Source organism: Centroberyx affinis, unplaced genomic scaffold (genome assembly GCF_046629955.1).
Source record: "Centroberyx affinis isolate AG114_WGS23_722 - 3 ecotype Tasmania unplaced genomic scaffold, CSIRO-AGI_Caff_v1 ptg000063l_1, whole genome shotgun sequence".
Taxonomy (NCBI): Eukaryota; Metazoa; Chordata; class Actinopteri; order Beryciformes; family Berycidae; genus Centroberyx; species Centroberyx affinis.
In genome coordinates, this window is record NW_027278774.1 from 151,491 (window position 1) to 290,690 (window position 139,200).

Below are 139,200 nucleotides of genomic sequence, written 5' to 3' on the forward strand. Positions count from 1 at the left end.
CACAAGATATATATTTTATTAATATCTTGCTATTTTTTGTATTTTGTATATATTTTGTTAATATTTTGCTATTTTTTGTATTTCGCTATATTTTGTTTGTTAATATATTGCTTATGTACCTTATGCACCAACCACACCAAGTCACTTTCCTTGTATGTGCAAACATACTTGGCATAATAAAGAATTCTGATTCTGATTCCCAGATAGAACATTGTCCGTATGGCCAACGATTCCATCCACACTGTCTCTCAGAGACGGTATGTGATTTAAATAGTAGCATCTAAATGGTATAATGAATGTATTGTATAATACCAACTCCTTTGACAGAGGCTCATTGAGAGACTTAGAGGGTCAGATCCACACAGAGGTGAACTTTACAGTTTGTGTTCTTTCAGGAACACAAACTCTGCTGATGACACAGAGACACTAGGAACAGTCAAGTTCTTTCTTCACCATTCCCACCAGTGGAAGCAGAACACGCATTCCTTCATTTATTCATTCACTGTCTTTACCCACTTATTCCTTTTCAGGGTGGTGGGGGGCTAGAGACACTCTGGACAGGGTCACAACTACAGGGCTACACACACATCAGGTCACAACACAGAGCTACAGACACTCACACTGACATTATGTCCCTCACGTAAATGTCAGTTGTCTGTTGTTTGCAGGTCACTGACTGGAGGTCATAGTATACCCTCCTTTTTATTTACTACAGTGTCACTGATTACACCCCAATCCCTGTTGAGGAAATCACTGCCTGCCTGAAAGTTGTCCATGTAACAGGTAACGGTTAACGGTAACGTTACCATTACAGCTGCACGGTGACAGTCTCAGCTACCACCGTGACGCGGCTAGGCTATAACTAGCTAACTGGCCGCCAGACATTTAACACTAGAAGACTGTACTAATGGTTAGATATAGGTGAGCACAGTCACTGGCTAAGTAGTTGCTGTAAGCTTAGCTAGCCTTACAGCTAGCGGCGTAGCAATATAGTCAACCAGCTCGCTAAGTAACTATTGTAACATTTGGCAGTACTGCCCTCTGTGTCTGTGTGTGTGTGTGTGTGTGTGTGTGTGCGTGAGTGTGTGTGTGCGTGCGTGTGAGTGTGTGCGTGTGTGTGAGTGTGTGTGTGCGCGCTCTCCCACCTGGCTGTGTTTGTGTGTAGAGAGAGAGCAGCGTTCTGTCTGCGTGCTCGTGCGTCCTCTTTCACCAATCCGGTGCGAGCAGAACGACTCCCGCGTCACCGAGGCGCGCGCATGAAAACTGTTCCAGTTAGATCGCGAGTCCGGTGGGCAGTTACTGACGACCTACTGACCTACACACACACACGCAAACAAGCACACACACACACTTTGTCTGCTGATTTGGTTTGTTCACAGCATTAACACAACTCTCTTTCAGGCCAACATGGCGGACAGGAAGTGGGGAAGTGACGTCAGAATCATGAACATAAGGCATGGTTAGGACTGGCCAATCAGAGGCCAGTTGCTGTGGATACAGAGGAAGATTGACATGGCTGATGTGAGGGTAATTTGGAATCACCAGGTGGGATGGAGGCAGCTCACCTGTTGAATGAACACACACATATGGAGAAGAGGGTGGGTGAGAAAGAGAGATTAGAAAGAAAGAGAAATGAAGGACAGGGGGCGATGGCATAATGCTGAGAGGAAAGGGATGGAGAGGAATTAAGAGATGGAGGATAAAAAAAAATGGAGAGGAAGGAGGGGGGGAGGAAGAGTGGAAAGATATATGGCTGTAAGAGAGAGAAGAAAGAAGAGGAGGAGAGGGAGGTGAAGAAACAGGTGAAAGTGAGAGAAGGTGACGGGACGTAAAAGGAGGAGAGGAAGAGGAGAGTGGACAGAACAAGCAAAAAGAAGAGAGACAGGAGGTGTGGAGGAGGTGGAACAGGAGGAGGTGGAGGAAGAGGTTGACCTTTCACTCCAATCTATTCCTATTCTATCTATCTATCTATCTATCTATCTATCTATCTGTCTATCTATCTATCTATTCCTTAATTCATTCTTCATCTGTCTCATTCTTCATCCATCCATCCATTCATTAAAATAAAAAACGACTCAATTCTGACTTTATATCTCAGAATTCTGACTTTATTTCTCAGAATTCTGAATTTATATCTCAGAATTATGACTTTATATCTCAGAATTCTGACTTTTTTTTTTTCTGAATTCCGAGAAATAAACTCAGAATCATGGAAAAAAAAAAAGAAAAATAAGTCAGAATTCTGAAAAAAAAAAGTTAGAATTCTGAGAAATGAAGTCAGAATTTAGTCGTTTTTTATTTTACTGAGTGGCGGCCATGGGCTTCCATACATAGCCCACACAATTTCCACGCAAAATATTGCTTTGGTGAAAATTCATACATATACAGGCAAGAAGAGCAATATAATAGGAGAATATTGCATTGTAATTATATTACATAGTTTGCAACCAAATTATATTACATGAATAATGAGAAATTTGTGTAGAGGAGAGCACAGGGGTCAAAGGTTTCCGTCAGATTTCCGTCAGATGCATTCTAGAGGTCATTTTTGAGATCAGTGTATACTGTTCTATGAAATATCTTCCCAAAGAAATTTATTCTCAAATATTTTCTTTTCTCTTCTATGCTGAACTGACATGCACATAATTGCTGACACTCTGATGTTCAGATGAATAGAATTTAACGCAGCACTCAAATGAAACCACCTATGTATGGTAACAGGATATTCTAAACAGCCTAATAACTTCGTATAGCAGGCTAATATAAGAAACATAATGTAAAAATGTAATTCACCAATAGATTTGAGCACAACAATTTGTACATTTACAGCTTTCCCACAGTTCTGGCAATGAATTGAGAAACTGGTTATAAGTGTTGTTCACACATAAACAATTTGTAATAAACACCAATTGTTCTCAGTTTTATGGTGTTGAATAACTTGGCTATTCACATTAGTGACTATCCTTGTGCATATTAGAATGCATTGCCAATTCAAATGTGGAAAAGGACTGGAATTGGTCAAATTCCTAGTTTAAAGGATAAGGCTGGTGTTTTTTAATGCATTTCTCATCGTCAATAAGTCTTATGAAAATGACAAAATCAACAATGCGTTTGCTCTACTCTCATTACTTTCCAACTTCCCACGTACCGTTTTTAGCCTTCACCCGGAAGTCATTGGCTCCAATTGTAAGCTAAAAACCTTTAAATACAGCTCACAAAGACATAGTTTCTATTTTAAAAATCGCTAACTGTTACCACGAAAAGTCAGGCTATTGTAGTTATTACCAAATCAAATTCAAATGGGAACAAATTCTTCATTATGTAGGGGACTATTTTCGGTGCTACGGAACTACTTTCCTGAGATCGCAGAGTGTTTACAGCCGGCTTATTAAGTTGTTTGAGGAAAAAGTCGGCCGGCCCGGTGCATCGCGATGATGAAATATGCTGACCAGAGCAGCGGCATGGCTCTTTGATGTGTTTTTAATCGTTTTTTTAATGCAATGGAGTTCTATGGCTGCTGGGACATGGCTGCATTGTGCACTGGCTACATGGACGAGACTTTTCATAGGATTTGTTGACGGTAAGAAATGCATTAAAAACCACCAGCGTTATCCTTTAGTACACGTACAAAATTGTTAACCTGACTTGCCAGATGGTTTGTTACACAGAACCATCTGGGAAGTCGTCCTTGGAAACTGTTTGGAAAAGGGCAGGCACTTTCAAAAAATACTTGGCAGGTGATTGGATGAACCATCTGTCTATCATCGTCTATCAGGGGCTAGCTTCAACCAATCAGATCAACGAACCATATAAACAAACTCTTGTCCAAGCCAGTTGGGAGAAGAGCAAAAACATCTTTTCCATCCAGAAAAGCCTTCAGTGCCGTTCTTTGCTCTTCTTTCAATGAGGAAATACTCTCCAGTTCAGAAATAACTGATGTTATAGCAGCATCTACGCTAGCCTCTTTAGGAGCCGCCATTGCTGATTGGTCCGCACCACTGTGGTTCGGCCTACAAACGCATAACTTGAAGCCTGGCAAGATGGATTCTCGCGTGATTGTGATCTCGCGAATCCAGCTGCCTCGCAAGGTAACAAAATTGAACTCTTTCCCTAAAACGATGATGGTCATGACTTTTTTAGTCACTAGATGGCGACGTCGCGCCGAGATGCCTGGCGCATGCGTGCTCTGAAACTGGGGGCTCGTCTCAATCAAGCGGCCAAAAACCTTAATATAGAACCTCCTTGCCAAAAACATAACACGGGTGAATTTTGAAGCCAAGAATGAAGTGGTGGCAGGAGGCAATTCCTCTAACATCCGCAGGCGCTGGCTCCAAAAAGACTCCAAACCCGACCCAACTCCATGCAAGTCAATGGGACCACAACCCAAACATCTCACTCAAAATATAGAGTCGATACCTTTTTTCGACAAGAGCTTATGGTCTCAGTAGCTAATTTCACTTCTTCTAATGTGTGTCCTTATGTGCGATTTTCAAAATATTTGTGTCTTTACCGGGATATAACAGGGTTGTTTTCCTAGTGATTGACTGGTCGTCTGTCCAGTGATCGACAGGTCGGCAATTACAAGCCAATAGCAGGCGGAGCTGCAGCTCTGTGGACGACCCTCGGCCTCGCTCTGGCTGCACTGGCTCCAAAAAATTTCAACATGGCGGCGATTGTAAACCCAATCTCTTGGCTTCAAAAAGGCTCTTCAGAAACCTATGGGTGACGTCACACATCTTTTTTTACAGTCTATGGTCTCAATGTGCGGTGTTGCGCCATTGCAGTTGGATGGTATTAGTTTGTGTGTGTGTTCAATACAGTAAGGTACAGTCATTGCAGTGGCTGATTGGTGGCTGGGTCAGAAATTCAGGCTGTGACCTCATCAGGGGGCGGAGCTCCAGCCAGCACAGTAAGGGCATTGGCTACCATCCTCCCTACCGAACGATGACGTTAGGGAGAGAGATAGCAAGGGATGGTCTCTGGTAAACACACACACATATTCACACATTAACAATGACATTAATATAGAAATAAAAAAGCCATTTTGCTGCCTTTTGCTTTTTACATTTGATTTGACACCATAGAAAGTAAAGAGCGATGTGCATTTTTCCTTTTTGCTTTTAGAATGTTGTTAAATGGTGATTAAAATCTTTTTTACTAGCCCAAATAGAGCATGGCAGAGACAAGCAATTAAACCTGTCAGCCCATAGGTTTGAATAAGCAGAGATGGCCAGTATTTAAATTACATGTATTTGAAATACATATTTAAATTGAATATTTTGTAATTTGTGGAATTTGTAACAAGATACTTTTGGGCATAGATTTTTTGTACATAAAATACTTAAATTACTTTTTTAGAATATGTAAGACTAAATGAAATAGGGAGTTCCAATAGTTAGATTCCCATAAGTTTTGCAATGCAGCCCTGTTTTAACTATTCCTATGGACTTGTGTCACATGACTTGCTTGATACATGTGCCAGCTGGGAGTGACTACATGAGTCAAAAAACAGCAAGAAAGTAAACAGTAATTTTGTAACTGTTGAAATCTAACGAAAAGTAGTTGTACAACTTGTACTTAAAATCAACTAAAAAGAAACAAAAAAAACCAACAAACAAAACAGTAAAGGGTGACTTCATGCTTCATTTATTACTTGTTGTTAAATGGACACCTAAAGGGAAATGCCAATGATAACGTATGGATCAGATGTTCATGTTTCAGTGTATGTATTTTTGTATTTGAAAACACAAATTACATGCATTTTAATTAAATACATTTGCTTACACCAGTAACTTGTAATTAATTTTGATACATTTAAGGGTCATGTATTTGTATTTTTTATCTAGATACATTTTACTGTACTATTTTTGCCCATCTCTGTGAATAAGTAACGGTATGCTATAAAGTTTTTCTGAAATCTTTACTTGAATTTCAAATGCTCTTTTTCATTCATTTCCTGTTTACAGTGGACTGGATAATGTAGAAGCAGAAGGCAGGCTCTCTGCAGACACACACATACACTACCAATGGGCCATAATAAATGATTGAGTAAAATAATCTTTGGATGAGTTTATGTTATTTCAAGGGGGGAAATCCTGCTCAGGATTCCTTTAATAATCCAATATCTCTATCTAAACTAAAAAGTGAGTGACTTTTCAGATGCTTTACTATAATAGATGAGTGCAGGTCAAGAAAGCAAACATTTTGATGTTACATTTTTGCATCTGTAACCTTCAAAGTGCCAGAAAATGTTTGCCAACCAACCCCTGTGGTTGATTCTGACGTCCTGTCATAATTTCTTTTTAAACCGCTGGTTTTAAATGTTAGTGCGTATTTTTACCGCAATGAAAGGTGACCTGTGCAATATTTAATCTGTGCAGACTATGTAGTCCAGAAATGACAAATCTCTGTTTAAAAGTGGGGATCTTTCAACTACATGATTAGAACAGTTATTGGTAACACTTCCCTACAATAAGGGTCACTAAGTTAAGGGTTAGTTAATGGTAGTGTTGTAGTACTCGAGATCGGTCTTGGTCTCGAGACCGGTCTTAAGACCACATTTTGATGGTCTCGGTCTCGTCTCGGAATCGACTGCATTTTTACTCGGTCTTGACTCGGTCTCGGACAAAGAGGACTCAGAATTTTATTTCAAGACCAGTCAAGACCACAATTGCAGTAACATCATTACCTGCCGGTGCATTGTCTGATTTATTTATTTTTACTGTGATTGGATGTAAAACTTCCCCCTTCAAATTGCAACCAATAACTTTTAAAGGTTAAATTATTTCACTAATGTTACTTAAATTCCACAAGGTAATAACGTTACCGTTAACGTCTGTAGTGCAGCAGAAGACGTGTTATCAGGTTACTGTGTAAACCGTTACTAACACAGGAGAGTACATTGTGGAATTTTAAGTTTCACTTTCGTCTGCACAAGCGGGGCTCTGGCAGACTGAGTAGGGGAGAGCGGGGCAAGTTGTCACATTGGTCAAAATCAAAACACTAGAACATAAAAACAATTTGTAGCCTATACATGACAGTAAATTATGAAAATCGTAGAGTGTTTCTTCTCATTTCAGGAACCAAATAAATGTACAAGGCAAGGGTCAGCTATAACCTGATAATAATTTTGAATGTTTTAGTGAAGCTATCTGCTCAGGGTGCTTTAACACTTATGTTTCATTCTGCCCACTGTCCTGAGCCTTTCCAAAGGTCAGTGAAATCGAATTGCAATGTCCTAAATAATGCTTTCTTTCTTTTTGAATTTTAGCAGAGAAATGGTGTAAATGTTGAACCATCACTCTGATTATATGGTCTTGAAAATGGACTCACATTGGTCTGGTCTCGGTCTCGACTCGGTCTCGCCCCCCTTCGGTCTTGGTCTTGACTCGGTCTCGCCCCCCTCAAAGTCTTGGTCTTGACTCGGACTTGATATGCTCTGGTCTTGGTCTTGACTCGGTCTCGGTTTAGGTGGTCTCGACTACAACACTAGTTAATGGTTAATAAGCATTAACTAACCCTTAATTAACAGTTAACTAATGTGTCTGTAATCAGTTACTAATGGTGTTCATGTTAACTAAGGTATTAATTTATACATTATTTAATAGTCATCTTTATAAACTATTAAATAATGTATAAATTAATACCTTAGTTGAACACCATTAGTAAATTACACATTAGTTAACTGTTAATTGATCAATTGTTAAACTTCACCATTATTTCGTTTACAAGAAGTTAATACAATTAGAGAATGTAGAAGAATGACTGTTTTGATCATAGTTTCTCTGTTATCTCTCTACCTACAACACAGATAGTCATGGAATTCTGAACAAAATCATATCTAACAATAAAAATATTATCAGATTTGGGTCCAAGAGACAAAATCTCATCAAATGGGGGTCTGTGGCTGTGTCTCTCTGTGGAAATCTGTCTGAGGTAGGGCTGACCTTGTATGGTTCCCCATTGGAGAAAGTTAAAACATTGACATTTCTTGGGGTCTGGCTAGATGAAAAAGCTCCCTTGGAAAACTCATATTGAAAAGCTAATTGGAAAATGTGAGAAGATTATTAGTCTAGCCAGGTGTGACTGGGGAGCTGACAGAGAAACTATGATTATGATACATGTATACCAGGCTATGGTCAGATCAGTACTTGTGTGGTTCCGCTGCTTCGCCTATCCTGCAAAAACTGGATGTAATTCAGTGTGGTGTGAAGCATTAAGAATCTGTTGTGGCGCTATTAGATCGTCTCCCCTATCAGCTTTGCAGGTTGAGATGGGAGAGAGTCCACTACACATAAGGTGCTTGAAGTTGGGGCTTCAATATTTGATTAAACTGAGAGGCTATGATCACAGTTTCTCTGCCAAATGTCTCCTTAATGAGTCATGGAGTCTTCTGCAAAAGGGAAAGAGAGTTAACTTCTTGCATAGTGTTGAAGAACAGGCCGGAAAACTAAAATACTAGTAGAATTTAAGGTAAATGGTGCTTTGGCTAACTGTGCCTTTGTGGCTTTTGCCAGAGCCAGGTGTGGATTTAACCCTCCTTTTAAAACTCAGTGATAAAGATATTGCAGTGTCTGATCTGTATGTAAAACGTTATTTAGAACACATTTGGGGGTCATACCTAAAGGTTTATACAGATGTATGCAAGCCCATTCCCGCCACTCAATAAAATAAAAAAGTGACTAAATTCTGACTTTTTTTTTCTCAGAATTCTGACTTTTTCTCTCAGAATTCTGACTTCATATGTCAGAATTCTGACTTTTTTTCCCCCCTCAGAATTCTGACTTTATATCTCACAATTTAGACTTTTTTTCTCACAATTCTGACTTTTTATCTCAGAATTCTGACTTTATTTGTCAGAATTCCGACTTTATATCTCAGAATTCTGACTTGTTCTCTCACAATTCTGACTTTGGTAACACTTTACAATAAGGGTACACTAAGTTAAGGGTTAGTTAACACTTAATTAACAGTTAACTAATGTATAATTTACTAATGGTGTTCATGTTAACTAAGGTATTAATTTATACATTATTTAATAGTCTAGATGACTATTAAATAATGTATAAATTAATACCTTAGTTAACATGAACACCAGTAGTAAATGATTACCAGACACATTAGTTAACTGTTAATTAAGGGTTAGTTAATGCTTATTAAGCATTAACTAACCCTTAATTAATGTACCCTTATTGTAAAGTGTTACTCTGACTTTATATCTCGGAATTCTGACTTTTTTTTCATGATTCTAAGTTTATATCTCGGAATTGTGAGATATAAAGTCAGAATTGTGAGATATAAAGTCAGAATTCTGAAAAAAAAGTCTGAATTGTGAGATATAGTCAGAATTCTGAGATACAAAGTCAGAATTGAGTCGTTTTTTATTTCATTGAGTGGTGGGAATGGGCTTCCATATAGATGGCTCAAGGGATCAAGAGAGCAAGAAAACTGGCCTAGGTTTTTATGTAGACAATTTTGAAATCAGCCAAGGTTTGCAAGCAATAAATAATGTGTCAGAACTGTTGGCAATAATTTTGACTCTATGGTGGATAGAGACAGTAACACCGAAGTATGTCGTCATCTGCTCAGACTCCACAGCTGCCTTGATGGCTTTAAACAGGTGTTCAGATAATCGTCCTGATTTAATTCATGAAATAGCCTACTTTTCTGTTTACTTATAAGCTTGGGTTGTGAGGTGAGATTTGTCTGGGTCCGTGGTCATGCTGGCTAAGGCTGCATCAAAAAGAGAGGCAGAGGAATTAATAGTTCCTCTGGGAAGGTCAGAGTAGAAGAGCTTGAAAAGAAATGTCAGGAGCAATGGGTATGGGGTATACGGAAGAGGATTGGGGCCACATGTGAAAAATTGATTTGAGTTCTGACTTTAAAGTCAGAATTCTGAGATTAAAGTCAGAATTCTGACTTTATTCTCAGAATTCTGACTTTAAAGTCAGAATTCTTTTTCACCTTTTTTTTTTTCTTTTTTTTTCACCTGACAAAACTTTTTTTTTTTTTTTTTTCACCTGACAACTTTTTTTTTTTGGTGGCCCTAACCCTCTTCCGTAGGGGTAAAACAGGAAGGCATTATTTAAAAATCCAAAAATCTGTTAAAAGAAGAAGTATATTCATGGAGGAATATAGGAGACATGCAGTTAAAATCACTAGATTAAGTTTAGGTCATTGCGGGTTTAATAGTTTGTTTTTGTTTTTTTTAAGTTTATGGCTAAACACTCTGATGGTAGGCTATGTGTGAATGTGGTAGTCCAGAGACAGTCTCTCATGTTTTACTTTGTGTGAAAAATAGGAAAAAATGAAACAACTTTTTTATTGTGATCAAATTTTTCTTTATTAAAGTTTTATGCATAGAATAAGAAAAAGGAAAAATCACATAGCATAATATAATAACAATGCTACACACAGTCAATGACAGAAAATAAGAATAAAATAAGTAGTAATTATAATAAGCAAATAACAATAAAAAAAATAAATAAATAAAACCAAGACATCCACCCCCCCCCCCCGCCCCGAGACCGAGGATGCTGGAGTTTTTATCATCCTGTCCGAACATGGAATTATGCAGTGCGGAGGATATGAACAGGAAAGTGAACAAATAAAAGACGGATTCAGAAATATAATTCAGGATTTTACAATAATGAATAATGAATTTATCGCAGTGTTTTCTTTGATTTTATTTGTCAAACAGGATTAAAAGGTAGAATTTAGTCTCTGGTCCACACTCCGAAGCAGAAGGTGGCGGTAATGCGCTTATGATGCTGGTTGCCAGCCGCCCTTAAAACACAAGAAGAAGAAGAAGAAGCTGCCGCAAGAAGAGAGAGAAGAAGAAGAAGTTGCACAACAAACTGCACAGGCGGTCGGAGGAGGTGGTCGTCCAGTCTCTAGAGTGGATTCATCTAGGAAGGTAACAGCTGACAGTTTCTACACTCCTTCCCGTTTAAAAGCTATTTTGGTATCGATATGCGTAACGCTCCTCATGTTACAAAATCTTCATAGTCTGTCGGAACACAGACTGACGATTTTATGTAGCCTAAACCGAAAGTAGCCTATATAGTAGGTACCGGTAGGTCTCTTCAGCTGGCTGTGACACTTTATCAGAGCATCTCTGCCTTAAAACTACAGTCTACCCGTCCTGTCCTGTAGCCTACGGAGGTTATGACAGACACCATTTAAAAATGTAATGTTGCTAATCAGTAGCCTAAATGTGCATAACTGGTTATACGTGCCTTCCTTGCAATACAGGTGAACACGTAATTTACATAGCTAATAACTAGTAGAACATGACCGGAGACCTCTCTGCCAAATACGGCATAAGGATCATCCACGAAGCAAAACTTCATTTCTCCCTACGGTGTAAGGTGTCCACCTATCCCTTGTTTACGTCGAGGGTCAATAAAATCCAATTATAACGTTAGATGATTTCATTGGTAAAATGATCATCCAAACCCCGCGCAACTAACTATATGTGTCAAAAAGTTATGAATGATTAGATACATAGCTGTAGCATTCGGCGTAAAAAAAAAAAAAAAAAAAAAAGCATCAGGTGTTCTCCTTTAGGCATTGAGGCGGTGCCAGTATGTTAATTTAAGGTAGCCTACTGTGAAATGCGCTTCCCAATTATGAGTGATTGCGATTCATCAGCATGTGAATGCGATGGAAACCACGCCTCTGAACTAGGGCTGGGCGATATGGACAAAATCAAATATCACGATATTTTTGACCAAATACCTCGATATCGATATTGCGACAGTATTGTAGGGATGACTATTGGTGCTTTCCCAAAATATTTACACAATGAGATTTTTGATAAATCATCATCAGTAATGTGGATATAATGACTAAGTGGGTAAAGGCAAATAATAGAACAGCTAGAACAGTCTGGTAAATTCAGAAAATGACATCACTTTACTGTAATGCAGCCTTTAAAACCAGGAAAAGACAACACTTATGCCATATCACGATATTACAATATCCAAAATCTAAGACGATATCTAGTCTCATATCACGATACAATATAATATCGATATATTGCCCAGCCCTACTCTGAACATTTGATAAATATGGCAACAGTTAGTAAATTGTACAAGGAAACTTACACACAAACAAAAGTATTGATAAATGAAGTCTAATGTGTATTTGCTGTAAACATATCTTCTTTCAATTCCAACCCTCTCATTGTTACATACTGCACTGATATATAGGCTACTCATAGATACTATGGGTCTGCTATTTTTATACTACTACATATTGATGTTATTTGTAGATATATATTTTTTATGTTATACATTCTTATACTATGGGTCTGCTATTTTTATACAGTATACATATTGATATTATTTGTAGATGCTGCATATTTTTTGTTATACATTCTTATTTATATAGAGCATATATTTCATATTTAGTAATATGTTTTAAGTAACAAAATCGATACTCCTTCCCATTCAACCTTTTTCTTTTTCTTTTTTTTTTTTTTTAATCACAGGGATCAATAAAGTTTCCCCATAGGAGACAGAATGGCATGTAATCGGGCTAGTGCTGAAATGATTAGTCACTTAATCGATGATATTTCTTTGGGTTTTTTTTTTGACTGTTGGCCAGACTAAACTAACAGTTTAACAACAGACTAAACTTTTTTAACATCACTTGGGGTTCTCATAACTTTACTCGATAGATGAATCAATTATGAAAATAATCATTAGTTGCAGCCGTAATTGGGAGTGTGATATCTTTCTGTCTGCTACCCTCAAATTCCACTAAAGTTCACCATCAGCGTGGTGTCAATGTTTGGTTTTAGTAGGGCTGTGCAAAAAAATCGATACAGCTGAGTATTGCAATATTTTTTCCATAATACTGTATCGATTTTCCAGCCCCTCGTATCAATACATTAAAAAAAAATATTCATGTTTTAAACGGATTTAAAATGTCCATAAATTTCCCTCAAATCCCTTTGAATTCAATAGTTTTGACTCAATTTGTCCGCTGAGTTATCAATATAATGTGATGTACATATTAGACTACCCAGGTGGTACACAGCACACAAGTTGTATTTTCAGCTCTATTTTACATTTTCAGTAAATTATATAGAGTATTGTACGGAGCCCCTAAGGGGACATGGGCAAAAAAAAAAAATCTTTAAGTTTCTGGTGTGCATGGAAAACTATCTGGTGCGCACCAGAAACTATCCCGTGGGCACAAGAAAGTTTCCTGTGGGCACAAGAAAGTTTGCATGGGAAACTTTCTCATGCTCACAAGAAAGTTTCTGGTGCGCACCAGATAGTTTTCTGTGCGCACCAGAAACATAAGATTTTTTTTTTTTTTGCCCATGTCCCCTTAGGGGCTCCGTAGTATTGCAATGTATCGCAATATGTATCGTATCGCAATGTATCGTGATACAATCGTATCGTGACCCATGTATCGTGATACGTATCGTATCGTGAGGTCCTTGCCAATACCCAGCCTTAGGTTTTAGCTGCTCTGAGCTCTTTTCTTTTGAAATTGGAAAAGAGGGCAAACAGGTTAGAGCCACATTCATCAATAAGTGAATAGTATAGGTCTGGTATTATTTAACTATGTGCACAAATAAAGAAAGGTGATCTGAAGGGTGAGTGACGTGCCATATCAATTTTGTGTCCGAGGCCAATACATTAGGGATGTTCATGAAAAATCGATGATTGATTTATTGCTTGTTATGTATCACATCGATTAACCTTAACGACTTTTTGAATTGCGACATCGCAGCCGGTCCAACCGCGCAAATGACCATGAAACTGAAGTGGAGGGCTACTGGGTGGAAAGCCAACCAAGTGCAATTCCCGAGGCTGACAACACACACAGCGGTACCTATGCATCCCCCGGACCTCTGTCCCGTCAGAGCGCGTCTTCTCTGCCGCTGGGCTGACGGTGAACAGACAGTATGTGGTGCGTTACTCTGGAGCATTTGGACATGCTGATATTTATACATAAAAATGTTTAGGCAGCAGTCCTAAAACAGTTAACCCCAGCTGATTTGGTCAACAGTAGGCCTTTGTAATTTCCTTTGGAGTTTGGAAACGTTATTTTAGGGCTGGGCGATAATTCAATATTATCGTTTATCGTCTTTCAGTGGAATCATATCGTGATGATATGAAGATATTTGATATCATGACACACATTTCTGCTGCCTAAATTGATGATGACAAGCAAATTTTACTTAAAAACTCATAAAATGAGGTATGGTAGGAATATTATAGTTTTGTTGTTTTGTTGTAGTTTTGTTTGACACCACACCACATTCGGTTCAATGAGATGAACATTCATTTGATTATTTTACGTGATTTTGCATACATGAACCATATCGTGATGTATATTGATATTGAGAAAAATCCTTATGATTATCGTGATATTGATTTCAGCCATATCGCCCAGCCCTACGTTAGGTTGGACTAATATGGGAATATAAGAATGCAAGGATTTTACGAGCCACAACTCCATGCCTACATAGATGAAGCCTCAGCCTACAGTATAATATACTTATTTTGTGCTTTATGGTTTTAGCCTCCATTTTGCTTCAATATGCTTATCAGTGTGAGTCAAGTTGTTTTGTCTGGATAACGCTTTGATTTGAAGTGCGTGTGGTGTGTGCGTGTTTGGAGGGGACTTGTAAGATGTTTGGGCCTAACGAACATTGATATTTAATAGTTAACTTGCGTGCAAATCAATCAAGGTTTTTTTTTTTTTTAAAGTGCATCCATATAGGGCTGGGCGATATGGTTGAAATCAATATCATGATAATCATAAGGATTTTTTCCGATATCGATATATATATATATATATATGACGATATGGCTCACATAAGTGAAATAACGTTAAATAATCAAATTAATGTTCATCATATTGAACCGAATGGTAATGTTTGGTGTGATGTCAAACTAAACTGAAATTTTCACATAATATTCCTACCATACATTTTGTCTGAGTTTCTAAATAAAATGAGCTTGTTCTCATCAGTTCAGACAGCAGAATTGTGCGTCTCGATATCCCAAAATCACCATATCATCACAATATAATCCCACTGAAAGACGATAAACGATAATATTGAATTATCGTACAATACATTATATCCACAAATCATTAATTTCAGCAGACTTATACTGCAGAATGGCATGGTGAGAGCACTACCTTGCTCTCTGCAGTCTTTGTTAATATAAATTCTAACTCATCATTAACTGACCTTCTAAGATGGATACAAACAATAAAAGGGATAATACTGAGATGAGCCCTGCATCGCCTTCTCCCTCCCTGGGTTTGGATGACAAGGAACTGAAATTCACTCTCGAGGACAGCATAGAGCCAGTCACAGACTTGGAGGACTACATTCGCAGGTCTAATCTACGGTTGGGGTCCTTACCGCAGGGAGAAGAAGGCTTTTTACAGCGCCAACTCCCTGTCTGGTTCCCGACGCTTTCATCCAGGGGAATAATTGAAATCGAGCGCGCCCACAGAATCTATTCCTCCAACTCAAGATCTTCAAACCTCCACGAGAACTTTAATCTTCACGCTGCTTCGTTTCGCAGACAGGAAAGCCATCATGGATGCATATAGGTCTGCTGGATCTTCTCTCCATCACGCAGGCAAGACATTATTCTTATTTGCTGACTACTCAGTTTCAACTTCAAAGAAAAGGAAGGCCTTCACACCAGTGATATAGGAGCTATGGAAGAACGGTGTTCAGTTCTTCCTTTTTGTATCCAGCCAAGCTCAAGGTCAATCCAGGGAAAGGAAACTCATGTCTTCGAGACACCGGACGATGCCCAGAAATTTCTCTCTGAGCAGTAGTTACCATACCATCACCTGACAGTTTATGTTGGATCACCTGACAGTTTATGTTGGATCAGACTGTTTTTGTGGACATTGCTTTTTCTAAGCAATTTCATGACATTGAACCTGTCACACAAAGATTGCATTCAAAACCTTCCATGGTCAAACTACTAACAACTCTCCATTCCATTCTCTCATATTTCCGTATTTAGGCTTGGGATCATCTATAGTTGTGCTGCTAATTAGGGCTGGGCGATAATTCAATATTATCATTTATCGTCTTTCAGTGGAATCATATCATGATGATATGAAGATATTTTAATATCATGACACACATTTCTGCTGTCTAAATTGATGATGACAAGCAAATTTTACTTAAAAACTCTGATAAAATGAGGTATGGTAGGGATATTATTTGAAAATTTCTGTTTTGTTTGACATCACACCTAACATTACCATTCGGTTCAATGAGATGAACATTCATTTGATTATTTAACGTGATTTTGCATACATGAACCATATCGTGATATATATTGATATCGAGAAAAATCCTTATGATTATCGTGATATTGATTTCAACCATATCGCCCAGCCCAACTGCTAATTGTGGCAGGGCTGACTGCGGTTTGGCTGAATGTGTAGGCGTGTCGATCGCTTGATTAGCATTATTCCTTAGTGAATCAGACGGTAACTCGGCACAGATAACATTCGTAATTGATGCTTAATTAATGGCACTATTATCAGCCACAATCCAATCCATTCTTTGTGGATTGTGCCCTCAGTGTAGACTCCTGTCATCTCACAATAGGCTGTAATGTTTTCTTACAGGGACAGGGGTTTCAGACAGCTTCCTGAATGGTTTATTTTATCCCTGTGCAGAATAGGGCTGCAACTAACGATTATTTTCTTTGTCGATTAATCTGACGATTATTTTCTCGATTAATCGATTAGTTGTTTGGTCTATAAAATGTCAGAAAATGGTGAAACATGTCGATCAGTGTTTCCCAAAGCCCAAGATGACGTCTTCAAATGTCTTGTTTTGTCCACAACCCAAAGATATTCAGTTTACTGTCATAGAGGAGGAAAGAAACCAGAAAATATTCACATTTAAGAAGCTGGAATCAGAGAATTTGGACTTATTTTTCTTATAAAATTACTCAAACCGATTAATCGATTATCAAAATAGTTGGTGATTAATTTAATAGATGGCAACTAATTGATTAATCGATTAATCGTTGCAGCTCTAGTGCAGAATCCCTGGCCAAGAAATGAAATTACAAGTAGAATACAACATGAATTTTATTCAAAATGAGCAAATCCTAAGCATTGGCATCACATCCCCCACCTGCCAACCCAACCAACAATTTATAAAACGTTTTTAAACGCTAGAGAAGAAATTGCTTAGAAAAAGCAATGTGAATGGCATGCAATACAATTCATATTAGAAAGAGTATTGAGAAACATCATTGCAATAAATATATTGCCAAAAAATGTTTTTTGTGTGGTTATTATGCAGCTCTAGTTTGTTGACAAAACTAAAGCCTTTCAGTGGAACGGTTGACCCGGCCAGCGCTGCCTGGTCCAACACTATATATCAGTCAATCATATTCACCACTTTAAATTGGTTGGTCAGGCGTCTAGTAAGCAAATACAAGTGAAAATGAAAACAAGAAATGAATGGGGCTGGATGAAAGCAAAGTGCAGTAGCCCACTGAAAGCAGAGAGTTGGCCTTCTCTGCTACAACGAGACAGTGTGATAGACAAACTGCTGTCCCTTATCATTATCAGCAGGCCTCACACAGCAGACCCACCCTGACACATCACAGCGGCTACATACTGTATTCTATCCCCTTCTATATTCTCATCTTTCATTATGCTCTATTAAAGCAGTATTTGCTTTGTGTGTGTATGTGTGTGTGTGTGTGTTTGTGTGCACAGAGTGAATGAAGACAGTAGCGGTTCTAGGAGGAGGGATCGGGGGTCTGGCAGCGTCTTATTACCTCTCAAAGAGCTCCCAGGTTACCAAGGTAACACACACACACACACACACACACACACACACACACACACACACACTTGTTAGTCCAGGTACTGCAGGTGTTGGAACCCTATTGTTTTTATTTGGATTATTCTTTCTTCTCTTGCCATTCTTTCCTGTCTCTCCACTAGATTTTCTAATGAAAAATAATCTAAAAACATTTGGTGCATAGGTTTCAAATCTCCCTTGCTATTCAGCCACAAAAATAAAAAAATACACTGCCACACTCAGCCAGATGGTGGCGAACAATTAACTTTATATTTTGGCCATAACTCCTGAACCATAAGGTGTAGAATCAGTTTTCCCCCTCCATATTCCTTGGCTCAAGATGAAACCATTGCACATGTTTGTAATTTCCGGCATGATAGTTTTTCTGCAAAATATATTTTTCAATATTTCTCCCACAAAGTTGATCCAATCTCAATTAACTTCTAGAGTACGGTCTACTACCCAGAGTTTTGATAATCCAAACTGCTTGGCGGTGACAAAGATGCACAAACAGAAAGTGAGGTATTATTCCCCAATGCTTCATTTTAGAGCAATCACATTTGGTAAATCGGTTAGGGAGATTATGGCTGTAACACAGAATTAGTGTGAAGTGATATGACAGCAAAGACATACAAACACGATGTGAGGTTTAACTTCTAAATGGTTGGTGCAAGAGCAACCAAATTCCACATACATTGTTGGGATGTGCCCAGAAGTCTGTGTCAGACCACATTTGGTCATGTGGAATAGCGTCACCATCTGTGCACATTTTTCAAAAGGCAATATGTCAGGCAACGTTTCACCTGCAGTTGCAGGACTTACACTATGAGGGGTGGAAGTAATAAAAATAATAAATGAAACACTGAAATAATTAAATGGCTATCAAATTAAATGATGGATTGAATAAGATGCTATCATATTAAATGTATGAAATAAAATCAATAAAATTAAATGTTGCATCAAATAAAATGCAATTAAATATTGAAATTAAATTATTTATAAATCATTTTATCACTGTATTTGATTGCCTTGACATTTATTCACAAGCAATTTAAACAATTCAATTTACTGCATTTTCAATTGCCAGCGCTTCTTTTAATTCAATGCTGCTTTCAACACCACTTTATTTGATTCAATAGTGGTTTCACCATGTGTCAATCAAATTGTCTTGTGTGTCAGACCACATTTGGTTCTCCGAAGCTCTCACACTCCAAAGTGTTACCATAAGGCCAAAATTGGCAATATTTCAAATGGCAATGTGTCAGGCACGGTTTCACCTGTCTTTGAGATGTAGAACTTTTCCAAAATGAGGAGTTGGCTTATATTCTTACTATCAAAACATTTGTCTCATGGGCTTGGACCCTACCAATGGCCATTTGTGGCTATATTTTAGGGTCCGAGCACAAAGTGCTTGAAGTCTATTGTTTTTGTTCCGTTTCTTTTTCCTATTATTTTTCTCAGCTAAACGTATTTGCAGCTCAGAACCTGTGCGTCCCAGAGCGACCAAACTTTCACCAAAGGTCCTATTCTTCTGTCCTCTGTGCGTGTGTCTGATGTGTACACATAGACAGATAGCTAAACACTGTGCACTGAGAGGCTTCAATGATGACTCAGGTGTGGAAGTGAAGTTGACTAGTCTTTACTTGTATGCTTTGAACAATCATGGGTTTTCTCCCAATACAGTAATTGTTTGTGAAACTAAAATGACAAAACACAAATAAGACTTTAGTCTTATGCATGTAAATAAATAATACACTATACAGGACAAGGTTACAGTATAGTGCTGCTTAAAGACTATATAAAATGTAAATATTGTAAATGATGTAAATAGACTGCTATGAACATGACTTGCTTTTACGCTATACATGAACTGCAGGCTACACAACAACTGAGCTAGCAAAATGACATGAAGAAACAATGATGAACTGCTTATGTTACAAAGCTTTACAAAATGTCGCTAAATATACATACATACGTTTGCCTGATATCAGACAGAATTGTCAACTCGTTGCACTCCATTTCCATCTTCAGTCTGACATTGCCTCCACTCTAACTGATTTCCGTGGGGGAGGGGGATTCGATTTTCCCTAACCAATCACTAGAGACCAGCGTATCTGCCTGAATCTAACGTCATTTTAAGTCGACACTGATGCGTAGCCATGACAACACCAGAGACGGTTCAGAAAGTATAGAGCATCTTTGACAACACGGAGCGAAGTAAAAACAAAGTACGACGACTTTTAATGGATTTAGAACAGCCTCAATAGCAGCGTCTATCTTGTCTATAGCGGTCGCCATTGTTGTTATTACTCCTCCTTAGTTCCGGTGCACAGCTTGACAACGCTTGACAACAGATTGACAACAGCGTTAGTCCCACCCGTGGCGCTGATTGGCTAATCGTTAGTCCCCCCCTGGCGCTCATTGGACCGATCATTTTTCAACCGAGAAACCGCTGTTTCATGTCATGATGCCAGACCAGAAGCAGTCAACTCGGTCGAGTGGGCGGAGTCAAAGGTCTGGTCCCAGGCAATACATACGTAGCTTAATAATATGAATAATACAACTCATAAGCAAAGCTTCTCCAAAGCTTTACACGAGCAGATGGTAGATTTAGCAGACAGATATAAATAATGCTTTACAGCGGTGTACACCATGTATGATACTGATAAAATGGTGAAACAAACTATGACCTGAGTCAAGGTTGAAACTCAAGCAATGAGAAACAAGGAAGAGGCTATCTCTTAAAGTGACCTTACTTAATGACAATTAACCTTCTTTGCTGTACTAGGAAATGGCCAATAGGTGGTGCACAACCCTTCAAAATTTAGTGTAACCTGACCCCTATGGTGACCCACTACTCAAGCAGTGTCAGCCACCCATGTTGGCCAGATGGTGGCACTACAGCACACAATCTTAACATATCCATCAATAACTCTTGAACCATTTGTCCTAGCTTTAAAATTCTTCTTTCCTCATATTCCTTGCATTCAGCTGTACAAGACAGCTATTCATATTATTTTAATGCTATTTTGAGATTTTTGCAAAACTTCCTAAAACAAACTCATCCTATTTACACTAAAGTGGTGTCAAATGAATGAATCTCCTGAGTGCCCAGACAAAAAAATAAATCAATAAATAAAAGTCTCAAAAGAAAATGGGTCACTCAATAAGTCACCACAAGCCAATCAGTGTTGTAGTTGTGGCCACAATAATCATATGAAGCTCTATCTCATCAACGAAATGTCCGATCATCATCAAACTTGGTTAGACAACTACTCTTGTTTCAAATATGTTTATTTGGGAGCATAAAGTTTTAACAATTCCATGGAAATGTATCACATGCCTAAATTCAAAATTTCAAAACAAACTGGACAAAGAAAATATAGATTTCCTTCCTTCCTTTCCGCCTCCACCCCAAATTACCTTGATATATGGTAATTAAAAATGACAACATTTACAGTTCCCTGGTGGCCCAGGGCCTACACACCAGGGAACATTTTTATTCATGTTTCTATTGAGAGGGGGGCACTGGTGTTTGCTTGAACACTGGGGTGTGCTTGTGTGAGGATGCAGTGAGGATGCATTCAGGGCCCTAACAGACATGGCCACCACTTTACAGCCTTTTTCAGTCATGGAAGACTTAAAGCTGTCTGCTTTGGGGCCCACCAAAGTCATGGTCGATTTCTGCAGGGTGGAGGTGGGATTCCAGGAGGGGTTCCAAAGGTGGCAGTTAAGAGAATCCACTGCTTTCCATGTTGGCTCAGCCCAAAGCAGACCCTCCCTGGATGGAGTTCTTAGCAGAGAATGGATTGCTCCACGACCGGGTATGCTTCTCCAGGCATTCGGGAAACACGGCAGTCGCTGTCTGGCCGAGCATTTGGCCCTTGTAGCGAGATATGGTGGTCGATGCCAAGCTTTTCAGTGACTCTTTGGGAGACATTATGCATGTCCACGCTAGTGGTTGGGTGTGATGGCACCGCTGCATTCACCCGCTGCATTCACCCGCTGCATTCACCCGCTGCATTCACCTTTGCAGCTTGTGACGGCAGAAAAAAAGTTTTGACGTCATCATCCTCATCCTCTTCAGAACCAAGAGTAATGGACTCAACCCCTGATTGATTCAGGCTCATTGTCCATGAGCTTACTGAGTTCAGCCGTGAGGCCGGCATTCGTATATATGTTCACTTAATTGAACATATGTTATTTTTCTATGCTGTTGCTATTCTGTATGCTCAGTTGTTACAGCCTTACCTGGAATGCTTTGGTCAAAGCCTGGTTTTCCCAGGGCAAAAAAAAGTTGTTCAGTAGAGTTCTGATGTCTGGTTTGGTGATCCAGCTGTGTTTCTCACAGCAAAACATGTTGTCCGTGTGGCTTCAGATTAAACTGTCTGCACTTTTCATTTGATTGTGCATGTCTTTACACATCTGTTGCACTCCTCAGTGCGTCGTATGCCATTACTCAGTGAATTTCCTTTCACATCTGCTGTTTGCTCTGCACAGAAGGGAGACTAGGCTTTCTGGTGTAGGGCTCTGGTTCTGTCCAGGGTCTGGCTGCTATGCTAGCCTGTGCATGTTCACTCCATTTTAGACAGTACAGCTACAGGTCTACTGGTCTTTCTCACAGAAGCAGGTGGGGAAGAATGGCGAGGGTGAGTTTACAAGCATGATTAGCAAGATTACTCTCTGGTGGTGGAGAACATAAGCTAGAGATCACTTTAGATCAGTTTCTACATATTGACCAAGTTTTGATTTTGTGGCAGCGTGTGCTAATATAAATAAGCCTATGTATGGGAAATGTTGAAAACAATAGGTTGCCTGGCCTATGAGTATCATAATTATTAATAACAATAATAACAATAATAATTAAAACTGCAAGCAGTGATGAGCGGGCCCTCGCCTCCGTGTGCAAGTCGGGGTGTGCTGCAGCCGCGGGACATGTAGACGTCCTCAGGCCTGGACTCTCGTCCAGCATGTGAAATCCGGTGCAGATCGGACAACGTACGCTCAAGTTCACACAACTTCCTGTCGCCAGTAGGTGGCGCTATGACTATGACTCCTAATCGGCCTGTAGATGTCCTCAGACCTGGACTCTGGTCCAGCACGTGAAATCTGGTGCAGATCGGACAATGTACGCTCAAGTTCTCACAACTTCCTGTCGCCAGTAGGTGGCGCTATGACTATAACTGAATATCGGCCTGTAGATGTATTCAGGCCTGGACTCTAGTCAAACGTGTGAAGTTTGGGCCAGATTTGACCATGTACAGTCGCGTTACAACCCACTTCCTGTTTTGTGTCACCAGTAGGTGGCGCTATGACTATAACCGAATATCGGCCTGTAGATGTCCTCAGGCCTGGACTCTGGTCCAGCATGTGAAATCTGGTGCAGGTCAGACAATGTACACTCAAGTTATCGCAGCTTCCTGTTTCACGGCGAAACATCGAAATTCGCCGCGCCGCCAGGGCAACGCCGTTTGGCGAAAGCTCTCGATCTTCACCACGAAGCGTCATCAAGGTCCTACGGCTTTTCTGACCACATTTGAGGTGGCTCTGGTCAACCCGCTAGGAGTAGCACACCCCAGTATAAAACATGTCATTTCCTGTCGCCAGTAGGTGGCGCTATGACTATAACCGAATATCGGCACGTAGACGTGTTCAGGCCGGGACTCTCATGCAGCGTGTGAAGTTTGGTCCAGATTTGACCATGTACAGGCCAGTTACAAGCCACTTCCTGTTTCGTGGCGAAACGTGGAAATTCGCCGCCTCACCACGCCCACGCCGTGTGACGAAAACTCAAGCTTTTGATAACTTTTCATCGTCCAGCTCTTTTAAACACGCTGACCGAGTTTGACGCGGATCCGATCATTCGCCTAGGACGAGTTCGTTAAAGTACGACCCCTGCAAACGGCCAAAAACGCCCCAAAATGTTGCACTCAATTCAAAATGGCGGACTTCCTGTCGGGTTTAGGCGCATGGTACCTACGGACTTTTTTTTAAGTCTGGACACGATACACGTGCCTACCAAGTTTCGTAGGTCTAGGACAAACGTACGGCCGTGAGTATTTTTTTGAAATTTGTAGGGGGCGCTATCGAGCCATTTTGCCACACCCATGCGCGAGACCCATAAAATATATAATTTTTCGCCAGTTCTGACGCGTGTGCAAAGTTTGGTCCGTTTTCGAGCACCTTTAGCCCCTCAAAAATGCAATCAAACACGCGGAATAATAATAATAATAATTAAAACTGCAAGCAGTGATGAGCGGGCCCTCGCCTCCGTGTGCAAGTCGGGGTGTGTTGCAGCCGCGGGACATGTAGACGTCCTCAGGCCTGGACTCTCGTCCCTCATGTGAAATCCGGTGCAGATCGGACAACGTACGCTCAAGTTCACACAACTTCCTGTCGCCAGTAGGCGGCGCTATGGCTATAACCGAATATCGGCACGTAGACGCGTTCAGGCCGGGACTCTCATCCGACATGTGAAGTTTGGGCCAGATGTGACCATGTACAGTGGTGTTACAAGCCACTTCCTGTTTCGTGGCGAAACACGGAAATTCGGCGCCACGCCACGCCCACGCCGTGTGACGAAAACTCACAGTTCGCACAACTTTGCATCGTCGAGGTCTTTTATACACGCTGACCGAGTTTGACGCGGATCCGATCATTCGCCTAGGACGAGTTCGTTAAAGTACGACCCCCGCAAACGGGCAAAAACGCCCCAAAATGTCGCACTCAATTCAAAATGGCGGACTTCCTGTCGGGTTTAGGCGCATGGTACCTACGGACTTTTTTTTAAGTCCGAACACGATACACGTGCCTACCAAGTTTCGTACGTCTAGGACAAACGTACGGCCGTGAGTATTTTTTTTAAATTTGTAGGGGGCGCTATCGAGCCATTTTGCCACACTCATGCACGAGACCCATAAAATATATAATTTTTCGCCACTTCCGACGCGTGTGCAAAGTTTCGCAACTTTCCGAGCACGTTTAGGCCCTCAAAAGTCCGATTTATTTGTCCAAGTAAGAAAAATAATAATAATAATAATAATAATAATAATAATAATAATAATTCCTTCAGTTTCAATAGGGCTTCGCACGAAGTCGTGCTCGGGCCCTAATTAAAACTGCAAGCAGTGATGAGCGGGCCCTCGCCTCCGTGTGCAAGTCGGGGTGTGTCGCAGCCACGGGACATGTAGATGTCCTCAGGCCTGGACTCTTGTCCCTCATGTGAAATCCGCTGCAGATCGGACAAAGTACGCTCAAGTTCACACATCTTCCTGTCGCCAGTAGGCGGCGCTATGACTATAACCGAATATCGGCACGTAGACGCGTTCAGGCCGGGACTGTCATCCGACATGTGAAGTTTGGGCCAGATTTGACCACGTAGAGTCGCGTTACAACCCACTTCCTGTTTGGTGTCGCCAGTAGGTGGCGCAATGCCTATGACTCCCAATCGGCCTGTAGATGTCCTCAGGCCTGGACTCTGGACCAGCATGTGAAATCCGGTGCTGATCGGACGACGTACACTCAAGTTAACGCAGCTTCCTGTGTCACGGCGAAGCATCGAAATTCGCCGCGCCGCCATGGCAACGGCGTGCGACGAACGCTCCCGATCTTCATCACGAAGCGTCATCAAGGTCCTACGGCTTTTCTGACCACATTTGAGGTGGATCTGGTCAACCCGCTAGTAGTAGCACACCCCAGTATAAAACATGTCATTTCCTCTCGCCAGTAGGTGGCGCTATGACTATAACCGAATATCGGCACGTAGACGTGTTCAGGCCGGGACTCTCATGCAGCGTGTGAAGTTTGGTCCAGATGTGACCATGTACAGGCCAGTTATAAGCCACTTCCTGTTTCGTGGCGAAACGTGGAAATTCGCCGCCTCACCACGCCCACGCCGTGTGACGAAAACTCAAGCTTTTGATAACTTTTCATCGGCCAGCTCTTTTATACACGCTGACCGAGTTTGACGCGGATCCGATCATTCGCCTAGGACGAGTTCGTTAAAGTACGACCCCTGCAAACGGCCAAAAACGCCCCAAAATGTCGCACTCAATTCAAAATGGCGGACTTCCTGTCGGGTTTAGGCGCATGGTACCTATGGACTTTTTTTTAAGTCTGGACACGATACACGTGCATACCAAGTTTTGTACGTCTAGGGGAAACGTACGGCCGTGAGTATTTTTTTGAAATTTTGTAGGGGGCGCTATCGAGCCATTTTGCCACACCCATGCGCGAGACCCATAAAATATCAAATTTTTCGCCACTTCTGGTGCGTGTGCAAAGTTGCGCAACTTTCCGAGCACGTTTAGGCCCTCAAAAGTCCGATTTTTTTTAGCGAAGGAGAAAAATAATAATAATTAAAACTGCAAGCAGTGATGAGCGGGCCCTCGCCTCCGTGTGCAAGTCGGGGTGTGCTGCAGCCGCGGGGCATGTAGATGTCCTCAGGCCTGGACTCTTGTCCAGCACGTGAAATCCGGTGCAGATCGGACAACGTACGCTCAAGTTCACACAACTTCCTGTCGCCAGTAGGCGGCGCTATGGCTATAACCGAATATCGGCACGTAGACGCGTTCAGGCCGGGACTCTCATCCGACATGTGAAGTTTGGGACAGATTTGACCACGTAGAGTCGCGTTACAACCCACTTCCTGTTTGGTGTCGCCAGTAGGTGGCGCAATGCCTATGACTCCCAATGGGCCTGTAGATGTCCTCAGGCCTGGACTCTGGACCAGCATGCGAAATCCGGTGCCGATCGGACGACGTAAACTCAAGTTAACGCAGCTTCCTGTGTCACGGCGAAGCATCGAAATTCGCCGCGCCGCCATGGCAACGCCGTGCGACGAACGCTCTTGATCTTCATCACGAAGCGTCATCAAGGTCCTACGGCTTTTCTGACCACATTTGAGGTGGATCTGGTCAACCCGCTAGTAGTAGCACACCCCAGTATAAAACATGTCATTTCCTCTCGCCAGTAGGTGGCGCTATGACTAGAACCGAATATCGGCACGTAGACGCGTTCAGGCCGGGACTCTCATCCAACGTGTGAAGTTTGGTCCAGATGTGACCATGTACAGTGGTGTTACAACCCACTTCCTGTTTCTTGGCGAAACGTGGAAATTCGCCGCCTCACCACGCCCACGCCGTGTGACGAAAACTCAAGCTTTTGATAACTTTTCATCGTCCAGCTCTTTTATACACACTGACCGAGTTTGACGCGGATCCGATCATTCGCCTAGGACGAGTTCGTTAAAGTACGACCCCTGCAAACGGCCAAAAACGCCCCAAAATGTCGCAATCAATTCAAAATGGCGGACTTCCTGTCGGGTTTAGGCGCATGGTACCTACGGACTTTTTTTTAAGTCTGGACACGATACACGTGCCTACCAAGTTTCGTACGTGTAGGACAAACGTACGGCCGTGAGTATTTTTTTGAAATTTGTAGGGGGCGCTATCGAGCCATTTTGCCACACCCATGCGCGAGACCCATAAAATATCAAATTTTTCGCCACTTCTGACGCGTGTGCAAAGTTTCGCAGCTTTTCGAGCACGTTTAGGCCCTCAAAAGTGCGATTTTCATTAGCGAAGAAGAAAAAGAATAATAATAATAATTCCTTCAATTTCAATAGGGCTTCGCACGAGATCGTGCTCGGGCCCTAATTAAAACTGCAAGCAGTGATGAGCGGGCCCTCGCCTCCGTGTGCAAGTCGGGGCGTGTTGCAGCCGCGGGACATGTAGATGTCCTCAGGCCTGGACTCTCGTCCCTCATGTGAAATCCGGTGCAGATCGGACAACGTACGCTCAAGTTCACACAACTTCCTGTCGCCAGTAGGCGGCGCTATGACTATAACCGAATAGCGGCCTGTAGATGTGTTCAGGCCTGGACCGTTATCAAACGTGTGAAGTTTGGGCCTGATTTGACCTCGTACAGTCGCGTTACAACCCACTTCCTGTTTCGTGTCCAGTAGGTGGCGCAATGCCTATTACTCCTAATCGGCCTGTAGATGTCCTCAGGCCTGGACTCTTGTCCAACATGTGAAATCCGGTGCTGATCGGACGATGTAAACTCAAGTTAACGCAGCTTCCTGTTTCATGGCGAAACATCGAAATTCGACGCCACGCCACGCCCACGCCGTGTGACGAAAACTCACAGTTCGCACAACTTTGCATCGTCGAGGTCTTTTATTCACGCTGACCAAGTTTGACGTGGATCCGATCAACCGCCTAGGAGGAGTTCGTTAGAGTACGACCCCTGCAAATTCACACAGCTTCCTGTTGCCAGTAGGTGGCGCTATGACTATAACCGAATATCGGCACGTAGATGTGTTCAGGCCGGGACTCTCATCCAACGTGTGAAGTTTGGTCCAGATTTGACAATGTACAGGCCAGTTACAAGCCACTTCCTGTTTCGTGGCGAAACACGGAAATTCGACACCACGCCACGCCCACGCCCTGTGACGAAAACTCACAGTTCGCACAACTTTGCATCGTCCAGCTCTTTTATACACGCTGACCAAGTTTGACGTGGATCCGATCAACCGCCTAGGAGGAGTTCGTTAAAGTACGACCACTGCAAACGCCCAAAATCACCCAAAAATGTCGCAATCAATTCAAAATGGCCGACTTCCTGTCGGGTTTAGGCGCATGGTACCTACAGACTTTTTTTTAAGTCTGGACATGATACACGTGCCGACCAAGTTTCGTACGTCTAGGGGAAACGTACGGCGAGGAGTATTTTTTTGAAATTTTGTAGGGGGCGCTATCGAGCCATTTTGCCACACCCATGCGTGAGACCCATAAAATATATAATTTTTCGCGACTTCTGATGCGTTTGCAAAGTTGTGCAACTTTTCGAGCATGTTTAGGCCCTCAAAAGTGCGATTTTTTTGTCCAAGTAAGAAGAAAAATAATAATTCCTTCAGTTTCAATAGGGCTTCGCACGAGATCGTGCTCGGGCCCTAATAATAATAATTCCTTCAGTTTCAATAGGGCTTCGCACGAAGTCGTGCTCGGGCCCTAATAATTAAAACTGCAAGCAGTGATGAGCGGGCCCTCGCCTCCGTGTGCAAGTCGGGGCGTGTCGCAGCCGCGGGACATGTAGACGTCCTCAGGCCTGGACTCTCGTCCCTCATGTGAAATCCGGTGCAGATCGGACAACGTACGCTCAAGTTCACACAACTTCCTGTCGCCAGTAGGCGGCGCTATGGCTATAACCGAATATCGGCACGTAGACGTGTTCAGGCCGGGACTCTCATCCAACGTGTGAAGTTTGGGGCAGATTTGACCATGTACAGTCGCGTTACAACCCACTTCCTGTTTGGTGTCGCCAGTAGGTGGCGCAATGCCTATGACTCCCAATCGGCCTGTAGATGTCCTCAGGCCTGGACTCTGGACCAGCATGCGAAATCTGGTGCTGATCGGACGACGTAAACTCAAGTTAACGCAGCTTCCTGTTTCACGGCGAAACATCGAAATTCGCCGCGCCGCCAGGGCAACGCCGTGTGACGAAAACTCAAGCTTTTGATAACTTTTCATCATCGAGGGCTTTTATACACGCTGACTAAGTTTGACGCGGATCCGATCAACCGCCTAGGAGGAGTTCGTTAAAGTACGACCCCTGCAAATTCACACAGCTTCCTGTCGCCAGTAGGTGGCGCTATGACTATAACTGAATATCGGCACGTAGACGTGTTCAGGCCGGGACTCTCATCAAACGTGTGAAGTTTGGTCCAGATGTGACCATGTACAGTGGTGTTACAACCCACTTCCTGTTTCGTGGCGAAACACGGAAATTCGACGCCACGCCACGCCCACGCCGTGTGACGAAGACTCAAGCTTTTGATAAATTTTCATCGTCAGACTCTTTTATACACGCTGACCGAGTTTGACGCGGATCCGATCATTCGCCTAGGACGAGTTCGTTAAAGTACAACCCCTGCAAACGGCCAAAAACGCCCCAAAATGTCGCACTCAATTCAAAATGGCGGACTTCCTGTTGGGTTTAGGGCATGGCACCAAGAGACTTTTTTTTAAGTCTGGACATTATACATGAGCATACCAAGTTTCGTACGTCTAGCTGAAACCGAAAGGTGGGGGCTTTTGTTTTGAAATATTGTAGGGGGCGCTATTGAGCCATTTTGCCACTCCCATGTCCGAGACCCATAAAAGACTTCAATTTTCACCAGTTCTGACGCGTTTGCAAAGTTTGGTCCGTTTTCGAGCACCTTTAGCCCCTCAAAAATGCAATCAAACACGCGGAATAAAAATCATAATAATAATAATAATAATTAAAACTGCAAGCAGTGATGAGCGGGCCCTCGCCTCCGTGTGCAAGTCGGGGTGTGTTGCAGCCGCGGGACATGTAGACGTCCTCAGGCCTGGACTCTCGTCCCTCATGTGAAATCCGGTGCAGATCGGACAAAGTAAGCTCAAGTTCACACAACTTCTTGTCGCCAGTAGGCGGCGCTATGGCTATAACCGAATATCGGCACGTAGAAGCGTTCAGGCCGGGACTCTCATCCGACATGTGAAGTTTGGGCCAGATTTGACCACGTAGAGTCGCGTTACAGCCCACTTCCTGTTTGGTGTCGCCAGTAGGTGGCGCAATGCCTATGACTCCCAATCGGCCTGTAGATGTCCTCAGGCCTGGACTCTGGACCAGCATGTGAAATCCGGTGCAGATCGGACGACGTAAACTCAAGTTAACGCAGCTTCTTGTTTCTAGGCGAAACATCGAAATTCGCCGCGCCGCCATGGCAACGCCGTTCGACGAACGCTCCCGATCTTCACCACGAAGCGTCATCAAGGTCCTATGGCTTTTCTGACCACATTTGAGGTGGATCTGGTCAACCCGCTAGTAATAGCACACCCCAGTATAAAACATGTCATTTCCTGTCGCCAGTAGGTGGCGCTATGACTATGACAGAATATCGACACGTTGACGTGTTCAGGCCGGGACTCTCATGCAGCGTGTGAAGTTCGGTCCAGATTTGACCATGTACAGGCCAGTTACAAGCCACTTCCTGTTTCGTGGCGAAACGTGGAAATTCGCCGCCTCACCACGCCCACGCCGTGTGACGAAAACTCAAGCTTTTGATAACTTTTCATCGCCGAGGTCTTTTATACACGCTGACCAAGTTTGACGTGGATCCGATCAACCGCCTAGGAGGAGTTCGTTAAAGTACGACCCCTGCAAATGGCCAAAAACGTCCAAAAATGTCAAAATGGCCGACTTCCTGTCGGGTTTAGGCACATGGTACCTACAGACTTTTTTTTAGGTCTGGACATGATACACGTGCCTACCAAGTTTCGTACGTCTAGGGGAAACGTACGGCGAGGGATCGTCTGTAGGGGGCGCTATCGAGCCATTTTGCCACACCCATGCGCGAGACCCATAAAATATATAATTTTTCGCCACTTCTGATGCGTGTGCGAAGTTCGGTGAGTTTTCGAGCACGTTCAGGCCCTCAAAAGTCCGATTTATTTGAGCGAAGAAGAAAAACAAAAATAATTAAAACTGCAAGCAGTGATGAGCGGGCCCTCGCCTCCGTGTGCAAGTCGGGGTGTGCTGCAGCCGCGGGGCATGTAGACGTCCTCAGGCCTGGACTCTCGTCCCTCATGTGAAATCCGGTGCAGATCGGACAACGTACGCTCAAGTTCTCACAACTTCCTGTCGCCAGTAGGCGGCGCTATGGCTATAACCGAATATCGGCACGTAGACGCGTTCAGGCCGGGACTCTCATCCGACATGTGAAGTTTGGGCCAGATTTGACCACGTAGAGTCGCGTTACAACCCACTTCCTGTTTGGTGTCGCCAGTAGGTGGCGCAATGCCTATGACTCCCAATAGGCCTGTAGATGTCCTCAGGCCTGGACTCTGGACCAGCATGTGAAATCCGGTGCTGATCGGACGACGTACACTCAAGTTAACGCAGCTTCCTGTGTCACGGCGAAGCATCGAAATTCGCCGCGCCGCCATGGCAACGCCGTGCGACGAACGCTCCCGATCTTCATCACGAAGCGTCATCAAGGTCCTACGGCTTTTCTGACCACATTTGAGGTGGATCTGGTCAACCCGCTAGTAGTAGCACACCCCAGTATAAAACATGTCATTTCCTCTCGCCAGTAGGTGGCGCTATGACTATAACCGAATATCGGCACGTAGACGTGTTCAGGCCGGGACTCTCATGCAGCGTGTGAAGTTTGGGCCAGATTTGACCATGTACTGGCCAGTTACAAGCCACTTCCTGTTTCGTGGCGAAACGTGGAAATTCGCCGCCTAACCACGCCCACGCCGTGTGACGAAAACGCAAGCTTTTGATAACTTTTCATCGTCCAACTGTTTTATACACGCTGACCGAGTTTGACGCGGATCCGATCATTCGCCTAGGACGAGTTCGTTAAAGTACGACCACTGCAAACGGCCAAAAACGCCCCAAAATGTCGCACTCAATTCAAAATGGCGGACTTCCTGTCGGGTTTAGGCGCATGGTACCTATGGACTTTTTTTTAAGTCTGGACACGATACACGTGCCTACCAAGTTTTGTACGTCTAGGGGAAACGTACGGCCGTGAGTATTTTTTTGAAATTTTGTAGGGGGCGCTATCGAGCCATTTTGCCACACCCATGCGCGAGACCCATAAAATATCAAATTTTTCGCCACTTCTGACGCGTGTGCAAAGTTGCGCAACTTTTTGAGTACGTTTAGGCCCTCAAAAGTCCGATTTTCATTAGCGACTAAGAAAAAGAATAATAATAATAATAATAATAATAATAATTCCTTCAATTTCAATAGGGCTTCGCACGAAGTCGTGCTCGGGCCCTAATTAAAACTGCAAGCAGTGATGAGCGGGCCCTCGCCTCCGTGTGCAAGTCGGGGCGTGTTGCAGCCGCGGGACATGTAGACGTCCTCAGGCCTGGACTCTCGTCCCTCATGTGAAATCCGGTGCAGATCGGACAACGTACGCTCAAGTTCACACAACTTCCTGTCGACAGTAGGTGGCGCTATGAGTATGACTCCTAATCGGCGTGTAGATGTCCTCAGGCCTGGACTGTTGTCCAGCATGTGAAATCTGGTGCAAATCGGACGACGTACACTCAAGTTATGGCAGCTTCCTGTTTCACGGCGAAACATCGAAATTCGCCGCGCCGCCAGGGCAACGCCGTGTGACGAAAACTCAAGCTTTTGATAACTTTTCATCGTCGAGGGCTTTTATACACGCTGACTAAGTTTGACGTTGATCCGATCAACCGCCTAGGAGGAGTTCGTTAAAGTACGACCCCTGCAAATTCACACAGCTTCCTGTCGCCAGTAGGTGGCGCTATGACTATAACCGAATATCGGCACGTAGACGTGTTCAGGCCGGGACTCTCATCAAACGTGTGAAGTTTCGGCCAGATGTGACCACGTACAGTGGTGTTACAACCCACTTCCTGTTTCGTGGCGAAACACGGAAATTCCACGCCACGCCACGCCCACGCCGTGTGACGAAAACTCAAGCTTTTGATAACTTTTCATCGTCCAGGTCTTTTATACACGCTGACCAAGTTTGACGCGGATCCGATCAACCGCCTAGGACGAGTTCGTTAAAGTACGACCCCTGCAAATGCCCAAAAACGCCCAAAAATGTCGCAATCAATTCAAAATGGCCGACTTCCTGTCGGGTTTAGGCGCATGGTACCTATGGACTTTTTTTTAAGTCTGGACACGATACACGTGCCTACCAAGTTTCGTACGTCTAGGGGAAACGTACGGCGAGGAGTATTTTTTTGAAATTTTCTAGGGGGCGCTATCGAGCCATTTTGCCACACCCATGCGCGAGACCCATAAAATATATAATTTTTCGCCACTTCTGACGCGTGTGCAAAGTTTCGCAACTTTTCGAGCACGTTTAGGCCCTCAAAAGTCCGATTTATTTGTCCGGCGAAAAATAAAAATAAGAAAAAGAATAATAATTCCTTCAGTTTCAATAGGGCTTCGCACGAAGTCGTGCTCGGGCCCTAATAATTAAAACTGCAAGCAGTGATGAGCGGGCCCTCGCCTCCGTGTGCAAGTCGGGGCGTGTTGCAGCCGCGGGACATGTAGATGTCCTCAGGCCTGGACTCTCGTCCCTCATGTGAAATCCGCTGCAGATCGGACAACGTACACTCAAGTTCACACAACTTCCTGTTGCCAGTAGGTGGCGCTATGACTATAACCGAATATCGGCACGTAGATGCGTTCAGGCCGGGACCGTTATCAAACCTGTGAAGTTTGGGGCAGATTTGACCATGTACAGTGGCGTTACAACCCACTTCCTGTTTCCTCTCGCCAGTAGGTGGCGCAACGACTATAACTGAATATCGGCATGTAGATGTCCTCAGGCCTGGACACTAGTCAAACGTGTGAAGTTTGGGCCAGATTTGACCATGTACAGTCACGTTACAACCCACTTCCTGTTTCATGTCACCAGTAGGTGGCGCAATGCCTATGACTCCTAATCGGCCTGTAGATGTCCTCAGGCCTGGACTCTTGTCCAGCATGTGAAATCTGGTGCAAATCGGACAATGTATACTCAAGTTATGGCAGCTTCCTGTTTCACGGCGAAACATCGAAATTCGCCGCGCCGCCAGGGCAACGCCGTGTGACCAAAACTCAAGCTTTTGATAACTTTTTATCGTCGAGGGCTTTTATACACGCTGACTAAGTTTGACGTGGATCTGATCAACCGCTTAGGAGGAGTTAATCAAAGTACGACCCCTGCAAATTCACACAGCTTCCTGTCGCCAGTAGGTGGCGCTATGACTATAACCGAATATCGGCACGTAGACGTGTTCAGGCCGGGACTCTCATCAAACGTGTGAAGTTTCGGCCAGATGTGACCATGTACAGTGGTGTTACAACCCACTTCCTGTTTCGTGGCAAAACGTGGAAATTCGACGCCACGCCACGCCCACGCCGTGTGACGAAAACGCGAGCTTTTGATAACTTTTCATCGTCAAACTCTTTTATACACGCTGACCAAGTTTGACGTGGATCCGATCAACCGCCTAGGAGGAGTTCGTTAAAGTACGACCCCCGTAAACGCCCAAAAACGCCCCAAAATGTGGCAATCAATTCAAAATGGCCGACTTCCTGTTGAGTTTAGGGCATGGCACCAAGAGACTTTTTTTTAAGTTTGGACATGATACACGTGCCTTCCAAGTTTCGTACATCTAGGGGAAACGTACGGCGCGTGCTACTTCGTTGAAATTTTGTAGGGGGCGCTATCGAGCCATTTTGCCACAACCATGCGCGAGACCCCTTAAATATGTAAATTTTCACCAGTTCTGATGCATCTACAAAATAGCGCAACTTTCCAAGCACGTTTAGCCCCTCAAAAATGTGCGCAAACAATTAAAAGAAAAATCGTAATAATAATAATTCCTTCAGTTTCAATAGGGCTTCGCACGAAGTCGTGCTCGGGCCCTAATTAAAACTGCAAGCAGTGATGAGCGGGCCCTCGCCTCCGTGTGCAAGTCGGGGTGTGTCGCAGCCGCGGGACGTGTAGACGTCCTCAGGCCTGGACTCTCGTCCCTCATGTGAAATCCGGTGCAGATCGGACAACGTACGCTCAAGTTCACACAACTTCCTGTCGCCAGTAGGCGGCGCTACGGCTATAACAGAATATCGGCACGTAGACGCGTTCAGGCCGGGACTCTCATCCGACATGTGAAGTTTGGGCCGGATTTGACCACGTAGAGTCGCGTTACAACCCACTTCCTGTTTGGTGTCGCCAGTAGGTGGCGCAATGCCTATGGCTCCCAATCGGCCTGTAGATGTCCTCAGGTCTGGACTCTGGACCAGCATGTGAAATCCGGTGCTGATCGGACGACGTAAACTCAAGTTAACGCAGCTTCCTGTGTCACGGCGAAGCATCGAAATTTACCGCGCCGCCATGGCAACGCCGTGCGACGAACGCTCCCGATCTTCATCACGAAGCGTCATCAAGGTCCTACGGCTTTTCTGACCACATTTGAGGTGGATCTGGTCAACCCGCTAGTAGTAGCACACCCCAGTATAAAACATGTCATTTCCTCTCGCCAGTAGGTGGCGCTATGACTATAACCGAATATCGGCACGTAGACGCGTTCAGGCCGGGACTCTCATCAAACGTGTGACGTTTCGGCCAGATGTGACCATGTACAGCTGTGTTACAAGCCACTTCCTGTTTCTTGGCGAAACGTGGAAATTCGCCGCCTCACCACGCCCACGCCGTGTGACGAAAACTCAAGCTTTTGATAACTTTTCATCGTCCAGCTCTTTTATACACGCTGACCGAGTTTGACGCGGATCCGATCATCCGCCTAGGACGAGTTCGTTAAAGTACGACCCCTGCAAACGCCCCAAAACGCCCCAAAATGTCGCACTCAATTCAAAATGGCGGACTTCCTGTCGGGTTTAGGCGCATGGTACCTTCGGACTTTTTTTTAAGTCTGGACACGATACACGTGCCTACCAAGTTTCGTACGTGTAGGACAAACGTACGGCCGTGAGTATTTTTTTGAAATTTTGTAGGGGGCGCTATCGAGCCATTTTGCCACACCCATGCGCGAGACCCATAAAATATATAATTTTTTGCCACTTGTGACGCGTGTGCGAAGTTCGGTGAGTTTTCGAGCACGTTTAGGCCCTCAAAAGCCCGATTTATTTGAGCGAAGAAAAATAATAATAATAATAATAATAATAATAATAATAATTCCTTCAGTTTCAATAGGGCTTCGCACGAAGTCGTGCTCGGGCCCTAATTAAAACTGCAAGCAGTGATGAGCGGGCCCTCGCCTCCGTGTGCAAGTCGGGGTGTGTTGCAGCCGCGGGACATGTAGACGTCCTCAGGCCTGGACTCTCGTCCCTCATGTGAAATCCGGTGCAGATTGGACAACGTACGCTCAAGTTCACACAACTTCCTGTCGCCAGTAGGCGGCGCTATGGCTATAACCGAATATCGGCACGTAGACGCGTTCAGGCCGGGACTCTCATCCGACATGTGAAGTTTGGGCCAGATGTGACCATGTACAGTGGTGTTACAAGCCACTTCCTGTTTCGTGGCGAAACACGGAAATTCGGCGCCACGCCACGCCCACGCCGTGTGACGAAAACTCACAGTTCGCACAACTTTGCATCGTCGAGGTCTTTTATACACGCTGACCGAGTTTGACGCGGATCCGATCATTCGCCTAGGAGGAGTTCGTTAAAGTACGACCCCCGCAAACGGGCAAAAACGCCCCAAAATGTCGCACTCAATTCAAAATGGCGGACTTCCTGTCGGGTTTAGGCGCATGGTACCTACGGACTTTTTTTTAAGTCCGAACACGATACACGTGCCTACCAAGTTTCGTACGTCTAGGACAAACGTACGGCCGTGAGTATTTTTTTTAAATTTGTAGGGGGCGCTATCGAGCCATTTTGCCACACTCATGCACGAGACCCATAAAATATATAATTTTTCGCCACTTCCGACGCGTGTGCAAAGTTTCGCAACTTTCCGAGCACGTTTAGGCCCTCAAAAGTCCGATTTATTTGTCCAAGTAAGAAAAATAATAATAATAATAATAATAATAATAATAATAATAATAATTCCTTCAGTTTCAATAGGGCTTCGCACGAAGTCGTGCTCGGGCCCTAATAATAATAATAATTCCTTCAATTTCAATAGGGCTTCGCACGAAGTCGTGCTCGGGCCCTAATAATAATTCCTTCAGTTTCAATAGGGCTTCGCACGAAGTCGTGCTCGGGCCCTAATTAAAACTGCAAGCAGTGATGAGCGGGCCCTCGCCTCCGTGTGCAAGTCGGGGCGTGTTGCAGCCGCGGGACATGTAGATGTCCTCAGGCTTGGACTCTCGTCCCTCATGTGAAATCCGGTGCAGATCGGACAACGTACGCTCAAGTTCACACAACTTCCTGTCGCCAGTAGGCGGCGCTATGGCTATAACCGAATATCGGCACGTAGACGCGTTCAGGCCGGGACTCTCATCTGACATGTGAAGTTTGGGCCAGATTTGACCACGTAGAGTCGCGTTACAACCCACTTCCTGTTTGGTGTCGCCAGTAGGTGGCGCAATGCCTATGACTCCCAATCGGCCTGTAGATGTCCTCAGGCCTGGACTCTGGACCAGCATGCGAAATCCGGTGCTGATCGGACGACGTAAACTCAAGTTAACGTAGCTTCCTGTTTCTAGGCGAAGCATCGTAATTCGCCGCGCCGCCATGGCAACGCCGTGCGACGAACGCTCCCGATCTTCATCACGAAGCGTCATCAAGGTCTTACGGCTTTTCTGACCACATTTGAGGTGGATCTGGTCAACCCGCTAGTAGTAGCACACCCCAGTATAAAACATGTCATTTCCTCTCGCCAGTAGGTGGCGCTATGACTATAACCGAATATCGGCACGTAGATGTGTTCAGGTCGGGACTCTCATCCAACGTGTGAAGTTTGGTCCAGATTTGACCATGTACAGTGGTGTTACAACCCACTTCCTGTTTCGTGGCGAAACACGGAAATTCGACGCCACGCCACGCCCACGCCGTGTGACGAAAACTCAAGCTTTTGATAACTTTTCATCATCCAGGTCTTTTATACACGCTGACCGAGTTTGACGCGGATCCGATCATTCGCCTAGGACGAGTTCGTTAAAGTACGACCCCTGCAAACGGCCAAAAACGCCCCAAAATGTGGCACTCAATTCAAAATGGCGGACTTCCTGTCGGGTTTAGGTGCATGGTACCTACGGACTTTTTTTTAAGTCTGGACACGATACACGTGCCTACCAAGTTTCGTACGTCTAGGACAAACGTACGGCCGTGAGTATTTTTTTGAAATTTGTAGGGGGCGCTATCGAGCCATTTTGCCACACCCATGCGCGAGACCCATATAATATATAAATTTTCGCCACTTCTGACGCGTGTGCAAAGTTTTGTGAGTTTTCGAGCACGTTTAGGCCCTCAAAAGGCCGATTTATTTGGAGGAAAAATAATAATAATTAAAACTGCAAGCAGTGATGAGCGGGCCCTCGCCTCTGTGTGCAAGTCGGGGTGTGCTGCAGTCGCGGGACATGTATATGTCCTCAGGCCTGGACTCTTGTCCAGCATGTGAAATCTGGTGCAGATCGGACAATGTACGCTCAAGTTCACACAACTTCCTGTCGCCAGTAGGTGGCGCTATGACTATAAGTGAATATCGGCCTGTAGATGTGTTCAGGCCTGCACCGTTATCAAACGTGTGAAGTTTGGGCCAGATTTGACCAAGTACAGTCGCGTTACAACCCACTTCCTGTTTCATGTCACCAGTAGGTGGCGCAATGCCTATGACTCCTAATTGGCGTGTAGATGTCCTCAGGCCTGGACACTAGTCAAACCTGTGAAGTTTGGGCCAGATTTGACCACGTACAGCCACGTCACAACCCACTACCTGTTTCATGTCACCAGTAGGTGGCGCAATGCCTATGACTCCTAATTGGCGTGTAGATGTCCTCAGGCCTGGACTCTTGTCCAGCATGTGAAATCTGGTGCAAATCGGACGATGTACACTCAAGTTATCGCAGCTTCCTGTTTCACGGCGAAACATCGAAATTCGCCGCGCCGCCAGGGCAACGCCGTGTGACGAAAACTCAAGCTTTTGATAACTTTTCATCGTCAAGGTCTTTTATACACACTGACCAAGTTTGAAGTGGATCCGATCAACCGCCTAGGAGGAGTTCGTTAAAGTACGACCGCTGCAAATTCACACAGCTTCCTGTTGCCAGTAGGTGGCGCTATGACTATAACCGAATATCGGCACATAGACATGTTCAGGCCGGGACTCTCATCAAACGTGTGAAGTTTCGGCCAGATGTGACTATGTACAGTGGTGTTACAACCCACTTCCTGTTTCGTGGCGAAACATGGAAATTCCACGCCACGCCACGCCCACGCCGTGTGACGAAAACTCAAGCTTTTGATAACTTTTCATCGTCCAGGTCTTTTATACACGCTGACCAAGTTTGACGTGGATCCGATCAACCGCCTAGGAGGAGTTCGTTAAAGTACGACCCCTGCAAATGGCCAAAAATGGCCAAAAATGTCAAAATGGCCGACTTCCTGTTGGGTTTAGACGCATGGTACCAATAGACTTTTTTTTAAGTCTTTACATGATACACGTGCCTACCAAATTTCGTACGTCTAGGGGAAACGTACGGCGAGGGATCGTTTGTAGGGGGCGCTATCGAGCCATTTTGCCACGCCCATGTGCGAGACCCATTAAATATCAAATTTTTCGCCAGTTCTGACGCGTGTGCAAAGTTTGGTGAGTTTTGGAGCACGTTTAGGCCCTCAAAAGGCCGATTTATTTGGCCGGCGAAAAAAAAGAATAATAATAATTCCTTCAATTTCAATAGGGCTTCGCACGAAGTCGTGCTCGGGCCCTAATTAAAACTGCAAGCAGTGATGAGCGGGCCCTCGCCTCCGTGTGCAAGTCGGGGCGTGTTGCAGCCGCGGGGCATGTAGACGTCGTCAGGCCTGGACTCTCGTCCAGCATGTGAAATCCGGTGCAGATCGGACAACGTACGCTCAAGTTCACACAACTTCCTGTCGCCAGTAGGTGGCGCTATGACTATAACCGAATATCGGCACGTAGATGTGTTCAGGCCGGGACTCTCATCAAACGTGTGAAGTTTCGGCCAGATGTGACCATGTACAGTGGCGTTACAACCCACTTCCTTTTTCGTGGCGAAACGCGGAAATTCGCCGCCTCACCACGCCCACGCCGTGTGACGAAAACTCAAGCTTTTGATAACTTTTCATCGTCCAGCTCTTTTATACACACTGACCGAGTTTGACGCGGATCCGATCATTCCCCTAGGACGAGTTCGTTAAAGTACGACCCCTGCAAACGCCCCAAAACGCCCCAAAATGTCGCACTCAATTCAAAATGGCCGACTTCCTGTCGGGTTTAGGCCAGGGCACCAAGAGGCTTTTTTTTAAGTCTGGACATGATGCACGTGCCTACCAAGTTTCGTACGTCTAGGGGAAACAGAAAGGTGGGGGCTTTTGTTTTGAAATTTTGTAGGGGGCGCTATTGAGCCATTGTTCCACACCCATGTCCAAGACCCATAAAATACCAAATTTTTCACCACTTCTGACGCATGTGCAAAGTTGCGCAACTTTTTGAGCACCTTTAGCCCCTCAAAAATGTGAGCAAACACGCGGAATAAAAATCATAATAATAATTAAAACTGCAAGCAGTGATGAGCGGGCCCTCGCCTCCGTGTGCAAGTCGGGGCGTGTTGCAGCCGCGGGACATGTAGACGTCCTCAGGCCTGGACTCTTGTCCCTCATGTGAAATCCGGTGCAGATCGGACAACGTACGCTCAAGTTCACACAACTTCCTGTCGCCAGTAGGCGGCGCTATGGCTATAACCGAATATCGGCACGTAGACGCGTTCAGGCCGGGACTCTCATCCGACATGTGAAGTTTGGGCCAGATTTGACCACGTAGAGTCGCGTTACAACCCACTTCCTGTTTGGTGTCGCCAGTAGGTGGCGCAATGCCTATGACTCCCAATCGGCTTGTAGATGTCCTCAGGCCTGGACTCTGGACCAGCATGTGAAATCCGGTGCTGATCGGACGACGTAAACTCAAGTTAACGCAGCTTCCTGTGTCACGGCGAAGCATCGAAATTCGCCGCGCCGCCATGGCAACGCCGTGCGACGAACGCTCCCGATCTTCATCATGAAGCGTCATCAAGGTCCTACGGCTTTTCTGACCACATTTGAGGTGGCTCTGGTCAATCCGCTCGGAGTAGTACACCACAGTATAAAACATGTCATTTCCTGTCGCCAGGAGGTGGCGCTATGACTAGAACTGACTATGGGCATATAGATGTGTTCAGGCCGGGACTCTCATCCAACGTGTGAAGTTTGGTCAAGATTTGACCATGTATAGGTCAGTTACAAGCCACTTCCTGTTTCGTGGCGAAACATGGAAATTCGCCGCCTCACCACGCCCACGCCGTGTGACGAAAACTCAAGCTTTTGATAACTTTTCATCGTCGAGGTCTTTTATACACGCTGACCGAGTTTGACGTGGATCCGATCATTCGCCTAGGACGAGTTCGTTAAAGTACGACCCCTGCAAATGGCCAAATACGCCCTAAAATGTCGCACTCAATTCAAAATGGCGGACTTCCTGTCGGGTTTAGGCGCATGGTACCTATGGATTTTTTTTTAAGTCTGGACACGATACACATGCCTACCAAGTTTCGTACGTCTAGGACAAACGTACGGCCGTGAGTATTTTTTTGAAATTTGTAGGGGGCGCTATCGAGCCGTTTTGCCACACCCATGCACGAGACCCATAAAATATATAATTTTTCACCAGTTCTGACGCGTGTGCAAAGTTTGGTCCGTTTTCGAGCACGTTTAGGCCCTCAAAAATGCAATCAAACACGCGGAATAATAATAATAATAATTCCTTCAGTTTCAATAGGGCTTCGCACGAGATCGTGCTCGGGCCCTAATAATAATTCCTTCAGTTTCAATAGGGCTTCGCACGAAGTCGTGCTCGGGCCCTAATTAAAACTGCAAGCAGTGATGAGCGGGCCCTCGCCTCCGTGTGCAAGTCGGGGCGTGTCGCAGCTGCGGGACATGTAGACGTCCTCAGGCCTGGACTCTCGTCCAGCATGTGAAATCCGGTGCAGATCGGACAACGTACGCTCAAGTTCACACAACTTCCTGTCGCCAGTAGGTGGCGCAATGCCTATGACTCCCAATCGGCCTGTAGATGTCCTCAGGCCTGGACTCTGGACCAGCATGCGAAATCTGGTGCCGATCGGACGACGTAAACTCAAGTTAACGCAGCTTCCTGTTTCACGGCGAAGCATCGTAATTCGCCGCGCGGCCATGGCAACGCCGTGCGACGAACGCTCCCGATCTTCATCACGGAGCGTCATCAAGGTCCTACGGCTTTACTGACCACATTTGAGGTGGATCTGGTCAACCCGCTAGTAGTAGCACACCCCAGTATAAAACATGTCATTTCCTCTCGCCAGTAGGTGGCGCTATGACTATAACCGAATATCGGCACGTAGACGCGTTCAGGCCGGGACTCTCATGCAGCGTGTGAAGTTTGGTCCAGATGTGACCATGTACAGTGGCGTTACAACCCACTTCCTGTTTCGTGGCGAAACGTGGAAATTCGACGCCTCACCACGCCCACGCCGTGTGACGAAAACTCAAGCTTTTGATAACTTTTCATCGCCGAGGTCTGCTAAACACGCTGACCGAGTTTGACGCGGATCCGATCATTCGCCTAGGACGAGTTCGTTAAAGTACGACCCCTGCAAACGGCAAAAAACGTCCAAAAATGTCAAAATGGCCGACTTCCTGTTGGGTTTAGGCGCATGGTACCGATAGACTTTTTTTTAAGTCTGGACATGATACACGTGCCTACCAAATTTCGTACGTCTAGGGGAAACGTACGGCGAGGTATCGTTTGTAGGGGGCGCTATCGAGCCATTTTGCCACACCCATGCGCGAGACCCATAAAATATCAAATTTTTCGCCACTTCTGACGCGTGTGCAAAGTTTCGCAACTTTCCGAGCACGTTTAGGCCCTCAAAAGTCCGATTTTTTTGTCCGGCGAATAATAATAATAATAACAAGCAGTGATGAGCGGGCCCTCGCCTCCGTGTGCAAGTCGGGGCGTGTCGCAGCCGCGGGACATGTAGATGTCCTCAGGCCTGGACTCTCGTCCCTCATGTGAAATCCGGTACAGATCGGACAACGTACGCTCAAGTTCACACAACTTCCTGTCGCCAGTAGGCGGCGCTATGGCTATAACCGAATATCGGCACGTAGACGCGTTCAGGCCGGGACTCTCATCCGACATGTGAAGTTTGGGCCAGATTTGACCACGTAGAGTCGCGTTACAACCCACTTCCTGTTTGGTGTCGCCAGTAGGTGGCGCAATGCCTATGACTCCCAATCGGCCTGTAGATGTCCTCAGGCCTGGACTCTGGACCAGCATGTGAAATCCGGTGCCGATCGGACGACGTAAACTCAAGTTAACGCAGCTTCCTGTTTCACGGCGAAGCATCGTAATTCGCCGCGCCGCCATGGCAACGCCGTGCGACGAACGCTCCCGATCTTCATCACGAAGCGTCATCAAGGTCCTACGGCTTTTCTGACCACATTTGAGGTGGATCTGGTCAACCCGCTAGTAGTAGCACACCCCAGTATAAAACATGTCATTTCCTCTCGCCAGTAGGTGGCGCTATGACTATAACCGAATATCGGCACGTAGACGCGTTCAGGCCACGACTCTCATCCAACGTGTGAAGTTTGGGCCAGATGTGACCATGTACAGTGGCGTTACAACCCACTTCCTGTTTCGTGGCGAAACGCGGAAATTCGCCGCCTCACCACGCCCACGCGGTGTGACGAAAACTCAAGCTTTTGATAACTTTTCATCGTCCAGCTCTTTTATACACGCTGACCGAGTTTGACGCGGATCCGATCATTCGCCTAGGAGGAGTTCGTTAAAGTACGACCCCTGCAAACGGCAAAAAACGTCCAAAAATGTCAAAATGGCCGACTTCCTGTTGGGTTTAGGCGCATGGGACCAATAGACTTTTTTGTAAGTCTGGACATGATACACGTGCCTACCAAGTTTCGTACGTCTAGGGGAAACGTACGGCGAGGTATCGTTTGTAGGGGGCGCTATCGAGCCATTTTGCCACACCCATGCGCGAGACCCATAAAATATATAATTTTTCGCCACTTCTGACGCGTGTGCAAAGTTTCGCAACTTTCCGAGCACGTTTAGGCCCTCAAAAGTCCGATTTTTTTGTCCGGCGAATAATAATAATAATAATAATAATAATAATAAATATAGCCGCATGCGGCAATGACGGGGTCCAAGCATCTGGTGACCTCTAGGGTACATGCGTGTTATAGACACCAAATGTTGCACATGTCCTCAGAGTTGATACCTGCACAAGTGCACCAACTTTGGTTGAGACAGCACAAGGCGTTCATGAGTTATGGCTCATTTTGTGACATATGTGCCACACCCTACAATTGATTGGCCTATAGCGGCCAAACGATATGGAGTACAGGAAATCTTTTCATGACTTTTAATCATGGGCATCCAGAGATCATGCATACCAAATTTGGAGATGATTGCCTCAACTGTCTAGGAGGAGTTAGCAAAAATAGGTTTTTGAGAAAATTCAAAATGGCGGAAAATCAAATATGGCGGGAATGGGCGGGGCCTATCACAATGATGCGGCGTTACCCAAGGAATACAGGAACAAAAGAATTTTGTGTCTATGATGTATAGTTACTGAGTTATGGGCATTTCAAATTTAAAACGTTGCTGTAGCGCCCCCTATGGGTGACATGACAGGACATTCGGGCTGGTATCTCAGAGTAGACATCTGCACATGTCTACCAAATTTGGTGCAGGTAGCATAATGCACTCATGAGTTACGGCAGTTTCTGTGAAATAGACCCCGCCCACAACGTTTGATTAAATTTTGGAAGCTAATTAAATCAGAACGGTAGGGAATATCAAACCGATTTCCATAACTTTTAATCATGGGGATCCAGAGGTGATGCACACCAAATTTGGAGATGATTGCCTCAACGGTCTAGGAGGAGTTGGCAAAAATAGGTTTTTGAGAAAATTCAAAATGGCGGAAAATCTAGTCAGACGGAAATGGGCGTGGCCTATCTGGATAGATGCATGGGGATCCAGGGAATCCAGGAGAAGTGGAATTTCGATTCTGTGACTCACGGTTCAGGAGTTATGGACCAAAACGTGCAGGGGGCTGTTATAGCGCCACCATCAGGTGGATTGGTGTCATTTTTGTTGCCTGAGTAGTGGGTGACATTTCCAACCTATGTGGAAAGTTTGGGTGCTGTGGGGCTTATGGTTTCTGAGGTGCAGACACTTTTAAGGCACGAGAAGAAAAAGAAAAATAATAATAATAATAATAAATATAGCCGCATGCGGCAATGACGGGGTCCAAGCATCTGGTGACCTCTAGGGTAAATGCGTGTTATAGACACCAAATTTTGCACATGGCCTCAGAGTTGATACCTGCACAACTGCACCAACTTTGGTTGAGATAGCACAAGGCGTTCATGAGTTATGGCTCATTTTGTCACATATGTGCCACGCCCTACAATTGATTGGCCTGTAGCGGCCAAACGATATGGAGTACAGGAAATCTTTTCATGACTTTTAATCAGGGGAGGCCAGAGATCATGCATACCAAATCTGGAGATGATTGCCTCGACGGTCTAGGGGGAGTTCGCAAAAATAGGTTTTTGAGAAAATTCAACATGGCGGAAAATCTGATAAGTCGCCAATGGGCGTGGCCTATCACAATGATGCGGCTTTACCCAAGGAATACAGGAACAAAAGAATTGTGTTTCTATGATGTATAGTTACTGAGTTATGGGCATTTAAAATCTGAAACGTTGCTGTAGCGCCCCCTATGGGTGACATGACAGGACATTCGGGCTGGTATCTCAGAGTAGACATCTACACATGTCTACCAAATTTGGTGCAGGTAGCATAATGCACTCATGAGTTACGGCAGTTTCTGTGAAATAGACCCCGCCCACAACGTTTGATTAAACTTTGGAAGCTAATTAAATCAGAACTGTAGGGAATATCAAACCGATTTCCATAACTTTTAATCATGGGGATCCAGAGGTGATGCACACCAAATTTGGAGATGATTGCCTCAACGGTCTAGGAGGAGTTGGCAAAAATAGGTTTTTGAGAAAATTCAAAATGGCGGAAAATCTAGTCAGACGGAAATGGGCGTGGCCTATCTGGATAGATGCATGGGGATCCAGGGAATCCAGGAGAAGTGGAATTTTGATTCTGTGACCCACGGTTCAGGAGTTATGGACCAAAACGTGCAGGGGGCTGTTATAGCGCCACCATCAGGTGGATTGGTGTCATTTTTGTTGCCTGAGTAGTGGGTGACATTTCCAACCTATGTGGAAAGTTTGGGTGCTGTGGGGCATATGGTTTCTGAGGTGCATATACTTTTAGGGCACGAGAAGAAAAATAATAATAATAAATATAGCCGCATGCGGCAATGACGGGGTCCAAGAATCTGGTGACCTCTAGGGTACATGCGTGTTGTTGGCACCAAATGTTGCACATGTCCTCAGAGTTGATACCTGCACAACTGCACCAACTTTGGTTGAGATAGCACAAGGCGTTCATGAGTTATGGCTCATTTTGTCACATATGTGCCACGCCCTACAATTGATTGGCCTGTAGCGGCCAAACGATATGGAGTACAGGAAATCTTTTCATGACTTTTAATCAGGGGATGCCAGAGATCATGCATACCAAATCTGGAGATGATTGCCTCAACGGTCTAGGAGGAGTTTGCAAAAATAGGTTTTTGAGAAAATTCAACATGGCGGAAAATCTGATAAGTCGCCAATGGGCGTGGCCTATCACAATGATGCGGCTTTACCCAAGGAATACAGGAACAAAAGAATTGTGTTTCTATGATGTATAGTTACTGAGTTATGGGCATTTCAAATCTGAAACGTTGCTGTAGCGCCCCCTATGGGTGACATGACAGGACATTCGGGCTGGTATCTCAGAGTAGACATCTACACATGTCTACCAAATTTGGTGCAGGTAGCATAATGCACTCATGAGTTACGGCAGTTTCTGTGAAATAGACCCCGCCCACAACGTTTGATTAAACTTTGGAAGCTAATTAAATCAGAACGGTAGGGAATATCAAACCGATTTCCATAACTTTTAATCATGGGGATCCAGAGGTGATGCACACCAAATTTGGAGATGATTGCCTCAACGGTCTAGGAGGAGTTGGCAAAAATAGGTTTTTGAGAAAATTCAAAATGGCGGAAAATCTACTCAGACGGAAATGGGCGTGGCCTATCTGGATAGATGCATGGGGATCCAGGGAATCCAGGAGAAGTGGAATTTTGATTCTGTGACTCACGGTTCAGGAGTTATGGACCAAAACGTGCAGGGGGCCGTTATAGCGCCACCATCAGGTGGATTGGTGTCATTTTTGTTGCCTGAGTAGTGGGTGACATTTCCAACCTATGTGGAAAGTTTGGGTGCTGTGGGGCTTATGGTTTCTGAGGTGCATATACTTTTAGGGCACGAGAAGAAAAATAATAATAATAATAATAATCGGAACAATTACAATAGGGTTCCTCGCACTTATGTGCTTGGACCCCTAATAATAATCGGAACAATTACAATAGGGTTCCTCGCACTTATGTGCTTGGACCCCTAATAATTCCTTCAGTTTCAATAGGGCTTCGCACGAAGTCGTGCTCGGGCCCTAATTAAAACTGCAAGCAGTGATGAGCGGGCCCTCGCCTCCGTGTGCAAGTCGGGGCGTGTCGCAGCCGCGGGACATGTAGACGTCCTCAGGCCTGGACTCTCGTCCCTCATGTGAAATCCGGTGCAGATCTGACAACGTACGCTCAAGTTCACACAACTTCCTGTCGCCAGTAGGCGGCGCTATGGCTATAACCGAATATCGGCACGTAGACGCGTTCAGGCCGGGACTCTCAGCCAACGTGTGAAGTTTGGGGCAGATTTGACCATGTACAGTCGCGTTACAACCCACTTCCTGTTTCATGTCGCCAGTAGGTGGCGCAATAACAATTACTCCTAATCGGCATGTAGATGTCCTCAGGCCTGGACTCTTGTCCAGCATGTGAAATCTGGTGCAGATCGGACAATGTAAACTCAAGTTAATGCAGCTTCCTGTTTCACGGCGAAACATCGAAATTCGCCGTGCCGCCATAGCAACACCGTGCAACGAATGCTCCCGATCTTCACCACTGAGCGTCATCAAGGTCCTACGGCTTTTCTGACCACATTTGAGGTGGATCTGGCCAACCCGCTGGGAGTAGTACACCACAGTATAAAACATGTCATTTCCTGTCGCCAGTAGGTGGCGCTATGACTATGACCGAATATCGGCACGTAGATTTGTTCAGGCCTGGACTGTCATGCAGCGTGTGAAGTTTGGTCCAGATATGACCATGTACAGGCCAGTTATAAGCCACTTCCTGTTTCGTGGCGAAACGTGGAAATTCGCCGCCTCACCACGCCCACGCCGTGTGACGAAAACTCAAGCTTTTGATAACTTTTCATCGTCCAACTCTTTTATACACGCTGACCGAGTTTGACGCGGATCCGATCATTCGCCTAGGACGAGTTCGTTAAAGTACGACCCCTGCAAACGGCCAAAAACGCCCCAAAATGTGGCACTCAATTCAAAATGGCGGACTTCCTGTCGGGTTTAGGTGCATGGTACCTACGGACTTTTTTTTAAGTCTGGACACGATACACGTGCCTACCAAGTTTCGTACGTCTAGGACAAACGTACAGCCGTGAGTATTTTTTTGAAATTTGTAGGGGGCGCTATCGAGCCATTTTGCCACACCCATGCGCGAGACCCATAAAATATAAAATTTTTCACCAGTTCTGACGCGTGTGCAAAGTTTCGCAACTTTTCGTGCACGTTTAGGCCCTCAAAAGTGCGATTTATTTGGAGGAAAAATAATAATAATAATAATAATAATAATTAAAACTGCAAGCAGTGATGAGCGGGCCCTCGCCTCCGTGTGCAAGTCGGGGGGTGTTGCAGCCGCGGGACATGTAGATGTCCTCAGGCTTGGACTCTCGTCCCTCATGTGAAATCCGGTGCAGATCGGACAACGTACGCTCAAGTTCACAGAACTTCCTGTCGACAGTAGGCGGCGCTATGGCTATAATCGAATATCGGCACGTAGACGCGTTCAGGCCGGGACTCTCATCCGACATGTGAAGTTTGGGCCAGATTTGACCACGTAGAGTCGCGTTACAACCCACTTCCTGTTTGGTGTCGCCAGTAGGTGGCGCAATGCCTATGACTCCCAATCGGCCTGTAGATGTCCTCAGGCCTGGACTCTTGTCCAGCATGTGAAATCGGGTGCTGATCGGACGATGTAAACTCAAGTTAACGCAGCTTCCTGTGTCACGGCGAAACATCGAAATTCGCCGCGCCGCCAGGGCAACGCCGTGTGACGAAAACTCAAGCTTTTGATAACTTTTCATCGTCGAGGGCTTTTATACACGCTGACCAAGTTTGACGTGGATCCGATCAACCGCCTAGGAGGAGTTCGTTAAAGTACGACCCCTGCAAATTCACACAGCTTCCTGTCGCCAGTAGGTGGCGCTATGACTATAACCGAATATCGGCACGTAGACGTGTTCAGGCCGGGACTCTCATCAAACGTGTGAAGTTTCGGCCAGATGTGACCATGTACAGTGGTGTTACAACCCACTTCCTGTTTCGTGGCGAAACGCGGAAATTCCACGCCACGCCACGCCCACGGCGTGTGACGAAAACTCAAGCTTTTGATAACTTTTCATCGTCGAGGGCTTTTATTCACGCTGACCGAGTTTGACGTGGATCCGATCAACCGCCTAGGACGAGTTCGTTAAAGTACGACCCCTGCAAACGGCAAAATACGGCCCAAAATGTCGCAATCAATTCAAAATGGCCGACTTCCTGTCGAGTTTAGGGCATGGCACCAAGAGACTTTTTTTTAAGACTGGACATGATACACGTGCCTTCCAAGTTTCGTACATCTAGGGGAAACGTACGGCGCGTGCTACTTCGTTGAAATTTTGTAGGGGGCGCTATTGAGCCATTTTGCCACACCCATGTCCAAGACCCACAAAATATCAAATTTTTCGCCACTTCTGACTCGTGTGCAAAGTGGCGCAACTTTTTGAGCACTTTTAGCCCCTCAAAAATGCGATCAAAGAGTCAGAATAAAAATCAGAATAATAATAATTCCTTGAATTTCAATAGGGCTTCGCACGAAGTCGTGCTCGGGCCCTAATTAAAACTGCAAGCAGTGATGAGCGGGCCCTCGCCTCTGTGTGCAAGTCGGGGTGTGTTGCAGCCGCGGGACATGTAGATGTCCTCAGGCCTGGACTCTTGTCCCTCATGTGAAATCTGGGGCAGATGGGACAATGTACGCTCAAGATCACACAACTTCCTGTCGCCAGTAGGTGGCGCTATGACTATAACCGAATATCGGCATGTAGATGTCCTCAGGCCTGGACTCTAGTCAAACGTGTGAAGTTTGGGCCAGATGTGACCACGTAGAGTCGCGTTACAACCCACTTCCTGTTTGGTGTCGCCAGTAGGTGGCGCAATGCCTATGACTCCCAATCGGCCTGTAGATGTCCTCAGGCCTGGACTCTGGTCCAGCATGTGAAATCCGGTGCCGATCGGACGACGTAAACTCAAGTTAACGCAGCTTCCTGTTTCTAGGCGAAACATCGAAATTCGCCGCGCCGCCATGGCAACGCCGTTCGACGAATGCTCCCGATCTTCACCACGAAGCGTCATCAAGGTCCTATGGCTTTTCTGACCACATTTGAGGTGGATCTGGCCAACCTGCTGGGAGTAGTACACCACAGTATAAAACATGTCATTTCCTGTCGCCAGTAGGTGGCGCTATGACTATGACCGAATATCGGCACGTAGATGTGTTCAGGCCGGGACTCTCATGCAGCGTGTGAAGTTTGGTCCAGATATGACCATGTACAGGCCAGTTATAAGCCACTTCCTGTTTCGTGGCGAAACGTGGAAATTCGCCGCCTCACCACGCCCACGCCGTGTGACAAAAACTCAAGCTTTTGATAACTTTTCATCGTCCAACTCTTTTATACACGCTGACCGAGTTTCACGCGGATCCGATCATTCGCCTAGGACGAGTTCGTTAAAGTACGACCCCTGCAAACGGCCAAAAACGCCCCAAAATGTGGCACTCAATTCAAAATGGCGGACTTCCTGTCGGGTTTAGGCCAGGGCACCAAGAGGCTTTTTTTTAAGTCTGGACATGATACATGTGCATACCAAGTTTCGTACGTCTAGGTGAAACAGAAAGGTGGGGGCTTTTGTTTTGAAATTTTGTAGGGGGCGCTATCGAGCCATTTTGCCACGCTCATGTCCAAGACCCATAAAATATCAAATTTTTCGCCACTTCTGACTGGTGTGCAAAGTTTGGTCCGTTTTCGAGCACTTTTAGCCCCTCAAAAATGCGATTTAAGAGTCAGAATAAAGATAATAATAATAATAATAATAATAATAATAATTCCTTCAGTTTCAATAGGGCTTCGCACGATGTCGTGCTCGGGCCCTAATAATAATAATTCCTTCAGTTTCAATAGGGCTTCGCACGAAGTCGTGCTCGGGCCCTAATAATAATAATAATTCCTTCAGTTTCAATAGGGCTTCGCACGAAGTCGTGCTCGGGCCCTAATAATAATAATAATTCCTTCAGTTTCAATAGGGCTTCGCACGATGTCGTGCTCGGGCCCTAATAATTCCTTCAATTTCAATAGGGCTTCGCACGAAGTCGTGCTCGGGCCCTAATAATACAAAAAGTATTTTATTATGCTGTCATTATAGGATTAGCATTGATTATAATTAGAACAATATCATTATTAATAATAATAATAATAAATATTATTATTTTAAGTACAAAAACAGAGAGCTGCCCAGCCCCTAACAAAACGAGTAAAGAGAAATATACAACACATGAAAAGAAAAAATAAAGAAAAAAATATTACATTTAAAATAAAATATATACAGTACTGTGCAAAAGTCTTAGGCACCCAAGAGTTTTTATATAAATTGTTTCTTAGATGTTTATTCATTTTTTTCTGCATTAGTGTGTCAGTAGACTGCTCTTTATAGTACATTTTTTGCTATTTAGAAACTTTTCATTTAATTATTTTTGAAAGCATCTTCGCTTCACTTTTTTTTACATGTGCCTAAGACTTTTGCACAGTACTCTACATCTACAGAATATTGTATATATTATAGATATTGTATGTATGTTTGTATGTATGTATGTATGTATGTATGTATGTATGTATGTATGCATGTATATACTTAATTGAAATGCTAGAGTCTGCCCCCCCCTCCTTTTCTCTCTAGGTTATTCTATTGGAGTCCAGTGGTCGGTATGGAGGTTGGTTGTGGTCCACCAGGAGGTCAGATGGGGCGGTGTTTGAACATGGACCCCGAGCGATCCGACCTGCTGGGGCAGTAGGATGCAACACACTGAATATGGTGGGTTATAACAGAGTCATGGTGAATAATACCAGAGTAGCAGAGTAATGATGGGTTATACCAGAGTAACCGTGGGTTATACCAGAGTCATGGTGATCAAAATCTGTGTGTGTTTGGAAACATGCGTAAGGGAAGATACGCCGAGGAGGTTTCTACTTAGAAAGTTTTATTCTTTATGCAAAGTCAGTGAAACTATGACCAAAACAGTCATTCTTCTACATTCTCTAATTGTTTTAACTTCTTGTCAATTAAATAATTTGCTGGGGACCCCCTGGAACTTTCTCAAGGACCCATGGTGGTCCTTGGACCCCACGTTGAGAACCACTGTATTAGAGGATAAGTCAAGTTTGTGTGTTTTACGGATAAAGCGCTCGTTAAAAGTTTCAGCAATCGCCTGGCAGGAAAGCCATATGGATTGAATGACCAATTCCCCACAGAAATTGTGGCAAGAAGGAGAAAACTGATCCCTATAATGAAACGGCATCGTGAAAAGAAAGATATGGTAAGACTTGTTGTAGATAACCTATGCGTAACGGCAGAATCTTCAAGGATAAGGAAATCACTCCATGGCTGTTTGATTCCAGTTAGACTATCAACAAGGACAATTTCATAGACATTACATTGGAATATTTCTATTATTTGGCCCGTGTAAAAAGTTGGTCTTTTTCAATTGTGGACATAATAGACTTAGTGGTACTACGGGCGAGTCTGCTGATAAAGTGCCACAAAGGAGGGGGAGAGTGGGACAAATTTACATACCCAGTCTAGGCTTATAGGATAAAGTGTTACATGTTCTGACAAATCAATGCCAACTTGGGGACAACACCTAGATCTACTATCACCCATGTATGCCATGTGGTATAGACCTTAGCAAGGAATATTGAATCTATGGCCCAATCCCAATGTCCTCCCTACTGAGCCCTGAGCCCTCACAGACTTAATCGAATTGAAAATGTGTTCAGCTGTAGAGCCTGAGTGGAGAAGTCATGAGGCTCGAAATGAAATGGGACAGCACTCTGTGGTATCACGTGTTGCCTTGACAGCGTCAGACTTTACTATCTCCTGTCAATTAATCAATTTGTAATTTACTCTTTGTTTGCGCTTTTGTCTAAACAGCATTATTAAGCTAAAATGAAAAAGATGTTGATGAATAATGTTAAATAGGCCTACGTATGTTTTGCAACATTGCACAGTTTATACTGTGCTAATGGATATAGAAAATACACTTCATTCTACTAGACAATATGAAAAATATATAAAAAAAACAGATAACAAAAAAGTAGGAGGTACATTGTAAACAAAAGGTACTTTTAAGAAAAGCTTAATGAGCACAAATAAGCACATAAGAAAGCAAAAGGCTATATTACATTAGTGGCATCTAACATCCTTCTTAAACGTTTAGGAAAACTTATATTTTTTTTCTGAAATGAAATGTGTGTTCTGTTTTAATGTTGCAATGTTTTCTCTTTTACCTGTATCTTGCATGTAGTCCACCCTTTCATTCCCGTTTCTCTCTAACTCTAAGTTTTTGTTTTTTTGTGGTTATTTTTCCTTAATTATGTTTTTTTTTTTCTTTTGTATCGGTTGTATTTGGCTGATATTTTCCACATACATGAATATTAACGTCACAAACGCTATGAACTGTGGGTAATTCCCTCAAGCAAAGTCTACAGAAATGCAGACTTGCTGAAAGTCTGCATAAAGGGCTCATAAAGTCCGCCAGTGAGCCCTCGTGCCCCCGATTTCACAGTGGGATGTCCTGAACCCTCGCGGACTTGTCGGGAACACGCGTCAAAGTCTGTGAGTCTGTGAGTGCGGACATTGGGATTGGGCCTATAAGTAATGGCTGAGACAGCTGTCCCTGTTCTACCACAGGCCTACTTGAATATTGTCATACCTTGGCCCTTAAATTTAATCTCCCTGCTTTAAGGAAGTCATAGAATTCCTCAAGTATTCCTCAAGGAAAATGGAAAAGGAAAAAAAAGTGGTTTTGCTTGCCATATTTGGTTGAACTTGTATTTGACTCAATGATGGCGTCTCAGTTTACATATTTGTTAATGTCTCTCTCATCCCCGGACAAAATATTCTTTAAAAAATATAATCAAGTGGTCTTTAATTTTATATGGAATAACAAACCTGAAAAAATTAAGAGGAAATATGTTTATAACTGTTGGGATGAAGGAGGAGTGACGTTAATCAATCTTGAGGCGCTAAATCTGTCTTTAAAAGCATCGTGGTCACAGAAAATATATTGGAATTCAGATTGGAGCTCTTCCTCTGTGACACTCATTCACTATTTAAGTATAAGCTTTTTCCATTTGTTCAGCTTTCAAAATCTCATTTTCCATGCATACAAAAGATCTTCCCCAATTTATCACCTTTTTTTAAAGACATGATTCAAACATGGCTACACTTCCAGGACTTTCCACCAGACTCAATTGATAGCATCTTGCAACAAATTATATGGTGTAACTCCCTGCCTGCGTGCCTTCGGCCTGGAATAAAGAGGTGAAAAATGCTGGAAGAAAACTGTTAGTATGTAGAAATATCTCTGGCTTAAAAGAAAAAAGATACATTTTTGTATGTATATTTTTTTCTTGAAGGCTTATGATATAAATGATAAGGCAGGCAAATTTCGATTTTACTGAGAGGGGTTGTTTGATACCCTGTTACCCTGGAGACAGGTGTATAGTTTGATTTATAACTCTATTATAGATACTACGACACAATATTTTCAATAAAAAATTCTATACAAAATACTCCCAACAAGAAAAATGCTTTTTATTTGGGATATAGAAAAGGATGGTTAGCGGTACATTCAAATGTGCCCTCAAACAATAATACTTGGTGACTTAAGAAATGTATGTCCTGGTATTTTAAACACTGTTATATTACTGGGTAAAATACATATTTTTGAATTGAAAGGAAAAGAACGTTTGACACTGCCTAGTTTTCTTTCTTTTTTAAAGCATTACTTTATATTAGAAGGTGTCATTGCAAATAGGCAGGGAACTTATTATCATTATTAGGGGTCCAAGCACATAAGTGCGAGGAACCCTATTGTAATTGTTCCGATTATTATTATTATTATTATTAGGGCCCGAGCACGACTTCGTGCGAAGCCCTATTGAAACTGAAGGAATTATTATTATTATTATTATTATTATTATTATTATTATTATTATTCCGCGTGTTTGATTGCATTTTTGAGGGGCTAAAGGTGCTCGAAAACGGACCAAACTTTGCACACGCGTCAGAACTGGCGAAAAATTTGATATTTTATGGGTCTCGCGCATGGGTGTGGCAAAATGGCTCGATAGCGCCCCCTACAAATTTAAAAAAAATACTCACGGCGGTACGTTTGTCCTAGACATACGAAACTTGGTAGGCACGTGTATCGTGTCCAGACTTAAAAAAAAGTCCATAGGTACCATGCACCTAAACCCGACAGGAAGTCCGCCATTTTGAATTGAGTGTGACATTTTGGGGCGTTTTTGGCCGTTTGCAGCGGTCGTACTTTAACGAACTCGTCCTAGGCGAATGATCGGATCCGCGTCAAACTCGGTCAGCGTGTATAAAAGACCTGGACGATGAAAAGTTATCAAAAGCTTGAGTTTTCGTCACACGGCGTGGGCGTGGCGTGGCGTCGAATTTCCGTGTTTCGCCACGAAACAGGAAGTGGGTTGTAACACCACTGTACATGGTCACATCTGGCCGAAACTTCACACGTTGGATGACAGTCCCGGCCTGAACACATCTACGTGCCGATATTCGGTTATAGTCATAGCGCCACCTACTGGCGAGAGGAAGTTGTGTGAACTTGAGCGTACGTTGTCCGATCTGCACCGGATTTCACATGCTGGACGAGAGTCCAGGCCTGAGGACATCTACATGTCCCGCGGCTGCAACACGCCCCGACTTGCACACGGAGGCGAGGGCCCGCTCATCACTGCTTGCAGTTTTAATTATTATTATTATTATTATTATTATTATTTTTCTTCCTGTGCCTTAAAAGTATCTGCACCTCAGAAACCATAAGCCCCACAGCACCCAAACTTCCCACATAGGTTGGAAATGTCACCCACTACTCAGGCAACAAAAATGACACCAATCCACCTGATGGTGGCGCTATAACAGCCCCCTGCACGTTTTGGTCCATAACTCCTGAACCGTGAGTCACAGAATCAAAATTCCACTTCTCCTGGATTCCCTGGATCCCCATGCATCTCTCCAAATAGGCCACGCCCATTTCCGTCTGACTAGATTTTCCGCCATTTTGAATTTTATCAAAAACCTATTTTTGTCAACTCCTCCTACACCGTTGAGGCAATCATCTCCAAATTTGGTGTGCATCACCTCTGGATCCCCATGATTAAAAGTTATGGAAATCGGTTTGATATTCCCTACCGTTCTGATTTAATTAGCTTCCAAAGTTTAATCACACGTTGTGGGCGGGGTCTATTTCACAGAAACTGCTGTAACTCATGAGTGCATTATGCTACCTGCACCAAATTTGGTACACATGTGCAGATGTCTACTCTAAGATACCAGCCCGAATTTGCTGTCATTTCACCCATAGGGGGCGCTACAGCAACGTTTCAGATTTTAAATGCCCATAACTCAGTAACTATACATCATAGAAACACAATTCTTTTGTTCCTGTATTCCTTGTGTAAAGCCGCATCATTTTGATAGGCTCCGCCCATTCCCGCCATATTTGATTTTCCGCCATTTTGAATTTTCTCAAAAACCTATTTTTGTGAACTCCTCCTAGACTATTGAGGCAATCATCTCCTAATTTGGTATGCATGATCTCTGGCCTCCCCTGATTAAAAGTCATGAAAAGATTTCCTGTACTCCATATCGTTTGGCCGCTATAGGCCAATCAATTGTAGGGCGTGGCACATATGTGACAAAATGAGCCATAACTCATGAACGCCTTGTGCTATCTCAACCAAAGTTGGTGCACTTGTGCAGGTATCAACTCTGAGGCCATGTGCAAAATTTGGTGTCTATAACACGCATTTACCCTAGAGGTCACCAGATGCTTGGACCCCGTCATTGCCGCATGCGGCTATATTTATTATTATTATTATTATTATTTTATTTTATATTTTTCCTGTTTTATGGTGTTTGTTTATGGTATGTTGTATGTTTTATGTTCTTTATTTTGAATGTTATGTTGTATATGTTGTTATTGTTGAATATAAAAAAAAACGCTCTAAATTTCCCTATTTAAATTGCAAACCGTACCACTCTGTAAACATTCAGTTAAACCTGCAATAAGCGATTTCAGACCCTATCAAGGCTGGCGGTAGCTATGGGCAAAACTTGGCTGTCTATCCTCTAATACAGTGGTTCTCAACGTGGGGTCCGAGGACCACCAGGGGTCCTTGAGGGAGTTCCAGGGGGTCCCCAGCAAATTATTTAATTGACAAGAAGTTAAAACAATTAGAGAATGTAGAAGAATGACTGTTTTGGTCATAGTTTCACTGTTATTTCTCTACCTACAATACAAATAGTCATGGGATTCTGGACAAATTTTCAGATTTGGGTCTGAGACACAAAATGTCATCAAATGGGGGTCTGTGGCCCCAATATGGACTAAATTAGCGGTCCTTGATATGAAAAAGGTTGAGAATCACTGCTCTAATATGTCTGTCTGACTGTCTCTGTCCAGGTGGATGATCTGGGTCTTGAGAGTGAAGTTCTACCAATCACCTCCAGTAATGTAGATTTCAAGAACAGATATTTGTATGTTAATGGACAACTTCACAAGATGCCTTCAGGAATAAGGTAAGACTGGTTAGAAGATACTGGACAACACTGAGTAACAATAGCTAGCCAAATATGAGACACAACCTTAAATATGTTTGACATCTAAATTTTGGACACAGTGAACAATTTTTTTTAATTTGACTTGGAAAATAGTAGGATTGCCAGTATGTGACAGCTAAATATGACTTTACATTAGTTATATGGATTTTGAGGCTATAAAAAGTTTGTAAATATAAGTGCTGTGCATTCATGATTGCTTCAGAAAGTTCCAAAAAGCTTTTCCTTCCTTCTTCAAATCAAACTCTATAGGAACATATAGGACTATACCCGAAAATTGTGGTGGTCAAATGCATTGTATTTTTATGTAGTCGTCCAATTATATAGTGGTTCTCTTCATAGGATGGCTTGTTGGTAGTTTTTGTAACTAACAAGTCTAATCTAAGTATAACAGTGATTTGTTGTACACAAGTTACCCTAAGTGCTGGTGGAAAAGAACAAGTAAACTAATATGCTTCTGTGTTGATGGACAGGATGCCGAAAGCTAAATAACCAACTCTACTTGAATCACTCTTGTTAGGCTGCGGACACTAGACTATGTATAGACAAGACAGTTTAAATTACACTTAACGATAAAACTGAGATTATCCTGCCGACTCCTGAAATGTCACCGGCATCAGGACCTCTAATCTCTTGAATTTGTGCTATACAATGTGAGTTAATATGTATGGAAGCCCATTTCCGCCAGTGTGATGAAAAATATGGTCCTGTAAGTCATTATAATGAGAAACTAATGACTTCGTATCTCAAAATAATGTGAATCTTTCTCAAAATAATGAGTTAGTATCTCAAAATAATGAGAAACTTTCTCAATATTTTGACTTAGTATCTCAAAATAATGACTTAGTATCTCAAAATAATGAGTTAGTATCTCAAAATAATGAGAAACTTTCTCAAAATAATGACTTAGTATCTCAAAATAATGAGTTAGTATCTCAAAATAATGACTTAGTATCTCAAAATAATGAGAAACTTTCTCAATATTTTGACTTAGTGTCTCTAAATAATGACTTAGTATCTCAAAATAATGACTTAGTATCTCAAAATAATGAGAAACTTTCTCAAAATAATGAGTTAGTATCTCAAAATAATGAGAAACATTCTCAAAATAATGACTTAGTATCTCAAAATAATGACTTAGTATCTCAAAATAATGAGAAACTTTCTCAAAATAATGAGAAACTTTCTCAAAATAATGAGAAACTTTATCAAAATAATGAGTTGGTATCTCAAAATAATGAGAAGATTTCTCAAAATAATGAGTTAGTATCTTTGAGACACTAACTCATTATTTTGAGATGCTAAGTCATAATTTTTTTTCATCACACTGGCGGAAATGGGCTTCCATAAATATGCACTGAAAAAAGCAAAGAAAAAACACAAAAAAGATTATTTTGAGCCTTATCTTGAGATACCCTGTCAACGTTCTCTGTACACTTTTCAATAGACCTGGAGGAGAATAGGCTTCACCATTAAATAAAGGAAATGGTAGTTAGCCTAAAAGGCCAATTTTTCCCCCTAATGTTTTTTTCCCTTCTGATTGTTGGGATGTCCAAATATGGTGTTTATCAGCCCAATAATTCTCCTGTGTGATCCCCAGCCTTAGTATTTGGCTAGTAGTAATCTCTGACTGTCTCGCTCTCTGTCTCTCCCTCTCTTATTCTCTCTCTTTTTCTCCAGTGGAGTTTTGCGGACACTCCCTCCCTTCTCTCGTCCCCTCCTGCTGAGTGTTGCCATGGAGATGCTGGTGAAAAAAGGTGATAAGGAGGACGAGTCAGTCCACTCGTTCGTCTCCAGGAGGCTGGGGAAGGAGGTGAGAGGAGGAGAGTAAATATCGTCTCATAACATTTTCTCGGTCATAATTGTCTTCATTCAGATTTTTCTCAAATTATCGTGATATCAAACTGTGAACCCTGTATCATGTATCGAACCAAACTATTAGCTGAATGTATTGTTACATCCCTATAATGGACTGATAAACAATGACACCATTCATTTTAATAGTCAATTTTAGTAAATTAACACCAACTAGATAGAGTAAATCATAATACATTGTTTTTTGCTCATCAGCTGTAGTACTTGCAGTACCACTGTTACATGGGTCAGAATAGACATGATGCTGCTGTATGTCGTGTAATTTCTTCAATTAGCAAGCTCAGTTGACTGTTGTTGATTATTCTTTTATTTATGTGCACGGGAAGAAAGTCATCACTCTAGCAGTGAAATGGTCCTCCCCGGACACTGGGTACCAGTTGGTATATGTACTTTGCTCTGGGAGGAGCTAACGGAGGAAGTAGTGGAAACTAGGGGTGGGGGGAAAAAAATCAATTCACTTAAGTATCGTGATTTTTTTTTTTTAAAGATTTTTAATCAATTTTTTTATTCCTGAATCGATATAATTCAAATTCAATTGCTTCGTTTTAGTCTATGCTTATTAGACGAGGTGGAAAGAAGTTACCGCTTTTATCCAGCAGATGGCGAAATGTATTTGTGTTGAGGTAGAAGGTCTAGACTTTGATGGTCAGCAGCTCCAGAACCAGGGAGCAGTGCATATTTAAGTCACAGACATCCATGGCCCACGAAGAGTTAACCATAAAGCACACCCCCCCCCCCCCCTCGACATGCCTGAGTCCTTCGTTCTGTCTTAGACGGAACATAGATGTTTGTTTCTGACTGGTCCTGGCTTCCTTGTAGTCCTGGTTCGTTTTCTGGCTGCTAGCGGTAGCGTTAGCCATGTTGCTAACGCTACCTAGGAAAAATATCCTATTCTTCTTTTGGTTGCGCAATGGATGATGCACTTCCTTTGTGCAGTAAATCGAGCCTTCATTCTCCCGGGAGATCGTACCCGGTGGCAGACAGAATTGCATAGTGAAAGCGAGGCTTATAGGGAACCAATCTAAACGCCGATGGTGTCATTATTCTATAGCCATTACACTGTGCAATCAACATTTACTTCATAATGATAAGCTAAAGCAAAAAAGTTGTCTATAGGGTCTTTAAGTAGCCTAGACTATGAAAGTGGGAATCGGAAAGAAATGGATTACTAACATTTGTGTTCTTCTCTCAAGAAGAACAAACTGCCCCATCATTAGGACACAGTGGGCATATTTTCCATTGATAAAATATTTTGTGGACACATTCAGGCTGTAAAAAGAGTTTCTATTCATAAAGTCGGCCTCATATGTTCTTCAGGGTTGCGGTAATGGAATATGAATGCAATAGCCTACATTGAACCAAACATTGTTGGGAATCCAATAAGAAAATTCAGCGCTATTAATATGAAACAGTAACTTTCATTCATGGATAATATGGTCAATTAAGCAACCGCTATATCTCTGATATAATAAGTTATCATGGAAAACAAAGTGATTCTACTGGTCTGTAAACACGTCGCCCTGCGAACAGCACTTCTTACTGTCTGTTAATCTGATAGCCTGAATTTAACCTGCTCCGGAGCAAGTTAGCTGTGAAGCATAGGTTACCATGGTGATCTACTGTGGTTAAAAGTGAACCACCTTTGTGAGACCGAAAAGCCAGTGTTAAACCCAAAGTTAGCTCGTTAACCCACTAATCTGGCTTTATGAGACAGGCCTCTGGTCTTGTTGATAATAGTATATATATTATTATTATATATTGCCGTACTGTTGTCATTGTCCAAGTCTTACTAAACTGGCCTTCTGTTATTGGCTGGTCTTTGGTGCCAGGTGACCTGTTGTACTCAATAGAAGGTGACATCACCTGGCACCAAAGACCAGCCAATAGCAGAAGGCCAGTTCAGTACCCTACTTTTCACCATTAGATGTCAGGCTTCACCACAGATTTGGGTTGGGGGTTTAGTTACTCTTTAAAAACACTTACAAAGCTCCAACGTTCGTTTTGGCATTGGCCTTCATCAGGGAGCTCCAAACAATTCATGTTCAAAATGGCTGCTGTCAACCACAGAGTGGAATATAAAGGTGTGGTCAAACAATCATTGGTTGAATACACCACTTTCTGTCACCTGGCTCACAGTGTCAACAATATACTGTATATAAAGCCATATGCAATACATATGAAAACATATGAAAAAATACCAACTATATCAGCAAAAATACATCAGTTGGGATGCAACAAGCAAACATAGAATTGCAATACCAAAAATGGTGGTCACCAGCATGTATTATAAATCAATCAAGTCAAGGTCAATACAGAGATGAAAAGAACAGATGATTCAGTAGCAAACAATAGAGAAAGCTACTGGATCTTCAAACTCAGAGCTTGCAGGTATCCAGGTTTAAATGAAGATTTGGACTTCATTTTTTCATTTTTGCTGATATAGTTGGTATTTTAAAGCCATATGTATTGCATATGGCTTTATATATATTGTTGGTACTGTGAGCCAGGTGACAGGAAGTGGTGTATTCAACCAATGATTGTTTGACCACACCTTTATATTCCACTCTGTAGTTGACAGCAGGCATTTTGAACATGAATTGTTTGGAGCTCCCTGATGAAGGCCAAGTTTTGTAAGTGTCCCTATGATGAGCCCATGAAATAAAGGCTTTTTAAATTTCTCAAAGAAGAGTGCCTTGGGCTTTTGTTTCATTCACCATAAATATATTGTTTGGTGTGTTTTATTTATTTATTTATTTATTTTCTCTCTCTCTCTCTCTCTCTCTCTCTCTCTCTCTCTCTCTGTGTCTAGCTAGCAGACATAGCCATAGACAGTTTGTGTCGTGGTGTGTATGCGGGGGACTGCAGGAATTTGAGTGTGCGCTCTTGTTTTCCTCCTCTCTACAACGCAGAGCAGCACAGAGGTTCCGTGGTGCTGGGCATGCTGCTGGGCTCAGGTAAACACCAGCTATTACTGCTACTGTTCTTAGTAAATACTGAAGGAACTGATCAAATCTAGAGGTTCCCTGGTGCTGGTCATGCTGCTGGACACAGCTACTACTGCTACCATTATTTCCATTAAATGCAAAACGGCACACCCGCCGCCTCGGTCAGTGTTTTATGAAAACAAACGTATACCTGTAGTGGCTGGTGACTCAAAAAATTGGGGAGGACAAGAGGAAAACCACCTACCACGTGATGTTCTTTTAAACTGGTTGGCTACAAGATTTCTTAAAGAGTAACTAAACCCCCAACCCAAATCTGTGGTGAAGCCTGACATCTAATGGTGAAAAGTAGGGTACTGAACTGGCCTTCTGCTATTGGCTGGTCTTTGGTGCCAGGTGATGTCACCTTCTATTGAGTACAACAGGCTTCACCACAAACTTTTAAAAGCTTTTAAAAGCTTCAGGTTCCTCGGAGTGAACATCAACGAGGACCTGACCTGGACCCCCCCTGAATGTACTGCATTTGTTTACTTTATTTACTTGTTTACATTGTTGTGACTAGCTCTAGGCTCTAGAATTTCATAGCTAGCATTACGTGCTTCTCGCTGTTTTGTTATGCTTTTGTTGGCCTACATATAAAAGGTTTCACTAGATCAGCATTTCCCAAACTATGGGGCGGACCCGTTGGTGGTGGGTCACCAACTGGTAAAAAGTATAACAATTCTATGATGTGAATTTATTTTGTCTAATCAAAATTGGCTAATCAAAGTGCGCTCTGTTTTCTGCTGTGCTGCAGTCTGTTCAGCACTGCTATGTTTTTGCGCAAGCCTGCTACCCCCATCATACCAAGTCAGTCTCAACATTGCCAAGGCAAAGAAGCTCCATTCCATTGGAGAGCAGCTGATAAAACCTTGCATAAAGGATGTGTGTGTCTCTCTCCTGGGTGAGGAGGCAGCAAAAAGAGTTGAGTCTGTCCCACTCTCAAATAACACCATTGCAAAGAGAATCAAGGAGATGGCAGTGGACATTCAGAGTTCAGTTATAGAGAAGATATTGGAGCACAAAAAATATGCACTTCAAATAGATGAGTCTATCGATTTTGCTGGGATTCCTCAGTTGATGGTCTTTGCAAGATACATTAGCGGTAATGATATCAAGGAAGAATTCCTGTTCTGTGACAAGCTACAAACAACAGCAAGGGGAGAGGACTGCTTCAGAGTGGTGGACACAAATTTAAAAGACCTCAAATTGGAATTGAGAAATTGTGTTGGTATTTGCACTGATGGGGCCAGGAGTATAACTGGGTTTAGGTCTGGTTTTGTGGCTCATGTTCACAGTTCAATTCAATTCAAAAACTTTATTTATCCCCAAGGGGCAATTAAAAAGGGCTTGCACAGTAGGACATAAAAACAAGACACAGACAACAACAAGAATGAAGTGCAGATTGGCACTATGTGCAAAATGTGCAAATAAATGCAAGTTAAAATGGATACAGACAAGTTTTCAACTTTCCCTGCGTTGTCCCCCCCTAGCGTTTCCAAGTGGTATTGTTGTTTGCGCCGCTGTTGCAAAGACAACCGGATGCTTTCCCTTAGAACCTAGCTCTGTGCAATAGAACAAACCATCTGTCTGCTTATCAACTCCTTGATCATAACACAATATAGTAACTTTCACCACTGCTCGTTTTTGAAAGGCCACTGCAAGAAAACGTGTTCTTTGTTTAGATTATCAAACGGACAATGGATCATTTGTTTGTTTCTGGCTGCTAGCGTTAGCTAGCGTAGCTAGCGTTAGCAACATGGCTAACGTTGCTAACGCTAGCAACCAGAAACAAACATAGTTAGATGTTTGTTTCTGGCTGGTCCTGGCTTCCTTGTAGCTCCTGGTTCGTTTTCTGGCTGCTAGCGGTAGCGTTAGCAACATGGCTAACGCTACTGCTACCAATAGCTACCGGGGAAAACGATCCTATTCCTCTTTTGGTTGCACAATGGATGACACACTTCCTTTGTGCAGTAAATCAAGCCTTCATTCTCCCGGGAGATCGTACCCGGTGGCAGACAGAATTGCATAGTGAAAGCGAGGCTTATAAATAGGGAACCAATCTAAACGCCGATGGTGTCATTATTCTATAGCCATTACACTGTGCAATCAACATTTACTTCATAATGATAAGTTAAAGCAAAAATGTTGTCTATAGGGTCTTTAAAGATGATCCGGCATGAGGTTGGCTCATAAGTGGGGACGGGTTAATATAAGGAGTCAGAGTTCAGAAGGCGGACAGCCTCTGGTACAAAGGTTGCCCTGCTTCTCTGAGTCCTGCATCCAGGGCAGCGTAGGCACCGGCCTGATGGCAGCCACTTGAATGCTGCGGACAGAGTGTGGGTGGGGTCATGTATAATCCGATTTGCTGTCTGCATGATTTGCTGACCACAGACAGACAGACAGGGATCTCAAGGGGTGCCCAATAATTTTTGAGCACATGTTCACGACACTCTGTAGCCGTTTTCTGTTCTGAATGGCCAGGGAACACACATATAATGTTGCAATGCTTTGGCCAGCAAAGCATTGCAACATGACCTAGGAGAGGTTTTTGATGTAGTTGTCAGAGTAGTGAATCTGATTTAAAAAGAGACCTTTACAAACAAGGCTCTTCAGAGAGCTGTAGAGGAGAGGTGGAGAGGATGTGGGAGCTGAGAGAGGAGGTCCTGGCCTATCTCCAGAATGATGACCCTGACCTTGCCAAGCATTTCCAAGACAAGCTGTGGCTGGCAAGACTTGCCTACCTTGTGGACATATTCTCCAAGCTCAACACACTGAATGCAAGCCTTCAAGGGAAGGAGAACAACATTCTGGAGCTTGAAGATGGAGTTTGACGATTCCCAGCACGCCTGGGTCTGTGGCAGTCCCAGCTGGATGCAGGAACACTGGCCATGTTTCCTGTCCTCTCTGTCTACCAGGAGAAGATAGATATTCCCTTGTGTGACTCGGTGAAGCAGAACATAGCTGAGCATATGGCTGGCCTACAAGAGAACTTTCAGCGGTACTTCCCTGACTCAGAGGGATCTCAAAACCTTCAGTGGATGAGGTATCCCTTTCAAGCTGTGCCATCATCAGAGCTGGGTCTATGTCAGACAGAATGGGAGGCATTGGTTACACTGCAAGTCAGCAATGGCAGTAAGATGCTTTTTGAGACAACCACACTCAAAGTTTTGGGTTGCACATCTGCAGCAGACTGAGTTTTCCTGCTTGGCTGGGAAAGCTGTAGATGTGTTGATTCAGTTTGGTACTACATACCTATGTGAATCTGGTTATCTACTCTGGCATACTTGGAAAAACAAATACAGGAACAGACTAACATACCTGCCAACACTCCCGATTTTCGCGGGAGTCTCCCTATTTTTAACCCTTTCTCCCGCTGTGCTCCCGATTGGTAATTTCTCCCGTTAATCTCCCGATTCCATAGTGATACAAATCAAATGGGTGTTTCTCAGTTTCTGTGGGGGATATGTGTCGTGGTACCTGGCAACCCAGCCCAGAGGCAGAGGTGAGCGTGCGCGGACGACCCTGCCTGACGTGTGTCACTCGTCACCGCGCTCGCTCAAGCCCCCCCGCTCCGCTCCGCTCAGTTTGCCACTGAAACCAGGTCCCAAGAAGAAGAAATACACTTCCACACGTCAGTCCACTTGGTGCGAGACCTTCCCCTTTCTAACCGCGAGCCACATCAGCAAACTTGTAAATGTACTAGCTATTTACGAGCTATTTTGTATAAACCAAGTGGCATAATCTAGAAATATCAACACTGACTGAATGCTTGCTTATCTGGTATAGAAACTGATTTTTTCTTAGTTACTGGAAAATGGAAATGGAAACTACCATGGTAAACAAACAAACTACTTTGGTAGGGTCATATTTGATATTCTAAGTGCTTTTTTTTTTTTTACATTTCATACTGCATTTCATTCTGTTATTTCTAGATTGGATTACATAGGCTATTAATCTCTGTGGGAGGTCACAAATGCAACTATATTGTACAATAATGTACAATAAATGTACAAAACGCACCAGAAAATAGTTGTTAAAGGCAGATTTTGATTCCCCCCCCACACACACACACACCCCGACAATAGACAATGTATAGCCTATCCATTCGTAAGAAAATCTCCCTCTTTTTCACAGCCTAATGTTGGCAGGTATGGACTAAATGCTGAGCATGACCTCAGGGTTGCACTTTCAAAAACTGAGCCCAGAATAGACCTCATCAGCCTCTCATTATGATTGACTGAGCCTAGCTCTCATTGTAATTCCCTCGAAGCACAGGCAGACACAAGTGGCTTTCTTGCTACTGGTTTATTTGAAGGGTTCTCTCCAAATCCACCGTGAAAACTAACGACTAACTAAAACTAACTAAACTAAACTTGACGAGAAAATATAGAGCCCATGTTAGCATAACATAAAACAATAGCATGCACAGCATGTGGAATAACATATTACCAAAGTAATACAGACAAAACAAAATACCTTGTTGGCTGCATGCTGCAAAAGGGAATAGTCTTCGAGTCTTCCTTATAACCGTTCACATAAAATTAAAGTCTATTTTGACCAGCATAAACTTTTCACCGGCGCATATATGATGTCCTCGCTTGCTGCTTGCTTAAGAGTCTCACTCACGCGAGAGCAGCACGACGAGACTTGTACATAACTTTGGGCTGAGACTCCTCAAATAAAAGTACTATTACTTGTACTAAATGAAATTATGTATAAATAACAAAGGCAACTTAAATTCACTCTCAATTATGACAGTCTTAGAAAAAGTAGACAAATTATATAAATTATATAAGCAATATAATTGCAACAGTTACACTCATCCTGAGAGACATAAATAAATATTGTACCCGTCATATCCTGTCAGGTCAGTAAAATGTTAACTATGGATCAGTAAAAATGTTTCCAAATAAAGCTAGGCCTAAATGTTCTTTGTATCATGTATTTTTGGTTATGTGCTAGTTAGTATATTCCTCTCGATGGTTGGAGATGTCTAGTAGGGGAATGGCCACACGGCGGCTAGTGCCTGGCCCTCACATAGAAGGTGAGTGCTCCACCGGAAATTACAATAGCTGGTGTCCAGCTCTGTATCTGATGCGGCTTTGGTAGGTCAATTCATCACTCCCTGCTCTCTCATTTGGCTATCTTAGGTGTATGCTCGCAGGGAGTGACAAGATCAGAGCCTAGATGCCATACTTAACTCTGTATCTATATTTGCCTTCTCAATAATTTGTTTATGTGAGTTGTCTGACTGAAATTATCATTATATTGTATTCAGAGATATAAGAAATCAGTCCATACATACACATAGAGACAGAGAGACATTCACTACATTCTCTCTACTTGAGAAGGATATTTTGCTACTCTTTACACACCTGCTACTAGGAACATGTACGGACTTTATCATTGTGTGTTACTGCTGTTCTGGGTCCATAGTTGTATGTGTGGAATCCTGCAGGTCCTAGTCCTGTGGTCCTCCCCGGTCGTCTGGCCCAGAGATCCAGTACAGAGTCCTGGGTTCAGTGGTCTCTACGCAGGGGACTGGAGTCCCTCCCAGAGGCCATCACTGATTGCCTAGCACAGAGTGGGAGGGTGCAACTTCATGGACATGCCACCGTCAGACAGCTCCGCCCCTGTGCCTCAGGCTGGGAGGTTAGTGAGTAGACACTAAACTGTGGAGGACCACAAGTGTCACGGAAATAGTAATAAAGCTTTTCATTAATTAATAACTAATTGTACAATAAAAATAGGCATTCAAAATTTGTTTACAAATTAATTTTTTAATCTATGAATAAATAGACTAAATTACAAAGTAATTAATTATTTGATATTTTAATGGGCAATAAAAAGAGGAATTATAAAAAAGAATTTACAAATGAAATATTAATCCATCAATAAATTGCCCTTTTAAATGCCTGATTGAAATCTGTATTCTTAATTCAATTCGTGAATCCAGTTATTTATTTCTCTTTTTAAACTGCATTTTCAAATAGATTTTTAAATTCCATTATTTATTTATGAATTAATTAATGCATTTTTTAAATGACTTTTTTATGGTTGTTTTTGTAAATCCCCTTTTAATTTGAACTATTTATTGATGGATTCATATTTCATTTGTAAATTATTTTTATAATTCCTCTTTTTATTGCCCATTAAAATATCAAATAATGAATTACTTTGTAATTTAGTCTATTTATTCATAGATTCATAAATTAATTTGTAAACAAATGTATTAATGCCTATTTTTATTGTACAATTAGTTATTAATTAATGAAATGCTTTATTACTATTTCTGTGACACTTGTGGTCCTCCATACTAAACAATACACACATACACACTACACTTTTTTTCTTATCTGGCCTGGAGGATTTGAGCACGACTCCTGGTGTGTGTGTGTGTGTGTGTGTGTGTGTGCGTGTGTGTGTGTGTGTGTGTGTGTGTGGTTCTGTGTTTGTAGATCCACTTGGAGGATGGAGTCATATCAGCCGACCACATCATCTCTGCTCTGCCAGCTAAAGGTAAACACTGGACTGAAGCTAAATGACTAGGACCACATCTGCCCCTAGTGTATCACTTAAATCCAGCCCCCAGGTCAGTTATGTACAGAATTAGTTAAAAGTAATTTGTGTACATCATACACCAAAAATACCAAATAAATGTCATTTGTAGCACAAGAAAGTGTACTAGGAAAAGTTGAAGGGGGGTGAATACTTTTTCTGGCCATTGAAGATCGATCTCTGCCAAATGAAAACAGAGGTGTATTATATGAAATAGGGCTGGGCGATAATTCAATATTATCGTTTATCATCTTTTAGTGGAATCATATCGTGATGATGAAGATATTTTAATATCATGACACACATTTCTGCTGTCTAAATTGATGATGACAAGCAAATTTTACTTAAAAACTCTGATAAAATGAGGTATGGTAGGAATATTATTTGAATATTTCTGTTTTGTTTGACATCACACCTAACATTACCATTCGGTTCAATGAGATGAACATTAATTTGATTATTTAACGTGATTTTGCATACATAAACCATATCCTGATATATATTGATATCGAGAAAAATCCTTAGGATTATCATGATATTGATTTCAACCATATCGCCCAGCCCTAATATGAAATAAATTATGTGTCTGCCCCCCAGCACTCTCCTCAGCCCTGCCCTCGTCCTTTCAGCCCCTCATCCAACAGCTACAGGACATTTCCACGGTAACAGTTGCCGTGGTCAACCTGGAGTATGAGGGTTCCATCCTGCCTGTAACGGTGAGAACTACAGTAGGACACACAAAACAAAAAAACGCTGTCAGTCAGTGAGGCATGTGAAGTTAATGATGTAATTTACAACAACTATATGACTCAACAGTTATGTATCCACTATATAGCAGGTGAAAATTGATAAGATAAACTGTAATAACCACAGTGTATCACCCATTCACTTTTAGCCAAGTCAAAGCATGTCTCTGACCTTTCTGAGTTCACATGGAGCAACCAGGAATTCAGTATGCTTCTCACACCTTCAAAGTTACAGGGATATTAGATATATACAGACTTAAAAGATAGGAAACATAAACAGATATGAGTTTGAACAACATATTTATTGTCCAACACAAAAAATGGCATAACAATCTCATTGTCCAACACAAAGAAGTGCAATAAAAATGTTAATGTCCAACAGGACAAAATGTCATAACAATTCTATTGTTATGTTTATTTATAAAGCTATACTTAAACAACTCCCATTTTATGGGAGGACCTGAAATTACAGGAGCTTGTCTCATTGAATGATTTTAAAGCAATGGTTAAAGGTAGGAAGGAAAGTGAAAATTGTAATTGTTTTTTCCCATAGTTTAAATTGCTTTTATAATGAAACATTGAATGTTTGTCAATCATGTGTAATGCTGTAATGTTATGTGACAACAAGCATTACCTAATGTGAATAGTGTGCTATTCATGTAATTTGGTATACCTATTGTAAAGGGTTAGGGTTAGGGTTAGGGTTAACCCTAACCCGTGTAAACTCTTCATGTATTACTTAAACATATTCTGGCATTAACTAAAGTGATTAAGTCACAACAAGTATGACCTAACTTGAACAGTGTGTTCATGTAATTTGGCATACCTGTTGTAAAGTCTAAACTCATACATTATGCTCATACGCATATGTTTAAGTAATACATGAAGAGTTAGAGTTTCCATTTAGACAATACACTGGCATAAACAAACATGTATGACAACATTACTTAACGCAGTTGTTTATTGTGCATTTAATATGACCTCATCTTTGTTAATGTCACTGTTCATGCTTAATTCATGTTAGTAAATGCATTAGTTAACACTAGCTAATAAACACTGAATATAAAGTGTTACCACTCTCACGTTAAGTAGTTTGTGTTTCTGTGTCTGAGGCAGTGTCCATACGTACTGTAAATGGATATTTCTTTCTCATAAGTATTCACAAACAAATGTCAAGTTACGTAACTAGTAAAACACAATGCACAAATAAATGCAGAGTGATTTGTATCTGTAAATCTGTATCTGTATCTGTGCCTCTAATTTACCACTCGTATATCATCATTTGTATGTCAACTTAGCATTTTTAAATGGAAATATATTTCTGAATCTCCACCTATTTGTGTGGATTCTTTTGAGACTGTTGTACTGTGCTGTTTCACACAAAATCCACAAATGCAGGGAGCATGTGACTCGTAAAATGTGCCGTTTTCGTGTGGACGGGAGGCTAAAATGCAGAGAAAATAGTACGTTTTCAAAAATATCCGTATACGTGTGGACAGGGCCTGAGTCAAGGCCTGATTGCCCTAATTGAATCTCCAATCATGAGTGGATATAAGCATTTAGTTTCCTGAAGGGCAGTGCTTACTGATGGACAGTAAGTTCACAAATTTCAGATACCAAAATTAAGTCGTCAATCCAAAAAATAAAGCCTCCAGCGGGATGAATATGTTGACACAAAAGGTGTTAACCTCCAATTGAACTGATCCTTAAATCTTTTACGACAACTGCCCTGATAACTCAAAAGTCACAGTTTGTATCACTGTGGAGCTGAAAATGTATTGTGTGATGAGATATCAATAATCAGATATGACAATGTAACAAAATTCATCGATCACTATCATAATTCCATACTAACAAGACATTGTTTACTCTCATATCAAAGAAGAAACAACTGACTTATCCTACATTTGATCAATTTAGGCAGCTTTGTTTTTTTATTAGATGAGAAGCACATCATGGATCCAAAAAGCAACTCACTCTCATCATTAATTCACTCAGTCATTAATTCACCCAATCACTTTTAGCCTATCTGCACCTAGTGGCTGTTAACTAGCACATATATTGTATAGGATCATGTAATTTACTTAGAATACACTTTGAAGTATTTTAGAATGATGTGACAATAGTGACTATCCTGATAATATTGTGACCTTGTATCTTTTCTGTTAAAGTTACAATAATAATGTTATTACAATGTGTGTGTGTGTGTGCGTGCACATCTGTGTGTGTTCGTATGTTGGTGTTCCTAGGGTTTTGGTCACCTGGTCCCATCATCAGAGGATCGAGGTTTACTAGGGGTGGTCTATGACTCTGTCCCCTTCCCTCAGCACAACCGTCCTAATGGAGAGTCTACTAGACTGACGGTACACACAAACACACACACACACACTTCCCTGAAATGACACTAAATTTCCTAATGACCAGACCACTAGACCAGTGGTTCTCAACATGGGGTCCGGGGACCACCAGGGGTCCTTGAGGGCACTCCAGGGGGTCCCCAGAAAATTGATGAATTGTTAAACTTCATTATTTTGTCATTTTAGAATGACTATTTTGATCATAGTTCCACTGTCCACTACAATACAGATAGTCATGGAATTCTGGACAAAATCATATCTAACAATTAAAATATTCTCAGATTTGGGTCAGAGAGACAAAATCTCATCAAATGGGGGTCCGTGGCCCTAATGTGAACTAAATTAGCGGTCCGTGATATGATGGTATATGGAGAGTGTCATTCCAAAATGCTATGCGTCCATTTTGGAAAAAAAAATGTTGCATGAAATTAATTTTATTGTCAAAAGCATAACTATTTTAAAGCAAAAGTCTTAAAATGAGTTACGAACATCACTCCCATTTAGAGGCTTTGTCTGTGACGACCAAGTCAAGATCTTTAAGTTGGACTGAAAGGAGAGATTTTAATACCATTTCCCTAGCACATGCTTTTTTTTCCCCAATTTCTTTATGATTTAACTCAAAATGTGAAGTGTAGTAGTCTAACCTCACCTTTGTCTCCTAGGTGATGATGGGTGGGGCCTGGTTCCAGGAAGCGTTTGGGGCCCCAGAGGAAGTAACTGAGGAATGTCTCTTAGCAACAGCTACTGAGGCGGTCCGCTGCCACCTGGGAGTTACCATGGCACCGAGCTGGAGCAAGGTGGCTCTGCAAAGGGTATGATATGAGTTTGTGTGTGTGTGTGTGTGTGTGTGTACCAAGTTTAACTCTATTTGCAAAGTCTTTGCAAAAATATTACTTTTGGAGTTATTTTTGCCAGTCCATATAAATTAATGTAAATGCACCTGGAAGCAACTGGTACATTACAAGGAGGTGTCGTTAAATTAGGAGTGCTTGGTTTGATGCAAGGGATATCCCTAACGAACATGCGGCAGAATTGTTGTCATTTAGGAATGACACTGCATAGAGGTATGAATCGAGAGATCACAATATTAATATGATTAATCGTGCAGCCCTACCACCCAGCCTTGCAGACGCTGAAGTAGTAAAGTGTGGTCGACAGTGTCAAAAGCCACACTGAGATCCAGGTGGAGTAAAATGGAGTATCATTTTTTTTTTTTTTTTGTCCAAAGGCTCCAAACTAATATTCTAAGTCTATATGTAAATGTGTTGGATCAGAGAAGTGACTCCTCTTTTCTCTTGTCAGGACTGTATACCTCAGTACCATCTGGGACACTGGCAAAGACTAGGTGAGTTAGTTTTAACATTTACACTACAAATTACAGTTATAAAGTTATCATAGTTTCTTGTAATATGCCTATGTTTTATTAAATGCTCAAGTTAAATATTGTTTTAACATGTGTGTGTGTGTCTCTAGAGTCCATACACAGCTACATAAGAAAGAATCTCCTCCCCCTGTCTCTGGTTGGCTCCTCCTATGACGGTGTATCTGTGAATGATGTCATCTTTAGTGGACGTACTGCTGTACAGGGGCTGCTGGGAACTGGAGTGTGATGGAGCTGACCAATCAGAGAGCTGAGATTGTGACTGACAAACGATCTGGCCCACCTCAGCACAGCAGTGACTCAGAGCAATTTCTTAAGTTTGTGTAAATGTGAAATGTTGCATTGCCTTGAAAAAAAGAACTGGAAAGTTGGACAAAATCGATGTTGATAATACAGTGTGCTATAATAAATAACGGTGTCACAAAAAATACTGCTGTTTATAAATCAATTCTTTATTGCCTCAAGATATGGCTTGTGTGTCACCTTGAGATCCTGTTGCCTATGTTGGCACAGTGCTAGTGACTGCAGTACCCATCAGCCACCTACTGTGGTATCTGCCTTTAACACTACATCAACCTCTGCCAAACAGACTAATTTACCAGCCCCTTATTGATTATTATTTTTTAATTTACCACTTATCCATTTTTTTATTCATGAAAAAAAACTCAATAAGTGAAAGCTCAGATTGATTTGATGTCATAATAATGCTGAAAATTACCTGAACATAATCTACACCATTTTTTTTAACTAAAGGCTGCACATATTATATTGTGCAGCAGAATAGTTTTATTTTTTTCATCTATATATATACACACACATACAGTACTGTGCAAAAGTCTTAGGCACATTTAAAAGAAAAAAAGTAAAGCAAAGATAGAGGTAGAGCAGTCTACTGACACTAATGCAGAAAAAAACATCTAAGACACAATTTATATAAAAACTCTTGGGTGGCTAAGACTTTTGCACAGTACTGTATATACGTATGTATATATATATATATATATATATATATATGTCTCAAAGGGCTTTACATACCATATATACATGGCATATACCATTATACATAAAACATATACCTCATATACATATACTACATCATACCATACTATATCAAACACCTTCATGCCTGTGGGCAGTTTAGTGTCTCCAATTCATCTGACCTGCATGTTTTTGGTGAAATAAGTTTAAGGACTGCATATGGATAAGCTATGCAAACGTTTGTGTTAAACTGTCACTACAATATAACCTGTGCCACATGGTGCATTTCTGATTCATTTCTGGTGCCTTTCTGATTAATTTGTGGACCCACACATCTCCCACTCGTTTCTGTTGTTTTAGTTTGTAGTTGTGATTATTGGTATAACAGAACTAATAGATTTTTTTCTTCCTTCTTGAGATTTGACCTTTCAGTCAGTACTATAAACACATAGCCCTGATTTTGCACTTTACCATACACATAGGCTATTACATGGTAGCCATGTGCCATGTAATTAGTGGTCACTGGAATAAGCTCTCTCCTAAAGAGAATGTATGTTGTAAGGTGGCGCCAAATGTAAGAGCACACCAAGAAGCTATCAATATCTTCCATATCGATGTTTGAATGTTTTTTTTTCTGTTTGCAACAGGTGCTGTTTTCTCATTCATAAACGTGAAATATCGGGAAGCAATTAGTGTTACTGTTTTCCCCGTACTTCCACCCCTTGTGATCATTTATCCATGCATGACACCACCACAGAAGCACACTAGCACTAAAATAATAAGCTGTTTTTCATTGCATGCAGGTGATGCATAGGCAGTTGTGTAGTGCAGGGTAGACGCAGGTATACGGCGTATACCTACTTATTTTTCAGTCGGCATTGCGTATACCCACTTCTAAATCCCCTCTGATGCGCATCATTCAGTAATGTGCTGCAAAGAGCGAGAGAGAAAGCGAGAGAGAGAGGAAGAGCGCGAGAGACAGAGAGAGAGCGAGAGAGGGAGAGAGAGCGAGAGAGAGAGAGAGAGAGAGAGACCGCACAAAGAGACTACTTCTGTTTGGATCTCTTCCCAACTCAACTATCTCACCCTAACATTTTCTTCTCGTTTTTATTCGTTGACGAAATTGTCAATACATTTCGTGATAGTTTTTGTCATCATAAATTATTTTTTATTGAGTTATCTCGTTTTCATCAATGAAAAAATGTCGTTTGACGAAAATTATGACGAAAATTATTCGTCAACGAAATTAACAGAGTAATATTTGCAAACTGCCCCCTGACAAATAATGTAAAATTTATAATGGTGGCACACTCTGGCCTACACTATCTGTTGCAAATCAGCTGTTCCGAGAGACAGTTTACAAAAGAAACTACTAGCCCACAGACTACTTGCAAGGTGAGAGAATAGTTGTCCAATTTTCATGTGTGGATGGACTAAGGAATAAGGAATAGTTCACTCAAAATGCATAATTATGTAGTTGTCTCGCCCTTTAGTCTGTGGGCCAGTATTGATTGCAAAATCTGCACCTCTTCTGTGGCTAATGTTAATTTCATAATGATCCTTACTCCCTGAAGTCAAGCAGCAGAAGTTAAGTGACAATGTGCAAATACTAGCCTACTGGCCCATTTTTGGGTGAACTAAATATGCAAGAGTAGTCTTACATGTCACTGTTTATGACACAGGGCGTTTATTCTTTGCTGGACGGGCCGCTTTAAAAAAAAAAAAGTGGGGCATAAATTAAGAGTATACCCACTTCTCCGGGCACCACTACACCACTGAGTATAGGTGTGAGCAGACTGGGGGATGTGCTGCAGGCTGTTTATGGGACATACTTGCAGCTCTGGGGTGATGGAAGATCAGTGGCCAATAGGTCAGTTTTATGAAATCAAAGTCAGTTTATACACTGAATAGTATTTATAGTGTTTTTAATGCATTATGTAACATTTAGTATCACTAATGTCAGCAAGTATTAAATGAAAAAGCACATTTCACATAAGCCATCATTCTTTCCATCCTGAAAATGAGCCTTGTTTTGGAGTACAGAAATGTAACCACATTTTGGCCAAAGCACTGATTAAAAAAAGGCTGACCATGAACTTAACTGTCCTTCACAGTTGCTACGGACACCCTGTCTACCGAAACTTTGTGCGGTGATGCTGGGGATACTTGGGCCCTCACCTCAGGGTGCTCAACCCGTCGTGTGCTGTGACCCACATCAGGCAGGAGTTCCTTGAGTATAGGACAGTGATTCTCAACCTTTTTCATATCAAGGACCCCTAATTTAGTACACATAAGGGCCACGGACCCCCATTTGATACGATTTTGTCTCTCGGACCCAAATCTGAGAATATTTTTTATTGTTAGATATGATTTTGTCCAGAATTCCATGACTATCTGTATTGTAGGTAGAGAGATAAAAGTGAAACTATGATCAAAATAGTCTTCTACATTCTCTAATTGTGTTAACATCTTGTAGATTAAATAATGCTGAAGTTTAACAATTCATCAATTTGCTGGGGACCCCCTGGAACCCCCTCAGGGACCCCTGGTGGTCCCCAGACCCCACGTTGAGAACCACTGGTATAGGAGACCCTATATAGGTTTCAACCTCCGCCCTTGATTAAAAATATTTTTTAATCTACCACGTTCACAACCATGTCAATAACAAAATTGGTTCTTTTTGGTGCAGGACGGTTTTATCGTCACAAAACAGAATATGCAATATGGTTATTGGGAAAATGAAGCAGGAATTACAAACATGTTATTCTATGTATTTCAAGGAGTAAAAACAATAAGTGGTAGACATTTTGTATCATTCATCAGGTGAGTCCAGTGGAGATAGAAATCTCCTTTTAAAGGGGTCCTGGTTAAGAGGCAGCAGCAACTTCACAAGTTATATGAGCAAAAAAAAAGACCATATTTCTTCTTCTTGGTTTCTTTCAGAACCGCTGGTTCTGCTGAACAGATAACAGAAAATTCAAAAGTCAATGAGGTAGTCTTTAGAGAAATGGATAACTGTGTTTCCCTAATTAAAAACAAACACATGAAAATGTCTCAATTGAGTATTTTTAAGTGGTATTCTTCAATTAAACAAGACTAAGAGTCTGCCAGCCCCGTGACATTGAATTTTGTGGAAACATCCCTGCTGGGAATTGAACACAGATCTCCTGATTGAGAGTCTGCAATCTAACTCCCTGCGGCACACTTTCACCCCCGTGACCAAAAGTGGCGAACAGAGCGAGCGAGCGAGCGACATTGCGATCCATAGAGCCCCTGCTGTCACTGGGCTAAAAACTACCCTGCCAGGGATCTTTATATGTAGATAGTGGGTCACTATTCCCCACGTTAAAACGATGTTTAGGGTTCCGTATTGAACAGTAGAAGGGGAAGACAATCGGTGCATGATAGATAGGTTACTTCAAGTGGGGTCCAGGTGTAACCTGAAGAGATGAAAGAGGAGATGAAAGCATCCCCACACTGTCACACCTCCTCCCCCATGCTTCACGGTAGGAACCACACATGCAGACATCATCTGTTCACCTTCTCGACGGTTGGAACCAAAAATCTCAAATTTGGACTCATCAGACCAAAGGACAGATTTCCACTGGTCTGATGTCCACCAGTGTCGTCATCAAAACAGCAAGGCAGCGGATCTTCTTCCTACGCAGGCTGAGCAGGTTCGGCACGGACAGCAGGATACTCTGACACTTCTACAGATGCAGCATCGAGAATATCCTGACCTGGTATGGCAGCTCCGGACCCGAACCAACAGGTTCAGGGACAGCTTCTACCCCCAGGCCATAAGACTTTTGCACACTTGAACTTGAAATCCCCCCACCCCCACCCCAGAAACACACACACACACACACACACACACACACCACACATGCAAACTTGCAGACTGCCCACTTTTGCCAACCACACTTTACATCTTATCTTCATTCCATTTCATACGTCCATATACTGTATTTTGAAAAGTGTATATATCATACATATTTTTATTTTATTGTATTTAATTATTTTATTACACTCTGTCACTTTATATTTTCTATTACTTCTTATTGATGGTCACTTTACCATTTTGCACTAGTGTACTGCATTTGTTTACTTTGTTACTTGTTTACTTTGTTGTGGCTATCTCTAGGCTCAAGAATTTCATAGCTAGCATTATCTGCTTCTTGCTGTTTTGTTGTGTTTATGACAATAAAGAACGTTGAACCTTGAAATATCAAACCAACACCCACCTGAAACATTTGTACTACAGTAGGTTGGGCGCCAGTGAGTTCCAAGGCAAGACGTCACCTGCGCTATATAAACAGCTGTTTACAATCGCACATCCTCTTTTCTGCAGAAATCCCGGGACAATAGACCATAGCAGTCGTCTCTCCCACATCTCTCCCTTGATCTGCACCTGATCAAGGGAGTGATCAGGTCTTGATCTACACCTGATCAAGGGAGAGATCAGGTCTTGATCTACACCTGACCAAGGGAGAGATGTGTTAGCATGTCTGCCAACAGGCTACGATAGAAGCTTTTGTTGCTCTATTCTGATTGGTCAGAAGACAGAACATTGACAGGACAACACGGGAAAAACAAAACAATAAATACAGGACAGAGGGGGCCTGTTTATTAGGGATTGGCAGTCACATTTAGTTGTGGAGGGGAGAAATATGGTGCTCCAGCCTTGCCCCCCATGCTGCCCGGGCCTAGAGAGATCCATCAGGGCACCCCAGATCAGCCCACCCCAGCTGCCCGGGACAAGGCGGAGCACCGCCCCGACTGTTCCCATGTACTCTAAAGATGGTAGGGGGGTGGTGGTGGTGATGGAAACGAAAAAAATATATATAGTTAAATAAATAAATAAAAATAAAAGGGGGGGGGGGGTTGCATGTGTCTAGTCAGTCATATCAGTTTTATAACAACAGTAATAGTAATAATAATAATAATAATAATAATAATAATAATAATAATAATAATAATAACAATATAATAATAATAACAATGTCAGAAATAACAGTAATAATAAAACAAAATAATTATGATATGGTAATATTGTCAGCTACAACAGCGACAGTAAATAAATAAGACGGACACAAAACATAAATAAAATAAAATAAACAAGAACAAAGTTAATAAAGATAAAAAAAAATGATAATCATAATAACCATCATAACAATAATAATAAAATAAAGTAAAAGGAAGGAAGAGGGATAAAGATTTAGCGATGTCTTTCCAAAATTGTTTAATTGGTGTGCAGTGCCAGGTGGCGTGAACATAGCTGTCGAGGTTATTTTGTGTGCAATGTGGACAGGTTTCTGATGCAAATCCCATTTTAAACATTTTTTGCCCAGTGAAGTGAATTCTGTGGAGTACCTTATACTGTATGAGTTGTAGGTTGCCATTTTTAGTCATGAAATAGATGTTTTTGCAAATTTGGTTCCAGAAGTCGGCATCAGGAGTGATGGATAGGTCTCGTTCCCATTTTATTGATGGTATGGATAGCGTTTTGTCAGATTGTGATATTATTCTATATATTTGGGAGAGGAGTATTTTTGAGGAAGGGATGTTAATTAACTCTGAAGTTGAAGGAGGAAGATCCAGGTTAATGGTCATAATGTTAAGTTTTGTTTGGATGGATGATTTGAGTTGCAGATATTCCAAAAATTGCTTATTCCCAATGCTGTACTTCTGGAGTGGGAGAATGAGACCAGGGTGTTATTATGAAAGATATGTTGAAGCTGTGTGATGCCTTTTTAAATCCATGTGCAGAAGTTAAGTGGTTTCTTGTTAATTGTAAAATCAGGGTTATTCCAGATGGGAGTAAATTTGGATGGTGCAAAGGTGGTATTTGTGATTTTGTGGAATTTCCACCAGGCTGTCAGAGCTGCTGCTATTGTTAATGTTTTGAAACAAGGATGGTGTTTGATTGTCTGGTTAAGGAATGGTAGGTCTGAAATCAGAATGTCTTTACAAACTGTTTGTTCTATATCTAACCATGTGTTTTCTGATGTGTTAGGGTGAATCCATTTGAATATATATTGAATTGTAGCAGAGTGAGGTTGAGCCCGAACAGCTCTGACAGCCTGGGGGAAACATTGATGCCTAAATATGTGATGTGACCTGTGCATAATGGGATAGGTGGTGTATGGGTGGAAGGATAGAAGACTTATTCCAGTTAACAGAATATTCTGAAATTATGGAGAATAATTCAATAAATTTTATTGTTTCTTGTAGTGATGAGGGAGAATCTTGTAGGAGCAGCAGTATATCGTCTGCGTAAAGACTGATCTTATGATGTGTGTTTAGTTTTTGGATTCCTTTGATGCGGGTGTTCTGACGAATGGCTGCTGCTAACGGTTCAGTGAAAATGGCGAATAGAGAAGGGGAGAGTGGGCATCCTTGCCTAGTCCCCCTGTGCAGTGTAAAGCTTTGTGATGTTAGTCCATTGGTGATGACTGTGGCTGAAGGTGAGGTGTAAAGAGTCTTGATCCAATTAATAAATGATTCCCCAAAGCCAAATCTCTCTAATGTGGCAAACAGAAACGTCCAGTTTACCCTATCAAAGGCCTTTTCTGCGTCTAAGGTGGCTATGATGGTTCTTGCTTGTTGTAGTGATGAATAATGCATTAAGTTAAACAGTCTGCGTGTGTTGCTGGATGCATGTCTACCTTTGATAAAACCGGTTTGATCTGGATGGATTATGGATGCAGTGACTTTTTCTATTCTGTGGGCTAGTGCCTTACTGATGATTTTTATATCTACGTTGATGAGAGAGATGGGACGGTAACTTGATGGTAGAGTTGGGTCTTTGTTAGGTTTAAGGAGGAGTGAAATTGTGGCTGTATTCATGTTTGCTGGAAGTCTTGAATTTTGTTTTGTTTCAGTTATCATTCGGTTAAAGAGTGGTGCTATAATGGACCAGAAGTGTTTATAGAACTCAGCAGTTTACATCTAAGTTTTATTTTGTACTGCAACTATACTGTGAACTATACTATAAGTGAACTTATACATACTAGTTATATACTTCTAGCCCACTTTCTAGTTTATAAAAGTTTATACTTTTAAGTATACTGCAAGTAAACTTATATATATATATACTGCTAGTTTACTAGTTATGTAATATTAGTCCACTTTTTAGTTTATGAAAGTATACTTTTAAGTATACTTTAAGTGTAAGAGTAGTAAACTTTGAGTACACCACTAGTTTACATCTAAGTTTTATTTTGTACTGCAACTATACTACAAGTGAACTTATAGGTATACTGTTAGTGTACTAGTTACATACTTCTAGCCCACTTTTTAGTTTATTATAGTTGTTATCTTGGTAAAAGAGTTACTTGAACACAGGTAGCAGATTGATTTGACAACTTGAATGTACTTACCTTGGATAAGTGAATGCTGCCATTTTTTAAATAAAGGGAAGATGAGTAGAAAGTTGAAGCCAGGGTCAGCAAGCATCTGATTGGCTGGCACAGCACTGTGACAGCAGCTTGTTCCCTGCTACAACCTCTACAATGAGAATGATAGTGGCAGAAACCTGCAGATAAATGTATAAGTAGGCTACAGATGCATCTATAGCCCATACTGCATCACAGTTAACCTAAATATAAATTAAATAAATAAATAAAACAGTGTAGTTTTGTGGTACTTTGTTGGTATTTTATCTGCAGATTTCTGGCATGGTTGCTCTCATATTTTAGAGGTTGTGGCAGTGAAACAAGCTGCTCTCTCCCTAAGTCAATGCCCTAAGTGCCATTCAGCCAATCAGATGCTTGCTTATGCTCGTTTCAACTCTACTCATCTTACCGTAAAACTTCAGTTAAAAGCTGAGTCCCAATTAAACGCCGAGTCCCTTTTACTGGCCGGGTGTGGATACCCATTTTGCCAAATAAAGGCCGGTCTCAATTAGAAGCCGGTTGCCATTGACGCTGCGAAGTTGCACTCAAACGTCAGTCACATTTGCTGATCTGCATGACTTGATTTTATTCTGAAGGATGCAATTAACACTCCATCATGCACGGCACTTGTAGGACCAGTCAGTGAGACATGCTACGTCAACACCCTACTAACATCTTGTGGTATGTTTGAGAAATTCATGTTTTTAAACAATGACCTCTACAATTTTCATGTATGAACCATTTTCCTGCGGGGTAGCCTTATCTCTATGGTAAATTCCTCTGATTGCAGAATCCTGGAGGGTCTAATAAAGGCAGTCTAGGTAGACCCTCCCAAGAGTCCACAGTTCTGAAATTGTAGAATTTACCATGGAAATGGGCCATCCCATGGAAAAATTGTTAATGTGCGGAAAATGCAATCCACTGTTAAAAACATTAATTTTTCAAGCTTACAACTAGATGTCACTAGGGTACAAAGGTAGCAGGTCCCACTGACTGAATGATGGAGTGTTAATTACTTCCCTCAGATATAAATCAGTCCAAATTAGGAAACATCTCTGTGGCTAAACAATGTATTCTTTGACATAATTCTAAAGATACTTTACAACTTCATTGCTAACTTGATGAATAAATGTTTTTTTATTGACTGATTTTTAGGCTGTTTTTCCTCATGTTTGCAGAATATTAAATTAAAGCTGCGGAATTTGGGAAATATTATTTTCCTCTCTTCTGTTGAATACTGAAGGGACTACTTCATACTGACCTGCTACACTTGCTGCAGGGAGAATGACTTGAATTACTTTATACTTACAAATCTTAATTACTTCAGAAACCCAAGAAAATCCTTGGACTCACCTGTCCTGGGTTCTGTGGAAAAAAGTCCTGGTTAGATTCATTCCAGTAGCAGCTTGCTGTCTAATCTAAAGGAAACTGGAATATGCTCGGTTATTTAACTAAACTGGACCAAATACACAGTACTTACCTTTATACTTACCTGCACTGCTTTTGAATTAGAAAAAATGCTGTTTAAATATTAAGTATATCTTATGTCTTGCAGATATTGACCTTAGAGCAGCCCTCATCTTTCTGCCGTACATCTTCAAGGAGAACATTGATCGCTTTATTACACTTGGAGAGGTATGTCTAACTTGCAAACATCTTTTTTGTTCACCAAATACACTTGACAAACCTGCTAATTGGAGCATCCCTATAGTTTCTAGGAAGGAAATGACATGACTTAAAACCAAACATATCTCCACTTAAAGGGATACTTTACCCACTTTGAAATATTTAATTTCACTTACCGTAAGTGGTATGTAGGGTGGTAATGATGCTGACCACCTCATCATTCTTGCTGTGCTAAATACTGGCTGTATGGTCCCAATGCTAACTGTTAGCCTTCAACCACTGTTAAATTACTCATGTAGATTTCTTCAATACTTGCCTAAATCCACTCAAACCAGTTGTAACGGCAATTTTACAACTGTTCTTGTTTGAAAGGAAAAAGCACAAATGTTTACCAAGATCATAAGCACAATATTGTGCACAAAAATATCTTACACTTCTATTGTGAACCCTGAACACCCAAACCAAAAGTCTTATTTTCTGGTAGTGAGCCTGCATAACACAGCGGTCAAATGGACCACTGGCGACGCTTAATGTTAAACCTTGTTTGAGTGGATTTAGCTGGTCATTTTAATCTATATCTACCCAATAACAGGAGGCTAATAATTAGCATTGTAACAACCCTATCAATATCCATCACAGCAAGAACAATGAACAACATTACAACAGCCTCACATACCTCCTTAGAGAGCAAGTAAAATAATGTCAAAATGGGTGAACTATCCCTTTATGCCAGACTACGTCAGGGTTTGTGTGTGTGTGTGTATATATAAGAAAAAAAATAACATTTTACACCATATGGTAAGGCTGTCATGTTAATTTTCTTTGTCTTTTTTCCTTTTGGTTTTGAATAGTGTGATCCTGACTGATCAAGACTGGAAAATGGCCTTCACCAGGATAGCTCCAAACATTGTCAAAGTGGACGGCATCGAGGTGTGTTGCAGCTCAGGAATTGACCAAGGGATCATCTCAGCCTTCTGCACGTACTTCATCTTCAATCTTTCATATCCAAGACACCTAAAGAACACTCTAATGTTCCTCCAAAGGTACATTGCCAAAATAGTACTTCATCTTCAATCTTTCATATCCAAGACACCTAAAGAACACTCTAATGTTCCTCCAAAGGTACATTGCCAAAATAGTTGTGGATGGTGACCAGCCTATGCCAATAACTGTCACTAGGCAAATTAATCTCCTCTATTGACTCCACCATGCCTCTTCCATACCAGTGCTCCAAATGCTCCAGGAGAACATTCACCTTGATGAAACTAATTCAGCACATAGGACTTATTCATGCCCATGAAGCCAATTTTACTATTACATGTGGACTTAATGACTGCCAGTCAACATTTACTAAATATGAGTCTTTTAGACGACATGTGTATCGGAAACATAGAGACAATGTTTTATGTCCTGACAATGACTACAATGGAAATGGAAATGATGAGGTAGCCTATGAGGATTCTGATGAGCCAGCCTATGAGGATTCTGATGAGCCTATGACAGACACGGTTATTGAAAGTCCTCCATCTATGGATGAACTGTTACTCAATTTCAGAGAAAATCTTTTCAAGTTCATTCTGAAATGTAGAGAGAAAAATCACCTACCAGTCTCTGTTCAACAAGAAATTGTTGATGATGTTAATTTCTTACGGTGTTTTTTTAAGGAGAACTATGATGCTTTTACAGCTTACCACTTGCAGAAAAGTGGTTTTGATATATCAGAAAGTCCAGAGCTGAAAAAGGTCATACAGTCCAATGATTTTTTTGATGAGGCATCAAAGGCTATTCGATCTCCATATATGATAAAACACCATTGTAAATCCAAGCTTAATATGACAGAACCTGTCCATTATAAGTTAAGGGACTCTGTAGGACATACAGTGGGCTCCTATTCATATGTACCCATTGATAAGGTGCTGAAAAATTACTGTTCTCATCAGGACATACGGGATCAAATCCTGTCTGAGAATAATCCAGAGACAGACAGCGAATTTCTAACAGACTACTGTGATGGACAAATTTTCAAACAACACCCATTTTTTTAAAGATCACCCAAATGCGCTGCGGCTGCATTTTTATGAAGATGAATTCGAAGTAGTAAATCCTTTGGGGTCAAAAAGAACCAAACACAAGCTGTGTGCATTTTATTACACTGTAGGCAATTTGGACAAAAAGTATAGATCTCAGCAGAGACATATTCATTTAGCGTTGTTAGTACGCTATTCATATGTCAAACTGTGTGGTTTGAATGTCATCTTAAAACCTATGCTAGATGATCTTAAAAAACTTGGTACTGATGGTTTTACAGTAACCGTTGATGAAACTGAGCACACAGTTCGTGCTGCTCTTGCAACTTTATCTGGTGATAACTTGTCAGCTCACATGATTGGTGGATTTACCATGTCATTTAACTCTGGTAGAGTTTGTCGCTATTGCATGGCTACTTATGGAGATATAAAACACTTGTTCAAGGAAGACAGCTTTGTTTTAAGAACATCTGAGGTTCATCAGTGTCATCTTGCCCGCATCCAAGAAATTCCTGATGATAAAGCGACTTATGGTGTATACAGTCCTTCGCCTTTTGAGGAATTGCATTATTTTGATGTAACAAAAGCTTTACCACCAGACATAATGCACGATTTATTAGAGGGTGTAATTCCACTAGTTATGAAACTAGTTATTAGCAAAGCTCATACAGAGAAACACATAACAATAAAAGAGATAAATGAAGAACTGCAAAAAATATGCATTGGTCAAAATGACAAGGCAAACAAACCAGTACAGTTATCAGAAAGACTGCAAAATGTTGGCGTTACTGGATCTGCTTCTCAGTAGTGGTGCCTTTTCAGGCTGCTGCCTTTTCTAATGGCGCACCGTGTGCCACCTAATTGTAAATATTGGCATGTTTTTCTGTTATGTCGAGAGATTACTGAGATTGTGATGGCTCCGAAGGTGAGAAGGGAGAATCTTTTGTTGTTAAATTTACTTGTTCAAGAGTTCCTGACAGAAATGAAGGATGTGTTTGGGGGTGTTATTACACCCAAGTGTCATTACTTAATCCATTATGCAAGACTGATAGAAATGTATGGGCCTCTGCGTTTGTTATGGTGCATGAGATTTGAGGGCAAGCACCAATATTTTAAAATGGTTGCCCATAACTGCCGAAATTTTGTGAACATAGCTACAACTTTGAGCAACAGACACCAGTTCAGACAATGCTGGGAGTTTTCTTCACAGAGTATGCTGGGTGAATTTGAAAAGGTGCCTGGAAAAAGTGTGACCACTCCAGTTTTATCTTTACCTGTGGAACTGCAGAGAGCCCTGACAGTCAATCACAACCTCTGTAATGTAGATTTTACAGACAAAGCTATCCAACGTGTGTCTGAAGTAATGGTCAACAATGTCAAGTATGCCGTCAGAGATGTATTTGTCATAGATGTACTGCATTCAGAGATAATTCCATTATTTTGGCAAATCAAGTACATTTTTAACATAGACACCATGTGGATCCTTTGTGGTAAAATGTTGGTTCCTCTGTCATATGACTGTCACTTTCATGCATACAGTGTCAAGGTTGATGGAGAATGGACTTTACTGAAACCAGGAGATGAAATGGACTTCCAGGCAAATGACACTTACTCTGTGGATAATAGTTTATGTCACAGTTCGACATTGTGTTTAAAAATGACACTGTGAGTGTTTAAAAATTACATTGTGAGTGTTTAAAAAATACATTTAAAAATATCATTGTGAATGTTTAAAAAAAGACATTGTTTAAAAATGAAATTAAGTTGAAATGTGAAAAGGATTTAATAAATTCTGATAAGTTTGATAAGTTTCATTCTGTATTTGTCTTATGTTTAAATAAATAAAACATATATATATATATATATAAATGTATATACAGTATATACACCCTGTAAAAGCCAATTGTTAAATTAAGATACAAAATTGTCACCAGAGGTACAAGACTGGTCTCTATAAGGTACAAACCACAAGGGTACAAATAAGTACCCAATGTCAAGGGTACAACAGCTGTGCCTTAGAGGGTACTGCCCCAGTGACAAGCCGTTGTACCCCTAAAGGTACAAAGATGTGCTTTATTTTCTGAGAGTGGAAAGTACACTTTTAAGTACACTTTAAGTGTAAGAGTAGTAAACTTTGAGTACACCACTAATTTACATCTAAGTTCTATTTTGTACTGCAACTATACTGTGAACTATACTACAAGTGAACTTATAGGTATACTGTTAGTGTACTAGTTATATACTTCTAGCCCACTTTTTAGTTTATGAAAGTACACTTTCAAGTATACTCTCAGTAAACTACTAACCCTTCCTTTTACAGTCCCCTAATTACTAAGTATTTACCAGGTAAATATATGGTAAATTAAAGTATATTATTGGGTAATTACCACTGTAAATAAGAAGGTAAATACAGAGAAACTACAGCTGAAATACTAAGAAAAACCTCCACTATTACCTATCAACTCAACAGTGTAGTTGTGACCGTTTTAGGTTGGTAATAACTCAGATATAATTGCGTACTTCCTAGGAAAAGTACTAAGTAAGAAAAAGAAAAAGAAAAAGGAAAACAAAATTAGAAGGGGGAGGGTGTAGCCCAGGGTGAATTTTAGTTAGTTTATATAAAAAAATAAGTACGGAAGCCGAGAACGGCCGTGCTTACAATTATTTTTTTAATGCCGTTATCTCGAGATCACGAGTTAATTATCTCGTTATCTCGAGATAACGAGATAATCAACCCGTTATCACGAGAAAACAAATGTCGTTTCCTCCTAATGAAGCATCGCGTTAGTTCAGGCAGGGCACGGACGTCACGCGTTGCTAGTCATCTACCAGCTGATCACCACACACACCAATCATAATCCATTCTCATAACAAGGCGGTCTATTTAAATGGCCTCCTCCTACACTGATTCCTGCTTCACAACTGCTGCACACTCTGCTGCTTGGTAAAGCTTTATGCTACTGCTGCTGTTACTGGTCATGCTGCTGCTCCTACCTGCTACAAGTTGCCGCTGGTCGCGCTTATTTCTCGGGCTCAAGATGTCTCACTTTAGTCAGATGAAGAATCTCAGGAGGCAGCACCATCGGCCTCCAAACCCGCTGTCGGAGCTTCCATCTCGCAAAATACAGTCTTGTAATACCGCTTCAAGAAGGTATTGTCAAGGAAAGAATGGCGTTTGCGCGACTCATCCTGCCGGGCCGGTCATAATATCCAGCTCTCACTCGGTCGTGAATGTCCGCTTCAAGCCGGTCTTTTCCTGCCAGCGTAAGCGGCCATTAGACCCCACCGCGGACCAGGGCATTCCCGTGGGATTTCATCGCAAACAATGACGTCATGGCGCCGATAAGGATGCTGGGAGTTGTAGTTCCCATTGCTCCACTTCACCTAAGCTGAGTATTTGCATTGAATATTTGCTCTTATTATGGTGCAAGCATGCATCATTATGGCTGGCTGGGCGAGCTCTATTTTCGATTCAGTGTTGCTGTGTATTTAAGCATAATGCTGACATGCTGCTGCTTAGCTGGGATTGTAAGCTTGTACTACAATTGCTTGTTGCTTTACATGGGTCTGCAATAGTTCAATGCAGCTCATTTTAGTGAGAAGCAATTTTGTTTTGGGGGATTTTTTGCGCTCCTTAAAGAATCTCTCCCTTATATTCGACTGCACTCTTGATATTGTCTCAGCTCAAAGCCATGAGTGCATATAGCCTAATTGATACTATTGCTGTCGTCAATAAATTGCATATGACATAAGAGATGCTGCATAAGGTGGTTGACTGGGTTTCACTGCTCTGATTTAGGTAGTATGACCTCACACGGGATGCATGCTTGCATCCCTCCCAAGAAGCAGTACGTGATAGCTGAGGTCTGCAGCAGGCTTGCTGCTCACATAGATATTTCACATAACCGTAGTACGACCTCTTTCAGGATGTATGCTTGCATCCTTATTCTTCAGATAATTAATTTCTGAGGTCTGCAGCAGGCTTGCTGCTACACATAGATATTTCACATAACTGTAGATATTACACATAACAGTAGAATGACCTATCAGGATGCATGCTTGCATCCTTTCATGTAGGCTCGTCTGGTGCCACTGCTTGAGGTCTGCAACAAGCTTGTTGCTACACATTGATCTTTCATTATTGATCAGCTGGTAACTTACTAAGAATCGGCTGCACCAGTTATGTTTGGCATATGGTTCTGTGGTTTGGGGGATTTGCATGGCGCCCCTGCTATACCTTCAGCATGCTTGCCGGGTAAGCAGGGAGCTGCTCGAGCAGGGCCATATCCGCCAAATATAACTGTATTACCATTAGTTGCAGCTAATGGTTTCATCTGTGACTAAAGTGTTCCTGACTGAAATGAAGCATCGCGTTAGTTCAGGCAGGGCACGGACGTCACGCGTTGCTAGTCATCTACCAGCTGATCACCACACACACCAATCATAATCCATTCTCATAACAAGGCGGTCTATTTAAATGGCCTCCTCCTACACTGATTCCTGCTTCACAACTGCTGCACACTCTGCTGCTTGGTAAAGCTTTACCTCCACCTCCCCAGCCTCCACCTGTTATAGTCTATGCAATCGAGCCACGGTGGCTCTTAAATGTCACAACTGAGTGTTGCTGCTCTGGCTCTGCTCTGTCCACTCCCATGGGGGGATTTGCATGGCGCCCCTGCTATACCTTCAGCATGCTTGCCGGGTAAGCAGGGAGCTGCTCGAGCAGGGCCATATCCGCCAAATATAACTGTATTACCATTAGTTGCAGCTAATGGTTTCATCTGTGACTAAAGTGTTCCTGACTGAATTACTTATAATGTTTATCAGAGATCAGGAGTGCCATGCCAGCATGCATAGGGCATCTTGACAACTGTAGCAACTGATTTTTAAGCTGGAAATGTAACTGCAGCAAACAAAACTACACATTTATGCTTCCTGTTCAGTTATGAATCCTCCTGACAGTCATGACAGTGATCTTGAAGGCTGAAATCAGGTGTGATCAAATGAACCAGACACTCTTTCGAGTTCTCCATATTATCCCGTGATCTCGAGAAAACAAAAGTCGTTTTCTCATGATAAATTATCTCGTTATCTCGAGAAAACGACTTTTGTTTTCTCGAGATAACGAGATAATTAACTCGTTATCTCGAGAAAACGAGCTTTGTTATCTCGAGATAACGAGATAATTAACTCGTGATCTCGACATAACGGCATTAAAAAAAATAATTGCAAGCACGGCCGTTCTCGGCTTCCGTAAATAAGTTATACCATATAGTTATAAAATAATTCTAAATTGGACTGAAATTAAAGTTTTGCATGTCTGTACTAACCTACAGCTTAACTCACTGGTTGCCAAACGGGTAGATATTTGAAATCCATTGGTGGTTAAATTGCTATCTTCCAATCGGAATTTAAGAGAGGCGGGACTTAGCGCTCACTGCAGAAACTAGTGTAGTGGTGATAGGTATTAATGGTGTCTGATATCAATATAATTTAGAGTTAGCTTCAATGAGAATTAAGAACGGGGCACCAGATAACAGACAGCATCAACAGGTCTCATCTGAAGGAGTGAACTCTCGGCATGTTTGAATTTAAACCCACACACTGAACACAGGAGGTGACTTTATGCAAGATAATATGTTTATTACTAAACTAAAGCACACTCAATAATCAGGTAAATACAAGTGAATATAGTACAGTATATACAAGCGGTATACCTATGAATTGTGATGAATCAATGGCAATAGGAATAAATGATCATGTGAATATGCAACACTGATAATTAAACCAACATTTCAGCAGACACAATCATGGAAGATGAGCAGTGGAAGACATGAGTCAGCAAGATAGGAATAAAGGGCGACAGTATAACTATCTGGAAAACTCAAATGAATCTTTGAATAACTGAATGGTCACTATAACTATAGGGAGCCGTAATAAAGTGTGTGATATGTGTGTGAAGTGGGAATGTAATGGAATAGCTATGTGTGATGTATGATATGATGCCCAGCGGACAATGATCAGTACATACGACACCAGCGAAGGTCCGGAGGGAGATGAAGCACGCTGAGGCCGGGAGGCTGTGAGGAGTCTCGGCTCGACGAGGTGCTGGAGGATGAAGATCCGACGTCTGTTCAGTTGATCTCAGCAGGCCGCAACAGAGTGAAGCACGCAGGCTGGAGCACACAGGGTGGACAGGGCTGTGGGTCTCTCAAGGCTAACGCCGACCCACTCTGGAGGTTCCGATGATTCTTCAGAGTTAAACTCAGCAGGATAGCTGATAGTGAGGTTGTAGCAGGCAGGACACACAGACACACGTGCTGGTGTGTGTGTGTGTATTTGTCAGGCAGATAGGCAAGGCAGCAAGGCAATCTTCACTGTTTCGGATGAAACAGGCTTCTACTTGGCTTGATGATGATGATGCAGTTGAGTCCGTCTTTGGAGACAAACTTTGGAACAAAGTTGTTGTCAGACTCCGTTAGCACACGTGTCGCGACCACGTAAAGTGCATGAAATCCGCGTTGGAAATGTGTGTGTTTGGTTTTGTTGTGATCAGTTGAGGGGTGTGTGCGTGGGCTGGCATGTCTAGTTTTACGGCTCATTACATATGCATGAAACCCTAATTTTGGTTCCCAGATCTATCCAATATAATTGACCGTCGTAACATTAACATTATTAAACTCAGCACAAATTCCTGAACACTTTAATATCAAACATGGCTATCGAAGCCCTATGTAAAGATAACGAAATTGAATAACGTAAATAACTATTATATAAAACATCACAGTTACACATAAAATTAGTCATATACATTAGAGTCCACCACAATGTGATACCCAAAGTTTCATGAGTTTGTATCAAAGATTTCTCTTGATTTTGGCAACATTCCAATGGGTGTCATCTCAGACTCTCTGTCTCTTTGGGGATTACCAAAGACAGGGCTGAGTGTTGGTGTTTTATGGTTATTTACCAGGTCTGGTCCTTGATACCAGCTCTGGAGAGTGAAAATGGAGTGATTTACCAAGAGGTCAGTGGCCTCCTTTACGATCCAACCACTTTCCATCCACTTTCCTGATCCGTTATCAGGGAAGAGGCTCACACACAGAATGCAAGGCCCTTCCAGATGTGTGATGACAATGACGGTGTGGGTGCAGTTACTACACTAGGTAGAGCGCGCGGAGAACATGTGGAGGCAACAGAGAAAGGACTATCCGTCCTGAAAACGCCAACATGATATTCCTTACTGGGTTGACGACATGTTAGACCTGTGTGAATGCTGTTAAGGTAAAGCATGACTTTATTGTGTGGTACTGTAGCTAAATGTTATGGTTTAAACCTAAAGAAATGCTAATCGCGGCTAGCGTTATTAGCATAGCAATAGCTTTGGCCATTTGTTTATGTGAACGAGCTATCAGATAGCCTGTAAGCTAATAATAGATTATGATACATCCTTGTGTTATGTACTTGATTTTTAGTTGGATTGTATGCATATAGGAACTGGACTGTTGTACCGCATAGGGAGAGAAAGGAGCAGGAAATCCTCCGTGGGCCTGGAGGACAACACAACTGTTCCAGCTGTTTCCACATGCTTCGCTTCGGGAGGACAACGTTTGCCTGTTTGGATCCGCCTGCAGTCGGCCTCGCGCCATTTTCCTGCATCGCCCTCATCAGGTCTACCATCACAAACTCGTCGTGAGTTTGTTTTTGCCTTGCTCGGAGCAAGTGAAGTGGACAATATCATCTTCATCTTAAAGACCTCTATGCACCCCAGCAACGACTCAGGCCTGCAACGATTATTTAATTTGGACATTTTTATTAATTTAAGGCCTATTGTAGGCCTACTATTATTCCAAAGACTGTTGTGAATGTGTGTGTATCCACAATTGCTGTATTTCATTTGAGAATAAGCTAAAGCCTCTGTGGAATGTAAAAGATTGATATTGGAATATCTGGGTATTTGCTTTGATAATTGTAAATTGTTTTTTATTTTCTGTTTTTATATTTCACATCTTGCTAGTTGCATAACTAAAGGCAATTTGTTTGCATGTAAGTATCTGGTGTTGAGTTGTGGTAATTTTATACAGTCACATATTTCAAAGGGGGACATTTAATTTATTGCCAAATTGGAGTAGGCTACTCAATTTCTCTTGCACTTCTCCTGTTTCGGCATACTTATTCAATAAAATGTCATGTTTTAGTTAATAACACTATGGAACATATGGTACAAGTTTGTCTATATTACATGGGAAAGGAAACCATCCATTTTGATGAAAGGATGTGGTAAGGACTTTGTAATACCATGGGATTAAACATTCCTTTCTTTTACAATTGTCATTTTAATTGTCATGTTTTACTTAGTAATGTTTATTGGAAATTTATTGGAAAGTACTATCTTAATTTCTAGATAGTGCATAATTAAACTTGGGCTGTTACCAACATAAACCTTGGATAACTACAATTGTTGATGGGTAATAGTGGAGGTTTTTCTTAGTATTTCAGCTGTAGTTTCTCTGTATTTACCTACTTATTTACAGTGGTGATGGTTACAGTGGTAACCCAATAATACAGTATACTATAATTTACCATATATTTACCAGGTAAATACTTAGTAATTAGGGGACTGTAAAAGGAAGGGTTAGTAGTTTACTGAGAGTATACTTGAAAGTGTACTTTCATAAACTAAGAAGTGGGCTAGAAGTATGTAACTAGTACACTAACAGTATACCTATAAGTTCACTTGTAGTATAGTTGCAGTACAAAATAAAACTTAGATGTAAACTAGTTGTATACTCAAAGTTTACTGCTCTTACACATAAAGTGTACTTAAAAGTATACTTTTATAAACTAAAAAGTGGGCCAATTTAGTCCAAAGAAGTATTGAAGTAGTACAATTACAAGTATACTACTAGTACATTGATGTTAGTATACTTACTACATAAAGTGTACTTGGGAAATATACTTGAACTTATACTTAAGTTTACTTAATAAAATGAAGTATACTTCTTTTTTGTAAGGGAAATGATTCAAAACTTTTATCCTTTTTGCCTGAGAACCAATTCCACGGATATTCCACGTTACAAATTTGAGTGATGACATGTTATGTTATTATGAAAAACTACATTAATGCTGGTGCGTGTGTGTGTCTCTGCAAGCATGGGTGCGCGTGTGTGTGTGTGGTTGATAATGCAGTGTGTTGATGCACTATTGATTTCTAACCCCCAACACATGTACACACACACACACACACACACACAGCATTTTATTGAAGAATATAGATCACATATAGTATTTGCCCTTTACCAGCATTATGCTCCCTTAGACAGAAAAAGGAGCCACTGGGAATTCACTGGGAATGTCACAGTCAGTCAGTCAATGAGAAGAAAAACCCACCTACATGTATTTTTAAAAAGTCTTTTTAATCCATTGCTATTTACTTACATAATTTTTCTAGCAAAAAAAAATATTGTAATCAGAGGATATGTAATGTGTTGCTCTCTAAGTGTGGATATTAGCATCAGAGGCTCACCTTTCTCCCTCAGCTAGTTAAGGTCAGTTTCCACTTTGCAATTATCCCGTATTTCCATTGCGGTGTCCTGTGGTATCAATCAGCCTAACACTGGGATTAGTTACCCCATCTTGTCCTGATGTGCTGCTTCTCTGATCCCACTCTCTCTCCTTTCACCCTCTCCCCTTCTCTCCGTCATCTCTCTCTCTCTCTCTCTCTATTTTCTCCCCTCTCGCTCTTCTCTCTACTCATCTTTCCCTCCCTCATTCTTTCTACCACTTTCTCTCTCTGTCTTTCATTAGGTTTTCGTCAAAATGTTTTTTGTTGTTTCTTGCAAGCTATGATGAATGAAATGAAAGAAGGTGAACTGAAACGGCAAAATTCACAAAGATTTCCAACAACAGTTCAAAAGTGGCTTCTGTCCACTAGAAATGTCCAACCAGCTGTCATTGCCATGTATAAGGAGTCCATCATAGTTGTATGGCCGTTAGCTTAACCAGGTGCATTTCTTTGTTTTCGTCTTTAGATAAAATCCTGAAATATGGCTGACATTAAAGAAAACAAGCTCATGATGTTGATTTAAAAACAGAGTACTTTACTATAATATGAATGCCTAATTGTGGTATGCCTGAATAATGAAGATTTATTTACATAAACATTAACATACATCCCTCATGTTTATCTTTTATACTAGTATAATATTAACAAAAACAAGTTTGTTTGAGTTGATTTCAGGTATTCTTTACCTGTGGATTCACTGTAGGAGCTGTGGAATTCGAAAGCCATTGTTTGCATTGTAATGCAGAAACGGAACTCTGAACATGTGAGATCTGGTGCACAGCAGAGCAAACTTCAGTCCACCACACGCAGCTCGAATAAGCAATACGGTACTGGCGAAATAGGTAAAACAAGGAATTTTACAAGCAAAACTATCATTGCACCTGCAATGACCATGGAACTGCAGAATCCATCTGTAAAGGTGTGTACTTTTTGTGTTTTCTTTCTACTTATAAAGTGATTAAGTCGTGATTAAGTAAGTAATAAAATCATCCCGTTTGTTAGTTGACAAACTTTTAAACTGTATTAAATCCATCAAAGACATTCTCCATTCTTAAAATTGTATCCCAATGTGTATCATTAGTTATCAAGATCTATGGCTTTAATGTAATTGTGTTTTTGTGCTTCCAGATGAAGATAGAAGCAGTTTCTGTGCTTCAACAACAGGAGGCACTCAACAGAGAGATGGAGAGACTGGCGCAAAAAGCCCAGCAGCTTGAGAGAGCGAAACTCACTCTGGCCAGCGATGCTGACGATCTCCTCTCCCAGGAGGAATGGATGCAGATGAATAAAGAGGTAGGGAAGAGGGAGAGGCTAGATAGACAGAAAGAAGATGTGGCTAGCTGAGGTGTCACTTTGATGAAACAAACAGATTGCCCACTGTATAATAATCAAAAATCGTTCTTTTTTTTTTCTAGAACGTGAAAGACCACCATCAGCTCCTTCTTAAGATTGCCAGGGAGAAAGAGAGGCAGTCTCTGCGCCGGATCCAGCTTAGCAGAGATGAGAAGGTCCTGGCACGGGAGACAGAGCATCTCGCCCTGAAGAAGGAACGTCTGGAGGACAAGACAGCAGAAAAACAACAATACGCTGAGGAAGCACTGCAGAAAACACTTTTGCATGACAAGGAAGGAGTCAACAAGCTGAGGGCAGACCTGGAGCTGGAAAAGCAAAGACTCATCGGAGAGAGAGAGGCCCTTCAACGAGAGGTCGATGAAATGAGCATGATGAGGAAGGCCTTCCAGCTGGAGAGGGACAGCATGGAGAAGGAAAGAGAGACCTTCCAAAAAGACAGAGTAGCACAAGGCATGAGGAGGAAGGCTTTCAAAGCTGAAAGCGAAAACATCCGCATGGAAAGGGAGGCCTTCCAGCTCCAAATGGCAGAGATGGCCATCATGCGGAAGACCTACATTAAGGAGAAGGCAGGGATGCAAAAGATGAGGGAATCCTTCCAGCTGGAGAGGGACAGCATGGAGAAGGAAAGAGAGACCTTCCAAAAAGACAGAGTAGCACAAGGCATGAGGAGGAAGGCTTTCAAAGCTGAAAGCGAAAACATCCGCATGGAAAGGGAGGCCTTCCAGCTCCAAATGGCAGAGATGGCCATCATGCGGAAGACCTACATTAAGGAGCAGGCAGGGATATAAAAGATGAGGGAGGCCTTCAACAAAGAAGCTGACATGCTTAAGCAGAAGAACAGCATCAGCACAGGTAAGGGGAAAGCAGGCAATGTGGTCAACACGCCAGCAAAGGCATCATCCAGCCTCCCCTCAGTGTGGGCCTGCAGAGACAAACACAGCAACTGTGGCTGCTCAAAGAAAGGCATACAGAAGGTGACGGAGGCCGTGAGCAAAGACGTGGTCATGATGAAGCCGAAGAAATGCCTGAGCACAGATAAAAAAAAAACAGCAAAGAAGGAAGCGATCTTCAAAAGAATGACAGGCAATGTTGTTAATGCACCAGCAAAGTCTCCATCCAGCCTCACCTCAGTGTGGGCCTGTAGAGATGAACACGGCAACTGTGGCTGCAAAAACAAGCGTTAACATGGCAACCACACAAAAGTCATTCAATTTATTCATTCATTTAATAAAATTTGCATAATTTGCAAATGTCGTCAGTGTGTTTTGATTTAGAGATACTGTATGTAATTTATGGGAAGTTTGTCCTTAGTAAATTAATTAATACATTAATGTCTTTGCATTCATTTTTTTGATGAGCAAAGCATTAAAAAACACTAATTAGAAAAGGCTAACTTTAGGCCAAATAGAGAGAGATGTGTGTGTATCTTACACAGTGAAAATACATTGTAGATGGTCATATTTGCAGTGACTAATGACTGGATCACCTTAGAAAAACTATAGAGAAACTATAGGTGGCGGTGACTATAACTATGTTTACTTGCACTTATATGTACAGATAACAGCTAAGCTGTTGGGTTGCCAGTTCAGGGGCTGCCAGTTCTGATCAAAAATGTGCATTTAATCGTGAATACCTCAGAAACCTTGTGACAGATCTCTTAGAAAAATGCGTAGAACGCACAGTTTGATGTATGTCTATGTAACGTAAAAACTGTAGAATAGTAATAGTAATAGTGATAGGATAGGAACTGTAGGATAGTAATAGTGTGCACACTAATGACAACATGCCCAATACTAAACAGTTCTTCAAAAGACACTTTCAACTTTTACTGATGGATGTGTTTCTCTCTCTCTCTCTCTCTCTCTCTCTCTCCCTCTCCCTCTCCCTCTCTTTTGAACTTCCTCTAACTCGCTCACCCACCTGTCGACTTTGGCTCTCACTTTCTGCATGGCTCTCTCTCTGCTCTTACTCTTTGCATTCACTGGCTATTGGCCTCTCTCTCTCTCTCTCCCTCTCTGTCAGCCCCATAATCATTTTTACTCATTACATCAATCCTCCTTAGCTATCAAGGTTATTTTGTGTGCAATGTGGACAGGTTTCTTTTTTTTGTTTTTCACAAATGTATTTATTCATTTAACAGGTACAATGAAATACAATATACATTAAGGACTCATGTTTTTTTTTACAATTCCCCCCTGGAGCCTGGAACAAGCTGTACTGTCATTCACTCGAACTAATGCACCATCCCAGTCATTGTCATCTATAACTTTGCCAAGTTCATCTTCCCAATGTTTTTTGATTTTATCAAGGGAGGCCTCCGTGAGATGGGAGATTAAGGTGTAAATTTTTTAGATGAGGCCTTTCTGATTCATGGGAATGTCCAAAATTGAGTCAATTACCGAGTTAGGAGGAATATTGGGGAAGGAGGTGTTATTTAGTTTAACAAAATTACGGACCTGGAAGTATCGGAATAGATGAGATTTTGGGAGGTTAAATTTTTCACACAGTTCAGTGAAGCTACAGAAGACATTGTCAATGTAAAAGTCCCTTAGCCTGACAAGGCCTGACCTCTGCCATAGAGAAAAGGCCATATCAGAGGGAGAAAGAGATGGTTATTGCGAATGGGACGCATGTCCATATTGCGCATGTCTAAATTGAAACCAGATTCTTAAAGTGGAAACAACAATTGGGTTACATGAAAATTGGGTTGGCCGAATGGGCAGTTTAGATGAAAGCAAAGCCAGAAGTGAAGTAGGAGGACAGGATTTGGCTTCAAATTCACACCAACTTAATGTCAGTTCCTGGATCCAGAGAGATCCAGAGATATTGGCTGCCCAATAATAGTTTCTTAGGTTAGGAAGCGCCAATCCACCTACAGATCTATGCCTATCTAAGAGGAAATTAGTTTGTTTATTGTGCAAAAACGATTTGGGTAAAAAGACTGGCAGACATTGGAAAAGATACAAAAAGTGTGGAAGCACATTCATTTTAATGCAATTTACCCTCCCAGCAATAATTATATGCAAACTATTTCACCTTTCCAGGTCCAATTTAAGCTTGTCAATTAAGGGTGGGAAATTGTTTTTGTAAAGATCTGATAATTGTCAACAGATATTCACACCTAAATACTTGAAATTGCTTCTAGACATCTTAAAGGGGAAGGACTAATCAGGGATCTGAAGGGCTAGATTGTTTACAGGAAAGCATTCACTCTTTGAAAAGTTCAATGTATAACCTGAAAAAGTTCAAAATCTGTTCAGCAAATCGATTGTCTGGGGGATGGTAGATATCGGGTCAGAAATAAACAATGATAAATCGTCTGCATATAAAGAAAGCGTGTGTTCCGAACCACATCTGAGAATTCCTTGACTAAAACTGGCAGATTTAAGCGCGATAGATAAAGGTTCAATCGCCATGGCAAATAACAACGGGCTCAAAGGACACCCCTGCCGAGTTCCTCTACCAAGTGTGAAATATTGGGATTTCATCCCATTAGTACTTACGGAAGCCTTAGGTGAAGAATATAAAAGTGTTATCCAGGATATAAATTTGGAACCAAAGCAAAACCTCTTAAGGACCTCAAATACCACCCTATCGAATGCTTTCTCTCATCCAAAGAGACCACCACTTCTGGTGCCTCAGTGGATGCTGGAGAGAAAAGAATATTGAGAAGGCGACGAATATTAGAGAAGGAGTGTCGGTTTTTCATAAACCCGGTTTGGTCTGGTGATATAATGTTTGGCATGACCGATTCAAGCCGTAGGGCTAATGCTTTAGCTAGAATTTTATAGTCCGCATTTAAAAGAGAGATGGGGCGATAAGAGCTGCAATCAGAATTTTCTTTACCTGGTTTTAATAGTAAGGTTATTGAAGCCTCAGTGAGTGTTTGAGGCAAGGCTCCCCGGTCCAGAGAGTCACTGAACATTTTTAAAAGGAGGGGGGTTAATTTATCAATACATTTTTTTATAAAACTCAATTGGATAGCCATCTGGACCAGGGGCCTTGCCACTTTGTATTAGTTTAATCGAGTCTGCAATTTCACTAGGTTTTAGAGGTTGATCTACCACACTCACATGAATAGGAGTTATGGTTGGAAATTCCAGGTTGTCAAGAAACCTTATCATGTCTGTATCATCAGCAGGGGATTGTGAGGTATATAACTCAGAGTAGAATGTTTTAAAGGTTTCATTAATGACAGATGGGATTACTGTGAATTCACCTGAGGGGGTCCTTATTTGTTTAATTTGCTGGGATGCCGATTGGCTCTTAATTTGGTGTGATAAAAGACGTCCTGCCTTCTCACCATGCTCATAAAGAAATCTGCGTGATCGTAAAAGTAACTTTTCAGTCTCTTGCGTTGAAAGTAAATTGTAGTTCATCTGAAGATTTTGCCTTTCTTTATCCAATTCAGGGGATGGAGACACTGACAACTTGCTGTCCAAGTCTTTTATACTTTCCATAAACTGTACCTGTTTTTGTTTTTTCGATTTGTTTTGCCTTGCAGAATAAGATATAATCTCTCCTCGAACTACCACCTTTAATGTCTCCCAAAGTAGAGATGGGGATATGAGGTCAGAGTTATTAGTTACAAGGAAATCATCAATCACTTTGGAAATTGTTTCACAGAATCTATCATCACTTAACAGTGTGCAATTCAATCTCCAGGGGGGGCATGTTTTTTGTAAGAGTATGAACAAGAGGTCAAGTAACAATGGAGCGTGATCAGATATCACTATAGTTGAGTAATCGATTCTTTAAAATGTTTTATGGACCTGAGAGTAAAAAGAAAACTCTTTTTTATTAGGATAAAAAAAACGCCATGGGTCCATACTTCCTATTTGGTTCATAAATGATGAAATTGCTTTGGTCATTTTAGAAGGGGAATTCTGTTTTGGACAAGACTTGTCTAACAGTGGGTCCATTGCACAGTTAAGGTCACCACCTAAAATTAAATGGTGGGAGTTTAGATCAGGTAAAAATGAGATTACCTTTTCAATGAATGTTTCATCATCCCAGTTGGGTGCATAGAGATTGAAGAACAACAGCGACATTATTGAGGGAACCTGAAACTATCACAAAACAGCCCTGAGGGTCAGCTACAACATTAGCTGGGCTAAACTGTATTTTTTTATGTATTAAAATAGCTGTACCCCTTGCTTTGCTACTAAAATTGGAGTGAAAGGTTTGGCCAACCCATGACGCCTTTAACCTATGATGATCCTTGGTGATCAGATGCGTCTCTTGTAAGAAGGCAATTTCGGTTTTAAGATGTTTTAATGGGAAAATATTCTACCTCTCTTGACTGGGCCATTAATCCCTTTAACATTCCAAGAGACAAATCTCAGACATGCTCCTCCATGTTTTGTTACATTAGCCATAATCAAACATTAGCGTATATGAAGAGGTAACATAGCGCCTTGTTGAAGGAAGGAGAAGGAAAAAAAAACAAAAATAACAAAGACAAAAACAAACCTGTAGGACCTAACACCCAATTCCCCAAAAAGAAAACTCTCAGAACAGAGAACAAATAAACACACCTAAACATTCCTAAGCTTGTTCTTAGAACTAGAACTAGCAGCAGGACCCCAAAAACGTGTCACTTCTGTATGACATAAATCTATAACCTCTCTAACATTCCTGAGCAGACAGGGCTCCTGTATCTGCAAATATGTCTGTAATGTAAAATAAACAGTGCAACTTAATAGAGGGAATTAGCAGAGGGCAACAGCTCACCCACCGCAACATCTGGATTACAAAAGAAGTAGCCTATGACAGCCATGCCTGGCCCATACCAAACAGACAAATAAAAATGTTACAGTAGCAACTTCAAAGAAAAGGAATATATAATAATGTATATATAATAATATATAATATATAATAATGTCAAATATATCCATACCTCACACTGGTTCCACACCAGGTTGTTTAGTTGCAAACAAACTTGGAGAGATGTTAAGGACTGTTGTCTTTCAGGCTCACCTTTTCCAGAACTGTCCGTTTATGAATGTCCATTGGCTTTAACGTGCATTTAGTCCAGATGAGCCGGTGTGTGGACAGGTTTCTGATGCAAATCCCATTTTAAACATTTTTTGCTCAGTGAAGTGAATTCTGTGGAGTACCTTATACTGTATGAGTTGTAGGTTGGCATTCTTAGTCATGAAATAGATGTTTTTGCAAATTTGGTTCCAGAAGTCATTTAACAGGGTTTCTAGCTTGTGTATGAAACAGTGGTAGAGGTGGCACAAGACTCACCAAGACTGAAGTCTGAGAGTGACACTGGCAACAACCAATGGGAGTTTAGATACAGGGAGAAGAAAGAGAAAATGAACTGGAAGAGAAGTCATATTTAACAACAATGCCCACTATATCAGCAAGATTCCCAACAGTACAGCTGGATACATCAGTATAACAATGATGTAAGTAAAACCTTCAAAAGTGTTGATGTACGTAAAGCTGTAGGCCCAGATGGCATCCTTGAGACATGCCACTACCAACTTGCAGGGGTTTTTACTGACATCTTTAATCTTTCATTGTCACTGGGCATAGTTCCACTGTGTTTTAAGAAAACAATTATTGTACCTGTCCCCAAAAAAACATCTGTCTCCTGCCTGAATGATTGTAGACCTCCGTTATTATGAAGTGCCTGGAAAGACTAGTGAAATCATATACCGTATTTCCTCTAATATTGGCCCGGGCCTTTATTTACCTCAACTGCAAAGGGGACCAGGCCTTTATTGGAAGCAGGCTTATATTAGAGACAGGCCTTTATTTCAAATTCCCTCTGTTTGATGAGTATATTTGCTCATATTTTAGTATGAAGCCTCCTTGTTTTCTGATCTGCTTCTGTTTGGGTTCGTTAGGTAGCCGTTTTTTTGTTACTGCAACGCATTATGATAATTACGGTAATCGACAGCCGCACGCTCCAGAGACTTCCGCCAGGAGTTTACCGGTGTCCACCGCTGTTTTTAGCTGCGACCAGCAGCTCTATAGCTCGTTCTGTTGGTTGGTCGGTCGGTCGGTTGGTTGGTCCACAAAAATTTCCCCACCCTTTGGCGGCCTATAGCCGCACAGTACGTGGTCGCAGCTATGGCGAATTCACGCTTGTTTCCTTTGTTTTTTTCTCCGGCCTGTATTTGGAGCCGGCCTTTATTTGTTGGTGTCGACCACAGCCCCGGCCATTATCGGAGACCCGGCTTTTAATTGACTACCGGCCACTATTAGAGGAAATATGGTATAACATCTAATATTCCTGCCACCCTTGACCCACTACAGTTTGCCTATCGCTCTAATAAATCAGCTGAAGATGCCATCTTACTTGCTTTGCATACTGCCTTAGTACATCTAAGGCAGGCATCTAAGACAAGAAAAACTATCATAACTACTATATGCTATTCCTTGACTATAGCTCTGCATTTAACACTGTTGTACCTCCAAAATTAGAGTTAAAACTTGATGACCTTGGTGTAGACTATTCCATCTGCAGATGGCTATTGAATTTTCTGACAGGCAGGCCCCAGACCGTGAGATTAGGCAATCTACTCTCCTCCACACTTGTCCTTAGTACGGGCGTGCCGCAAGGCTGCTGTCTGAGCCCCCTTCTATACAGCCAATTTACTTATGACTGTACAGCCAAATACAACAGCAACACAATCATTTCAATCAGGAGAGACTAGGATGAATGCTCGAATGAAAAACTTTATTCATGACATGAAACAAGATGTAAACTTTGGCAGTACATCTGGGATAGACGTAGGAATTAGGACGTCCCCCTGGGGAGTTCCTCTGGAGCCTGGACATTGGTGGTGATGGGGTGGTGGAGGGACGGAGGTAAGCACAGTGACTGGAATGACAGCAGCATACGGCATAGATCTGAGAGAAGGGCAATAGCATAGTAGGTGACGTGTATCCTCCCGTCGACGAGACGATTGGCTCTTTGAAAAAGAGAGGGAAGTGACGGCTAACTCTGATTTGTTCTCTGGAAAAAGAGGGAACTTGTTCACCAACTCTAATTGGGTAAAGAGAAAGCATGAATGAATGAATGAATGAATGATAAGTAGTCTTCCTGATTGAAATTGCATAATACTTCATTAAGTTCGCAGATGACACCACTGTGATTGGTCTGATAAGCAATAATGATGAGGAGTCCTATGGCAGGTAAGGGAAGTCGGCAAGTCAGATCCGTAACTTCGGGATAAGGATTGGCTCTAAGGGCTGGGTCGGTCGGGCTGGGGTGCGAAGCGGGGCTGGGCTCGAGCCGCGGCTGGGGGAGCAGTCGCCCCGTCGCCCTCCTCTCTCCGCCGCTGGAAGCGCGGTGTGCGGCCCGCCTCACGGGGCTCTCGTCTGCGGTGCCTCGTGCGTCGTGCGGCGGGGGTTTTCGCGGGGCGGTGTCCGCCGACTGGACGCGCGCCGGGCCCTTCTCACGGATCTCCCCAGCTACGGCGCCTGCGCGGGGTCCCGGTGGGTCGCCTCGGCTGCCGCCTAGCAGCTGACTTAGAACTGGTGCGGACCAGGGGAATCCGACTGTTTAATTAAAACAAAGCATCGCGAAGGCCTGCGGTGGGTGTTGACACGATGTGATTTCTGCGCAGTGCTCTGAATGTCAAAATGAAGAAATTCAATGAAGCGCGGGTAAACGGCGGGAGTAACTATGACTCTCTTAAGCGCCAAAATAGCCAAATGCCTCGTCATCTAATTAGTGACGCGCATGAATGGATGAACGAGATTCCCACTGTCCCTACCTACTATCTAGCGAAACCACAGCCAAGGGAACGGGCTTGGCAGAATCAGCGGGGAAAGAAGACCCTGTTGAGCTTGACTCTAGTCTGGCACTGTGAAGAGACATGAGAGGTGTCTCAGGTCTTGGGGGCCGAAGCGGGGGCTGTCAATGGGGGTGGAAGTGAGCTGGAGCCTGCAGCCTTCATCCGGGGGCCTGGGAATGAGGGGTGGAAGTGAGCTGGAGCCTGCAGCCTTCATCCGGGGGCCAGGGGCCTGGGAATGGGGGGTGGAAGTGAGCCGGAGCCTGCAGCCTTTATCCGGGGGCCAGGGGCCTGGGAATGAGGGGTGGAAGTGAGCTGGAGCCTGCAGCCTTCATCCGGGGGCCAGGGGCCTGGGAAAGGCAGCCCGGAGCCTGGAGGTTAGTTGGCTAAGCTTATGGGCCTCTCCTAGGTCTTGGGGGCCGAAGCGGGGGCTGTCAGTGGGGGTGAAAGTGAGCTGGAGCCTGCAACCTTAACCCGGGGGCCAGGGGCCTGGGAAAGGCAGCCTGGAGCCTGGAGGTTAGTTGGCTAAGCTTAGGGGCCTCTCCCAGGTCTTGGGGGCCGAAGAAGGGGCTGTCAATGGGGGTGGAAGTGAGCCTGGAGCCTGCAGCCTTCACCAGGGGCCTGGGAAAGGCAGCCTGGAGCCCGTAGGATAGCTGGCTAAGCTTAGGGGCCTCTCCCCGGCGGTGGAAGCCAAAGCAGGGGCTGGAAATGGGGGTGGAAGTGAGCCTGGAGCCTGCGGCCTTTACCCGGGGGCCAGGGGCCTGGGAAAGGCAGCCTGGAGCCTGTAGGATAGCTGGCTAAGCTTAGGGGCCTTTCCCCGGCGGTGGAAGCCGCAGCAGGGGCTGGAAACGGGGGTGGAAGTGAGCCTGGAGCCTGCATCCTTTATCCGGGGCCAGGGGCCTGGGAATGGGGGTGGAAGTGAGCTGGAGCCTGCAGCCTTTACCCGGGGGCCAGGGGCCTGGGAAAGGTAGCCTGGAGCCTGGAGGATAGCTGGCTAAGCCTTGGGGCCTCTCCCGGGTCGTGGAAGCCGAAGCAGGTGCTGGAAATGGGGGTGGAAGTGAGCTGGAGCCTGCAGCCTTTACCTGGGGGCCAGGGGCCTGGGAAAGGCAGCCTGGAGCCTGTAGGGTAGTTGGCTAAGCTTAGGGGCCTCTCCCGGGTCGTGGAAGCTGAAGCAGGTGCTGGAAATGGGGGTGGAAGTGAGCTGGAGCCTGCAGCCTTTACCCGGGGGCCAGGGGCCTGGGAAAGGCAGCCTGAGCAGAGTGCTGGAAGTTCCTGCTGTTCTCTCTGTTTGTTGAAAGTTTTCAGTTTTGTTTTGAATATTTCCCTGGCTATATGTTAGCTTGCTTGGTGGCTATGTTGATACCTGATTTCCCAGGTCAACAGTTTGCTGAACAGACTACATCAATAAACAAACGAATACACCTCTGATATGTTGTTCATAAATTGAATTGTGCCCAATACCTCTCTCCTATTTTGCTCCATTCTGTCCCTCAACATACTCTTACTGCCCCCGTCCTCTCCTCCTCTTCCTCTCCCCTCACCTCCCTCTCTTCTTCTCCTCTTCCACACTTCCTCTCTCCTCCAGTACTCATCTGTGGATGACCACTGTCTCATCAGCCTGTGTTCAGTGGAGTTGGACAGGACAGTCCTGCTGTACCTGAAGCAGCACCTCCCCTCCTCTTGTCTGACTGACCTTATGTGCTCCCACTGGTACTGAAAACACCTCCTGCTGCACCGAGGCCTGCAGGCCTAGAGCTGACACCAAACAAACCCAGAATATTATCAATGATAATACAATTTAACAGATTTTTTTTCACTAGCAAAACTTGCATTTGTGTTGCAGCTGTAACGCTGAGTATAGGACCCAAATGCAGAGATGACTCAGAGGCAGATGTTTAAGTCTTTTATATAGACTCAGCAAGATGATACAAAAAACAACAAAAACTACTGCCAACAGGGCAGAACTAACTAAAGTCTGTGCCTGCAGCCAAAACACCACAGCAAGATGGAATACAAACAAAACCTAAACTAAACTAAACTGAAGAATAGACAGATGATCTCTCTCTCACACAAAGAGAGGCGGACAAAACCTTGGGATCTCGACAGGCGTAGGCTGATGAGATGAAATCCAAGACTCGGCAAGAATGGTCTGGAACACACACAGTTATATAGCACACAAGGCAGGTGCAAACAATGACAAGCTGATCAGAAGGAGCATACTATTGGCCATCATCTCCCGCCGGCGGTGAACCTATGCGCCCGCGGGAAATGTGTGAGTCGGCAGATAGCTGGAGAGATCTCCGAGCGGCGATCCGACCAGCGATAATGCAAACCTGTCTTCATACACTGTTTACATAGGACTCAATTCGATCAGAGAGAACAATGATGGCTACAAGCAATAATACATCTGCACTGAGGTAACAGCATGTTCATTAACTTGGACTGTGTGGTCTAGATGTGTGGCTTTAGTCATTGTTGTCAGAAAGTACTCACAAAGAAGATATTAAAAAGTATATTCTTGTAACACTGGCTTGTACAACTAAAACACTGTTAGCAACAATAGTGATATTTGCGACTGGAAAAACATATTAATGCTGGTAAATGTAATAATCAAAGTAGGATGGAGAAATGTAGTTTGAGGGCAATGGACTACAATGTGATGATAGATAAGACTGAAGAGAGACAAATTGTTATATGTAAAGTAATAAACATTTATTTCAAAATAAAAATGTTTCTACATGTTCCTCAGGAGTATTAAGCATTACAAGACAGTCTCAGATAAAAGTATAAAGTATAAAGTATTATATTGTGTCATGTAACATAAAAAAACAAAAAAAACAAAACAAAAAAAAACTGCAAGGTGGATGTTTTGAGAGCCCAAGTCCACAGAGGGCAGCTGTAATATGTAAGTACATGTAAGTAAGATTCAGCAAAAGCAAGGGGAACAAAGTCTTATTGTAACAGAAGAGTATCATCAAAAAGGTCACAAACAACAAAAAGTGAAAATAAGCAAAAAACATGCATATAAAAACGCCTCACTTGATGGGCCAAAAGTAAGATAAAAAAAGATGGGGATGCTTATATATACAGTATATGAGCATAGTTTGAATAATATGGCAAAATATGGCCTATACAGCCCCTTATAGCATTCACAAAAAACGTCTAGTTCACTACACACACACACACACGCACACACACACAGAGAAGAAACCATGTAAAAATCAGTGGGGTAGAGTCATACTAGAAGACAGTAGAGTGTCACTACATTGGAACTGAAGCCAAAATGGCTCAGCCCTACAGGGCTCTGGTCCTTCTTATCTGATCCATCAGGTTCTGCTGGAGAAGAACAGGAGCTCCCAGCACTCTGCTCTGCTCAGGCTGGGGGCCTCGGTCTGGGTCTGGGGCTCCTGAGACAGAGAGGACAGATGCCCAGGAGGTTTCACAAAAAATCTCTAGTTCATGGCAGGCACACACACACACACACACACACACACACAGAAGAAACCAGGTCGACATCAGTGGGGTAGAATACAAGACACTAGAGCTACAGTAGAAGATAGTGGAGTTGTAGTAGAAGAGTACAGAATCATAGTAGAAGACAGTAATGTCTGTCATGGTAGAAGGTATTAATCAATACAAGAATGCACTCAGTGGAGGCAGGAAGCAGCCTAATAATCTCCAGTTAATAACCAGTTAATGAGGGTTGATGACAGGTGTGCCAAATATGGGAGCTACACTGGACCTCAAAACAAACATGGTCACTGACATTCAACTAGTCCAGGTAAACTCATACAACCACATAGGTCGTTTGTTCCGACCCTCTAATACGACCCACAGGAGCGTTTCCAACGTGATCTCACAAAAATATGTGAAATGAACACGACCTTGACAAATTTGAAAACGTTCCTCCGCCACAAACTGAATTACATCCCAAAGGTTGGTTGGTGGTTGGATGGTTAAATTTAGGCAATTAAAACTACTTTGGTTAAATGTAGGCAAGTAAAACAAGTTTGGTTAAGGTTAGGGTTAAGGTTATGGTAAAGTTTAGGCGTGTCTTACATCTTTCAGCGTAGGTCCCGCCCACGAGATTCAGCTCAACAGCAAGCAAAACTTTTGGATTTGCGAACAAAACTTTTGGATTTGCGAACAAAACTTTTGGATTTGCAAACAAAACTTTTGGATTCGCATTAATACATTTTTATTCACAAATGTATTTTACTTACACTAAAACATTTTTTGATTGCAGTGTCGATACTTTTGCTCTCAAATATATTTTTTGATTGCAGTGTGGTTATGTGCGTGTGCAAAGTCTGTACAAGCCATAACGAAGCTGGCTTTTCAGCTGTCCACTAGACCATGAAAGCGACTTTGGGCCAGACTCAAAACAGCATAATCAGATAGTCTATGTCCTATTTAGTATATAACATGCGTGTTTTGGGTGGCCCAAGGTGATTTAACCTGCGAAAAGCTGGCCTGAAAAAGGCTGTAGAGCCATATTTGAGATCGGTTTGAGTGTGAAAATCTAGACTGAATCCTAAAGCAAATGACCACAGGCTGGATTCAAACCCGGGTTGCTGCAGGAAGGACTGAGCCTTATGCGGTACGCACTCTACTTGGTGAGCCACCGGGCACCCCAAATTCTATATTTCTTGATACAGTCTATATGGCATAGCACTGAATAGATTACAAATTACGAATACATTGTTTTCGATCATCAATCAATAAACATGTCACAGTACCAGTGGCAACAAAGTATTCCCAGTTTGTCATTAAAAAAACACTGTCAGAAAAAATCGACTCGTTTCCGATCGCACATCACCACCCGCGAATCGGGAGCTAACTTCATCCTCGTGGATGGAGAGATTACTGTCAGTTGGCCTTGGAACATGGCTTTGGTTTTGGAACATCAACATGATGGGTGAGACAGATATGTATGTATAATATTGTCAAATGTCTTAATATAATAACTGTATAATGTTCCACAGGTGAAAAGCTAATACAAAATTAATAACCTTAACAACAAAAGACAAATCTGTCTCTGGATTAATCAAACACTCTTTCCAACTGTGTGTGTGTGAGAGAGAGAGAGAGACTTTTTTTTCAATTATTTTTGTAACATTGATCATCTACTTGATGGCAAAAATTCCTAATAAAATGGCATTTAACAGTATAATTTTCCACAGATAAAAAGCTCATACGAAATCCATAACCTTTACACTGAAAGACAAAATTTGTGTCACAAGTATTAAATGGTGACCTTAAAGAGGTCAATCTGTGTTAGAGGTCAGATAACAAATGAAACACTATGCCACCCATAGTGTTTAATTTGGGGCATATGTACATTAAAGGGCCATACTGTTTTTTTTGTTTTGTTTTTAATGTTTAGCCCATTTACTACAAATCACATACACTACTATTCAAAATTTTGGACTCACCTGATTGAACTGACTATGTTTTTCATTGTCTTAAAGCCATTTTGAAAGGCTTATGCTTACAGGGATGCAAAAAAAAAAAAATAGGACACTTAAGTGAATGATTTCTGAGTGGTTTTGTGTCTGCCCTGGTATCTGTCACCTTTTCACTCTCCATGAGTTTGCATCCCTGGCTTAAATGCTTTGTTTGTTTAGACAAATATAAATAGTGAAGTTGATGCCTATGTATGAATTTCTTTCCAAAGTCTTTGCCTTTCCATTAAGGCTACTAAATGGGCTACAACACAAAAAAACACCGATATGGGCCTTTGAACATATTGTGGTCTTGCATGGGGTTGTGTACTATATTTCAATTTCATTTTTCATTGCTGTTGTAAAATATCTGAGCATCAATTGAAGAGTTGCATTCTCATACTCTTCTCTGATAATAGAACAGGAATGACAAAATGTGCATGTTGCTTTGCAGTAAGCCCCTTAATTACATACTTTTATATCAAAAATATAAATCACCCAGCCTTATGTTTGCATGTTTACCATTGGGAAATAAGTAATTTTGAGAATTTGTTTTAAAACTGAAGTGGCAATACGCATTTTACGTAATTCAACTTTCACCACAGGTGCCTTTTGAATTCATGTAGGGTCTACAGCTTGCATCATGTGTTCTGTTGTGTGTTTGTGTGTTTTCACAGAAAGAGAAGTTTGACCATGACAACCTCAGCGGTTCTCTAAGTCATCCTGGGTGAGGACAGCTGCCAGAGAGTGGTGTTTGCCTGTGGCCTGCCTGAAACTGTGACTGAGCTGGAGAATGAGATAAGGAGGCAGTGTCAAATACAGGACCCTGTTAGACCCGCAAACGTAATAACGTCCCACAAACGTAATAACCCACAAACGTAATACAAATCTGCACCTTTTAATGTAATAATGCCACCAACGTAATAAGTTTCCCACAAACGTAATAGCAGTTGCCTACCGCAAACGTAATAACTATTACGTTTGCAGGGATTTGTTACGTTTGTGGGAAGGTGAAAATCTTCAGCTTTCAAAACTGTAATAACTTCCCACAAATGTAATAAATCACTAATATAATCAAAATCTGCAGCTTATACAAGTTGCTAACTCTAAATGTCTATGTCTCTATAAATGTCTAACAGCCAATGACATTTTCTTCCCACATATTCTTGTCCTTTAGGTTCTTGCCTGTTTAGACTGATCAAGTGTTGTTGCAATTAAACCCCATCATATTAATTCCAGATTTATTCCAGGTGCTATTACAAAGCCAAGTGTAAAAAATCTCAGGAGAGGCAAAAACAGTATGATGTCACTCTAGCAATGAAAGATTTACAACCAATCATAGTTAACCCTACACAAAAGTTTCAGTACAAACTCACCTGCTATACAATTAAACTATGCACAAGTAAAGAATATAAAGTATTGATTGACAGTAACAGCTGGATATTATTTATCCCTATTACCTAATTTTAATTCCTGTTTGGAGCCAGTAAACTCATTTTTTTAGAATCATTTGTCGTTATAAAGATATGTTTAACTTCTACATGCTTACTTTTTGCTAACAATGAATAGAATATTTAATCTTAAATCTTTAGAAAGAATTAACAATTCTAAAAATTGTCTGGATGAGTTTATTGGATCCAAAAGAGAGTGAAAATGAGGTAGAATCATGTTTTGGGTGGAGTATCCCTTTAAACACAATAGTAGCCTATGTTTGAACCATTTAAATAAAATATGTCTGCATATCAAAAGCCAAAAACTTGAATATGTATTTTGAACAGTCTTTCATTCTTTGAAATAATGAAAAGGAAACATTTCTCAAGATTTAAGTCTTAAGACTGAAAATTAAAGGCTTGGAAACGATTAATGACTGACATCAGGTGAGCTTAAATTAATATCAGTGAATGCAGGAAAGAATCTGAATTCCCCTGTACCTGAATGTAACATGTTATTTATCCTTTTATTTTATCTTGGAAATTTTCTGTTACATACGGGGAATTTAGATTAATTTAGTCATTAATTGTTTGCAAGCCTTTAATTTTCAGAAGTTTTGAGAAATGTTTTGTTTTCGTTATTTCAAAGATTGAAAGACTTATGTATGTATGTATGTATGTATGTTCAAAATACATATGTTGGCTTACGATATGCCGACATCTTTTATTTACATGGTTCAAACATAGGCTACTATTGTGTTTAGTGAGGATAAATAATATCCAGTTGTTACTGACCTCTTGTTACTCTTGTTACAAAAACAATATTTTGCATATGTATGTTCAAAATACATATGTTGGCTTACGATATGCCGACATCTTTTACTTACATGGTTCAAACATAGGCTACTATTGTGTTTAGTGAGGATAAATAATATCCAGTTGTTACTGACCTCTTGTTACTCTTGTTACTAAAACAATATTTTGCATATGTATGTTCAAAATACGTTGGCTTACAATATGCCGACATCTTTTATTTACATGGTTCAAACATAGGCTACTACTGTGTTTAGTGAAGATAAATAATATCCAGTTGTTACTGACCTCTTGTTACTAAAACAATACTTTGCGTTGTTTACATGTTGTTGTTTACATGTTGTTGTTTACATATATTAAATATTTTAATTGCTGAGCAAATTCATACTGAAGCTTTTGTATAGGGTTACTATGATTGGTTATAAACCTTTACAATGTTTTTGCCAATCCTGTGTTTTTTTGCACTTGTCTTTGTAGTAAAACCTTGAAGAAATCTGGAATAAATATGTTTGGGATTTATTGCTCATTTGTATACACAACACTTGATCAGTCTAAACAGGCAAGAACCTAAAGGACAACAATATGTGGGAAGAAAATGTCATTGGCTTTTGAAGATATTTAGAGTTAGCAACTTGTATAAGCTGCAGATTTTGATTATATTAGTGATTTATTACATTTGTGGGAAGTTATTACAATTTTGAAAGCTGAAGATTTTCACCTTCCCGCAAACGTAACAAATCCCTGCAAACGTAATAGTTATTACGTTTGCGGGAAATGACGTATTACGTTTGCGGTAGGCAACTGCTATTACGTTTGTGGGAAACTTATTACGTTGGTGGGATTATTACATTAAAAGGTGCAGATTTGTATTACGTTTGTGGGTTATTACGTTTGTGGGACGTTATTACGTTTGCGGGTCTAACAAGGACTTTAATTGTTGGTTGTGTGAGTTTGTGAGTTTTTGGTTTGTTAGTTAGCAACCTGCCAATTGCGCTGATGTGGAATAATCTCTCTTACTTGTCTTGATTTGGTACTAGCAGTATGGCAGCAGTATGGTGTTAGTCATTTGCAGAGAGCCATGTGTAAAAGAAAAGAGAAGACAGATTGAGGAGCGAGAAAAATGGATTTGATCTCTATATTCAAGCTGAGTATTAATTCACTGAATTAAATATGCCCTTTTTTAAACATGTACAGTACTGTGCAAAAGTCTTAGGCATATGTCAAAGATATCCATAAAGCGAAGATGCTTTCAAAACTAATGAAATAAAAAGTTTCTGAATATCAATATACAATAAACAACAGTCTACTGACACACTAATGCAGAAAACAAATAAACATCTAAGACTTCTAAGAAATTTATATAAAAAATCTAGGGTGCCTAAGACTTTTGCACAGTATGGAAAGAGTGCCTTGGGCACTTTTTTCTGCCGAAACATGCCCTTTAAACCTATTAAAAAATACTTATGAATGAAATTGAGGACTTTAATTGTTGATTCCACTTGATGCTTACTGTCAGAATGACATCACAATGAACTGCTCTGCACAGGAATACACAGGCTCATCTGTACAGGCAGACTCAGGTGAGCCTTATGAATTCACAATGACACATGAAACTGAACATTCCATGGATTTGCCAGTAAATACCAGCTTTGAGGCTTCGGTCGGTCATATGGCTACTGAGACTCACAGAGAACCTCAACACAGCGGAAATCAAATCTTCAATACTTTTTCTACAGAACCTCAAGGAATCTGACCGTCTTGATGACGGTAAGTAAAGACTTTAACTTTCTCAAATTAATATTAGGAAATATTATCAATGTAAAATATTAGAAATGTGGAGAAATGTGCAGAAATGTGGGGAAGTGCACCTGTTCTCTAGCTCTCTAATAATTGAATTTAATTGGAGAAAATAGAATGGAAAATGGAAATTAGTATAATTAGTCCAAAGTAACCCAGACTGTTCAGGGTGATTTAGTGCACAAGTGCATGCTTGGTACCCATTTTAAGTACGTGTTGGCCCAGTATTGGTTATCCAATCTTTAAGCCACCTTGATTCTCAGGTTTAACTTTACTACATGTCCCATGTCCCATGTCTACATGTCTCAGTCATAGCTTTGTTAACACAGAACTTGAGTAGATAGTCTTACCCCCAAGCGCCACCTAGCGGTAACGCCGGTGTGACAGAACTTACTAATTAATGATATTTAACTAATTTAATAATATGCATCAACAGATTACATCAATATTTCGTGAAGTGTTGGGCAGTAACGTTGCTATAAGTAGCGGCGCTACTAGTTTAACTACATTTCTCAGTAGCGTGGTGGTAGCGGCGCATTTTTTGAATCAAATAGCGTTTTCAGTAGCAAAGCTGTTTTATTGATCAAGTAGTGCGGTAACGTCCACAAAAGCTACATCTCCCAGGCATTTCTAAAGCTCAAGTGCAGCGGAGCTTTCTGCTACAGTCTGGAATAATACTGCTCAGGATCGGTACGTGATGCCAGCGCCACACACGGAGGAATTGTGTCTGTGTAGCTGACGGAAGCACTTCTGTATGACGGTGACATCACAGACCGATCCTTGGGCTGATGCCTGCGACGTCTCTGGTGCAGGGAACACAGTGAACACGCGTCAGGTCTTTATTCCTTTGCTATTGTGGGTTGAGTTAAAAGAGTTTGTTAAAGTAAGTCTCCATAGCTCCACAGCTTTATCCTGCTAATGTGCCTAGATTGAGCATACATATGCAAACAGGTATATATAGGCTACACACACACACACACACACACATCCAAACAAACATAGATTAACATACAACACTTAGCTTCAATGTAGTGGAGCTTCACGTAATGTAGAGTAACTGGTAGCTTAGCTCACTACATTTTCCAAGTAGCTTCCAACACTGATGAAATATATTTTAGATGAATGTATTCTTTCTGGAAAAGTGGTTGTTGAGGCCAAAAAAAGCCCGACAGACTCAGTGTTAGCTGCAAGCTACTTTGGCTGTGCTTTCTTCCACATTGTGTTCCTCCCCTATATGACAGTGTAGAAACCCATTGGCTTAGTCTGTGATAGACAAGCTGGTCTGGAACAAGCGGCCAAAACCACAGGTGAATTTTGAAGCCAGTAAGGAAGTGGCTGAAAGCTGCAGTTCCTCTAACGTCCGCTAGAGGCCGGCTCCAAAAAGACTCCAAATCCCGCCCAACTCCATTCATGTCAATGGGACCACAGCTCAATTTCTCACTCAAAATATAAAGTCAATAAATTTTTTCGATGGTCTCAGTAGCTAATTTTCTACACATCTTCTAATATGTGTATGGCGATTTTCAAAATAATTGCATCATTAATGGGATATAACGGGTTATAAAAGTGAGTTGTCTTCTTGCTATGTGCATGTCACCTGAGGGTTGTTGACAACAAAGCACTGAAACTCTGAAACTGTATTAGTATTATTAATACTGCACAGTTTCCTTTTATCGTAAAAAAGGCGATTCCACTTTTACCGTGTGATATGAGTATGTGCTGAATGTTGAAATAAGTGCTGTCTGCTGTTTAAGCTGCAAAACAAATTGCCTCAATGAGGACATTAAAGTTTTCTATTCTATAGATACATTTGTGAGACAAGGAGATTAAATGAAATGACATTACTCTTCTTCTCTTGTTCTCTTCTTCCAGACGCTCATACTGAGCAAAGAGTCCCTCAGGAGGGTCCTGAAAGGGGCCCTCTCTCAGGACGATGAGCGCCGATACAGCTGCCGAGAAGAACGCCGGCTAGTCTGGAGTCAGCTGCTCAGTTTGATCAGCAAGGTCAAGGTCATCAACCCAGAGTTGTGCTTCACTGACAACCCAAAAGAGGCCACACTGCATCTGAATGTTGAGAACGCACTCTGGATGTTGTCGACTGACTATATGACCATAATGGATATGCTGGAATACGCGAAACCATCCAACTCCAGGTCGGCACTTTGGAGTCGCTTGTTTGTTGCTGTGCCTTCCCGTGTCCCCCAGCAATCCCGTACCTCCCGGGCCTCCCGTGCCCCCCAGACCTCCGGTACCTCCCGGGCCTCCCGTGTCCCCCGGGCCTCCGGGACCTCTCAGGCCTCCGGGACCTCCCAGGCCTCCGGGACCTCCCAGGCCTCCGGGACCCCCCAGGCCTCCGGGACCTCGCAGGCCTCCGGTACCCCCCAGGCCTCCGGGACCTCTCAGGCCTCCGGGACCTCCCAGGCCTCCGATATCTCCCAGGCCTCCGGGACCTCCCAGGCCTCCGGTACCTTCCAGGCCTCCGGTACCTCCCAGGCCTCCGGTACCTCTCAGGCCTCCGGTACCTCCCAGGCCTCCGGGACCTCTCAGGCCTCTGGGACCTCTCAGGCCTCCGGTACCTCCCAGCCCTCCCACACAGCCTCTGTCCAAAGGAACATGAGTGCCACGGCTGTGGCACTGGAGGCTGCTGTTATGGAGCTCAGTGGGAAATCCTGTTGTGTGCCGGCTCCAGCTGATCCAACCCAGGCCTCCGGGACCTCTCAGGCCTCCCAGGCCTCCGGTACCTCTCAGGCCTCCGGTACCTCCCAGGCCTCCGGGACCTCTCAGGCCTCTGGGACCTCTCAGGCCTCCGGTACCTCCCAGCCCTCCCACACAGCCTCTGTCCAAAGGAACATGAGTGCCACGGCTGTGGCACTGGAGGCTGCTGTTATGGAGCTCAGTGGGAAATCCTGTTGTGTGCCGGCTCCAGCTGATCCAACCCAGGCCTCCGGGACCTCTCAGGCCTCCGGGACCTCCCAGGCCTCCGGTACCTCCCAGGCCTCCGGGACCTCTCAGGCCTCCGGGACCTCTCAGGCCTCCGGTACCTCCCAGCCCTCCCACACAGCCTCTGTCCAAAGGAACATGAGTGCCATGGCTGTGGCACTGGAGGCTGCTGTTATGGAGCTCAGTGGGAAATCCTGTTGTGTGCCGGCTCCAGCTGATCCAACCCAGGCCTCCGGGACCTCTCAGGCCTCCGGTACCTCCCAGGCCTCCGGGACCTCTCAGGCCTCCGGGACCTCTCAGGCCTCCGGGACCTCCCAGCCCTCCCACACAGCCTCTGTCCAAAGGAACATGAGTGCCACGGCTGTGGCACTGGAGGCTGCTGTTATGGAGCTCAGTGGGAAATCCTGTTGTGTGCCGGCTCCAGCTGATCCAACCACTGAATGTTCAGCTGACATTGTTGTGGTTGCAGATGAAGAGCCATCCCTCACTGAGTTGGCAAACACACTCAGGATTACCATTGAAAGAGCTGAGGCCGCCATGGCTTTGATGGAGACAGTCAAGTCAGTCATGGCCTCAGACAACTTTTCCCCAAATGATGAGGTGGCAGATGCCACCAACTTGGCCACAAACTGCCTTGGTAAAGCCAAGGCAGTTCAGTCGGATGACAGCCAAGTGATTAAGCCAAGGGCTGAAAAAGAGATGGGTAGCAGAAGATCTTCCAGAGGACTCTGGAAAACCCACTGCAAGAGGGCAAAAAAAGAGGAGGGTGGCAGAGGATTATCTGGAGGACTCTGGAAAACCCACTGCAAGAGGACGAAGACTTGCATCGAACAGGAGGACGATGATTCAGACTCCAGTGATGAAACCCACAGCTTCTCAAAGAAGAAGAAAGGTGTCAGGAGATTTTTCAGAGGCCTCTGGAAAACTCTGACCTGCACCACTGACATTGAACAGGAAGACGACCATGATGAAGTTTACTTTGCTGCAGACTTCGCTTGGAACGTCACAGTTCAAGCCCCCAGCCAGAGGGCCAAACCAAAGATGTCCATCAAACAGGACGAGGATGCTGCTTCTGCCTTCTGTGATCAAACCCGCAGCAAGTGGGCAAAAAAGAAGAAGGGTAACAGAAGAGTTTCTGGAGGACTCTGGAAAACCCATAGCAAGAGGGCGAAGACTTGCATTGAACAGGAGGATGATGATTCAGACTCCAATGATGAAACCCACAGCTTTTCAAAGAAGATGAAAGGTATCAGAAGATTTTTCAGAGGCCTCTGGAAAACTCTGACCTGCAAAACTGATATCAAACAAGAGGACGACCACGCTGAAGTTTACTTTGCTGCAGACTTCGCTTGGAACGTCACTATTCAAGCCCCCGGCCGGAGGAATTAAACAAAGACGTCCATCGAACATGAAGAGGACGATGCTTCTGCCCTCAGTGATCAAACCCACGGCAAGAAGAATAAGGGTGTCAGGACATTTTTCTGGACATTTCTGTCCTTCATGCCTGACCCTGAACAGTAAGACCATTATGCTGAGGTCACTGTTCAAGCCCACAGCCAGAGGGATTAAACAGGCATCAAACAAGAAGAGGATGATAACACCTACAGTGGAGATTAACATCGTAGAATCATACCTACCTCCATCTGTTTTCCTCTTCAAAATAAAACTCAATTCACTTCAATTCAATATACATATTACTTTGTTGATTATTTATTATTAATAATTATTATTATTATTATTATTATTTTTAGGATTTTGAATATATTTCAATATAGTATTTGTGATTTAGCAAATTGCTATCCACTTGAATTTTGCATGTTAGGTGTTGATTGTCATGAAATGCAGTTTCATGACAATATGCCCTGAAGCCTCACAGTGAGAAGCCCTCTGCCAGGGAGGCAGGGAGGTCCATACAGTTGTTATGTTATGATAGTTAGTTGTTATGTAGTTTCCATACCTATTTTACTTTGTGTGTCTAGTAATTATGCAAAAAAAAAATAAAAGAATGGATCCACTGTAGAATGTGAAAAAGTGAAATACTTGGAAGCCTTTTCTGTAGTATTTGCAGTATTTCTATTGTGTATCATCCTTTCTTCCAGTATAGTACATAGTAAAACAAGAGGTCCCATGCTGTTTTATAAGCAAAAGTTAAAATAAGCAAATTATCTACAGTAGCCTATGCATATTTTATACTAGCAACCAAAGATCCATATAACACAAAGGCTCACTGCAGTATTGACCGCTGCTCTTAGTGTTTTCTTTGGTCAGTGGGACAGAATCTGCTGTTTTGGTGACTTATTCAGTTTTGGGACGTGTCTTCATTGTTTTCAGAGCTTGATTGCTCTTAAAACTGTGGCCTTTTCCAACCATCTGCCAGCTGTGGCATTGATAAGGCAATTTGGGCTACCATGACACTTCAAGTTAATGTCAATATTAATAGCCAGTTGTAGATCAATTACTCTTTAAAACATGCATTTGAGTTTTGAGCCAACATGCAAAAGCAAGATACAACTGAAAAGTCTCTGATGCACTGTAGGATCTGCTGCAGACCCTGATCTGGCCCCTATTTCTTTTTCAGTAGTTATTCATGAATCTGAGTCATGAATCATGAATATAGAGATAGTTCAATTTATAATTCAATGTTACTGAAGGTGAAATTGAGGACTTTAATTGTTGGTTGTGTGAGTTTTTGGTTTGTTAGTTAGCAACCTGCCAATTGCGCTGATGTGGAATAATCTCTTTTACTTGTCTTGATTTGGTACTAGCAGTATGGCAGCAGTATGGTGTTAGTCATTTGCAGAGAGCCATGTGTAAAAGAAAAGAGAAGACAGATTGAGGAGCGAGAAAAATGGATTTGATCTCTATATTCAAGCTGAGTATTAATTCACTGCATTAAATATGCCCTTTTTTAAACATGTACAGTACTGTGCAAAAGTCTTAGGCATATGTCAAAGATATCCATAAAGCGAAGATGCTTTCAAAACTAATGAAATAAAAAGTTTCTGAATATCAAAAATTTACAATAAACAACAGTCTACTGACACACTAATGCAGAAAACAAATAAACATCTAAGACTTCTAAGAAATTTATATAAAAAATCTAGGGTGCCTAAGACTTTTGCACAGTATGGAAAGAGTGCCTTGGGCACTTTTTTCTGCCGAAACATGCCCTTTAAAACTATTTAAAAAATACATTTATTTTATAAAACAAAAGGGGGGGCCTGTTAGACCCGCAAACGTAATAACGTCCCACAAACGTAATAACCCACAAACGTAATACAAATCTGCACCTTTTAATGTAATAATCCCACCAACGTAATAAGTTTCCCACAAACGTAATAGTAGTTGCCTACCGCAAACGTAATACGTCATTTCCCGCAAACGTAATAACTATTACGTTTGCAGGGATTTGTTACGCTTGCGGGAAGGTGAAAATCTTCAGCTGTCAAAATTGTAATAACTTCCCACAAATGTAATAAATCACTAATATAATCAAAATCTGCAGCTTATACAAGTTGCTAACTCTAAATGTCTATGTCTCTATAAATGTCTAACAGCCAATGACATTTTCTTCCCACATATTCTTGTCCTTTAGGTTCTTGCCTGTTTAGACTGATCAAGTGTTGTTGCAATTAAACCCCATCATATTAATTCCAGATTTATTCCAGGTGCTATTACAAAGCCAAGTGTAAAAAATCTCAGGAGAGGCAAAAACAGTATGATGTCACTCTAGCAATGAAAGATTTACAACCAATCATAGTTAACCCTACACAAAAGTTTCAGTACAAACTCACCTGCTATACAATTAAACTATGCACAAGTAAAGAATATAAAGTATTGATTGACAGTAACAGCTGGATATTATTTATCCCTATTACCTAATTTTAATTCCTGTTTGGAGCCAGTAAACTCATTTTTTTAGAATCATTTGTCGTTATAAAGATATGTTTAACTTCTACATGCTTACTTTTTGCTAACAATGAATAGAATATTTAATCTTAAATCTTTAGAAAGAATTAACAATTCTAAAAACTGGATGAGTTTATTGGATCCAAAAGAGAGTGAAAATGAGGTAGAATCATGTTTTGGGTGGAGTATCCCTTTAAACACAATAGTAGCCTAAGTTTGAACCATTTAAATAAAATATGTCTGCATATCAAAAGCCAAAACTTGAATATGTATTTTGAACAGTCTTTCATTCTTTGAAATAATGAAAAGGAAACATTTCTCAAGATTTAAGTCTTAAGCATTGAAATGTAGCATTTTGGGCGTTTTTAATGCTTTTTGGCAATTTTTGTAAAAAATTGGGCGGGTTTTTGTTAAACTATCTGGCAACACTGGCTACGACGAACACACTCGTTTCTCCAGCCTGCAGCAAACCTTCAGAGCGAATACTTTTAAGTAAGTAACGTTACCTTACTTTCGTTAAATTAACGTTTGAATCATGCGAAAACTCTAGAACTGGCAAGGAAGTGTATATGTAATGTACTTAATTGAAAGTAGGTATCGCGTTAGCTAGGCTAGTGACTAGCAAGCTAGCTGTGTTGTACTGATATCGATCAGATGTCTAACAACGTTAGCAGGCAAGCTGCCTTTAGCTCGACGGCTACATAGCTAGCGTTAGCCGTCTCATAGCCCTGCTGCTGGCGAGCACATCATGCTGCCAGCTACACATCATTGAAAGTATCCACTATGCCTCCCGCTGTGTGGGACTGAGCTCGCTCGAGCTAAGTTACAGTGTTAACTTTCAGCTGGGTCCACTAAGACCGAGGTGGAAGAATAGCGTGTACTTTTTGCTAGCTAACGTTAGTCATGCTGCTTTGACGCTAGCTAATGTTCAACCAAGCCCCCAGGAACAGCTCTGGGCTGTGCGGCAATTTTGGTGTAGTGGCCAAGCTCGGTAGTGCAAGTCATGTGACGCCATGGGGCCCAAAAAGACTTTTTCCCATAGACATACATGGGGAAAGACACAGCTGTAAAACTCCGGGAAAACATTTCTGGGTATCACTCCAAAGTCAAAAACGACTCTTTGAATTATCAAGTTTTAAATCATTGGGTCCATTTTTCTTTAGAAGCCACCAAGAGCCATCAAGCCGTTTTTTTCTATGTGCTGTGAACGCGCCTCGGGAACGCGTGAAGCGCGCTCCTTGCTACTCCCTGCTTCCCCGGCTGACACAACGCCAACACAGGCTGTTGGGTGGCTCTGCTGTGTGTCTGTCTAGGACTAAACAGATCACAATAAACTCAGCCTACACATAGTCCGCTGACATTGCCAACAGGCAAGACTTGCACAATAACGGATGTTTTTTAATTTGTTTTATTTTCTCTGATCATGAAATATCGCTTGCAAGCTAGCAAACATTACCATAGGTAACTAGCTCCATGTAGCGTTATTCTACAGTTATGTGCGCCTAATGCTATTTACCATATATAGCGTATATTTATGAATATTTTAATATTGTCCGTTTCCAGAATAGGCCTATGTGCTTTGAATTTTTGCTATTAAAGGTATGAATATATATTGGCTTAGCGGTCATTTTTTATTTCCTGTAACTTCATTTTAGATGTCCAACTTTAGTTAAACTTTTTTTTTGTGGGCACTGTTGTATAGGGAGTTCAATCTTATAAAAAATGTTGCTATGACAGACTCCTTAGATACTAATTTTGCATAGTCGTATCAAATTATCACAGCAAGTGTTAAATGTTTGTTTCACAAACTGGCATCACACCATGCAGCTTTTGTGCAGCTATTTCCAAACTTAAACACCAGACCAACCCTGAATATCCCAAATGATAATACAAATTATAATTTGTTTTCTTTCACTTGCAGAACTTGCATTTAAGTTGGATAATGCAAACCCCCAGAGCTCTAATTTGCTCTGATTTAGATTATGTTCAAATATTGTGAGGTGGACCCACCTTCAATGCAGTGTACTTCAATCCCATAACTTCAGTGGGTACAGCAGAATAATAATGGCTACAAGCAATACTATCTTTACATGGTGGCAACACAGCATGTTCATTAACTTTACCTATAGTATGTGGTCTAGATGTGTGGCTCTAGTAAAGTTAGACATTAAGTACTCAAAACACTTTCAGCAACATATGAGGGCATTCTTGTAAGACTAGATTCTCTAGTTAAAAACACTAACAAAAAGTTGATATTTATGACTAGTAAAAACATGAAAATAAATTATAGTTAAATTGAAATACCAAGGTAAGGTGGAGGAAAGTAATTTGAGGGGATGGGCTACAATGTGATGACAGAAAGGCTTATTTAATTGATGATACAAGACAAACTTCCATACTGTAAAAATAAATGTATTTATTTTAGAATAAACACATGTTTTATCTTACATGTTCCACTCTTAAATGGGTGAAACATTCTCAGGGGAATCAAGCATTGCAAGACAGGCTCATATTTGAAAAAGCAGGGTCTCAGGAGAGGTTAAAATGTGAGATGAGTAAAGACAGTTAATCGTTGGAGTGCAAGACTGGTTGATAATGGGGGGATGTTATGAGAGCTAAACTTCAGAGAGGGCAGTGCATCTCGGGGGAAAAAGTCAATTTCAACAATAAAGGTAAGATTTAGCAAAAGCAAGGGAAAAAAGGGACCGTAAAATGTTATTATAACAAAGAATTTAGCATGCCGAGTTGTAATAAATGTGCTAAGGTTCTGCTTAGATAAAAGGCTTGGTCATCAGAAAGGATCACAAAGATGAAGTGATCGCAAAACAATAATCAAAAAGATGCCACTTCTGAATATTTAAAAATGCCTCACTTGACGTGCAAAAAGTAAGATCAGAAAAGATGGGGATGCTTGACTCATACAACCTACTTTCACTCAATTTGAATACAATTCCAATTCCAAATACAATTCCAAAATAACCAGAAAATACATGTATATATTAACACTACATCTGAATACATATGAATTTACAAACTAGTGAAAAGGCCAGAACTGTCACGGATCTGTGAGGACTCAAATGCAGACACAGGTGGAGGAAGGAATATGGTACAGAGGGGTTTAATCGAAGGCAAAGGTACCAAAATGACTGGCAGAGAAACAAAGCCAAAAACTGGCAGGATCAAACCGGGATAGCAAATAAACAGGCAGGCAGAAGAGTCGGACCAGACTAGGTACATCACTACACGATCTGGCAGAGAACAAAGGGAAATGGACTGGTATAAACGCTAAGGGGGTAATGAGGGAATGAGACACAGCTGGGCAGGGCGGAGACAGGTGATGCAGGAGGCGGGAAGGTGAGTAGGCAGACAACAACCAGCATGAGCTGGAACTGGACTGGGATCTGAAAGACAAACATAAAACACAGAACAGACAAGAGGGAACTGGGAGTGGAAAACAAGACCAAGACAACACAGAGAGAGAAAAAGAGCTCAAGGAGATGAGCTGGCTGGACTGACAAGAACACATCATACATAAGTTAAGTTATCTTTGTTCTTAAACAACAGGAGCATTTTACAGAGATGTCTCAGGTGGTTCTTGAACAGCAGAGTCTTCTGTAATAAAACATTGCAGTAAGTATCTTGGGCTCAATCACTTAGCAGGAAAACGTTTAGCATACAAATATAAACATCAGAATCATGACAACATGATGGTGAAAACAATTTCATTAGTGAAGCAATAGCTACAGTAAAGGTGAATTCATTAATTGACATCTAGTTGAAGTGGGAGAACACATCATACATATTACATTCAGTTATCTTTACAGTATAATAAATAAGAGCATTTTTACCTTCAATGTTCTGTAATTGCAGGACGTTTCTGTAAAAGAAGAGAAGGGGCATGAGTTTTTTTTAGGTTCTGTGCCTTCATTACTAGACACTGTAACAAACATAAAAACACAAATATAAAAGGCCTGTCTTGGTTTAAAGCCCACTCACCACGTCAAGGTGCAGGCCTAGAGTGGGAACACGAGACCAATCACTAACAACATGTAAAAACATGTAAAAACAAAACAAAGAAAAAAACATGTAAAAACATACAAAAACAAACATTTTTTCAGTCAAATTTTTTTGGATTAAAATAAGAGGCACACACACCATGGCTGAGAAATAGAACTTTGTACATATCACTTTTTCCGTTTAGGTTTTGGTTGGTTTTATGTTTTTTTATTATTATTTTTAGTGTTTCATTAAACAACATATACAATTTGGAGTGAAACACACTAGACAATATGAAACTTTAAAAACATTTTTTTTTTAATCTATCTGAACAATTTTATACAGCAACAGAAAAACTATACAAAACTCACAAGTAAGTGATCCAAATTGCAGAGGTCACAGATCGGATATGCTGTTCCCAAAGGAGATTAATGTTCAACTAAGCCTTGTGCTCCGTAATGCGAGCTCCATGTCTACAAATGAACATCGTCTTGTTGAGATTTTTTTGCAGTTGCAAGTGCTCTGTAAAAACTTGTACTCTGTAATGCGAACTCCAAGTATTACACTGAACACTGATTTTCTAGACAGTGGTGTTCCTAAAAAGTTGGGTCCCGTTATGCGAACTCCAACTTACACTGTCAACAACTGCATTCAGGTACAGATACATACAGAACATATTGGCTGGAAAGTGGTTTGGGATGTTGCTCTACATGTTCATGTACATTTTTCCACAGTTGAAAATTAGGGTTGCTCAAGTGTAACCTAAAGTCATGCCATCACACAAATACAAGACATGACACACATTTATATACATTTAAATATATACACACATACAAATATAAAGACAAAAAGAAACATGTAAAATAACAATGATACAGTCAGAAGGAGTACAAGGAAATACATAGAAATACACACACACACACTTAAAATGGGACACATGACTAGCAACAACCCTCTCAGTAATGTACACTACTGGTGATGAAAATGGACCAGCTTGGTAAATTTATGCCTAACAATGTCCTTGGTCATCCTCTCTGTTTCCCGTCCTGCCAAATGGTGCATCCTTATTGTGCAGTATATGGAGGATGCCATTTTCACCAGGAGATGTACATGATTGTCTTCAACAGTGGTTTTGCACATGTGGTTGTGCATCTCTGGGAACAATGTCTTCTCAGCACTGTAATTCAGGACTTGAGTGACGATGGCTGATGTTAAGCCATGTCCCTGGAGGAGCTTGCCGGAGGTTGTTCTCAAAATCCTTTGAAAGCAACGCTCTGACTCTGTGCACACAGCAACTATCCCTGGTGATGGTTTTTGCAAACCTCCACGATTTTTCAAGAGAATGAAGGGATGCACGGTGAATCACAAGGGAGAGCTTCAGCGCAAGGCATGCAGTTGTGTTTTTGTTTGGTCTTCTTCACCACAAAGCCAGCAATGTAGTTGATAGCAGCATCCTTGTATTCGGAGACAGCATCAACATTTGGGCAGAGCTGGTAATCATGGTCTACCTCTACCTGCATGGTCTACCTCTACCTGCATGCTCCACAGGCTTAAGGTCAAACCTACGTGAGGTGTTTGCTGACGCAGGTGTGGCCTCCATGATGCTGGTATCGTCACGGAGGATGCAATTGCCTGTTCTTGTCTTAACTTGCAACTTCACCAGAAGACGCTTGTATGCAGCTGTAAACTGTCTTGCTGTGGGATTGTTGTTAAATCCACCATGTGCTCTGATCAGGGGAAAGAACAGCTCCAGGTGTTCTTGGCTCAGCTTGTAAGTGAGGAAGTAACGGCATTGGGCATTTGGCTTACAGACTACTTCCTGGAAAATATTCCATACACTTACGTAATTGGCAATGAAGCCAACTACACAAGTTTTTCTTTTGCCAGAATGCATTGGAATGCCTTTGTCATTCTTCAGTTCCAAGAGAGACTTTTGGGCCTTCAGCAGGATTTGTTCGACACTTTTTGTTCGGTCTTTGTTAGATGTCCTCATGGGTGCTTTGCATCCTTTTCCTAAAGGGTTCCTGCTGTTGAGGACATCGAAGGCGGCATCAATGGTTCTCAGGAACTCCACCGTCTCCTCACACCCTCTGAATTGTGGCAGATTCAGCTGTGTGTTGCAATATTCAAGAGCATCCACCACACTGCTGCTGAAAACCTGAGCTTGCCCTTCATCTTCTGTTTCTCCCACCGTATATGAGCCATTTTCAACTTGTTTCCAAGTCGCAGTCCCTCTGTCTCTTGAAGTTTGTTTAAGTCCTGTAGGTACTGCCAACTAATTTTTCCTCTTGGAGTTTGCAGTGTACCTCCTTCAGCCAACGCGTTTCTGAGCAGCTTCAGCATGTGGCACACGTCCAATACCACTTGTGATGGATCTGCAGGATGTGGAAATGAAGATCTCATGTCATGGACATCCAATTTGGCTCCCAGGGCTCTCAACATGGCGAAGTGGCATGATGGTCCATCACATGTCAAGGAGACTGTATGAACTCCGGTGCCATGGAGTCGTTGAAGGCATTCATTGATGATATTCGCACGCTCTTCTCCAGTCAGTCCATCAATGAGGAAGTAGGCTACTGGGATTTTCCAGGATTCGTTGATGGCAACAACCATGAGGACCAGGGCATCTTTGGCTGGTGGTAGACTATCATCGACAGTGCCACAGCCAAGGTCCACATATCCATGGAATATTCCAGCAGCATATTCCACGTGCTTCCGTATGGCAATTTCATCCATCATGAAGGCACACACTCTTTTTCGTCCTTTTTCCTGTCCTTCACATGTGACTCGATAGCAGAAAAGGCAGGTTTTGTAAATCCAGAATCTGCAGAGATGTTGCTGTACCACGTCCAGGATGGTGTCGGGATGGGGCAAAACAAGGTTTCACGCACATAAGCATAAGCCTTGGCGGAATAGAAGTGCAGAGTCATAGCAAATGAACGCAATTCCTCTGACACTTGACTTTTTCCCTTGCTCCACTCTGGTGAGTAGCTCCTTTGACACTCCACTGAAGGAGTTCTCCAGCATCTCTGCACAGCCTGTAGAAATCAGCATTTTCTGCTTCAGCTCATTGATGATCTCAGTTAAACTGGACACTCTTTTCTTCAGTCTTTTGGTTTCCTTCTCCAATTTAAGGTTTTTTTCTACAGGTTTCCAGTCTGTCCTCCACTGTCTGTAATTGAGTGTCTAACTAACGCTTCAATGATCTGGGAGATTCCATCACTGCATAGCTGTGGTCAGCACTGTTTGATGTTGTGGTTTCAGAAACGTGATAATGTACCGCACAATCTTGTACCTGTGTCATCATGCAGTTCCTCCATCACAAGGATGTCACTACTACTGATATTTCAGTGACATTTGCAACTTCCTTGTTAGCACTTACAAACACAGTGCAGTAACTGTGGTCATTTTCTACGGTGTTACTTACCTCTGCACTTACCGTATGTGCCCGGGATGTTGTGGCAGCTCCAGGGAAGGCAAAAATGGTGGGGACAGCTGTTGAAATGAGGAGTTTTCTCCCACTGCTGTTGTCAAAGCACTCCTCAGCAAAATGTTGGGCACATATCTGGGCATGTGTGGTTGGCATCCAATTCTTGCGTCTTATATTATGGACCTACTGACGCAGCCTTGCCTGGTCACTGAATGGAAAGCTGTGGAGAAATTGTTTCAGTTGAGTTGTAGGGATATCTCAAATGGATTTTAACAAAACACATGGCACACTATCATGCAGAGAACCAACAACAGAGTGTGTGGCATGTGTCAATTTAGGCTACTATTTTTTCACACCTTTTTTTTTTTCACATATTCTTCACAAAAGTACTGTTTCCATAGATTTCTTTTCTTAAACCTAAGCCCTGTCCCCCCAAAATATCTGTCCTTACTAATATGAGCTTGTAGTTTTCAAAGAGCAAGGGTCACAGCAGAGGTTCAAATTGGAGATGACTGAACAGTGTGTCTTATTGGCTCCACACAGGCTGAGGATGGATAGATGGGTAAACTTGTAAGAGCTCAACTCCACTGATGACAGGAGATCTCTGGAAAACAGCATAAAGTTTGACAAGAGAGCTGAGTATTAGCAAAAGCAAGGAGAAAGATTATACCAGTGTACAATAAGCTGTGACAGGGGAAGAGTTACAATATTAAGCTGATTTTCAATATAAGGTTGGGCACTCTTTTTAGGCCAAAAATAGCAACATGTGAGCTTCAAAGTACATGGCACGCTTACTTGCAAGTTTGTAAGAATGCCTTCATGTAATGGTTATGTATAAAATGTAAGATTAACAGAGGGAGATGCACTACCCATGCATGACAGCCCACTTTGATTTATAATGTGGCATTCTTAAGGATAAATATATTCACTGAATTACAGGTGGACAGAGGGTGAGATCAAACTCATCAGTCAAGCAATAAACACAGCAGAGTGGAGTGACACAGCATTAGAATTAGGCTTGATGGATAGAATTAGGCTTAGGCCTAATTAGAATAAGGCTTGATGGATCCATAAGAGTCTCGGGTTTACAACTATGCAAAATATAAGCAGCTCCAAAACTGTTGAGAACTGTTGAGGTCACAGTATGCAGGAAATGGGCTACCATTATTAAATACAATAACATAATAAAATATATATTAAAAAATGTGGAAGTCACTGACAATCCCATCTTTGTAAAATACTGCTTTGTACTGTCATGAAATATACATAATGTTAGTTGTTGCGGCTGAAGCCGCTGCAAGCTTTGAATCAGCCCACTGTAGCTACATAACGCCAGCACAAACTGGATAACAGTAGCTGCCAGTCTGTAATCAATGTATGAACCATGTCACATTGAAAATGCTCAACATTATGTTGAAAATAAATCTCCTCACCTCGTTAGCATGAGTAAAACCGCAGAGCCACAGGCTGCCTGGCTGGTGATGCTGTGTAGCATGAACTTCACTCCCTGTAAGAAACACAAGATAACGCTCAACACACAAACAGGAGTGGAGCACAAATCACAAATGCAGAGTTTAGTCTATGATCTAGCTAACCTTTCTATCTTTAACTAAGTTAACTTGCCTAACCTTAGTCCATGGATGTGTTAGCTGACTCCGTATCGCTATGCTAACCGTTATTACCATTACTAACATTAGCTTAGCTCAACTTTATCCAGACTGAATCGCTTCACATCGGATTTATACAAATAAAGCAAGATCAAGAATATTATACTGTTCTTGAATAAACGATAGGGCCATACCTGGATCAGTTAGCCCTTGACTCGAACGGCGGTTTCCCCGAAGAGCCGGTGTGTGTGCTACAGCCATGGACAGCAAAAGTCACCCAGAACCAAAACAAGCTGCCAGTGTTCATGAACGCGCTGTCGTCACCTTCGCTACGAGAACGCCACTTGACTCGTTCATGTGGGATAGGCGGGGCCAAGAAAAACACTACTGCGCAGGTGCTGTCGGCCACGGAGGTAGGAGTCGTAGAAACTTTTTCGGCGTATGCGCTGGGTGAGCAACTTTCATTGGAATGAATGGGCCGCCATCTTTGAATGCCTCATCCATAGTTTAATACATCCATGTGTTCAACGTGTAGAATTACACTCATTAGCTCCCAATAGCAGACGTGTGCGTGTTAGGATTTAAATGTAGTGTTTGTGAATTTCAGACACGGGTCTCTTGATTGACTTAGCCAGAGTTACACATATAACGTAGACTAACCATGTTCCGTACACTTTTCGCCCTTCACCGCACGCAAGCGCCCACTCCTCTGTTGTTAAGAGCCAGACAAGCATGTTTGTGTGCTCATTCCCTGGGGGAATAGCCTTTTGGACCAAAAGTATTTGAGAAAAGTGGGGTAAAGTACCTCCTCCATCTGTGTACGGAAGATCATAAGGGTTAACAGTGTTCCTTACAGGTGACCAACGGTGTTCCGTACAGAGCACATAACTTTATTTCAACGGCGAAAATGGACGTTAAAACTGATCAATTGTGAGCTGTTTATTTATTTTAACTGAAGAAAACATCATTTAAACGAATACTTATAAAGAAGAAAGGTGAGTACCTTTTTATTTGGTTAAAACGTAAGTTAATTGCTGCGTTAATTAGCTAGAGCACCATGTGAGTTAGGCATGATCGTGTTGTGATATTATGGCATGTGAGTTAAGCATGAACCATGTGTAACGTTAGTGAATAATGTTACCATCTGTTATCTTTCTGTAGAACAAGAAGGACAAACAATTTTCATTAAGAAAATTTAATGATTGAAATTATAAACAATTGAAAGCAACCAATGTGCAAACTTAAGAACGTAAATTAAAGGATACTGTGTGTGTGTGTGTGTACTATTTACAACTATTTACATTTAACTCTAAACTGATTAAAAATGACAAAAACTAGAAATTAACGTTAGTTCATCAGCAGAAGGACGTGTTACTTTTGTGTGTGTGCACTATTTACAACTATTTACATTGTGTGTGCGTGTGTAACACTATGTGTGTTTTTATGCAGACTACATTTATGGCAGACCCAGTCAGTGTCTGGCACTTCCTCCAGCCCTGCGCACTCCACATGAAACCATAAATGGCAGAGGTCACACTGGACCCATTCATCAATGGCATCATCTCCTGAGCCAGGTGGGACCACTCTATTGCAGACAGCGCAGTGTTCCCCATCTTCCTCAGCCAGAGGAGGTGCCTGTTTCTTTTGCCTTTTGGCCTCCTGCAGTTGTCTCCTCCTTCTTTGCAATCTCCTCCTTGCGCTTTCTCTTCTTTTCTTCCTTCTCTTTCTCCTCAGCTTCTTTCTGCACTAGCAGGTCGAAGTATTCGTCGCTGGTGATGACGCGGGCTGGCAGCGGAATACGACGCCTCACCTTCTCCTTCCTCTCCAAGGCTGGACTCATCAGGTATGGGGTTATTTTACTGCCAATAATCGAGAGTAGAAAAGATTAGAGCGAGAGCATAATTTTCCGTGCTCTCACGCAGATTTTACATGCTCGCACTCAAAACTCTCCGCTCGTGCTCAGATTTCCCCTGCTCGCGTTCAAAACTCTGTGCTCGCGCTCAGATTTCCTTTGCTCGCACTCAAAACTCTCCGCTCGCGCTCAGATTTCCTCTGCTCGCACTCAAAACTCTGCTCGCGCTCAGATTTCCTCTGCTCGCACTCAAAACTCTGCTCGCGCTCAGATTTCCTCTGCTCGCACTCAAAACTTTGAGACTTTGGGGGCGGGGTTAGAGAGTCGTTGTTGTCTTCTGTGATTGGCTGTCTGATCGCTGCAGATGCTCAACTGACAGCAGCAGTGCACCTACAGGGTCAGGTTGTGCCAAATGCCAACCCGGTTGCCAGGTCAGGCAAACTTTTCTAGCCTAAGAGCAACCGAAACTAGCCAAAAGTAATAATGTAAATAATTTGTCATTACATTTCCACGGTTGTCACTGGAAAACAAATAAAAATGTACGATTTTGAGACCTGACAGAGAGAGAAGAGGAGCAGTTCACTTCCCGACAGCTGCCAACAGCTCCTGTCCAAGCTACTGTCAGCTAACAGGTAACGTTACATTTGTTTAATCAGTTTATCAGTGTTTAGACATTTGGTAAATGCGATTTTGAATCGCTGTAGTATGACAAAGGTGTAGTTAGCTGCTAGGCTAACAGGCAACTTTGTCAATAGACATGCTTAGCGTTAGCCTACTTGATAACGGGGAAATTGTGTGCTAACTCTATGCTCTAGCTATGTTTAGCATGTATTCTTATGATTCCTACTATGGATACCAATTTTGGGTATTGTTTCTCGGCCCAAAACCTGTCATCGACCCTCATTATTAACAGTTAACGGGAGATTAGGCTAACGTACTTCCCGGCTCTACTGAGTGCATTGATTCTTTTATTGATTAATACCTTCTACCATGACAGACGTTACTGTCGTCTACTACGATTCCATTCTATTCTACAACTCTTTCACTACTAGTACTACAGCTCTACTATGTTTATTGTAGCTCTACTATAGCCATACTATACTCATAGTATGGCTATTCCCCACTGATGTTGACCTGGTTTCTTCTGTCTGTCTGTGTGTGTGTGTGTGTGTGTGTGTGTGTGTGTGTGTGTGTGTGTGTGCGAGAGCAGTGAGCTAGAGGTTTTTCTGTCCTCTCTGCCCTGTCTGTCTGAGGAGCCCAGATCAGACCAAGGCCCCAGTCTGAACAGAGCAGAGTGCTGGGAGCTCCTGTTCTCCTCCAGCACAACCTGATGGAGCAGGTAGGAAGAGGGACCAGAGCCCCGCAGGGCGGAGCCATTCGGCTTCAGTTCCAATGTAGTTAATTTGTTGAAAGTTATCATAGTTTTCAGTTTTGAGTATTTTTCTTGGCTAATGTTAGCTTTCTTGGTGGCTACATTGATACCAGCCTGTTCCCAGAACAGTTTGCTGAACAGAGTACAGCAATAAGCAAACTAATACACCTCTATATATGTTGTTACATAAATTGAATTGTGCCTAAAACCTCTCCTCTCCCCTATTTTGCTCCCTCAACATACTCCTCCTGTCCCTATATCTCCCTCTCTTCTTCTCCTCTCCTCTTCTTTCCCTCTCCTCCAGTACTCGTCTCTGGATGACTGCTGTCTCATCAGCCTGTGTGTTCCAGTGGAGTTGGTCAGGACACTGCTGCTGCACCTGTAGCAGCACCTCCCCTCCCCCTCCTCCTGCCTGACGGACCTTTTTCCCACTGACACTGAAAACACCTCCTGCTGCACTGAGGAGACGCAGCAGGCCTGGAGCTGACACCAAACAAACCCAGAATATTCTACATGATAATATGACAATATTGATATTTGTGACTGGAAAAACATGTAATTAATGATGGTAAATTGTAATAACCAGCAATGGACTACAATGTGGTAACAGATAAGACTTATTTAAGAGATAATCCAAGACAAATTGTTATATGTAGTGTAAAGTAATAAACATTTATTTCAAAACACACGTTCTACATGTTCCATGTTAAATGGGTGAAACATACTAAGGAGTATTAAGCATTACAAGACAGTCTCAGATTTGAAGAAGACCAATCAAGTGATTAGAAAAGAGAAATCATCTTTGAACTGGAACACTAGTTTATAACAGGTGGATGTTTAGAGAGTCCCAGTTCACAGAGAGCAGCTGTAATATGTCAGTACAAGGTAAGATTCAGGAAAAACATCTACTGTAGGTGTTACTGTAACAGAAAGAATTTAATATGCTTACTTCCAATGTAAGGACTAAGGTCCTGGTTAGATAAAAGGCTTCACAAACAAGAAACAACACATCTAAAATAAATCAAAAACATGTAGCATATAAAACTGCCTCACTTGGCTTGCCAAAAGTGAGATAAAAAAAAAAAAAGATGGGGGTGCTTGTCTCATACCTTACAACCTTCTTTGACTTAATTTGAGTAAGCCTTTCCAAAATACCCCAATAAATAAGTAAAAATGTATACACTATGAACACTACATCTGAATACACCAGAACACATCATAAAAAAGTTAATTTCTCTTTGCTCTTAAACACTGGGAGCATTTTCCCGAGAAGTGTCAGGTGATTCTTGAAGAGCAGGAGTTTCTGTAACAGAAGAAACTACAGTAATTATCAGTACAGTACAGAGGCTCAGTATTTTATTTGTGAAGCACTTGCTACAGTAGAGGTGAAAAAGGTGTTACCAAGTAATTGCTGACCTTGAAAATGCTCAATTAAGTTCAAAATAAATATCCTTCCCATTCCACAAAGGAGGCTCAGACAAGCAAGGATTACTATGAAAATCCTGACTAGAGTTAGCCTAACAAATCAAGATAATTGCATATTAAAGTATACATACAGTATATGTATACTTTTAATTTACACATTCATGTCCAAGTGTTTAACCTATGCTAAACCTAAACAAATGCAAATACCAAAACACCCCTGGTGTTTTATGTATTTATATGCAGTAGTCTTGGATATGTATGTACAAGTATTTCAGATACATACTATAAATGTTTCACTTGTATATGTGCAAGCGTTTCATATGTAGGTATATGATTATACTGGAGTATACATGTGTCAGTGTTTCACATATGAATGTGAATCAGTGGGGTAGAAGACAGTAGAAGATAGACTGTCAAAACCGACAACAAACAAACTACATTGGAACTGAAGCCGAATGGCTCTGCCCTGCGGGGCTCTGGTCCCTCTTCCTACCTGCTCCATCAGGTTGTGCTGGAGAAGAACAGGAGCTCCCAGCACTCTGCTCTGTTCAGACTGGGGCCTCGGTCTGATCTGGGCTCCTCAGACAGACAGGGCAGAGAGGACAGAAAAACCTCTAGCTCACTGCTCTCGCACACACACACACACACACACACACACACACACACACACACAGACAGAAGAAACCAGGTCAACATCAGTGGGGAATAGCCATACTATGAGTATAGTATGGCTATAGTAGAGCTACAATAAACATAGTAGAGCTGTAGTACTAGTAGTGAAAGAGTTGTAGAATAGAATGGAATCGTAGTAGACGACAGTAACGTCTGTCATGGTAGAAGGTATTAATCAATAAAAGAATCAATGCACTCAGTAGAGCCGGGAAGTACGTTAGCCTAATCTCCCGTTAACTGTTAATAATGAGGGTCGATGACAGGTTTTGGGCCGAGAAACAATACCCAAAATTGGTATCCATAGTAGGAATCATAAGAATACATGCTAAACATAGCTAGAGCATAGAGTTAGCACACAATTTCCCCGTTATCAAGTAGGCTAACGCTAAGCATGTCTATTGACAAAGTTGCACAGCCTGTTAGCCTAGCAGCTAACTACACCTTTGTCATACTAAAGCGATTCAAAATCGCATTTACCAAATGTCTAAACACTGATAAACTGATTAAACAAATGTAACGTTACCTGTTAGCTGACAGTAGCTTGGACAGGAGCTGTTGGCAGCTGTCGGGAAGTGAACTGCTCCTCTTCTCTCTCTGTCAGGTCTCAAAATCGTACATTTTTATTTGTTTTCCAGTGACAACCGTGGAAATGTAATGACAAATTATTTACATTATTACTTTTGGCTAGTTTCGGTTGCTCTTAGGCTAGAAAAGTTTGCCTGACCTGGCAACCGGGTTGGCATTTGGCACAACCTGACCCTGTAGGTGCACTGCTGCTGTCAGTTGAGCAGCTGCAGCGATCAGACAGCCAATCACAGAAGACAACAACGACTCTCTAACCCCGCCCCCAAAGTCTCAAAGTTTTGAGTGCGAGCAGAGGAAATCTGAGCGCGAGCACAGAGTTTTGAGTGCGAGCAGAGGAAATCTGAGCGCGAGCGGAGAGTTTTGAATGCGAGCAGGGGAAATCTGAGCACGAGCACAGAGTTTTGAGTGCGAGCATGTAAAATCTGCGTGAGAGCACGGAAAATGATGCTCTCGCTCTAATCTTTTCTAATAATCAGGAGGCCACCAGGTAGTTGTTTGGACTCACCTTCTTACAGGTGGGGCAAGGTGTTGGAGTGGCGGAGGGAGTGGCTGATGTGTTTGTGTCAGTAGGTGGAGTGCTGTGTGAGTGTGAGTGGCGGGAGCGATGGATGACGTGGCAGGACTGCTGGATGGTGTGGCTGAAGGAGTGGCGGGAGCGCTGGATGGAGTGACGGGAGCGCTGGATGGAGTGGCGGGAGCGCTGGATGGTGTGGCTGAAGGAGTGGTGGGAGCGCTGGATGGGGTGGCTGAAGGAGTGGCGGGAGTGATGGATGGAGTGGCGGGAGCGCTGGATGGAGTGGTGGGAGCACTGGATGGGGTGGCTGAAGGAGTGGCAGGAGCGCTGGATGGTGTGGCTGAAGGAGTGGCGGGAGTGATGGATGGAGTGGTGGGAGCGCTGGATGGGGTGGCTGAAGGAGTGGCAGGAGCGCTGGATGGTGTGGCTGAAGGAGTGGCGGGAGTGATGGATGGAGTGGCATCACTTCCATCTGCAGATGGGAGCACTCTCACCACCTAGTAAGTAAAGCATAGTTAAAACTCATTAGCGCACTTTTAAAAGAAATGCAAGTAACTTAGAGGATGAATTGTCATTGCATTAATGTTAACACCTGGGTTAATTAATTAATTAATGTTAATGTTACCTGGGTTGTGTGCACAGCCTCCCTGGACAGAGGAAAAATGCCTGCCTTGCGGAACCCAGCCTTAACATTTTGGGCGGTGACAGCAGTGGGGTATACATGCTTCAGGAGAGGTGAATTCTTCCCGACCACAAGATGCCCTCGCACCAGACCCATCCTGGAAGCCATGGTGGAGAAGGCCGTCTTCAGCGGGTTGAAGACAGCGATGTCCAGGGGCTGAAGGATGTGTGTGGTGTGGGCAGGTAAGCACAGTATTTCAATTTGGTTTTCCCTGCAGTACATGATTACATCTTTTGACACATGTGTCTCCTGTTAATCGATGATTAGAATAAGTGGTCTCTCCTCAGGAGCGTGTTTTATAAAGT

At 42.2% G+C, this 139,200-nt stretch overlaps 1 protein-coding gene across 1 annotated transcript; it reads left to right on the forward strand.

The window, feature by feature from the left end:
- Positions 1-10,801: 10,801 nt before the first annotated feature.
- ppox (protoporphyrinogen oxidase) lies at positions 10,802-75,153 on the forward strand. The gene is made up of 13 exons (XM_071520233.1): positions 10,802-10,915; positions 17,746-17,834; positions 52,855-52,989; positions 58,670-58,785; positions 60,505-60,637; positions 63,509-63,653; positions 69,142-69,335; positions 70,142-70,202; positions 70,839-70,957; positions 73,237-73,350; positions 74,007-74,156; positions 74,647-74,689; positions 74,818-75,153. The coding sequence occupies exons 2-13, from the start codon at positions 17,751-17,753 to the stop codon at positions 74,952-74,954; spliced, it is 1,431 nt and encodes a 476-aa protein (XP_071376334.1). The 5' UTR covers positions 10,802-10,915; positions 17,746-17,750; the 3' UTR covers positions 74,955-75,153.
- The last annotated feature ends 64,047 nt before the right edge of the window (positions 75,154-139,200 follow it).

Excerpts from the sequence above, each read along its gene's own strand:
- ppox (XM_071520233.1), top strand. The coding sequence starts at position 17,751 with ATGAAGACAGTAGCGGTTCTAGGAGGAGGGATCGGGGGTCTGGCAGCG. Across the intron at positions 70,203-70,838 it reads CTCTGCTCTGCCAGCTAAAG|CACTCTCCTCAGCCCTGCCC; the intron begins GTAAACACTGGA and ends TCTGCCCCCCAG. Across the intron at positions 74,157-74,646 it reads GCAAGGTGGCTCTGCAAAGG|GACTGTATACCTCAGTACCA; the intron begins GTATGATATGAG and ends TTCTCTTGTCAG.